We start from the raw sequence: 144179 nt of genomic DNA on the forward strand, positions 1-144179 counted from the left end.
GTGAGAATTGGCCATATTTTAACATTCATCGCCGGCTGAAACCACAATTGGGAAGTTGCTGAATTCAGCAGGTGTCTGTGCAGAAATCCGGCAAAAACGGTCCGGCTGTAATTGCAGTGGATCTCGTCCCCTGTATCGGGCGCCCGCGTAAATATTCATCAGGCCGGGCGGCGAAATGAAAACGTTCCCGTAGCGGCCGGCTGCGGGCGGCCGGCGCGCCGTGAATATTTAAAATGAGCCCGGCGATCGCTGCCCGCCGCTCTCTGCCTGCTGTCGCCACTGCACCGCGCCCGAGGCCGTCGCAGCCCGTGTACTCACAGTGCGAGACAAGTGTTGAAAGCAGCGTGCTGCGCAACGCGACGACTGCTTGTGCCGGTCCGCTGAATGTGGAAATTGGAGCACTCCGATAAAGTCTGTCACTGACGCCAGATACACTCCTGGAAATTGAAATAAGAACACCGTGAACTCATTGTCCCAGGAAGGGGAAACTTTATTGACACATTCCTGGGGTCAGATACATCACATGATCACACTGACAGAACCACAGGCACATAGACACAGGCAACAGAGCATGCACAATGTCGGCACTAGTACAGTGTATATCCACCTTTCGCAGCAATGCAGGCTGCTATTCTCCGATGGAGACGATCGTAGGGATGCTGGATGTAGTCCTGTGGAACGACTTGCCACGCCATTTCCACCTGGTGCCTCGGTTGGACCAGCGTTCGTGCTGGACGTGCAGACCGCGTGAGACGACGCTTCATCCAGTCCCAAACATGCTCAATGGGGGACAGATCCGGAGATCTTGCTGGCCAGGGTAGTTGACTTACACCTTCTAGAGCACGTTGGGTGGCACGGGATACATGCGGACGTGCATTGTCCTGTTGGAACAGCAAGTTCCCTTGCCGGTCTAGTAATGGTAGAACGATGGGTTCGATGACGGTTTGGATGTACCGTGCACTATTCAGTGTCCCCTCGACGATCACCAGTGGTGTACGGCCAGTGTAGGAGATCGCTCCCCACACCATGATGCCTGGTGTTGGCCCTGTGTGCCTCGGTCGTATGCAGTCCTGATTGTGGCGCTCACCTGCACGGCGCCAAACACGCATACGACCATCATTGGCACCAAGGCAGAAGCGACTCTCATCGCGGAAGACGACACGTCTCCATTCGTCCCTCCATTCACACCTGTCGCGACACCACTGGAGGCGGGCTGCACGATGTTGGGGCGTGAGCGGAAGACGGCCTAACGGTGTGCGGGACCGTAGCCCAGCTTCATGGAGACGGTTGCGAATGGTCCTCGCCGATACCCCAGGAGCAACAGTGTCCCTAATTTGCTGGGAAGTGGCGGTGCGGTCCCCTACGGCACTGCGTAGGATCCTACGGTCTTGGCGTGCATCCGTGCGTCGCTGCGGTCCGGTCCCAGGTAGACGGGCACGTGCACCTTCCGCCGACCACTGGCGACAACATCGATGTACTGTGGAGACCTCACGCCCCACGTGTTGAGCAATTCGGCGGTACGTCCACCCGGCCTCCCGCATGCCCACTATACGCCCTCGCTCAAAGTCCGTCAACTGCACATACGGTTCACGTCCACGCTGTCGCGGCATGCTACCAGTGTTGAAGACTGCGATGGAGCTCCGTATGCCACGGCAAACTGGCTGACACTGACGGCGGCGGTGCACAAATGCTGCGCAGCTAGCGCCAGTCGACGGCCAACACCGCGGTTCCTGGTGTGTCCGCTGTGCCGTGCGTGAGATCATTGCTTGTACAGCCCTCTCGCAGTGTCCGGAGCAAGTATGGTGGGTCTGACACACCGGTGTCAATGTGTTCTTTTTTCCATTTCCAGGAGTGTACATACCCACTCCGAACCGTGCGTGTCACAGCTTACGTATGGTAAACCACCTAATTTGGACTTCCGGAATACTTCATTTGTGGATCAAGGTAACGAATCCAGGTGTATTGTAAATGATAGCGTGTAAAGGCTTTTGACTAAGTAGCATCTGATCCATATGATTTGCCGTGCAAGAGGATGAATCACCTGCAATACTCTCTGAATGAAGCTGCTCTACGACAACCCTTAAAGTTGAGTTACGTCTGTTGCTGTAGTATCGCGTAGTTATCATGACTCTGTGGGTGTCCATCACGAATATGCGTCCACTTCCATTCAGAAATCAACGCCTTTGATCCTGCTGTATGCTGATGGTCTTCTACTGGCTGCTGAAGCGCATATCCTTGCAATATCCTTTCTTTCAGGAGTGCTAGTTCTGCAAGGTTCGCAGAAGAGCTTCTGTAAAGTTGGGAAGGTAGGAGACGAGGTACTGGCAGAAGTAAAGCTGTGAGTACCGGGCGTGAGTCGTGCTTCGCTAGCTCAGATGGTAGAGCACTTGCCCGCGAAAGGCAAAGGTCCCGAGTTCGAGTCTCGGTCGGGCACACAGTTTTAATCTGCCAGGAAGATTCATATCAGCGCACACTCCGCTGCAGAGTGAAAATCTCCTTCTGGAAACATCCCCCAGGCTGTGGCTAAGCCATGTCTCGGCAATATCCTTTCTTTCTGGAGTGCCAGTTCTGCATGTTTCGCAGGAGAGCTTCTGTAAAGTTTGGAAGGTAGGAGACGAGGTACTGGCAGAAGTAAAGCTGTGAGTACCGGGCGTGAGTCGTGCTTCGGTACCTCAGATGGTAGAGCACTTGCCCGCGAAAGGAAAAGGTCCCGAGTTCGAGTCTCGGTCGGGCACACAGTTTTAATCTGCCAGGAAGTTTCATATCATCGCACACTCCGCTGCAGAGTGAAAATCTCATTCTGGCTACTTAAAACTCTTGATAATGACACTTTGAAGCCGAATTCATGATCGTGTAAGTGTAAAAGTAACACTGCAAATAAACAATAGTCTAATGGCGGTACTGACTTTAAACAAATATATTATGACTGTGTCCCTGCATTAACAAAAATCATTAAACATCCCGTCTACTCTCCGATACGAAGAAGACTGACACCTGCGAACATATCAACATGACCATAAAGATCCAAGGAATTGATCTCCTAAAGACAAATATCTTCCATTAACTACGCTCATAAATCGCTGCCGACGGTACTCAACCCAGAACGCCCCGACCCCCCCCCCCCCCCCGCCCTCTTTCACTCGCTATTAAAATGAAAAGTAAAGAGAGTGAGAAACGATGCTACTTATGTATCTAGAAATCTCTCCAGTGAACTACGCTATTTAAACTGTGCGCACTGGAGTTAATGAATGCTAACTTTGGTCTCAGTAATGGATAATTGGTCAGGGTAAACACATAGTTTCTTTAATTATACACAGGGATAACTAGCCATGAAATGGAATTCATCGATACGATGAATTCTTGAGTTTTTTCTGCACAAGCAGATTTCGTAAAACAATTTCACAAGTAATTCAGTAAAAGTACCTCTAGATGCATGAGCAGTAACAGTAAACAGAAAAAAAGATAAAAGTGAAATGACTTACTGTTGGCAAATTTCGGGAAGGGAAGTTCACTACGGTAAGTTCGGATCACTAACATCTTAATTTTAAGTGATTTAAATCCATTCTAATTAGTATCACGCTTAGGATACAAGTGAAATTGTGCATCTGTGCCAGCCCCAGTGATCCGGTAGACCCTAATTCTGCAATTATTGACGGTTATTAAATTGTATGTAAATGAAAGCGGGATCATTGCTGTCAGCTGCAACGGGACATTAAGTGGAATCAGCGGTGACGACTGGAAATGTGTACCAGACCTGAAGTCGAACCCGGGACCTCCTGCTTCCTAGGCTGGTATGGTGACCACTGTGACATCCGGGACACAGCGTTATCGTCACTACACGGAGTATCTTGGCACTTAAGACGGCCGATCCACAATCCCACCGACCGCCAACCACCCTACAGCCCCTGTCCACTGTGCTCCTGTTCGTTATTCAGAGATTGGCTCTGAGCACAATGGGACTCAACTGCTGTGGTCATCAGTCCCATAGAACTTAGAACTAAATATACATAACTAACCTATGGACATCACACACATCCATGCCCGAGGCAGGATTCGAACCTGCGACTGTAGCAGCAGCGCGGCTCCGGACTGGAGCGCCTAGAACCGCACGACCACCGCGGCCGGCTATTCAGAGATTCCTACAGGAGTAATGGTCTCCTTCGCCCAGCTAGGCCTGGACAGGGGCTGCGGATAGATGATGGTCGGTGTGAGTGTGGACTGGCCGCGAGGCGTGGTGAGATAGTCCGTGTAGTTGCAATAACTGTGTGTCCCAGATGGCGCATCGTTTATTGCATCTGCCTAGTACGCAGAAAACCCCAGTTTGAACGCCCTGTCACGTACACATTTTCGGTCTGCGTCGATGAATGCGCATAACGTCCCGTTGCAGCTGACAGCTGTGATCATCGTTTAATTTAAATATTATGTTTCACGGCTGCAGATTTAGCGTGGTGTCTGTTCTTTCAGACATACACCGCATATTAATATAATGCTTACAGAATTCATAGCGACCCATACCGCGAATGCTGCCCGTAAATATCACCTTCGTTGGAGTGTGACTGCTCGCTCTACGAGAGACACAGATGGCTCGCTAAGCGTGGCTGTGTGGGCGTCGCTGGTCCATCGGTGCCCTCGGACAAGCTCTGATCCAGGAGTTTACTGGCGAAGTCGCCACCTGGAGCGTCGTGATCGCAAAGTGTTCTAGCTGCGTGCGGAAGCCGGAGTGTCTGTACCGAATGTAAGACGGGAAGTAACTCTGCTGCAAAGACCCAAGTGTGTTCTCTGATAGCAGAACCTGAAGTCGCTCCACTCACAGCAATATCTGAGGGGAAGTTAACAGCGCAGAATGCATCAGTTTAGAGGACGTTTCGCACATCTCGAACAGCAGTTGCCAATTAGACAAGGAACATTTTTGTTCTAAAAACGGAAAAATGAAGCATAATCCGCTATACTCCCGTCACACTAGGAAAAATGCGGTCTTTCCAATCAAGTGTCCCAAAACCAACCTTCGAGAAACACGCATCTTAAGTTTTTACATCACGATACTCCAATCCAGATGCATTCTATTGGCAACATTTTGCGTGTAGTTTACTAAGTTGGGAACGTAAAAAGAGGAAACTTAAAAAGTGGAAATTGTGGGGTTAAGTGCCGAACAGGAGGTCGAATCATGTGATCACCATTCCCAAGGATTGCCCTTGTCTTTTATAAAGCTTTCGAGATCGCAGTATCCTCTACAAATTTTTCTCTCAAGAATGGCTCAAAAAGCTGGCCATGTTATATACCAATTCCCCTTCCATCCACGGAAACGATTCGCATACGTTTTTAGTAGAAAAATGTTACAGAATGCCCTATGCTGACAAAATCTCTCCCGGAAACTGCCTGAGAACATGCACAACTATCTGCTGCATCCTTCCTCCCCCACACTAAGTTCAGCACCAGACGCAGACCAATCGGGGTTGGAACAGTTCTTGTTTTGAAGGGCCCTTGCTTCTCAGTGGCTGGATCAGTACGTAAAATTTGCCTTAGCCCATATCAGTACAAGCAGTGAAATACTACAAGTGTCTAGATGGAAGAAACGGAAGTAATCACCCAAGCAGTGAGTATTGTTGTATTGTAAGTGAAAATGAACTAGCATTTCTCCCGTCTTTCCGATTTCGATAGGATTTAAATTGAAATGTAATTGGTTTGGTTATCAGTTTGACTCCAATTCACATAATAAGGTACTGCTATAGTGAAAAGAAGCGTGACTACCTGCTTTATCCCTAATCATCAATTTGTGGCTTACTACACAGGACACAAGACAAATTTGGAGTGAAATCCAACGTAAAATGAACACATTTCAGCACAAAAAGTATTTTAAGACCTGAAGATGACAGCAAAATCTGTCGAGTTCTGTTGTTTTAAATAAATAAATATTTATGCGATCTATGCTGTGAATGCTTTTAGCAAATAAAACAAATAACTCCGTCGGTAGTCTCAAAATGAGAAAATTCAGTTTTTGGCTTAAATGAAGGACAATGGCTGCTGTGTTTGCGATAGGACGAACGCAGTGAGGCACAACCTCTAAAAGGTGCCTTAATGGAAACCAAAATGCTTCGATAGACATCTGGTCTAAAAATGCATAATCTAGTGACTCTTCTAAATTTGCAGGCTATACAGAAAGTCACCTACCGTCGTCTACACTGTTAGGGACATATTCTTCGAATGCACTCAGAGAATTTGCAAAAACCAGTCTTTCTTTGAAAGTGGATGGTAAACGACCTGCTGGAAGTTCGGGACTACGTTGGCTAGCTACCCTCCATATAGATGTCGAGATAGCTGCTCTCCACTCTGACGAAGCACAAGATGGCGCCAACTGGAGACAGATGGCAGACCCCTCTACATTCTGGAACTTCGCCTAGTAAGAAGACGAACATAGCGTGTGAAGGGAGGAAAGTCACATGCTGAATCTTTAATGGTTGCATTTGTTTCAAGCACCGAGACGTTGAAACAGTTACGTAATTTCTTTTTCCTTAAATTAATAGCAGGTTTTCTTCATGCGGTGCTACACTACCTCCATATAAGTGTGATGCTGGGCAACATCCAAATACTGTATTGAAAATATGGCACAAATATTTATAAGCTCTGAACTAAGCTGCTTAATAGAGTGCAGTTTTAATGATTTTCATTATGTGGTCAGTTTAGTGTAAGTTACATACCAAGCTTCTGCGTCATTTGTACGAAGACACAACAAATTACACAGTACGTTTATCTCTAGCGTACAATGTTGTGCAAGAACTATGCGATGGCAGTTGCCGTATCTTTACTGGCCTTGGACCTCTAATTTCGTATCCAATTTTAAAGACATTTGGTTATTTCAGTCTTCAGTTACAGATCCGTAGCAGTAAGTATACAATATTGATGTTGTACTATGTGCTATTTGCAAGAGCGATGTAGTTTAAATCCATAGATTGCGAATGAGTTATTCGTACTGTAGATCACACAGTATCGTTTGTAATTTGGTTTATCTGCCTTATCGGAATAACTAAAACAAAGGAAGCCCTTACAGAATAAAAATTGATGAAATTTTGATTGAAAGTGATGAATACGTAGACGATGTGGAACTGAGAACATTGATAAACTGTTGTCACACAGAAGAGACTTAGTAGAAGAAAACAAAGGTTAATGAACTAAATTTTGAAACCTGAACTAACGATTAATAATACAACCGAGAACGAAAAAAGCAGACACAAGCAAATGTGGGATTTTCGAGGACGATGATGAGAGTAAATATGCCGAGACAAATATTCTGTACTTTTTAAGTTAAATTCTTCTGGGTTATTAGGCCGCAACATGTTTCTTCTAAAATGATCGACGTTTTTACTCCTATGATGGGATCTTCCTGAGGATCTTCTAGTGTCCACTAGCAGTAGTGGACACTAGAAGATGATGAGGAAGATCCCAGCAGAAGGGTTGAAACATCGATCACTTTAGAAGAAACATGACGCGGCCTAATAACCCAGAAGAATTTATCTTCAGTGACAACGGCCACTTAAACCTGCAGACTTACATTCTGTATTTTTGTAAAATGTGAAGCAAATTATGTAACCGAGACTCCAACTTTTTGTCGAAATGAAAAGATCATTGACGCTTAAGCAGGTTCAATGAAGGTGAAAGAGATTTCGGTTGACTCAGAAGACTTTAAAGTGAACGAAATAGGTATCTAGCTTCTACATCTAAGAGTTCGTGATCCGACGTCGGTAACACGTACTGACAGCTACTAAAATCATTGGCTTCAGTCTGGAACCGCATGACAGCTACGGTCGCAGGTTCGAATCCTGATTCGGGCTTGGCTGTGTGTGATGTCCTTAGATTAGTTATGTTTAAGTAGTTCTAAGTTTTAGGGGACTGATGACATCAGATGTTAAGTCCCATAGCGATCAGGGCCATTTGATTTGAACTACAATCATTGTAGTAGTATTTTTTTGTCGAGTTGGCGGAAGAAAAGCCCTGTCAGTTGCGGGGTACTCAGGGCGGCATTCTCGTGCAACTGCCCCATCCAGTCACATAACAACTCTCTGGTAACTCATCGGTGGTTTCGCTACTATACCGAGTACCACTGTTATAGCCTGCAGCAGTTGGAGCTGCGCATCTGAAAGCTGACAAGAGCGCTGCCGGAAGTTCTAGGGGACTGATGACCACAGATGTTAAGTCCCATAGTGCTCAGAGCCACTTGAATCATTTTTTGAAAACCTGTCGGGTACTTCCCGTTGACCTAGAATCGTGAAATTTAGCATGAAGCAAGGTTTCACAACACAAGTAAAGGAAAAATCGGAAAAGTGTTAATTTGTAATTACGTCAAGCGACTTGAAACCTAATGCTAAAACAATGAAAGTTTTCGTATTCGCAGTACCAATGTCTTTCCAGTATCAATGTCGATAATAAACAAAAATCGTCGAGAGTTTCGCTTCGGGGGATGGATGAGCTGTCTGTGTGCATAAAGGAGTTTGTACGGAACCCTCAAGGAGCGAGTTCTACTCACCTACTTACACGTTACCAGTTTTTTTTAACATTTCTTTCTCCATTCCAACAGCCAGGTACTGGACAAGCTCATAGTGGAGCACAGTGGGATTAAATGTGAGAGTCTTATCAGTTCGCGCATTGACCTTACAACCAAAGGAAACCTGTCGTAAAACTTTGGTCTGAACCTGTGGTTTGGAAGTATATCAGTTTTCTTCCAAAACATCGTATTCCGTAGAGGAGGCTGTCCAAATAAAAGAATGAAATGCTTTGTACATGTAAACTGTATGTATGTTGTATATGTTTGTGCGCATATTTACAGAGAGTAGTCTGGTATGGATGTCTTCTGATGTATTCATCAATGGAAGGGAAAAGTAAAGAGACGGTGAGAGAGATATATTTATGGATGTTCAGTGTGAGATGAGCCGGCCGCGGTGGTCTAGCGGTTCTGGCGCTGCAGTCCGGAACCGGGGGACTGCTACGGTCGCAGGTTCGAATCCTGCCTCGGGCATTGGTGTGTGTGATGTCCTTAGGTTAGTTAGGTTTAAGTAGTTCTAAGTTCTAGGGGACTTATGACCTAAGATGTTGAGTCCCATAGTGCTCGGAGCCATTTGAAGTGTGAGATGAATCTGGACTGGCCACCTTTGCCCATTACACTTGGCATCATTAGCAGCCCTGATGATCAGCTTACATAAAGAGTTCTATATTTAAGTTTATTCATAACTTTATCAGCATTTAAAACAGTTTAAATATTGCTATTCAATTTTAGGTCATTATAATTTTCTGTACTTCAGTTATATGACGTTTTCCTCTTCTTTTGATTGGCTGTCAACTTTCACAAATCACTGCATCTTTATTATGCGATGAGTTAGTTAAATATCCCGGTATCTAACAGAAGAGTGAATACGTGTAAAAGAAATATGCAAGTCGCCCAGCATGTAAATAATAACCGTAATTGTTTTAAGAGATTAGCAACTCTAAAAAATTGTAAGTGGTGTCGCGTAAAGATTTATGTGGAGCTATTATAGTTCTCATTTACGGTACGTGCTTTACTAGAGCTGACGTTTATACTGTAGTGAATGGATTTTATTTAATGATTATTTTTTGAACGAAGAAAACAAGTTATCAGTTCTAGCACACTCTTTCCAGTAGGCTGAAATTTTTACCAAGTCATTACTGACTATTTATGCAAAAGATCGTGATTGGCAGAAAAGAAAGGCAGCCTGTGACCTGGTATCCATATGAGCTTAATTAAGCCTTGCCACTATTGCAAACGGATAATAAAGTGAACAAAACCTTGTTGTGAGTGGGTCTCAATAGCAATACCAACAAAAACTTTCTAGGAGAGAGTTATAGAGTAGACTCAAGACACTGACTCGTACAAGATGCACGTAGATTGTGGTTGCATATACTGTTGCCGTTCAACTCCTTTTACAGGGAAATAGTGAATAAGAAGAAGAATTCTGTGCTGGGGTGAAGGTGAATGCTGAGTGAAACTAAATATAATGTACAAATCACTTGGTCAGTGGGACAGCCACAGCTGTAGAAAACCATTTGAATAAATAAAAGAAACAGTTTCCGTTAGAAGATTAACTGATCTCCATTAACCCATAAACCGATATGTCACTATAAGTGAAGTATTTACTTACTTCCTAGAAGAAATATGAATAAGAAGTGTAAGCATTTTGTTATCCTGGTAGCAAGACTTTATTTAGCTAATACAGTATAAGAGACTGGAGAGGCTGTTCAGTTAAAAACATCTCTGTTGATGTAAATAATTTCATGAACTTAATACCACTAACTGTTATATACACTGAAGAGTCAAAGAAACTGGTACAACTGCCTAATATCGTGTAGAGCCACCACGAGCACGCAGAAGTGGCGCAACACTACGTGGCATGGATTCGACTAATGTCTGAAGTTTTGGTGGAGGGGAATGACACCATGAATCCTGCAGGGCTCTCCATGAATCCGTAAGAGCACGAGAGGATGGAGATCTCTTCTGAAAACCACGTTGCAAAGCAGCCCATATATGCACAACATCATATCTGGCGAGTTTGGTGGCCAACGGAAGAGTTTAAACTCAGAAGAGTGTTCGTGGAGACACTCTATACATATTCTAGACGTGTGGGGCGTCGCATTGTCCTGATGGAATTGCACAGGTCCGTCGCAATGCACAATGGACATGAATGGAAGCAATTGATCAGACACGACGCTTATTTACATGTCAATTGTCAGAGTAGTATCTAGACGTATCATGGATCCCGTATCACTCCAACTGCACATTCCCTACACCATTACCACGCCTCCACCAGCTTCAATATTCCCCCGCTGACATGCAGGGTCCAAGGGTTTATAAGGTGGCTCCATATCCGTACACGACCATCTGCTCCATACAGTTCGAAACGAGTCTCGTCCGACCAGGAAAAATGTTTCCAGTCATCAACAGTCGAAAGTCGGTTTTGACGATCCCAGGCGAGGCGTAAAGCTTTCTGTCTTGCCGTCATCAAGGACTCCCAAAGCCCAAATTGATGACGTTTCGTTCAACAGCCCAGCACTGAAATCTGCAGTAGTTTGCTGGAGGTTTGCACTTCTGTCACGTTGAACAATTCTCTTCGGTCGTCATTGGTCCCGTTCTGGTAGGGACTTTTCCGGTCGCATCGATGTCCGGTTATTTAGTTTTTTATATTCACAGTACACTTCAACGCTAGCTCATAGATGCTGCGTCCCATAGCTCGTGCACCGGCTATAACAACGTGTTCAAACTTACTTAAATCTTGATAACCTGTCATTGTAGGAACAGTAACAGATCTAATAACTGCGCCAGACAGCGGCTGCCTTGTAAGGGCGTTGCCAACGCTGAGCTGTATTCTGGCTGCTTACATGTCTCTGTATTTGAATACGCATGCGTATACCAGTTGGGCCGTGGGCCGCCCGTGGTCATGCCGTTAATTGTTTGTCATCTTGTTTTTATTGTTCTGTCGCCTCTTCCTTATCCCATTTTTTTTGTCATCACAAAGTTGCTGGTTTGCTGGCCCGTGAGTGGCAGCACCAGCGCTTATGAGGTAAGTGCACTGTAGTACTATCTCTGGAGCGACCGTTAGTATTTCCCCGTCGTCGTCCGTAGAGGAGTTCAGTCGGGCACGAAGCGTCAGTGAGGTGCGGACAGCCAGTACTTGTCGACCGCTGGCCACACACATGAACTGTCCGACGGAAGTAGACTGGAGCGGGAACGACCGCTGGTTGGTCGTTTCGTTGGTCGTCTCATTGGGTGATGTGTATTTGGTCCTTTCACCATTTCAGTGCCCCATCAGCTGGTCATGTTGCCAGACGTGACACGGTCCCTTCCTCGTGTAGAGATGTCGTCACCGATGGACAAGAGTTCGCTCTGCAGGAGTGGGACCGAACCAGTGTGCCCGGGTCGCCGTGTCTCCGAGTTCAGAACGGACATCGAGTTGAGTCGGGTTGGAGCAGCAGTGAGCTCCGGAGAGCCATGACTCGCCCGACCGTTGCCGACACTCACAACTTGAGTGGGGACAAGATTGGTTGGTCGTTCGGTTGGTCGTCTCATCGGACGACGTGTATTTGGTCGCCGACCGCTTATGTAAACTCTGTGTGTGTGTGTGTGTGTGTGTGTGTGTGACTTGTCATTTCTCCTTGTTGTTCCACAGTGATTGGTCTTAGGATTGTCGGAGTTCTTGGTGCAAGTGTTTATGTGAAGCTGTGTGTAGCTTCTGTGATTAGCGCTGAGCAGATGAATGCTGTTTACGTACTGGAGTAGCCAGTCTGTCGGTTGCGATCGAGGGGAATTAATAAGGTTGTTGGTTGGAACGTCAGCATTCCCTAGGTCGTTTTGTCATCCGATTATTTAGTGTGACGCTTGTATGCCTGTCTCACCCAAACTGTTGTTGGAGTTTCCTCCCCAGGCTGACCATTGGAACACTTCTGAGCACCACCTGTTATCTGTGATTTTGATTTTCTTTAGTCTAAAGTACTGTGCGAGGCCTTCAGCCGTGTATTAATATTGTCTGTTCTGTGTTCAGTATATGGCATTTAGCCAAACGTTATGTGAAGTATTTTAAGATTAGGCCTTCAGCTGTGTTTTATTTAAAATTCTTGTTTGCTCTGTATTTAGGCCTTCAGCCGCGTTTGTTTTAAAATTTGTAGCTTTCAGCCGTAAATGTGTAAATTCCTGTCTGTAAGGTTTCTCTTTAATTCTGTTGAATTTTTAATATGGACCTCACCCGCACAGTGTAAATGCGTATCTTAAAAATTCTTTAATTATTTTGAATAATTTTTTGCGGCTTCAGCCGTCAAGATATTTCAAGTTTCTTAAAATGGTTTTCTGTTGTTCTGTGTAAATTCTTACCTTTAAAGGTTGCCTTTTGTTATGTTGAAGTATTATTCGGCTTTCAGCCGAGAAATTAATTTAAATTTTCGTTAATTTACCCTCTAACCGAAATTGGTAAATGCTTGCCTTTTAAGAAATTTCCTTTGCTGATCTAAAATATTATTTGGGCATTTACCCGAGAAGATATTTTAATTTTACTTCAGTTAGGCCTTCAGACGTTTGCCTAAATTTATGTGCCTTAAAAGGTATTATTTAAGGATATTTTAAATTTACTTAAGGGAGGCCTTTAGCTGTTTCTCTAAATCCTTGTGTTTTAAAATGAATTGTTTAAACATTATTACTGAGAAGTGACTTCGACCCTCAATCGTGAATTGATCCTTGTTATTTTAAAGATAAAACAGTGCATTGTGTTTTCGAGGAATAATGTTCCGTGTTCTTGTGTAACTAACAGTAACTGATGTTGTCCCCTTTCCCCAAACTGATCCGCTCTGTTCCGCAATAACCCAGATTACACCACTTCCTCTGGCGCTTCAGTGTACAAGAAAAGAGTGTAGAAACATCAAAATAAACCGATAGTGATAAAACAGATAGTACTTAAACCTTGCAAAAATGCCCCGTTCTCCCCAAACCAGCTATGTATTTAGAAAGAAGTTTAATACTTTTGTTAATAATGAGGGAGAGTGGGCAGGGGAGCACTTGTTGAGGAGCTTTCCTTATGGTAATGGACTTGAAACTCATATGCGAGATTTCACGTCGGCGCTCTTGATGAGACGTTTATATTCACGTAAAGACCTAGGACCTTCAGATTCATGGGTGAGCTTACATATCAACATATGTTTCCCATTTACGAAACGTAGTTCTAAAGTCATAGTTAAAACTCGTCAACAGGACCTGCTGGTGCGACGGATAGCACGAAGACGAATGACGCTGTGCGGGTGTAAACAGAACATGCTTTCAGAATGAGTTTATCACTTTTCCACTAGTGTGAGCTGATGTGAAACTTCCAAACAGATTAAAACTGTGTGAAGGACCGAGATTCGAACTCGGGACGTTTCCATTTCACGGGCAAGTACTACAGCATCTGAGCCACCCAAGCACGTCTCACGATCCATCCTCACAGCTTAAATTCTTCCAGTACCTCATCTCCTACCTTCCGGACTCCGCAGAAGCTCTTCGGCGAAACTTGCAGAAATATTATTCCCTGAAGCAAGGTTATTGCAGCCACGTGTCTTAAGAACAGCCTATGGGATGTTTACACAATGCGATTTCCACTCTGAAGCGGAGCGTGAACTGATATGAAACTTCCTGACACATTAAAACTATGTGACCCAAGGTCCAGAATTCCCTGAACAGAGCGAGATGACAGACAGTGATTTGGAAGCTATGTTTCGTACAACCCATGGTGGGAGTACAACTGCAAACTGACATAAAGGCTGTTGGCGGAACCTAGGAAAGATCTTGGCATAGGCTGACGAAATTTTATAACGCGAAATTCCGCACAGATCTGGTACTATGAGCGCTGTGTTCACTCTGCTCTAATTCACTTTCTGGTACAGTGGAGTGGAGTGGACACACTGGCAGTGTGGTGTCCACTTGACACACTGCTAGAGCGATGTTGACGTCTTGGTCTTGGAGACAGAGAGAGGTGAAGGCGGTTTTGGCAATTGGACTTGTAATCATCTGAATTCTGGTGACCTCAACCAATACGTCAGCTGTCATCACTCCTGCTGGCAGTTACCGTACTATAGTACAGCTACTTTGGTGGATTACGTCGCAATAAAGTTACTGGTTTGCTAGACACAATTAAATCTTGACAGGCCCACCATAGCTAAATTTACAAGCGTAGCGCTCATGAAGTACTTTATGTTTCTCTCGATCATACAGTCAGTATATTCACGAGACTATATTATTTTTGATGACTCCTTTAGAAAGTTTACATTAAAATTGAAGAATTTCCTCCAGCTGTAATTAAGGTGTCGATTTTATTTTGGCAACTAGTTTCAACTATGTAACAACGCCATCTTCATGCCCATATACTTGTTGACGTCAACTGCGTGCGGCTGATATTAGAAGTCAGTGGTGAGATACAGACGTGCTCCGTGTAGAAGGTGGGTAATAACTCAAGTGGTTGATCATTTCTCTTCCAAACTACATCATGTATTAGTTAATTATTCTTGAAGTGGGTAATTAAATGTAGTGGTGCTCTTCTATTATTCCGTGCACACGCAATAACTCGTAATAAAACTGCGAGTTGCATGGATCACATATTTTATTCTGTAATTAGTAAATGCCTCTCATCATGTTAATTGGTATAAAAATTATGGAAATGTCGGTATGTAAAATTCAATGCTAGGGCCACTTCATTATCAAACTGCGTCAAATTTAATTTCGTTGCGAACCTTCACTTGGCATTTGGGTTTAAAGGAGCGACCTGCCTCTCAAACGTCCATATGACACAGATCTGTCATGAGCACAGAGAGCATTTTACGTATTATAAGTCTGCAAAATATAGTTTCAGCTGTAAGATAAGTTTAAAAGCATTTAAGTAATTTTTCACTCTAAAAGAGAAATAGGGATAAGCCACTGAAATATTTTACAGACAGATAACTGTATTTAAACTGAGAACTGGGTTAGCTCATTACCGAATACTGTCACCACTTTCAAAATAATCACTAATACATGTAAGGTATCGGTTTAGAGTTAAGGGATCTTTGTGTAAGAGTATAATACATCATATGCGTTGAGACTAAAATTTCTTGTACACACCAGTAAACAATTTATTTTGTACTGTAAAACCTATATAAAGTTGGAGTGGCAACAGGCAACAATTCCACTACACAGTAACGCTAACAGATACATAAAGTGTCGTCCAGACGGTGATAATGAGACTGATCCTACTTACATATGAGGTGGCACAATGAAACATTGTCTGTCAAGTAACCGATTTAAGTAAAGCAGAACAAAATTTAAATAAATTTAGAACAGCAAAGACATCTCTAATGCAGCAAAAAATTGTGAGTGCCTAAGCACTTGATCTAAATACCGTCTACTTCAAGCAGAGAATGACGAATGTTTACGTTCATGAGCATGTTTCCTAGTAATATTTAAACTTCTTTTGTTTAAGTGCAGTCGCATATACATCGGAAAAACCGTCAAATACTGTATTTCTAATTTCTGACGTGGCGCATACAGTGTTAGAGAAACTAATGATAAATATGGAAAACTTTGATTCGCTTAGAGTGAAGCATTACTTTTGAGCAGTGGCTTTACGCAGCAATGTTGTAGACAACAGCGTGAGTTCAAATGGTTCAAATGGCTCTGAGCACTATGGGACTCAACATCTTATGCATAAGTCCCCTAGAACTTAGAACTACTTAAACCTAACTAACCTAAGGACAGCACACACACCCATTCCCGAGGCAGGATTCGAACCTGCGACCGTAGCAGTCCCGCGGTTCCGGACTGCTGCGCCAGAACCGCACGGCCACCGCGGCCGGCAACAGCGTGAGTGGAAAATGAGGAAAGGCTGTGTAAGCAGCCCAGTGAAAGAGCCATTGTCTCCGTATTTATTTTTCTCCGAGACGGATTATCTACATGTGACTAATTAATTACTAATCGGGGCATAGAAGATCACACATTGAACACACCATTGTCCGCACATGTATCGGCGAACGCTTGGGAGATGTGCACCGAAATTAATCTCGCTGTAACCTGGAAGGAAGCTTGACGTCTGACGACCAATTGACAGGCATATACTGTGGAAGGAATAGCTTGTGCTTTATCAAAGCATACATTCGGTTATTCACTCTGAAGAATTTAGTGGGAAAATACAGCTGCCGGAATCGTGTCTGAGGGGCCGTATTCGCATATTCAGGTTAGACGCCTTATCACTGCGCTGCCTTACTCGGTCAGCATCTCCCTGCAGTGTGTGAAATCTTTGTGAGCCACACTTTGCCGCAGACGGTGCCTGCAAATATACGGCCTATGAAACATGATCCACGACTGAGAAGAGCGGTAAATGACTCAAGGAAGAGTGCTACAAAGCATGTTCTGAACCTTCCTGACAATTTAAAACTGTGTGCCAACCGAGAGACGAACTGAGAATCATTGACTTCCGAAGCCAAGTGCTCTATAAACTGAGCTAATGAAGCACGACTCATGACTCATTCTCATAGCCTCCTTTCTGCCAATACCTGACCTATTACCTTCAAAATTTCATAGAAGCTCTCCTGCGACACTCGCAGTATTAGCACTACTGGAAAAAAAGTACAATGGGGAGACATGGCTTGGCCACAGCCTCGGGCAATTTTCCAGAAAGAATTTTTCACTCTGCAGTGGAGAGGCACTGATATGAAATTTTCTGACAGATTAAAACCCAGTGCCGGGCCGAGACTAGAACTCGGGACCCTTGCTTTTTGCGGGCAAGTTCTCTACCAACAGAGCTACAAAAGCACGACTCATGACCTATCTTCACAGCTTCCACTCTGCGAGTACCTCCTCTATTACATTCCACACTTCAAAAAAGCTCTTCTGCGAACCTTGCAGAAGTAATAATTATGGAAGAAATGGTGTTATTGAGACATGGCTTAGCCACAGCCTGGAGGATGTTTCTAGAATGACATTTTCACTCTACAGTGGAGTGTGCGTTGATATGAAGCTTCCTGACTGATTAAAACAGTATGCTGGCCGGAGGCTACAACTCGGAATCCCCGCTTTCCGCTGGCAGGTGCTCTACCAACTGAAATACCCAAGCACGACTCACCACCCACCCTCACAGCTTCAATTCTGCTAGTACCTCAGCTCCTACGTTTGCCCTCGAAAGACGAAGAGCCCGAGTGCGAGTCTGGCATGAAATGATATTCTTTGGTCCCCTCGTTCCATATGGAAAAATGCTGAAAATGAGACTTCGTTTTTCAAGAGCACTCAGGACGCATCTTTCTGTCCGTGGGTGGGGAAATTCCTCCTCTCCTACTGTCAGACAGTTGCCTCAACACCTGGCTAAGTAACTGTATACAGAAAGCCCATAACAATGATTTACTTGCTTTCTGACCGGGAGACATGATAGACATTCTTCTGAGGATTCGCCGAACATAAATCAGAGTTCAAAAGACAGGCCATGTTTTCGAAGAATAGCGTAATAGTAGAAACGGCAGTTCTTCTGCTTAGATGAATCACTACGGTTTCATTTTTATGGGGGCAAGTCTACTTGTATTGTTATTTAACTGGCGAAAGCTGGCCCAGGACGCACAATGATGCACATCGGCTGCTGGGCGCCTACCTGTTGTTTGCCACGTTCAGTGCCCTCTGTCCTTTGTCGGCTCGACCTCGAGCTGTGTTCTCCGCCCACTCTCAACCAGCCAATCACTCAGTGAGACAGTACACCGGGGGTCTACTGGTCCACAATCTGCTCGCCGCTCTCTCTTTGCTCCACCAATAACTGCATTTAGCAAGCGAAATACAACCTCTACATAAGTCTATGTTTTAAATTGCATAATAGCAAGGTAATCTAACGTTACAGTCACTGCTATTACACTCTAACTGAAACAGAGAAAAAAATTCGACCGATGTGAGGATGATTTGTCGAATTATAAATTTGATTTGTATTAAACAAGAGAGGAAGGCAAGTGAAGGATTGACGATTCTCTACACTCCCAACCGATAACGCTGAATTTGAGTGGGCGGTGTTACACTAAAGAATGTAGTGTGAACCATGCCACAGATTAGTAGAGTCACTCGATTCCTTTTTGTGGGAACCAACTAAGTCCATTCTTACACATGGCAGGTAGTGGCGTCAGTCTTTATTGTTTGGTTGGGTTGACTTATTTAGTAAAACGAGGAAAAGAAATGCAAAAAACTCTTTCATTCATACTGAAGAAAAAATTTTAGAATTTATCTACTTTAAGCTTCAATCATTCTTCAGGTACTTTCTTATGCTCCCATTGAGGAATAATTGCTGTCACATGGACGCCAGGGCATCTGTAAAACCTACCACAACGTATATGCAAATGAATATAGCAGCTGTAACTAATGCATCAGTGACATCAACAATCCAATATAAAGGTTAAAGAAGTGTCATGACACTAATGTGTAGTAGAAACAGGGTTGCCATTATGTTAGAGTAAAAGTATAATGTGAAGGTCAACTTCCCTCACCAGAATTCCGTTTACAATGCGGTCGTCACAATTTTGCTAAACATACATATTAGAAATTATGTGTCAAGAGACCACATCTTCATACATGGCACTTATTGTTTCTATGTTAAAATTACACAGCTTTTGAGAGAATAGAAAGCACACATTTTTAAAAGAGTTAAGAAACTGTTTTGAAATAAATGAAAGATACTGAAACTACCTCTATATTTGTTGTTGTTGTTGTGGTCTTCAGTCCTGAGACTGGTTTGATGCAGCTCTCCATGCTACTCTATCCTGTGCAAGCTTCTCCATCACCCAGTACCTACTGCAACCTACATCCTTCTGAATCTGCTTAGTGTATTCATCTCTTGGTCTGTCCCTGCGATTTTTACCCTCCACGCTGCCCTCCAATACTAAATTGGTGACCCCTTGATGCCTCAGAACATGTCCTACCAACCGATCCCTTCTTCTGGTCAAGTTGTGCCACAAACTTCTCTTCTCCCCAATCATATTCAATACTTCCTCATTAGTTATGTGATCTCCCCATCTAATCTTCAGCATTCTTGTGTAGCGCCACATTTCGAAAGCTTCTATTCTCTTCTTGTCCAAACTATTTATCGTCCATGTTTCACTTCCATACATGGCTACACTCCATACAAATACTTTCAGAAATGACTTCCTGACACTTAAATCTACACTCGATGTTAACAAATTTCTCTTCTTCAGAAATGCTTTCCTTGCCATTGCCAGTCTACATTTTATATCTTCTCTACTTCGACCATCATCAGTTATTTTGCTCCCCAAATAGCAAAACTCCTTTACTACTTTAAGTGTCTCATTTCCTAATATAATACCCTCAACATCACCCGACTAAATTCGACTACATTCCATTATCCTCGTTTTGTTTTTGTGGATGTTAATCTTATATCCTCCCTTCAAGACACCATCCATTCCATTCAACTGCTCTTCCAAGTCCTTTGCTGTCTCTGACAGAATTACAATGTCATCGGGGAACATCAAAGTTTTTATTTCTTCTCCATGGATTTTAATACCTACCCCGATTTTTTCTTTTGTTTCCTTTACTGCTTGCTCAATATACAGATTGAATAACATTGGGGAGAGGCTACAACCCTGTCTTACTCCCTTCCCAACCACTGCTTCCCTTTCATGTCCCTCGACTCTTATAACGGCCATCTGGATTCTGTACAAATTATAAATAGCCTTTCGCTCCCTGTATTTTACCCCTGCCACCTTTAGAATTTGAAAGAGAGTATTCCCGTCAACATTGTCAAAAGTTTTCTCTAAGTCTACAATATATACATGTATACATGGAAGAACCCTGGAGATACTAAAAGGTATCAGATAGATTATATAATGGTAAGACAGAGATTTAGGAACCAGGTTTTGAATTGTAAGACATTTCCAGGGGCAGATGTGGACTCTGACCACAATCTATTGGTTATGACCTGTAGATTAAAACTGAAGAAACTGCAAAAAGGTGGGAATTTAAGGAGATGGGACCTGGATAAACTGAAAGAACTAGAGGTTGTAGAGTGTTTCAGGGAGAGCATAAGGGAACAATTGATAGGAATGGGGGAAAGAAATACAGTAGAAGAAGAATGGGTAGCTTTGAGGGATGAAGTAGTGAAGGCAGCAGAGGATCAAGTAGGTAAAAAGAAGAGGGCTAGTAGAAATCCTTGGGTAACAGAAGAAATATTGAATTTAATTGATGAAAGGAGAAAATATAAAAATGCAGTAAGTGAATCAGGCAAAAAGGAATACAATCGTCTCAAAAATGAGATCGACAGGAAGTGCAAAATGGCTAAGCAGGAATGGCTAGAGGACAAATGTAAGGATGTGGAGGCTTATCTCACTAGGGGTAAGATAGATACTGCTTACAGGAAAATTAAAGAGACCTTTGTAGATAAGAGAACCACTTGTATGAACATCAAGAGCTCAGATGGAAACCCAGTTCTAAGCAAAGAAGAGAAAGCAGAAAGGTGGAAGGAGTATATAGAGGGTCTATACAAGGGCGATCCACTTGAGGACAATATTATGGAAATGGAAGAGGATGTAGATGAAGATGAAATGGGAGATACGATACTGCGTGAAGAGTTTGACAGAGCACTGAAAGACCTGAGTCGAAACAAGGCCCCCGGAGTAGACAACATTCCATTGGAACTACTGACAGCCTTGGGAGAGCCAGTCCTGACAAAACTCTACCATCTGGTGAGCAAGATGTATGAAACAGGCGAAATACCCTCAGACTTCAAGAAGAATATAATAATTCCAATCCCAAAGAAAGCAGGTGTGGACAGATGTGAAAATTACCGAACTATCAGTTTATTAAGCCACAGCTGCAAAATACTAACACGAATTCTTTACAGACGAATGGAAAAACTAGTAGAAGCCGACCTCGGGGAAGATCAGTTTGGATTCCGTAGAAATACTGGAACACGTGAGGCAATACTGACCTTACGACTTATCTTAGAAGAAAGATTAAGGAAAGGCAAACCTACGTTCCTAGCATTTGTAGACTTAGAGAAAGCTTTTGACAATGTTGACTGGAATACTCTCTTTCAAATTCTAAAGGTGGCAGGGGTAAAGTACAGAGAGCGAAAGGCTAATTACAATTTGTATGGCAGTTATAAGAGTCGAGGGTCATGAAAGAGAAGCAGTGGTTGGGAAGGGAGTAAGACAGGGTTGTAGCCACTCCCCGATGCTATTCAATCTGTATATTGAGCAAGCAGTAAAGGAAACAAAAGAAAGATTCGGAGTAGGTATTAAAATCCATGGAGAAGAAATAAAAACGTTGAGGTTCGCCGATGACATTGTAATTCTGTCAGAGTCAGCAAAGGACTTGGAAGAGCAGTTGAACGGAATGGATAGTGTCTTGAAGGGAGAATATAAGATGAACATCAACAAAAGCAAAACGAGGATAATGGAATGTAGTCGAATTAAGTCGGGTGATGTTGAGGGTATTAGATTAGGAAATGAGACACTTAAAGTAGTAAAGGAGTTTTGCTATTTGGGGAGCAAAATAACTGATGATGGTCGAAGTAGAGAGGATATAAAATGTAGTCTGGCAATGGCTAGGAAAGCATTTCTGAAGAAGAGAAATTTGTTAACAGCGAGTATAGATTTAAGTGTCAGGAAGTCATTTCTGAAAGTATTTGTATGGAGTGTAGCCATGTATGGAAGTGAAACATGGACGGTAAATAGTTCGGACAAGAAGAGAATAGAAGCTTTCGAAATGTGGTGCTACAGAAGAATGCTGAAGATTAGATGGGTAGATCACGTAACTAATAAGGAAGTATTGAATAGGATTGGGGAGAAGAGAAGTTTGTGGCACAACTTGACCTGAAGAAGGGATCGGTTGGTAGGACATGTTCTGAGGCATCAAGGGATCACCAATTTAGTATTGGAGGGCAGCGTGGAGGGTAAAAAGATGAAGGTTGCAGTAGGTACTGGGAGATGAAGAAGCTTGCACAGGATAGAGTAGCATGGAGAGCTGCATCAAACCAGTCTCAGGACTGAAGACCACAACAACAACAACAAGTCTACAAATGCTAGAAACGTAGGTTTGCCTTTCCTTAATCTTTCTTCTACGATAAGTCGTAAGGTCAGTATTGCCTCACGTGTTCCAGTATTTTTACGGAATCCAAACTGATCTTCCCCGAGGTCGGCTTCTACTAGTTTTTCCTTTCGTCTGTAAAGAATTAGTGTTAGTATTTTGCAGCTGTGGCTTATTAAACTGATTGTTCGGTAATTTTCACAACTGTCAACACCTGCTCTCTTTGGGATTGGAATTAATATGGTTCAATTGGCTCTAAGCACTATGGGACTCAACTGCTAAGGTCATTAGTCCCCTAGAACTTAGAACAAGTTAAACCTAACTAACCTAAGGACATCACAAACATCCATGCCCGAGGCAGGATTCGAACCTGCGACCGTAGCGGTCTCGTCGTTGCAGGCTGCAGCGCCTTTAACCGCACGGCCACTTCGGCCGGCTGGAATTAATACTTTCTTCTGGAAATCTGAGGGTATTTCGCCTGTCTCATTCATCTTGCTCACCAGATGGTAGAGTTTTGTCAGGACTGGCTCTCCCAAGGCCGTCACTAGTTCCAGTGGAATGTTGTCTACTCCGGGGGCCTTGTTTCGACTCAGGGCTTTCAGTGCTCTGTCAAACTCTTCACGCAGTATCGTATCTCCCATTTCATCTTCATCTACATCCTCTTCCATTTCCATAATATTGTCCTCAAGTGCATCGCCCTTGTATAGACCCTCTATATACTCCTTCCACCTTTCTGCTTTCCCCTCTTTGCTTAGAACTGGGTTTCCATCTGAGCTCTTGATGTTCATACAAGTGTTTCTCTTATCTCCAAAAGTCTTTTTATTTTTCCTGTAGGCAGTATCTATCTTACCACTAGTGAGATACGCCTCTACATCCTTACATATGCCCTCCAGCCACCCCTGCTTAGCCATTTTCCACTTCCTGTCGATCTCATTTTTGAGACGTTTGTATTCCTTTTTGCCTACTTCATTTACTGCATTTTTATATTTTCTCCTTTCATCAATTAAATTCAATATTTCTTCTGTAACCCAAGGATTTCTACTAGCCCTCGTCTTTATACCTACTTGATCCTCTGCGGCCTTCACTACTTCATCCCTCAAAGCTACCCATTCTTCTTCTACTGTATTTCTTTCCCCCATTCCTGTCAATTGTTCCCTTATGCTCTCCCTGAAACTCTGTACAACCTCTGGTTCTTTCAGTTTATCCAGGTCCCATCTCCTTAAGTTCCCACCCTTTTGCAGTTTCTTCAGTTTTAATCTACAGATTGTGGTCAGAGTCCACATCTGCCCCTGGAAATGTCTTACAATTTAAAACCTGGTTCCTAAATCTCTGTCTTACCATTATATAATCTATCTGATACCTTCTAGTATCTCCAGGGTTCTTCCATGTATACAGCCTTCTATCATGATTCTTAAACCAAGTGTTAGCTATGATTAAGTTGTGCTCTGTGCACAGGCGGCTTCCTCTTTCATTTCTTAACCCCAATCCATATTCACCTAGTACGTTTCCTTCTCTCCCTTTTCCTACACTCGAATTCCAGTCACCAATGACTATTAAATTTTCGTCTCCCTTCACTGTCTGAATAATTTCTTTTATTTCATCATACATTTCTTCAATTTCTTCGTCATCTGCAGAGCTAGTTGGCATATAATTTTGTACTACTGTAGTAGGTGTGGGCTTCGTATCTATCTTGACCACAATAATGCGTTCACTATGCTGTTTGTAGTAGGTTACCCACATTACTATTTTTCTATTCATTATTAAACCTACTCCTGCATTACCCCTATTTGATTTTGTGTTTATAACCCTGTAGTCACCTGACCAGAAGTCTTGTTCCTCCTGCAACTTCACTAATTCCGACTATATCTAATTTCACCTATCCATTTCCCTTTTTAAATTTTCTAACCTACCTGCACGATTAAGGGATCTGACATTCCACGCTCCAATCCGTAGAACGCCAGTTTTATTTCTGCTGATAACGACATCCTCTTGAGTAGTCCCCGCCCGGAGATCCGAATGGGGGACTATTTTACCTCCAGAATATTTTACCCAAGAGGACGCCATCATCATTTAATCATACAGTAAAGCTGCATGCCCTCGGGAAAAATTACGGCCGTGGTTTCCCCTTGCTTTCAGCCGTTCGCAGCACCAGCACAGCAAGGCAGTTTTGGTTATTGTTACAAGGCCAGATCAGTCAATCATCCAGACTGTTGCCCTTGCAACTACCGAAAAGGCTGCTGCCCCTCTTCAGGCCTCTCCACAGATACCCCTCCGTTGTGGTTGTACCTACAGTACGGCTATCTGTATCGCTGAGGCACGCAAGCCTCCCCACCAACGGCAAGGTCCATGGTTCATGGGGGGGGGGGGGGGGGACCTCTATAATTATATTTATTAAACACTGGCCTACTGAATTTTCCCTGACTAAGACAACTGAAACTTTTCCTGTTCATTTATTTCTCACAATATACAACGCAAACTCAAAGCTATACATTGAAAATATGACTTTCTGTAATTAACACTAAAGAATGGCCCTGACTTGCAAGAAATTCTAACAATAATACAAATCCCAAAAAGATGAAATCAAAGAAATATGGAACTACCTCCAACTCTGTTAATTGCCTAAACTCATTTCAATCACGAATTACAACAGTGCAAACCCCATTCTTTTTCATAAATCACTTACCTCACAGAAAATCTTCGTAACACGAACTACAAAAATTACACCATATAGCAACTAAAGCCAGCTACATAAAAAGATTCTAACTGCTATAGACTCTAACTACTAGCAGATATATGGTTACTGAAAAGAAAACTTTGTTGGAGAGCAAACAATGTATTTAGAAAATTTTACCTTACTCATGTGAGCCTAGTTTCTAAAATTATGTAGTTGTCAATAATTCCACTGCCCAATCATTACAAACCAAACATCCAGCATCATACATTTCATTGCATATTTTCATCTAAGCACATCATTTCACCTAACTTTACAATGCATGTCCTACCAACACAGATTCTCCACTAAGAATATCATGTCCATACACTTCCCTATCCACTCGATAATTGCTGGTCCGTCCAACCACAGAATCTCTAGCCGAGGGTACAGAGCGCTCTCAGCTATATTAACGTAGTCGATAGCTCTGCCAACATATAAACAGGACACTTACAGTACATATGATAAAATTAATAAATTTTTGCAACTTGACAGATTCTGTAAGTGAGACAGAAAGATGTGCAATAACATAAATAAATAATGTAATACATTAAACTACACATATACAATAGGATAGAATTTTTAGATAAGTCAGCTTATGTGTGTGTTACAAAAATGTATGGTACAACTATATAAAAACATTTAAACTTTACCATCAACAAATATATAAAACCATAATATATTTCTACAGTTATGGTATATAATATAAGAAAATGTATTTTGACACAGTGTCACAGTTTATTTTTGGCATATGGAATGAGAATGTATATGGACACGAACGTTCATGAAAAAAAAAAGCTGGTGTTCAGTTCCTATGAAGGTGACTGTCGATCACTGTTAATAGCATGCATAGCAGTCAGTAAGTGTGACCTTCTTTTATTGTGGGATGAGTAGTGCTGGAATGTGCATTGTCGTAGTTGGTATTCTCACGTCGTGGGCTACCCTACTTTTTCACCCATGACCCTAACATTTTGATATTCGGATGGTTCTTACCCTCAGTAAATGCTATGTTACACAGTTTGATTGAAGAAACTCCATACATATGTACATCCATCTTTACAAATTATATGAATTACACTATATCTCTGAATTTCAAGTAATTTTCCTGCATGATACTCTTCTACATTCGTTTTTAAACAAGATAGACATAATGTTACAAAGAAATTATCAGTTTCTATTTAATGCAATTGCGACTAGCTTAAGCATATAAAGAATCGTTGCTTTCGTTTAAATAGTATCTTTTTGGACTGTTATTCATAATGTATCTTTAGGCTCTTATTGATAGGAGTCAATGTAGATAATTTGCTTTAATTTTCTCTCAGGTGGCCAGTATTAGTTTCCATAAGCAAAGTTTTCAAGTTTCTTTTTTCTTTAACATCAGCCATATCCACTTAGTGGCAAGTCAGTGAGTGCCAACCATTTTTCTCAGAACTTACAACCGCTGTCATTAAAACTGTTTCCTTATAGGAAACTAACGTACCGTTCTAACACATAATAGTTACTCATGCCCGTTAAGCAAAAACTCATCACAGAATATCTACCCTGACCACACGAATCACCACATGAATATTCGCTCTGTTAACTACGAAAACGGAAACCTATGCCTAGAAAAAATTTTGTTGGGTGGATGTGCGAACGAGTAACTTTTGTTGGTTGCAGTAGTGACTTAGTGCACACAGTAGCTCGCTCTTGACAATGATTTTATCTAAGGCTAACTTCTTTCAAGACTCTAACCGCCCGCATCTCGTGGTCGTGCGATAGCGTTCTCGTTTCCCACGCCCGGGTTCCCGGGTTCGATTCCCGGCGGGGTCAGGGATTTTCTCTGCCTCGTGATGGCTGGGTGTTGTGTGATGTCCTTAGGTTAGTTAGGTTTAAGTAGTTCTAAGTTCTACGGGACTGATGACCATGGATGTTAAGTCCCATAGTGCTCAGAGCCATTTGACTCTAACATAACACTAGTTTGGCTGAAATTATGCTGTCATTTTAGATCGTATTGAAATTGATTGAAACCATTATTTGGTACAAATGTACACCACCACTATTCTTTGTAAGAATTATTATATTGTTGACGAAGGTCAACGGTTGCATTCTCAGCGAACAGCCCTGATAGTAGGCTGTAACTTCTACCACTGGGACACACAGGAATAGATCTGTATTTATTTATTTATTATTTTCACATTTACTAGGATATGGAACATATTTCCAGACGCTGAGTCAGTAGGCGAAGGGGACAAACACAAAAAATAAAAGAATCGTGCGTCTGTGACTTGACAAGACACACAGCCTCCTCGTCGCCTTAACGTATTGAAGGAACCAGATGAATATAATTTTAAGATGTAACTTTTGGCTTGTAAACGCTGCATCACTTCTATGCAAGTTGGGACAGGAGGAAAGGTGCAGGCTGTATTATAGTATTAGGGATTCCGAAGAAAAGAAAAGTTGTTATGGACATTTGCCATATTCCGAAAGGTTTCCGAGATAGGACACATTTCATATCATATTTCTAAGTTTCACTTGAATAACTCGGAACTTGCACGCTGCCTAGTTAATATAGGGTAGTTCCAGATAGTTTTATGATCAATTTAAAAAATTGTCTCATATTCCTATACACTACTGTGATACTTTGTAAACAAAGACAACTTTTGAAAAACATAAAATAAATAACAATGTCCGTTGAATGTGCTCTATCTCTGAAAACATTCGGAATAAAGCATATGTTCATATAAAATTTTTTGTTCAAACTCAGTAATACTGTCACCTCCCAAAGCATGTTGCTTTCCCACTGTGTCAGCCTGTGTACAAAAATTTTTTTATTTTTATTTAGTTTTCTTCTCTTCAGTTAACTCTAGTGTTTTGACTGTTAGAGCCTCTTCTGTGATTCTTAATATCTTTTCTCTGATGGCTGTTAATTCAACCTCCTCCATTTCCATACAAGATTCCGATAACTACGATATCCACCTAGTATAAAATGCTAGTGACGCATTTTACTTTCATAAAGCCAATACTGTAGCATACGGTTATGTCTAAGATTTGAGCCATACATCTACAAGTTCCAATTTAATGTGCCACTGCATTTACACAATGTATTACATTACTTCACAGCTAACCCTAAACCATAACACTTTATAATACTCTTGAAATGTGCCTCCCACCCGTCCTTGAACTCCCAATTCTCATACTTTTCCATGCATCATTGCAATATAATAAAATTTTACCTTCTTTACTCATATACAATTTTACAAGTCAAATTCAAGTCCTTCTTGCAAACTAAAACTGTGTCAAACACATAACTTACGTAAGTATAACACACCAAAATTCATTCCTTAACCGCTCTGTCACTGCTTTGGATGGGTGTTGGTCCACCTAAACTTTCAACGCCTGTGAAGTACAATATCTATTGACACACTAAACAACTATCAAAACTAATACGGACAATATTATTTTTCCTGTGCCATATCTCTTCAGTTAGGGCACTCTACACAGTTTGAATCATAATGCTATCTAAATCTTTTGATTGACCCTACACCTCCTACCTCCAACTTCAAAATCAATTTCCGTCTTGTTACTCTCTTTACACAAATCTTACTGATATGTCTATGTCTTTTTCTCCTCTCTCTCATCCTGCTCTTCCTGTTCTTATATTTCACACTGTGAAATAAATTTAAACGTTAAAATTTCAGTATTGATCAGCTGAATGGTAATGATTCCTTTTCTATTGAAAAATAATTATGTTGGTTGGCAAAATTGGAAAACAACAAAAGTAAGGTTTACATGTTGTATGATTTTGTTACCGGAATGTTATTGAATCACCCAACACTCAGTACCATATCATGAATTATCTACTGGCACAGAAAACTCTCTACTCATATAAGAATGTCCCAGATGCTATGCAACATGTAATTCCTTCTTTACAGCTTCTCATTCAGCTTGATCTTTATCATTCCACACCCACTGAGATTTAGGTTTCAAAGGGACATTTATGGTAACAAAATTCATTATCTGTCTTGGAGTACAGCTATCACAGTGTTCCACTAGTCTAAAGAAACATTTAAGTTGTTTATTATTTTTGGGTGGAAGACAGGCTTTCATAGTCTGTAATGTCTTTGGCTTAGGTCGAACGCCTAGACTGCTTTCCAGATGCTGCAAGAATTTAATCTCGATACATCCAGTGTTAGTCTTAGCCAACTTAACAGTTACTCCTCTCTTAGTTAATCTTTGAAACACTTTGTCTGTCTTCGTAATACGATCCTCCCAAATTTTGGAAACCATTTCTGCATCGTCCACATACACAAAAACTTCATCCAACCAATGATCCTATAGAGCCAGATGAAAAAGTCGAATAAGTATAGCAACAGAAATGTTTAGGCCAAGTGGCCGATTATGAAATTTGTAAGATCTACCATTAAACACAAAAACAGTTCATATCCTATATTCGAACATGCCACTAGTCTGTGGTCGACGTAAGTATTGCGCATTATGGAAACGAGCTATCGTTTCTTCCATGAGAAGTGGCCTTTCTCTGTCAATATCTATTGTTATTTTCACTATTCTAAATCCCAAGATCATTCAAATAGCCCCACTATGTTCGTTAACAGCAGAAATTGCTTTATTTTTATGAACTCTTCGTTCTTTCTATCATACCATTGCTGACCAAACTGTTCCTTTCACTTTCAACTGCTTCATCTATACTCAGGGCAATGCAATAGAGTAACTGAAAAACTGGTGTATGCTCTTTAATTTTCAGGTGGCATTCATATCCCTGATTGAATCCCACTTTATCATTGAACGCTAGCTTAATTTTCACAAACACCTGCTCCGATTGCCACTTCTCTTCCAATGTTAACTAAGCTGACTTAGTAATTATCCTTGATTTGTTTTTCTCAAGCTGTATCAACATTCTCACTAGCCTTTCTTATCAATAGTTCTATTGCTTTATAATTAGAACCTTTATTTAATTCAGTATTCCTGTCATTATAACTCCTGTCTTGATCATTTGTTAAATTACTTTTGTTTATTTTTACCTACAGCTGAGAGTGGTCAACGTTTACTCTCATCCTTTCATTTGATAAATCTAACAATACAGTTTGATTATACAAAGAGATCTCTACAGCAATGTCCGCTTACCTATCTTGCATTTATGATGAATCTCTCTCCCAGCACAAACACCTAAGTGAGTGGAAAAAAGGGCAGGTGGCTCCAGTATATAAGCAGGTTGAAACAACCGACCCGCAAACTTACAGACCAATATCCTTAAATTCTGATTGCTTCACAATAGGTGAACACGTTCTCAGTCCGAAATATAAAAAAATGAGTCTGAGAAGCTTATATCCTCAAATTAGCATGGTTTTAGAAAGCTTCGCTCGTACGAAACTCGGCTTGCCCTTCTCTCACGCGTGATGAAAGGCAACATGCGGATTTCATATTTCTAGATTTTCAGAAAGCATTTTAAACAGTTCCCCACTGCAGGCTGTTCACAAAGGTATGAGAATATGGAGTAACTTCACAGATACGTGAGTGGCTCGACGATCTCTTAAGAGAACCGAGCATCTGGTCCTCAACAGCGAATATTCATCAGAGACAAGAGTATCCTCAGGAGTGCCCCAGGGTCGTATTGTACTTTATATACATTGCACTTTATATACATAAATTATTTGGCAGACAGGATGGGCAGCAGTGTGTGGTTGTTTGCTGATGATGCTGTATATACATAGAAAGAAGGATCCTTTATTGTGTGATTATACACTTGTGGAAATGGAAAAAAGGACACATTGACACCGGTGTGTCAGACCCACCATACTTGCTCCGGACACTGCGAGAGGGCTGTACAAGCAATGATCACACGCACGGCACAGCGGACACACCAGGAACCGCGGTGTTGGCCGTCGAATGGCGCTAGCTGCGCAGCATTTGTGCACCGCCGTCGTCAGTGTCAGCCAGTTTGCCGTGGCATACGGAGCTTCATCGCAGTCTTTAACACTGGTAGCATGCCGCGACAGCGTGGGCGTGAACCGTATGTGCAGTTGACGGACTTTGAGCGAGGGCGTATAGTGGGCATGCGGGAGGCCGGGTGGACGTACCGCCGAATTGCTCAACACGTGGGGCGTGAGGTCTCCACAGTACATCGATGTTGTCGCCAGTGGTCGGCGGAAGGTGCACGTGCCCGTCGACCTGGGACCGGACCGAAGCGACCCACGGATGCACGCCAAGACCGTAGGATCCTACGCAGTGCCGTAGGGGACCGCACCGCCACTTCCCAGCAAATTAGGGACACTGTTGCTCCTGGGGTATCGGCGAGGACCATTCGCAACCGTCTCCATGAAGCTGGGCTACGGTCCCGCACACCGTTAGGCCGTCTTCCGCTCACGCCCCAACATCGTGCAGCCCGCCTCCAGTGGTGTCGCGACAGGCGTGAATGGAGGGACGAATGGAGACGTGTCGTCTTCAGCGATGAGAGTCGCTTCTGCCTTGGTGCCAATGATGGTCGTATGCGTGTTTGGCGCCGTGCAGGTGAGCGCCACAATCAGGACTGCATACGACCGAGGCACACAGGGCCAACACCCGACATCATGGTGTGGGGAGCGATCTCCTACACTGGCCGTACACCACTGGTGATCGTCGAGGGGACACTGAATAGTGCACGGTACATCCAAACCGTCATCGAACCCATCGTTCTACCATCCCTAGACCGGCAAGGGAACTTGCTGTTCCAACAGGACAATGCACGTCCGCATGTATCCCGTGCCACCCAACGTGCTCTAGAATGTGTAAGTCAACTACCCTGGCCAGCAAGATCTCCGGATCTGTCCCCCATTGAGCATGTTTGGGACTGGATGAAGCGTCGTCTCACGCGGTCTGCACGTCCAGCAAGAACGCTGGTCCAACTGAGGCGCCAGGTGGAAATGGCATGGCAAGCCGTTCCACAGGACTACATCCAGCATCTCTACGATCGTCTCCATGGGAGAATAGCAGCCTGCATTGCTGCGAAAGGTGGATATACACTGTACTAGTGCCGACATTGTGCATGCTCTGTTGCCTGTGTCTATGTGCCTGTGGTTCTGTCAGTGTGATCATGTGATGTATCTGACCCCAGGAATGTGTCAATAAAATTTCCCCTTCCTGGGACAATGAATTCACGGTGTTCTTATTTCAATTTCCAGGAGTGTATGATAGCGGAACAAACACTGGTAGCAGTTACTTCTGTAAAATATCTATGATTATGCATACGGAATTGTTTGAAGTGGAATATTCACATAAAATTAATTGTTGGTAAGGCGGGTGATAGGTTGAGATTCATTGGGAGATTCCTTAGAAAATGTAGTCCATCAAGAAAGGATGAGGCTTACAAAACAACCTTTCTGCCTATACTTGAGTATTGCTGAACAGTGTCGACAGAAGAGATAGAGAAGATCCAAAGAAGAGCGGCACGATTCGTCACAGGGTTATGTGGTAAGCGTGATAGCGTTACGGAGATGTTTAGCAAACTCAAGGGGCAGAGTCTGCAAGAGGGGCGCTCTGGATCGCGATGTACCTTAGCAGTCCAGGTTTCTAGAGGGTGCGTTTCTGGATGACGTATCATATATATTGCTTCCCTCTACCTATACCTGTAGAGAAGTTCACGAATGTAAAATTAGAGAAATTCGAGCGCGCACGGAGGCTTTCCGGCAATCGTTCTTCCCGCGAACTATACGCGACTGGAGCAGGAAAGGAGGTAATAGCAGGGGCTCGTAAAGTGCCCTCCGCCACACACCGTTGGGTGGCTTGCGGAGTATAAATGTAACTGTAGATGTAGATGTAGATGTACGGAAAGCTGTCGAAGTTGAGCGAATGTAGAAAGATAGGAGGCGACTAAGACAAAATTTCCAGTTGATTTGATGAATGACAGGTGACCCTAAATGTGGAAGCAAGTAAGTTGATGCTGATGAGTAGAAAGATCAAAATTGTAATGTTCTGATACAGTATTACCAGTATGCTGCTTGACTCAGTGACGTCATTTCAGTATCTCGGAGAATGTTACTAAGCGATATGAGATGGAACGAACATGTGAGAACTGTGGTAGGGAATGCAAATGGTCGACTCCGGTTTGTTGGGAGAACTTTAGGAAAGAGTGGTTTACCTAAAAAGAAGACAGCGAATAGGACGTTGGTGTAGCCTGTTCTTGAGTATTGTCAGCGTATTTGGGATCCCCACCAAAATGGGTTGAAGGAAGACTTCGAAGCAATTCAGAGGCGGGATGCTTGATCTGCCACCGGTAGGTTCGAACAATACGTGTTAGGGAGATGCTTCGGAAACACAAATGGGGATCTCTGGACGGAAGGCAACGTTTTTTGTAGAAACCCTATTGAGAAAATTTAGAGAACCGTCATCTGAAGCTGACTGCAGAGCGATTCTACTGCGGCCGACATAAGCTGCGCGTAAGAACCACGAAGATAATGTACGAGAAATTAGGGCTCATACAGAGGCGTATAGATCGTCGTTTTCCCTCGCTCTATTAGCGTGGGGAACAGGAAAGGAAATGACTACTACTGGTACAGGGTACTCTCCACCATGCACCGTACGGTGACTTGTGGAGTATTTGCGTAGGTGCAGAATACTCCAAGTGTAACCAGCCAATTCATCCACCAAATCATATGTCAGTTAATGTCAGGTACTACCATCATAGGCTTTTGCAGTGTTGTGCCAGTAATAGCAAATCCTAAAAATACTTCCTCTTCCTCGGGTTTACCAATTGAACTGTAATCTTGTAGTATGGTCATGGGAAACTATGGACATTCCTATCTGAACTTGTTTCTTTCCGCAGTTTCTTGGAAGATAGACTACCCTAGGTTTTGGTGTCTAGCATAATATCGATAGCCCGATATTCTTCTACCATCTGCACTATAAAAATTAACACACGCTGCTTAGTTTCATTCTTTTCTAAGAATAACTCTTCATTCACTTCCTTCACATGTTGATAGTTCAAAACAATATATTTACATTTTCGACTACTTTAGTGTGAGCAACTTGGGATTGGAGTGGCTTCATTATTGTCTGTGAATGCCTTTATTACTACTCCATCATGGTTTTGAGTAGTTCTAACATTGCTAACTTTTCCACCTTCTGTTTTCGAAATACTCAGTAGTTACTACTACTATGATGATGGCCATTCTTCCTGATTGGGTGGTTCCATCCCCAGCAGCTAATTCTATCTCTATTCATGTTGTGATGTCGTCGGTCATACGACCACACCGCCGCCTGAGAGATCGATCCGCCGGATGCGATTCTCTCGATGAACGGAACAGAAGAACGGCTGTGTTAGCCAAAGAGTACACAGCCAGTCGCGGTACTCATGCTCGCCGCGAGGCGCCGCTAGGCCACTTCATGTGCAGCAGGAGAGCAGTGCAGTTGTGCCAGTCTACAGTTCGTAGCCGCGCTCAGTGGTCAGCCACCGCCGATGTTAGTCAGTCATCGCCTGTAGCTCAGTGATTGCTGCCATCAAGTCTTTGTAGCTCCGTTCCAAATTAGTCTTCAAATTCACCGGATTCGACATTCAAGATTACGAGACATCAATTCGTCACTGCAAGATTTGTGACTTGTAAATTACACTCCTGGAAATTGAAATAAGAACACCGTGAATGCATTGTCCCAGGAAGGAGAAACTTTATTGACACATTCCTGGGGTCAGATACATCATATGATCACACTGACAGAACCACAGGCACATAGACACAGGCAACAGAGCATGCACAATGTCGGCACTAGTACAGTGTATATCCACCTTTCGCAGCAATGCAGGCTGCTATTCTCCCATGGAGACGATCGTAGAGATGCTGGATGTAGTCCTGTGGAACGGCTTGCCATGCCATTTCCACCTGGCGCCTCATTTGGACCAGCGTTCGTGCTGGACGTGCAGACCGCGTGAGACGACGCTTCATCCAGTCCCAAACATGCTCAATGGGGGACAGATCCGGAGATCTTGCTGGCCAGGGTAGTTGACTTACACCTTCTAGAGCACGTTGGGTGGCACGGGATACATGCGGACGTGCATTGTCCTCTTGGAACAGCAAGTTCCCTTGCCGGTCTAGGAATGGTAGAACGATGGGTTCGATGACGGTTTGGATGTACCGTGCACTATTCAGTGTCCCCTCGACGATCACCAGTGGTGTACGGCCAGTGTAGGAGATCGCTCCCCACACCATGATGCCGGGTGTTGGCCCTGTGTGCCTCGGTCGTATGCAGTCCTGATTGTGGCGCTCACCTGCACGGCGCCAAACACGCATACGACCATCATTGGCACCAAGGCAGAAGCGACTCTCATCGCTGAAGACGACACGTCTCCATTCGTCCCTCCATTCACGCCTGTCGCGACACCACTGGAGGCGGGCTGCATGATGTTGGGGCGTGAGCGGATGACGGCCTAACGGTGTGCGGGACCGTAGCCCAGCTTCATGGAGACGGTTGCGAATGATCCTCGCCGATACCCCAGGAGCAACAGTGTCCCTAATTTGCTGGGAAGTGGCGGTGCGGTCCCCTACGGCACTGCGTAGGATCCTACGGTCTTGGCGTGCATCCGTGCGTCGCTGCGGTCCGGTCCCAGGTCGACGGGCAAGTGCACCTTCCACCGACCACTGGCGACAACATCGATGTACTGTGGAGACCTCACGCCCCACGTGTTGAGCAATTCGGCGGTACGTCCACCCGGCCTCCCGCATGCCCACTATACGCCCTCGCTCAAAGTCCGTCAACTGCACATACGGTTCACGTCCACGCTGTCGCGGCATGCTACCAGTGTTAAAGACTGCGATGGAGCTCCGTATGCCACGGCAAACTGGCTGACACTGACGGCGGCGGTGCACAAATGCTGTGTAGCTAGCGCCATTCGACGGCCAACACCGCGGTTCCTGGTGTGTCCGCTGTGCCGTGCGTGTGATCATTGCTTGTACAGCCCTCTCGCAGTGTCCAGAGCAAGTATGGTGGGTCTGACACACCGGTGTCAATGTGTTCTTTTTTCCATTTCCAGGAGTGTAATTACAGGATGCACTGACCCCCGAGTTTTATTCAATGCAATGCGACTGCTATTATTTCCTATACTCAGTTTTATATCTTCCACTAAATCCAATCTATTATTACCAGACACATATCCTTTCTCATAATTTACTTTATGAGTTCAATTACAGGTGAACCATTAAATCCTCATCAAGTTGAGGCGACATTATCTCTTTGGTGACATTTGTGTTCGCAAACAGCTCTACACATCCTTCTGTACAACTGACTACTGATGAAGGTACACTCACATTCTTCATCACCTCCACTACCAATTTCTGTGCTGTGCCTATTTCATGATATGCAGATTTACATAAATGATGGATCTCCTTCTTAATTTAATCTGTAACATTCCACAATAATAAATCAACATTTCCTGGTCCCTCTAGCATTTACAAATTTTTCTGGAAGTGCTGCCATTTCACATAATGATTTTTCTACATCTATTACCTTATTATTAACTTCCTTAACTTCCTCAAATTTTAAATTAGTTGTGTTATTTCGTTTGTTAAAGGTTCCTGTCCGCGTTTCAGTACTTCGGTATCTGCTGTATACACTTTTCTTTAAAAATTCTTCTTTTCTCTACCCTTTTCTGCTTCTTCCTTTAACTTTTTGAAAATATGTTCAAAATAAGCTTTGAGTACTTCATACAAATGTTACAACAGAATAAAATCGTGTAACTCGGTACTAAGTGATTAGTTTTAACGCCATATTTCGGTAATCATGATCAGCTTAATCACAAAACGTAACAAATTCAGTTAGCAAATAATCATCGCCTTTTAATACTACCTCATGAAGTTATAGTTCTGTCACTGTAATTAACGTAAAATGGCATTTTATACTGATGAGTCTTTCAGCACATACTTTCTACAGATCTTTGCCTCGACCATTACAACGTCTCGACCACAGCTAGTGCATGCTGCATGCTCATAGATCACTCACTCAGGGCGTAAGTCTGCCCGCATAAGATGTGCACCATTGTTTAGGACTGACAGTAACAAACGTTTACACAGTTGTGTGTAATCTAACCACGCTACGAGTTCTTCAAGAAATAAGGAGCAATTAACTTCATAAGCCTTCTGTCGCTTAAAATTCAAAGATCAGTTTTCACAACGTGACGTTAGCGATACATTTATTACAACCACTGAGTTAAAAATTTAATTATTTGGTGATATAACACATCCTGCACATACTGAGTTGACAATTTATTTCCTATTGTGCTGTCGTACAAACAAGCACATTTACTCTACTTGTCACTGTCTCGTCGACACTTTATATATGTCTGTTAGTGTTGGTATATAGTGGAGTTGATCCCTTTTTCGATCGCAGCTGAATATGGGATTTCGAACAACAAAATCATTAATATGCAAGCACAGAATTATATTTTAAAAGTATTTAACGTCTTATACTCTGACACAGAGATCCCTTAGCTCTTTATTAATAGCTTATAGTTATTAGTGAATACGTTGAAAGTGTTGATAGTATTCGCTTATGAGCACAGTCAACTTTCTTTTCACGTAGTGACTATTAAAAGAAATTATCAACCTGTAAATCCTTTTACAAGTTTCTATAGAATAATGTAACCGCGAAAACTAACTTAAATGCTTTTAAACTTAGCACACAGCGCAGGTTATACACTGAGGTTACAGGAATCATACGATACGTCCTAATATTACGTCGGACTTCCTTTTCCTCGGCGTTGTGCAGCAGCTCGACGTGCCGTCGACTCAACAAGTAATTGGAAGCCCTCTGTAAAATTTTCGAGCCATGTTGCCCCTTTAGCTGTCCACAGTTGCGAAAGTGTGGGCGGTGCAGTACTTTGTAGACTAACTGACATCGGGATTGTGTCCCATAAATATTCCATTGGATTAAAATTGCGCGATGTGGGTGACCAAATCATTCGCGCGAATTTTCCGTAATGTTCTTCAAACCAATAACATGTTTGAGAACATGATGCCCATGTAAGGCTGCAAATGGAGTCCAAAAAGCCGAACATAACAGTTTACAGTCAATGCTCAGTTCATTTGGTCCACAAGACCCTATCCGTTCCATGTAAACACATCCGTCACCATTATGCAGCCTCGATAAACTTGCACAATGCTTTGTCGCCATGTTGGGTGTATGGTACCGTTGGGTCTTTTAAGCACTCGAGCCCAACCACGAGCTTTTACCAGTGGAAATACGGACTCATTTGATCAGGTAGTCTAGAGCCCAAGTGATGTGGTCTTGAGCCCAGGAGAGGCTCTGCAAGCGATGTCGCTGTCGTGCCTTTGGCCAAGGTACTCCATTCGTTCGTAAGCTCATTATGGCCAAATTATTTTGTATTGTCGGCACGCTCTTGACACTGTGAATCGCGGAATATTGTATTCAAATGGTTCTAAGCACTATGGGACTTAACATCTGAGGTCATCAATCCCCTAGTCTTGGAATTACTTAAACGTAACTAACCTAAGGACATGACACACCTCCATGCACGAGGCGGGAATCAAACCTGCGATCATATCAGCAGCGCGGACTGAAGTGCCTAGAACCGCTTGGTCACAGCGGCCGGCTATTGAGTTCCCTGACGGATTCCCAAATAGAAAGCCCCATTCGTCCAGCTCCAATCACCATTCCTCGTCAAAGTCTGCTAATTCCCGCCATGATAATATTTTCACATGAATCACCTGAATACAAATGATCGCTCCGCCAATATATTGCCCTTTTATACTCTGTGTCAGCGATACTACCTCTGTCTATGCGCGTGCATATCACTATCCTATGATTTTTGGCATCTCATTGTATAACACAGACATGTAATACTTTATTATTAAAAAATCAGTCGCAATTATATCCACTCAAAATTGAGAAAAAATGAATATTAACAATAATACCACTCTGTCAATGATATTAAATCAGTAGCAGCACCGAAATCTGCTCACATAAACTGCATCAATAAAATTACCGGCAAGCGAGAATCACTTAATTTTGTTCACCGCCTTACAGATATTAAGTTGAGAGCCAAGTCAGCCGCATATTCTGCTACCCACACTCGCTTTCTTCTATGAAAACGTCTGATTTCTTTTCGCTTATTGTATCTCTTAAAATGCTGTGAACTTCATTATACACTGAAGAGCCATGGGCATGCAGAGGGTTCAGGAGGGAACTGACACTATGAATCCTGCAGGGCTGTCCGTAAATCCGTAAGAGTACGAAGGGGCGGAAATCTCTTCTGAACAGCGCTTTGCAAGCCATTCCAGACATGCTCAATAATGTTCATGTCTGGTGAGTTTGGTGTCCAGCGGAAGTGCTTAAACTCAGAAGAGTGTTCCTGGAGACACTCTGTAGCAATTGTGGACGTCTGGGCTGTAGCATTGTCCTGCTGAAATTACCCAAGTTCGTCGGTATGCACAAAGCACATGGATGTAGGTGATCAGACAGGATGCTTAAGTACGTGGCACCTGTTTGAGTCATATCTACAACTATCGGGAGTCCCATATCATTCTAACTGCACACGCCTCACACTATAACAGAGCCTCCACCAACATGAACAGCCCCCTGCTGACATCCTGGGTCCATGGATTCATGAGGTTGTACACAATTTAAAACGAGACTTGTCCGACCAGCAACATGTTTCCAGTCATCAACAGTCCAATGTCGGTTTTGACGGGACCAGGCGAGGGCTGTCGAACGATTCTCTTCAGTCGTCGCTGGTTCCGTTCTGCAGGATCCTTTCCGGCCGCATCGATGTCGGAGATTTGATATTTTACCAGATTGCTGATACTGACGCCACACTCGTGAAACGATAGTACGGGAAAATCCCCATTTCATCGCTAAGTCGGAGATGCTGTGTTCCATCGCTCGTGCGCCGATTATAACACCACGTTCAAACTCACTTAAATGGTGATTACCTGCCATTGCAGCAGCAGGAAGCGATTTAACAACTGCGCCAGAGACTTGTTGTCCTATATACCGCTGCCTATAGCAGCGCCGTATTTTGCCAGTTTACATATATCTGTATTTGAATTTGCAAGCCTATACATGTTTCATTCGCGCTTCAGTGAATTTATAACCTCACAAGTGTTAATATCTGATATGCAAGTGCTTCATTTTCATTTATACTATTTTTTTTGTTCGTTAACTAGATAGTCGTAATCCTAAAAAGAACTCTTTGCGTTATATTTAAAGCAATTAGGACTACGTAAGACCCATTAAGAAGCTTTGCTTTTATTTCAAAAAGCTTTTAGAACTCTATTTCCTCGTTTATCTCTAGTCTTAGATTGTTAGAAGTCAGTGAGCGGTAAATTTTTTTATCTATGACTTGGGATGCCGAAATTAATTAAAACTCGAGTATTCAATGTTTGGCTAATACAACCGCGAGCAAATTCTGTTGGTCACCAGTAACGATTATGATAAAAGATAATAACAAACAAAATAAAGACGTACATCCAACCACCTCTTTCGTCATACAGTTAAACGATTTAAACGAAGTGTAATACCCTTCATGTGTTGGCGATACATCACTTCCCATAGATCGATAACAGGCCACTTAACAGTTCCAAACCCAAAGTAATAGCTTTGCTGCACAAATGCCTTCAATAATAGTTCTTTAAAAGGAGAGGTGTCTCTCTTTTCAGTTCCAGGCATATCATCTCAACTGCGAATTTTCACTGTAAGTACAAATGAGTTTCCGCTCTCCAGTGTCAGTGTGTTACCTTGATTATGGTGCATTTGAGACAATACCTCGCTTAAGGCCAAAAGAATAAGATATGGTTATACATAAAACAGCAAAACAGCAACAAATCTGTACATTAGAGAATGCTACCGGGATTTCTAGTAGTACTAGACGGAAGAATATAGACACCAGACCACTGTCAAAAACAGAAAAAACTAATAATTGCAATCATTAATAATTATTCCTTATAGCCCACAAACATCCTGAAGCTTACTTTCTCTCCTTTTTTTGTAGTTAGCTGAGAATTCGCCTCTAAATTACATGAGTGGAAAGAAAACAAATTACCTAAAGTTGTCTCTACGAGTTGTCACATTGAGTGGGTACCCTCCAAAAGTGATGAAATTGAAATATAATGCCAATATCTGAAAGATATTTTAAAATGTCATTTGTAAAATTTTCCAACGTAAATTATCTTTCGAATCCTGTCAATGTGCAACGTAGACGCTGGTAATTGTTTAGTGACATTTGACGACGTAAGTTATTGAAATTTTCATTCAATAAAATGCTAAAATAGGTACAAATGGACTTTTTTTAATGCAAATAGGTTCTTACCGATATAATAGAAAGTCTTTAATGACTGTGCAAGAATGGTGCACAGTCGTTTTAACCACTAACACTCTGGTCCCAACCAGCAGCAGCTATCAGCTAGTGGCCTGGTTGTTGGACAGGATGCCAGGTAGAGTGGATTGTCTCCAGTGTTACCAGATTTGTCTTTCGAATCTATTGATGCAAAAATAAACATTGAATTCTCTAAATTTGTATTGAATGCACTTACGAGCCTGTCTCAAATATTTATCGCTATCTTAGTTTTCAATATTTCATTACATCCCAATGAGAAATGGCTTGTCACAATATCATATCTTATTCAGGCTATCAGCAAAACATTTACCGAGATTTCTTGCTTTCCGTTTTATTGTTCAGGGTTAAAAGCCTCTTTACGAAATCATTCCTGAATACAAGCCGACCAAAACTGCACCAGGAAAGCTCTTCCGAATTTTTTTTATGTTTCATAGCACTCATTGGTTTCTGTCACCGTAAGTGGTGTTTTTCCTTGGACGTATGCTATATTGAATTGAATTCTTTGTTAGCTCTGACCAATAGTTAGGAATGACTCTGTGACAGATTTTTACAAATACAATGTAGCACGGCGATTTCACTTTGGGAAAAAAGACATGAAACTGCCAATGATTCAGCAAACTTTCCTCCAAAGGCACTGATTAATGATAATGTGGGTGTGCACCCATATTACAAGCTGAGTGATTGGTTAACAGGCTAATTTGACATGTATTGTCTCTGTACGCTTAGTTGTGTTGACCTATACTGATATACATGTCACCTGGCTTAGTAATTAAGGACAATGAGCCAAAAACATTACTTGTACAACTCCCGTGGACAGCTCAATATGTAAATCATTCATCGGACCTGCTATATTTTCTCTTCCCCTCGGGGGTGTCCTATGTTAACCCTTAATCGAAGTCGTGAGTTCCTATCACGCAACTACAGTCGTGCGGCCCTGTGGATCGCGTTCAGGAGGTGGGAAAAATTCGTAAGAACCACAATCAAGCGCTACTTTTTGCATGTAGTACTACGTATTTTTTCTCCAGTTCTACATAAATGGTAACATGTGTACAAAATATTGTTTCGGTGTTCAGGAAAAGACATATTCACTCGAAAATCTTATCGAAATTTACTGTGATGGACACATATGAAAATAATTAAATGTAGTTCCTTACTTGATTCCTAGTTTTTGCATGTTAATGTTGAATAGGTACCATCATTGTTAAAATTAGTCAGTATTCTCGACAGTGAATTACACAGGACAAATTCTGCTCTTCTCAAGTTGTCCACATTTCGCGTATCCTTACACGCACTGCGGACACACCTTAATTGACCATCCCCAACAAATTGGGACCTTGCACTTACGATACAAATAGCTTGTCTTTCTCTTCTTTTTTGGTGGACAAATGCGACATGTCTTTTTCCCATCCCTAGGTAGTTTGTTCTCCTTTTCAGACTGAGAATATGGAAGCTACAGGGCAGCCCCGTTCCTAGACACAGAGGTGTGAAAAGCAGCGCGGTGCCAGAGACGGCACGAATGTAGTTAAGAGTTAAGAGAGCTTTTATCTGATTTAAACGGTGATTAAGTTCCTCAGTGGTGTTGCCCCATTCCATTAATACTACCAGGCTAACTGTGTCTAATTTTTCGTTAATCGAAATTTTTTCACTTAGTCAGTTTCTAAAGTAACGTGAAAATCTTTTTCCTTGTGTCTAAAAGCTCTTATGAATCATTGCGTCTTGCTCAAGGGCCATATTATCAATGGTATCTAGAGTTTCATGCCATTTACAAGTTTCCCTCCTTTTGTGCTTCCTATTAGTTATGTGACGTTGTCAATGGGCAAATGTTTCCTCTGACAGGTGAAGTGCGGGGAAAATTAGTATTCTGGAATTTTCGTGGCCCCTTCATGTATCAGTAGTTGATGGTCTCACAGTTAATTTACTTTTGGGGTGCGTTTTTATAGGTCTTACGGGACTTCTTCTTGATTATGGGGATAAGATGTCCAAATTCAAGTTTTTCCCAGTCTACGTACTGCTTTTTGCTAGTCAGGCGCGTTTTCCTGTTAATATAGCGCATGGGCAAGGTTATGTTTCGATCTCGCTCAATTCGACGTTGACCAAGGTAGAAATTTGTTGAAGGTCCTTCAGGGTTTCCCAGACGTCCTAGCTGATATACTAGCAGTTACTAGTAGAATTGAGTATAAGATCCGTCAGAAATATGATGTACCGGTTGGGCAGGCTAGTTATAGTTTATCCTCCTCGAAGATGAAAGCCATCAGGGAAATAATCAGTGATATTATTTTGAAGGGGTTATTAGGGTGTCCACCTCCCCTTATGCCACCCTTGTACGTTTGGTTCCCAAGATGAGGAGGGCATTTACATAGCTGTTATCGATTGTAGGCTTATCAATGGCTAAATGGCTCTGAGCACTATGCGATTTAACTTCTGAGGTCATCAGTCGCTTAGAACTTAGAACTAATTAAACCTAACTAACCTAATGAAATCACACACATCCATGCCCGAGGCAGGATTCGAACCTGCAATCGTAGCGGTCGCTCGGTTCCAGATTGGAGCGCCTAGAACCGCATGGCTGCTCCGTTCGGCGCTTATCAATGGAAAGATCGTCTTCGAGGTTGTTCCTTTATCTACATCTGCATCTAGATGTACGTGATTACTCTGCCATTCACAGTAAAGTGCCTGGCAGAGGGTTCAATGAATCACCTTCAAGCTGTCTCTCTACCGTTCCACTCTCGAACGGCGCGCGAAAAAAAGAGAACTTAAATTTTCCTGTGCGAGCACTGATTTCTCTTATTTTATCGTGGTGATCATTTCTCTCTATGTAGGTGGCTGCCAACAGAATGTTTTCGCAATCGTAGAAGAAAACTGGTGATTGAAATTTCATGAGAAGATCGCGTCGCAACGAATAACGCCTTTGTTTTAATTATTGCCACTCCAATTCACATATTATGTCTGTCTAACCATCTCCCCTATTTCGTTATAATGCAGAACGAGCTGCCTTTCTTTGTACTTTTTCGATGTCATCCGTCAGTCCCATCTGATGCGGATCCCACACCGCACAGCAATACTCCAGAATAGCGCGGACAAGGATGGTGTAAGCAGTCGCTTTAGTAGATCTGTTGCACCTTCTAAGTGCTCTGCCAATGAATCGCAGTCTTTGATTGGCTCTACCCGCAACTTTATTTATTTGATTATTTCAATTTAGGGTATTTGTAATTGTAATGCCTAAATATTTACCTGAATTTACAGTTTTCAGATTTATGTGTCTTAACACGTAATCGAAATTTAGCGGATTTCTTTTAGTACTCATATGAATAATTTCACACTTTTCTGTATTCAGGGTAAATTGCCACTTTTCGCACCATAAAGACATTTATCTAAATGATTTTTCAATTCAGTTTGGCCGTCTGATGACTTTACAAGACGGTAAATGACAGCATCATCAGCAAACAATCTAAGAGGGCTACTGATATTGTCTCCTGTGTCGTTCATTTAGGAACAATAGAGAGCCAGTAACACTTCTTTGGGGAACATCGGATATTATTTCTTTTTTACTAGATGAATTTCCGTCTATTACTACGAACTGTCACCTTTCTGACAGGAAATCACGAATGTAGTCGCACAACTGAGGCGATATTCCATAGGCGCGCAGTTTGGTTGGAAGACGCTTGTGAGGTACGATGTCGGAATCCTTGTCCGCAGCTCGTGGTCGTGCGGTAGCGTTCTCGCTTCCCACGCCCGGGTTCCCGGGTTCGATTCCCGGCGGGGTCAGGGTTTTCTCTGCCTCGTGATGACTGGGTGTTGTGTGCTGTCCTTAGCTTAGTTAGGTTTAAGTAGTTCTAAGTTCTAGGGGACTGATGACCATAGATGTTAAGTCCCATAGTGCTCAGAGCCATTTGAACTATTTGAATTCGGAATCCTTCTGGAAATCTAAAAATATTGAATCAATTTGACATTCCCTGTCGATAGCACTCATTACTTCATGAATATAAAGAGCTAGTTGTATTTCGCAAGAATGATATTTCCTGCATCTGTTCTGACGATGTGTCAATAAATCATTTTCATAAAGTTCGAATACAGGATCTACACAGTTGTTTTACTTGGTTTTCGGGGGCCCATTATTTTACTGACTTAGATTTGAACAAAGCTTATTATCAGATATTCTTAACTGAGGACGGGACACGTATAATGGTTTTCTGTACTTAATGGAATCTTCACAAATTCAATCGTGCTCCCACCGGGGTTGCGATATTGTCTCGCTACAGATAACGTATACGACGACATTAAAATTAATTCCGTCTGCAACTATCTGGCTGATGTCTACAGCGCGAGTTTCGATGAAAATTTGGTTCTTCGTTAGCAAATGTTACTTCGTTATAGAGTGGCACATCTTACGGTCAAACACTCTAAGGTCAAGTTAGCTAGATTGCTGATGTAATCAGAATGGATCAAAGGCGTACGCGTGACCTACGTAGGTTACCACCACCTACGAAAAAGAAGGGCGTAGCTAGGTCTACCGGCGTGGCCAACTTTTTTTAGGAATTTCGTCCCAAATTTTGCTCGCTTACTCGCTCGTCTGAATAAATTACGTAAGAAAAAAAAAATGGTTCAAATGGCTCTGAGCACTATGGGACTTAACATCTGTGATCATCAGTCCCCTAGGACTTAGAACTACTTAAACCTAACTAACCTAAGGATATCACACACACATCCATGCCCGAAGCAGAATTCGAACCTGCGACCGTAGCAGTCGCGCTGTTCCGGACTAAGCGCCTAGAACCGCTCGGCAACCGCGGCTAGTTTACGTAAGAAAGCAGAATGTGGCCTTTATGCTTTTGCAGTTGTTTGAGGGGCAAAACCGTCCTATATCTTATGCCTCGAGAGGACTGCCACCTGTTGAATTAAAATATTGGGTATATGAATGGGAAGCCTTCGCTGTTCTTTTCGCCGTACAGAAGTTCAGATTGTATTTGGAGCATATGGAGTTTCAGCTTGAAACAGCTACTCAGGCATTTAGCTGGGTTCAGGGGCGACCCAGAAAACCGGAAAGAATCTCCCGTTGGTCTGTCCGTATATCAGCATTTAAGTTCACTGTTAGTCACATTAAAGGCACTGACAATCGAGTCATCTATGTCCGAAGAACGTGACTATACTGAAGCAGGGGAAGTTGCTCGTAAGTCGGGCAAACGGGAGCCGTACTCTCGGAAGTTCCGGAGTCATTTTATGATCTTTAAAAATAAGGAAGATTAAGACCCAGTTACTCGATATATCAAGTGCCGTTAACAAGAGGGACTGCAGGTTAACGACTATTTTCTCAGCAATTGCATTGTTTGTCGTAAGGATAGCTAAGACAAGGTATAACATCACAACACTGTGGATAATCATACATTCTCTATGTGTTTTATGAAGTTTGTTTTATTAGTTGTGCTGAATATTATTCTTGTCTATATGTTGTCCACTTACAAATTCTATTTGTTATTTAATAGTATTTGGAATGTTAACGTTTAGTAGACACGCTGGCCTAGTCAGGGAAAAGCTTTTGTCAAAGAGTGTAATAAATAGTAAATGTATTATCGCTGGGCGTGCAAGCGCGCCAAGAAAGGTAGCATTTCGGAGTTGCGAGGAGACAATTGGTGTCGCTGGTTATGTCTATTCGTCGGAGTGGCTACGCAAAAGTGCTGGGATAAAAAGTCTGTTTCCGAAGTGCGGAGCAGTGAAAACTGAAATAGCTATTTTGGCGGATGTTTAAAAAGGGGCATTTATTGGGCACAGAACACATGCAGCAACAATAATTCACATAACATCAAGAGTACTGTGGGCCATTGTTAATGGCTACGGTATGGCAAGAAGATCTACCTGTACCCAATTTTACCGCTAAATGAAAGTGCTCGACAAACCAACGGCATCATGAAGTGAAGTAAGATACAGAGTTTTTATAACTAGAATCGTAATAAGCTGACCACCGTAGTTGGAATTTTTTGTTTCAATGACATTGTTTTCGTGCATATTGTCACGTAAATAATTTTCCTAGGTCATTATCCAAGCAGTATCCATCCTATCCCTTTGTACAAACCGAGATAATCAGAAAATGAACCGAAAATGAAGTGAACAATAATTTATTAGATTATAAAAACATAAATTTTCCAACTTTTGAACAATTACGTAATAATGAAATCTTTGACTGTAGTATGTACGATGTCAAAAACAGAATGATACAAAAGGCAGTATTGATTCATCTGCTAAAAGTAGAGTAAATTTCATAATAAAAAATTGGTAGTAAAAATTTACCTAACTTTGACACTGAATTTCACTGTCAAAGCACAGTACTAATTTATAGCCCGTGTCGTAATTTATAACTTTTATTACAAAGAAATATCAGCTGCTAGCTAAAATTACGAAATTCAGAATTACGTTGGGTAACGTAACAAAATGTTTCTGTCCACAACGAGCAAACAGTCTTGAAAACTTTTATCCAACTTTTCCACTAACTACTGCTAATTAAAAACTAGTTAACGTAATAGAAATATATAAAGTTAACCAAACTTTACTTTTAATCGTCTCTGCTGAAGTACTGATCAGTGGCGTTTCGATTATAGCTTCATTTCCATATTTTCATCTCCCAGTTTCGCATTATTCTTCTTCGGAGTAGATGCTTTTTCCCCACAGATTAGAGACTTTAGGTAGACGGACATATAGAAAAGCCTAATTAGCCGGAGAGGTAGGAGGGCTACAAAGGGTCTAAAGTAAGTTAACACCTGTCGTGTTTCAATATTTACATAACTCCGGTGCAGGGGTCACTTGGGACTGTGTTAAACCCAAGTTAAAATTGGGGAACATATTACCTAACATTCCTTGAAGGAGGTTGTTCAACGTTTGGTGGTGGAGCGTGAAAAATGCAAAATAGTTAAGTCTAATCGAAATTCTCGTTACGGTTCAACTCGCGAAGGACACCCCAGGGACAAAAATTGTAATGGTTATGTAGGTCGGTTTCCTCGTGCCAGGAACTGGTATTATTATATTCTTGTGGCAGTAGGTCCATTTGCCAGTTTTACGTGGTCGACTGGGGAGTCACTGCGGGCTTCAACATTCGGCATCTAAGATATTTTCTGTTTCGGTCCACCTAAGAGCTTGGTTAGCGACAATGTTCCCGCATTTGTCTCCCAGCAGTCCGGGAGATTTTATTTTCAAAATGGCATTAAGTATGTTAAAATTACTACTTATTAACACCAGGGATCGGTCGCGGTGGGGGTTAATAGGAATATTAAGTCGGAGCTTATCATCTTGTATTCTAAGGCCCAGAAGGAGTGGGACAGTTGTATCTCGTGGCTTAATTTTGTGTTTAATACTGCTCAGCATGAAGATATTAAAGCTATCGAAGCTTCTTTGATGCTGTCTCTTCCTATGACCTCTTGATGAAATTTTTCCTGACAAGATCGAATCGGGCGTTAAAGAAAGTAATTGGAGTACGGCTAGGAAGAACATGGACTTGTCCCGTCGAAGCCAACGTCTTAGACATAACCGCGGCAGGCACCCCTGTAAGATAAAAATTGGTGATAATGTTTTCATACGTAACTTCATCACGGGCAGAGGACGTCAGCTAGAACCTTCTGGTAAGTTGTGTCTCCGCTTCGTGAGCCCCTAAGGGCTCTTCAGTTATTGAGCCCAGTTCATTTACTAGTGCGTATCCTTAAGACTGACAAGTTACACACGTTAAGGAAAGTCGTGAGTGTTAGCCATGAACCGGAAGAGCGTAAGGCACACGAGCGGCGGTGTGTGAGGCTGAGCCGTGGCTACTTTCTCTTAATGTATCGATATTATTATTGTTATGATCTTTAAGGTAAACTATGCCGTTGGAGCGTAGCTCCCTCTTGTGTGGGGGCTCCCGGCATGGCGGCCAGTTTCGTGCGCAGTATGGTCTGAGAAACGAAGCTGTAATGAGCTTTTCTTGAGGCCCCTTCGCCTGGTGTTGGCTGCGATCATTATTGTGGTCATATTATCCCTTGTGAGTTATCGAGTTCTCACGTGGCTTTTGCTTTGATTCATGGCAAGGGCTTTGAGCTGTCAGGGCAGTGTTCCCTGTCAGTTTGGTCTCTCTTCCTTCTGTTTTTTTGGTACGGACGCTCGTGTCTCCATGGTATTCCAAGGGCAATGAGACTGCAAGATCTGATAGACAATTTAGACTGATTCATTGGCTGATATGTCATTATTATTTGTCCGGTGTGTTAACCTTTTGTATCCGTGGTGCAGTGGAAAGTGCCGTGTTCATGAAAAACGCTTATTTTGAAGGTTGGACGTGTTTATCGGTATATGCGTTACCTGTTTTTGTCCGCCTCTCTTTAGTCTTTTGATTTTTAAAGTAAATGGTAAGACATGTAATTTTCAGTTGAAGGTGCAGTGAAATATTTAGTACTACCAGTTACCAGAGATGATTAATTGTTCAAGTCAAAATGTGTGTCTGTTTCTCTATTTCATTGGCCTACTTATAAATTGATTTTGTCGTTGTGGATTCTTTGGAGCTAATGCTAAAGTTCTTTGGTATCTAAGAAATTATGTAGTGTGTCTATTCTATTTAAGTGACTGTGTTAAATTGTACTATGTTGCAGATCTCATTTCTTCTCTCCGACAGCTATGGACTAATTTGTGTACTGATGAGCTTTGAACGTCATGCGAGTGTCCTTGTGTTTGTTTTAATGGTTTGCTAGAAAGAGAAATTTTACTCATATTTCTATTTTATTGCAGACATTTTTTTTAATATATGTAGGTGCTTTCTTAAATCCTTTGGTACACTTATTAAAAAAAACAGCTAAGTTGTCATGGTTTTTGGTAAGAGTACAGATTAATTAATTCTACCTATCTCATGCATGATTGTGTGTTGGAATTCTGTCTAATTGAATCTGTATGTGCTGAAGAAAACTGTTGTTAATTATCTCGTACACTCCGCTACTGGTACGTGTTACCCAGGATCTGGCCCCACTTACGCCCCATTGGCCTGCTTAGCCGGTTGTTTATGTCATTTGGAGTGCATACAATCAGCAGCCTTCGCGCTCTCTGTGTTTCACGCCGTTTCCTCCAACCACAGCCGCGATACTTAATGTTCGCGTTAAAGCTAAGATTGCACTTGGAATAATTCTGAATGTGTATCCGTTATCTCTGGGCCTTCGCCTTAAGAAAATTTTGATGTGCGTTGGGATCCCAGCATTCAGCATAATCTATTGTAACTTAATTATTCCTGCGTTATTGGAAATGTGTTAAATGTTCAGTTGATGTGTTTAACATCATCTTACATAAATATTGATGTTACAGTGTTTTTCTTATCATTGTTTTAAGTACGGTTTCAGATTTTTCCAATCAGTCAACTTTCTTCATGTTTTATTCTCACCATCTGTTAATTAACGATGTTCTGATATGTTCTGGTATTGCCTTTATTTCAGTTTTACCCTCATTACACTCTGTGTCTTATATAGGGCGTGGTTTGCCTTAAACAATATTATGTCATCTTATGTTGAAAATAACCTTAAATTTTCTGTAAATTATTTAAACTGTCATTGAATTTTAAATGACTCTCATTGCTTGGCTCTTAATTAATAAAAATAAATAAAGCCTTAATTGCCGTACTCAACAGCAGTGGAAGAAAGAGACAGTTATCGATGGCCGTCGACTTAAAGTTATCGTAGTGCTTAAAGTGCATCGAACCTTTGCAATCGATAAGTCATGGAAGCAAGAATTTCCAGACTGATCAAGCTGTGTGAAAATTCATGAGCCACGGCTGCCACCGTAACAATGGCTGTGCGAGGCGTCATGTTGCTTAGCATATATTAATTTAACACAGTCGTGAAGAAGCTGTGTGAGGTCATCTTCAACGACCACTTGGACGACTCAACCACAACAACACTCCCATCGACGCAAATCACGAATATTTTGTTCAGTTAAATACTTTGGTTAATGGAGTACATGTCACATGAGGTCCTTGTGAAAGAAATTTTAATTTGGACGTTATAGTCTACATCTACATTTACATCTACATTTATACTCCGCAAGCCACCCAACGGTGTGTGGCGGAGGGCACTTTACGTGCCACTGTCATTATCTCCCTTTCCTGTTCCAGTCGCGTATGGTTCGCGGGAAGAACGACTGTCTGAAAGCCTCCGTGCGCGCTCTAATCTCTCTAATTTTACATTCGTGATCTCCTCGGGAGGTGTAAGTAGGGGGAAGCAATATATTCGATACCTCATCCAGAAACGCACCCTCTCGAAACCTGGCAAGCAAGCTACACCGCGATGCAGAGCGCCTCTCTTGCAGAGTCTGCCACTTGAGTTTGTTAAACATCTCCGTAACGCTATCACGGTTACCAAATAACCCTGTGACGAAACGCGCCGCTCTTCTTTGGATCTTCTCTATCCCCTCCGTCAACCCGATCTGGTACGGATCCCACACTGATGAGCAATACTCAAGTATAGGTCGAACGAGTGTTTTGTAAGCCACCTCCTTTGTTGATGGACTACATTTTCTAAGGACTCTCCCAATGAATCTCAACCTGGTATCCGCCTTACCAACAATTAATTTTATATGATCATTCCACTTCAAATCGTTCCGCACGCATACTCCCAGATATTTTACAGAAGTAACTGCTACCAGTGTTTGTTCCGCTATCATATAATCATACAATAAAGGATTCTTCTTTCTATGTATTCGCAATAGATTACATTTGTCTATGTTAAGGGTCAGTTGCCACTCCCTGCACCAGGTGCCTATCCGCTGCAGATCTTCCTGCATTTCGCTACAATTTTCTAACGCTGCAACTTCTCTGTATACTACAGCATCATCCGCGAAAAGCCGCATGGAACTTCCGACACTATCTACTAGGTCATTTATATATATTGTGAAAAGCAATGGTCCCATAACACTCCCCTGTGGCACGCCAGAGGTTACTTTAACGTATGTAGATGTCTCTCCATTGAGAACAACATGCTGTGTTCTGTTTCCTAAAAACTCTTCAATCCAGCCACACAGCTGGTCTGATATTCCGTAGGCTCTTACTTTGTTTATCAGGCGACAGTGCGGAACTGTATCGAACGCCTTCCGGAAGTCAAGAAAAATAGCATCTACCTGGGAGCCTGTATCTAATATTTTCTGGGTCTCATGAACAAATAAAGCGAGTTGGGTTTCACACGATCGCTGTTTCCGGAATCCATGTTGATTCCTACATAGTAGATTCTGAGTTTCCAAAAACGACATGATACTCGAGCAAAACACATGTTCTAAAATTCTACAACATTAGTAATAGTCATCAGCCTTTTATCTTTATTTCGTTATTGTTTGATCCTCAATCCTTTTTCATTTATTACAAATGACAACCTGTGTGATATCCTTAGAATCATTATAATTTTTTAAGAGGTATAGTTTTTCAGAATTTAATGCTAGCTGTTCTGTTTGTTTGAACATGAAGTTCAACTATCTACTTATTAGTGAATTTTTTCTTTCTATTTGCTGACGTAAAATTTGCTGATTGGCAGTTCACAATCAAGATAATAAATTTCAATAATTAATTACAAAGAAGAGTTTAAAGATGGCTGCTAGAACATGGCATTAGAATCAGTTCGGCTTGCTTCCACCTTTGAATTTTGAGCACGACCTACAATTAAAAGTTTTTCTTTTAAATTGGCGGAAAATTTCAGAATTAAGTGCAGTCAAATTAGATTCGTCAAAGCTTGACGTTCATAAGAAACTCCACACTTCATTTCTTTCGGGGTGTTTCATAAGCTAAGATACTTTCTTCTGTTTCCCTCAACCTGCAACTTCAACGGATGGAGATATTCACGGTATCAAGAACGATGATGAAGGTAGCAGTGCTACCATTGAGACAGTGTTCTTGTAACAGGAAGTGAATTTTACGATCGAGCACCTGCATCCATTAATTACTTCAGAATTGATAGTCGATCGCCTTAAATGTTTAACAGCTGAAATGGTGGCGATTATGGCCTGTCAATTCAGCCAGGAAGCAATACCTGGAATGCCTGGACCAGTGGCTATACAACACACTCAGTTCACTGGTAAAACGCAAATTTATTTTACACTGTTTCAGACTGCCATCGATAACTGTCTCTTTCTTCCACTGCTGTTGAGTACGGCACCATAGAGTGCATCAAGAAAACCACATATTGATAAATAACTATTACACTGCTTTCATCTTTTTAAAATAACACATATGCAAATGAATAAATCCTAAAAGTTTTCAATCTTATGCTGCAGACTTCCACACATATTTTCGACATTAACTAATTGAAATTTTCATCGAAAGACATTTAAAAAAACTATTGTTAGAGTTTTTGGTATAGATAGCTATTCCGTTACAGAGTTGACTCACACTGGTGAGGAGTAGTGTTGAAATATCCATCCAGTCCTCCAAACGTAAGACATTCCATTGTTTTCCTAACTCATTTAACTGTAATTCGAGTATATTTCCTTCGAAATGAACAATGTTAGTTTGTTACAAGGGTCCTAGCTTTTTCTTCGTCTGCGAAAGTCTGTTTGATGTTTGGTTAAATAAATCCTTAGCTGTTTTATATATTTCCTCATTTACCTTGATTTTATACACTGCGCTGGCAACTGAGTGATATAGAGAGCTCCATTGACTTTCTTTGGCCGAGTTGAACAGATACACGATGCCCATGGGGTCTTTTTTGGTGGCAGATGTGACGGTACGTCACATAAAGTGAAGAAAAGGGTTTTTGCTTGTGTGACGTGCGAACTATAAATTATTTCAAGACTGCGTACGTGTGCGCGATGCATAATAAATATTAAAAAGTGTAACTATTACCACCAAAGCTCACAAACAGCGATTTGATTAACAAAGAACATTTTTGGAACATAATCTCTGTGTAATGAAAATGAACATGACTAGAGAGTACCGTTTTATTGAACTCTCTCTCCTATTTCCTTTAGTCTAGTGGAAGGCCGCCATTGTATAGCCGTCTGGTATTTAATGCAAGTTTGGCTGTAATTTAGCAAAATATACTTATAATTGTCATGCGAAAGTGTGTATTATTGATTTAGTAGTCACCTCTCATGACAGTAATCCTTAACTATAATTAACAAATTTATTTTCACAACTTCGTGTTGCAGGAAGCTGTCCTTCCCTAGCAGCATTTGTTCGGCTATCACGCTGAGGATATTTTATAATTATAAATTCATGTCATAATATTAAATGTAAATGTGAGAGATTTCTCCGTTTTGATCTTCAAATACTTTCAGAGTTAAAAGAGTACAAATAGATTTCATTTATTAACATTTAGAACACTGAATGAGTTGAGTATGTTTTAAGTTTGGCACTTAACGGCAAGTGAGAATCTCTCCAGTTTAGCCTTGGAAACAACGAAAATAAATAATGAAAAATATTCCATTCAACGAACATAACAATATCTCAGTTACTTTATGGAGTTTGGTACATAATGACCAGTAGCCCCCTGAGAACCAAATTAATTATTACAGTTTGCGTAAAAGCACGCACATTTTCTTTTCAAAACAGCAGCGCTCATGCGAACTATCTATTAGAAGGCGGTGCGTCGCGCGTTGTGTTTAAAATATTATTCCGCACGTACTTCGGAATAGCCGAGGTACGTACGTATGTTATCGCGATATTGGGTTATTTCAAAGTCTTCAGCTAGACCACCACATTTAACAAAGTAAATGGTACTGCAGTTTTTAATAGATATATATTTTTATTAAGTACCAAGATAAGTAAAAGAACCAAAAAATACCCGTGTGCCGCGGCCGTGGTGAGCGATACGTCCTAAACAGCTTAAAAGAGTAAATCAGTCGCGGAGTGAGTGAATATTTACTCGTAAAAATGGAGCTTAATGTCTCTCAAGGAGCGTCACCCTGAGCAGAACAGATTCTAAGGCATGATGCAGCGAAAGTGTTAAACGGAAATTGCTCAATTAGTCATTACGGCATAGGTCATGCTGCAGTAAAACAGGGTGCAGATGGGTTGTATGACCACCTTACGATCAAAAGTATGCTGACTCTCTTACTACAAGCAAAACTGATCACTAGATGTCACGAAAGGCCAACCGCTTTCATTCAAGGATGCGGGTGTTTCGTATTGTCACTAAAGAAGCAGTATGAGCAGAAAGCGTCAGTCAGAGGAGGTGAGTTGCATGGAAGTTGTTCTACTCGTTGGATGTCACTTGAGTAACTAATCCATCTGGAACATTTCAACCCTTTCAGTGATCCGATTGCGAAATGGAAACGCAACGGAACAGACACTGCTAAACCGAGACCCGGCAGACCTTGTGTACAACGGATGGGAACCGTCGAACATTGCGGAGAGCAACTGTAAAAAATTGCATGATATCAGCAGAAGGAATCACTCGTGAATTCCAAAGCGCCACCAACCGTCCATCTGGCACTGTGACCGGAGATTTAAGAAGAATGGGGTACAAAGGTCAAGCATCTCCTCGTAGCCCGACATTTCTGCAAGCAATGCAAGCGCGCTTGAGGTAAATTGCTACGCCACGGGACAACGGATCTTTGGAAACTAGGGATTCAGATTGCTAAATCCCTCATTTCCCTGTGGAGGTCCGACACAAGTGTCTGAGGTTGGCGGACACCTACAGAATGCTACCTGCGATCGTGTCTGGTGCCAACAGTGAAGTATGAAGTAGGTAATGTTATTCTATGCGGGCATTTTTTGCATCTATAGTGTGGTTGCCTTATTACGTTTAGAAAAAAGCCAAATTCAGAAGGATGTGCACAGCGTACAATAGAGGAAAGGTTCGAAGAAGATGGTTCAAACGGCTCTGAGCACTATGGCACTTAACATTTGAGGTCATCAGTCCCCTAGAACTTAGAACTACTTACACCTAACTATCCTAAGGACGTCACACACATCCATGCCCGATGCAGGATTCGAACCTGCGACCGTAGCGGTCGCGCGGTTCCAGACTGTAGCGCCTAGAATCGCTCGGCCACTCCGGCCGGCTGTTCGAAGACAATGGTTGATTGTGTCTGCACGAGATGCACACAGTGTGGGAATGGCTTGTAGACAAAATTCCTGGAATGCACAGGCCTGTCCAGAGCCCAAAACTGTACCCAATGGAGCACCTTTGGGATAAGTTACACAGTAGAATTCGCTCCACAACCCAACGTCCCATATCATTACAACTTGCTACGATTCCGGTTCATGACGGTGGAAGGGCGACTATTACATCACAGTCATACACCTCATAGAATGTGTGACAAACAGAGCTGAACCTGTCATAAAGGCAACAGGCGTCACACTCCTTATTAGTGGCTACTTATTGATGTCTTTTGATCAGATAATGCAATACTGGCCATTAAAACTGCTACACCAAGAATAAATGCAGATGATAAACGGGTATTCATTGGACAAATATATTATACTACAACTGACACGTGATTACATTTTCACGCAATTTGGGTGCATAGATCCTCAGCAATCAGTACCCAGAACAACCACCTCTGGCCGTAATTAGGACCTTGATACGCCTGGGCATTGAGTCAAACATAGCTTGGATGGCGTGTACAGGTACAGCTGCCCATGCAACTTCAACACGATACCACAGTTCATCAAGAGTAGTGACTGGCGTATAAGGGCGAGCCAGTTGCTTGGCCACCGTTGATAAGACGTTTTCAATTGGTGAGAGATCTGGAGAATGTGCTGGCCGGGGCAGCAATCGAACATTTTCTGTATCCAGAAAGGCCCGTACAGGACCTGCAACATGCGGTCGTGCATTACTCTGCGGAATTGTAGGGTTTCGCAGGGATCGAATGAAGGGTAGAGCCACGGGTCGTAACACATCTGAGATGCAACGTCTACTCTTCAAAGTGCCGTCAATTCGAACAAGGGGTGACCGAGGCGTGTAACAGATGGCACCCCATACCATGACACCGGGTGATACGCCAGTATGGCGATGACGAATACACGCTTCCAATGTGCTTCCACCGCGAAGTCGCCAAACATGGATGCGACCATCATGATACTGTGAACGGAACCTGGATTCATCCGAAAAAATTACGTTTTGCCGTTCGTGCACACAGGTTCGTCGTTGTGTACACCATCGCAGGCTCTCCTGTCAGTGATGCAGCGTCAAGAGAAATCCGCAGCCATGGTCTCCGAGCTGATAGTCCATGCTGCTGCAAATGTAGTCGAGCTGTTCGTGCAGATGGTTGTAGTCTTGCAAACGTCCCAATCTGTTGACTCAGGGATCGAGACGTGGCTGTACGATCCGTTACAGCCAAGCGGATAAGATGCCTGTCATCTTGATTGGTAGTGATACGAGGCCGTTGGGATCCTGCACAGCGTTACGCATTACCCGCCTGAACCCATCGATTCTATATTCTCATAACAGTCATTGGATCTCGACCAACTCGAGCAGCAACGTCGCGATGCGATAAACTGCAATCGCGATAGGCTACAATCCGACCTTTATCAAAGTCGGAAACGTGATGGTACGCATTCCTCCTCCTTACACGAGGCATCACAACAACGGTTCACCAGGCAACGCCGCTCTATTGCTGTTTTTGTATGAGAAATCGTTTGGAAACTTTCCTCACGTCAGCACGTAGTAGGTGTCGCCACCGGCGCCAGGCTTGTGTGAATGCTCTGAAAAGCTAATCATTTTCATATCACAGCATCTTCTTCCTGGCGGTTAAATTTCGCGTCTATTGCACGTCATCTTCGTGGTGCAGCAATTTTAATGGCCAGTAATGTATCACTGTGATTAGCTTTTGTTATGGGTGAAAAAAGTGGAGAGCAAAGAAATGTCAATTCCCTAGAACGCCGCATTTACGCAGAAAACGCTATCCCGCTTCTTACTACCGCTATTAGCTTTAAAGGGAAGATTGTAACGAGTTGCTGTTACTTAGACACACCTTAGCGAACAAATTACGAGCGAACGAACTATAACCGCTAATCGAATTCTTCAGTTCGTGTCTACGAGCCAGTTAACATAGTTCAATGGAGAGAATGTAATCATTTACAGAGGGAAGGAGTGATTTATAAAACGCTGCACGCTAACGGAGTGACATTAATTGGAATGTCTGACGTTATGTGCATTCAAAGTAAAGCTACATTTATATGAAGTGGAAAGCTTAATAATCTTTGAAGTGGCACCTCGTCGAGATGAAAAGAGTTATTTCCATTCCTACTTCAAAGCTTTGTGTACAGCCCGTGAATGAAATGTAGCCGCTATGACGTTACATACACACAAGTGTTCTCACAGCCAAATATAATATCAGCGTATATCGGTCAATCATTATTTCATATACTAGGAATACACTTAACCTAAATACGTAACACTCTGGGTATAATATATGACTGACTCCATCCTCCCCTTAAAAAAAAAAAAAGAACTGGAAGGACGTAGATGGCACTTACAGCTCAGCTGATTTCCCCGTTACATTGTCTGCCGATCTACTTTGAGACCGGATTGTGACTAGGTGACGTAGAAGTAAAGCTTTAACTGACTCTGTGTTTATTAACGGGGAGTCATATTAAGTATAAACTTCGAATATAGAAAAAGACATTCATTTACTCTGAAATTCTTAAAGCGCAGACAACCTATATTTACATACTAAGCAGGCAACGAAGTCTTCGTTCATACATAAGTGGGCCCTTTCTTGCCTTTGCTTTGCGAAAAGCGTTGATGACGTTAGCGATAAACTTTGTATTTTAGGATACAATGCGTTCACATCTCGCACAGTAATCGTAATGGTACATAATGTAAATTCAGGATGGCCATGTGCTGAATGCGTAGCACTGTTGGATACTATATTGTTCGACACAATGAATAAATTTGAAGGACCGGTGTAATCAGTCCATGCAAGGAGCAGTTAAAAGAAAATGTTTAGTTCGTTCAATATTAATTGACACTCTCCTTGCAACTCTTGTAAAACAACAGTTTCAAATGTGGAATGATTTCAAAGAAATAGTATCGACAGCAGTTAGGAGATATATACCACATACATTAATAAGTGATGTTACTGATCCCCATGGTACACAAAACGGGTCAGATCGCTGTAATAGGAGCAGCGAAAAAAGCATGCCAAATTTAAAAGAACAAAAAGTCTTCAAGACTGGCAAAGTTTTGCAGAAGTTCGAAACATAGTGCGTGCTTCTATGCGAGATGCTTTCAAAAATTTTCGCAACGAAACTCTGTCTCGAAATCTGGCAGAAAACTCAAAGAGATTCTGGTCATCATGAAGTACACCAGTGGCAAGACGCAATCAATACCTTCACTGCGCGATAACAACGGTGAAGTCACTGATGAAAGTGCCACTAAAGCAGAGTTATTGAACACCATTTTCCGAAACTCCGAAACTCCTTCACCAAAGAAGACGAAGTAAATATTCCTGAATTCCAATCAAGAACAACTGCAAAGATGAGAAACATAGAAATAGATATCCTCGATGTCGCTAAGCAGTTTAAATCAATAAAAGCAAGGCTTCCGGTCCAGACTGTATACAAGTCAGGTTCCTCTCAGAGAATGCTGCTAAAATACGCGCTCCATATTTAGCAATTATGTACAACCGCTCGCGCACAGAAAGATCCGTACCTAAAGAATGGAAAATGGCTCCAGTCACACCAGTACCCAAAAAGGGAAGTAGGAGTACTCCATTGAATTACAGGCCCATATCACTAACGTCGACCTGCAGTAGGGTTTTAGAACATATACTGTATTCGAACATTATGAAGTACATCGAAGTAAACTGTTTATTGACACGTAGTCAGCACGGATCCAGAAAATATCATTCTTGGGAAACACAACTACCTCTTCATACTAAAGAAGTAATGAGTGCTATCGACAGGCTATGTTAGATTGATTTCATATTTTTAGATTATCAGAAGGCTTTCGACACCGTTCCTCAAAAGCGTCCTCTACCCAAACTGTTTGCCTATGGAATATCGCCTCAGTTGTGCGACTGGATTCGGGATTTCCTGTCAAAAAGGTCACAGTTCGTAGTAGTAGACAGAAAGTCATCGCGTAAAATAGAAATAATATCCGGCATTCCCCAAGGAAGTGTTGTAGGCCACCTATTGTTCCTGACTTATATTAACGACATAGGAGACGATCTCAGTGGCCGTCTTAGATTGTTTGCTATTGATGCTGTCATTTAACGTCTTGTAAGGTAATCCGATGACCAAAAGGATTTGCAAAATGATTTAGATAAGATATCTGTATGGTGCGAAAAGTGGCAGTTGATCCTGAATAGCCGGCCCCGGTGGCTGAGCGGTTCTAGGAGCTTCAGTCCGGAACCGCGCGACTGCTACGGTCGCAGGTTCGAATCCTGCCTCTGGCATGGATGTGTGTGATGTCCTTAGGATAGTTAAGTTTAAGTAGTTCTAAGTTAAGTCCCATAGTGCTCAGAGCCTTAAGTGTGAAGTTATTCACATTAGTACTAGAAGAAATCCGCTTATCCGATGTTGTTGTTGTTGTGGTCTTCAGTCGTGAGACTGGTTTGATGCAGCTCTCCATGCTACTCTATCTTGTGCAAGCTTCTTCATCTCCCAGTACCTATTGCAACCTACATCCTTCTGAATCGGCTTAGTGTATGCATCTCTTAGCCTCCCTCTACAATTTTTACCCTCCACGCTGCCTTCGAGTACTAAATTGGTGATCACTTGATGCCTCAGAACGTGTCCTACCAACCGAGCCCTTCTTCTAGTCAAGTTGTGCCATAAACTCCTCTTCTCCCCAATTTTGTTCAATACCTCCTCAATTGTTATGTGATCTGCCCATCTGATCTTTAACATTATGCGATAAGTCACACGAATCTGAAGGCAGTAAATGCAACTAATTACCTGGGATTACAATTACAAATAATCTAAATAGGAACGATCACATAGATAATGTTGTGGGTAGAGCCAACCAAAGACTGCGATTCATTGGCAGAACACTTAGACGGTGCCACAGGTCTACTAAGGAGACTGCTTACACCATGCTTGTCCGCCCTAGGCTGGAGTATTGCTGTGCGGTGTAGGATCCAAATCAGGTGGGACTGACGGATGACATCGAAAAAGTACAAAGAAGGGCAGCTCGTTTTGGCCAAGTAGGGGAGATAGTGCCACAGACAAGTTACGTGAATTGGAGTGGCAATCATTAAAACAAAGGGGTTTTCCGCTTCGAAGGAATCTTCCCATGAAATTTCAATCACCAGTTTTCTCCTGCGATTGCAAAAACATGCTCTTGACACCAACCTACATAGAGGAAATGATCATCACGAAAAAATAATAGAAACCAGGGCTGGCACAGCAAAATTTAAGCGCTCGTTTTCCCCGATCGTCGTTCGAGAGTGGAACGGTAGAGAGACAGCTTGAAGGAGGTTCACTGAGCCGTGTGCCAGGCACTTTATTGTCAATAGCAGAGTAATCACGTACATATATATATATATATATATATATATATATATATATATATATATATATATATATATATATATGACTGAAGATAGACGGTAGTGCTACCTACCACCACCAGATGATGTTTCTGCTTCCCATAGGTGGCGTACTGCAAGAGCACTGTTTAGCGCTTGGCGTTAAGAATGTAGGCAGGGTTCAGAGACGGCAGAGAGTGGACATCGCACCTGGTCGTAAACAGTGATCAGCGTGTCAATGACTTGATAATGGGGCGCAGGTGAATCAGGTTTGATGAACTAGAGAAAGAAATAGGTCAATTACGGTGAACTCTACACACCGTCAACCTTGAGAATTTGAAGGTGAAGTAGATGTGTGCTCAATGGGTGCCCCATTCCGTCACCATTGTGCTGAATCGGTAGCGTGCAGAAATTGCCAGTAGTTGGTGAAATAGTACAGTAGTCATCCAGCGGAGTTCATTGAGCGTCTGGTCACCGTCGCCTAGTCTTAGCTTCGATGAGACTCCAGTAAAAAAACCTTAGGCTATGGAGTTTAAGCGTAATGGGAGCCCTCGTCCCAAGAAGTCAGGGCCGGAACTAGTTGCGAAGAAACAAATGGTGACTGTGTTCTGGGATCAGGACGGGTGGACTGGCTGACTCCCCCCCCCTACCCTTCCTCACCCAATACGTCAACAGGGACTAATGCTGCAGTTCACTGTACCAGCTTTACCGACGCATCCAACACCGTTGCCTGAGAAACAAGGCTGTAGCGTTCTGCTCCAACACGACAACTCGCGGTCATTCGCCAGTCTCCAGACTATTACCACTATGAGTGAACTACATATTCCATATTCACCGAATGTGACTCCTAGGGTCTATGCCCTACTCGAAAAAACGAAAGGGATCACGTGCGGTAAGAAGTTCACCACCAATGACTAATTTGATATAGCTGTCCACTAAAGGAGCCCGGATACTCCGAAAGAATGGTTTGCTATACAAATACAGAAGTTGCCAGAACGACGGCAATGTGCATGGATATTGGGGGGATATACCTGTAACACAATCTATATTCGTTTGCACATGGAATGGTACCTGCGAATAACGAATAACTGTAGTGCTAAGCATTTTTTCGCGCAGCAAGTAAGTGACAAACAGAAAATGGATGGTCAGTTAAAGCTGGATTACCCAAGAGGTTGCACAGTTTGTGTGGAATAATTGCTGAAACAAAATTTCCGTGTTCTACCAATGTGTAATTTCTGTTACGAATGAATAATACTGACTTCCATTTTATGTGTAAAGCCTCTCATTAGCCTTAGAAACTAGTAACAGTTTGTTTATTCTACTACTATTGCTCTTCCAGTCCAATGGGATTACTGAACTTGAATAGAGAAAGATCCGTAGCTTTGGATTGCTCCGTGATTTTCCTATCTACCATGTGTCTGAAGTTACCCAAATTAATCGCGCTGTACATGAAAGCTATAGCTTTCCATGGAAAGAACTGCAGAAACGGACTCCTGATATCTGAATTCAGTTCGAATGGTTTGTGACGTCATCACGGATCACTGACAAAATCGTGGGCTGGTCGCTCACAAAGCAGTGTTTTGGAAAACTTGAGCAGAGCGATACCACTGCGGACATGTTTCTGCAGAGCCTGGCTTTCTTCGTAGGATAACCGGCTTTTTGCAGGTAGCATACAGTCACATTAAGGATTTTCTTTCTGTCTGACAGTGTAATACACCACGCCTTGATTTACGACAGGTATTATTACGGATTACTTTAAATACTTTTTGTATGCGAAATCAAACAATCTGTTTGGGGTGACAGATAGATCTGTAGCTTATCCCGATTTCGATATTAGGATGGCATGTGACAGTTTGGTTGTGAGTCTACGCCGCGGCAAGTAGGAGGTATCGTATATCTCCTTTATGGAAAAGGTTTTGAATGGAGCTCACGTTACTAGGCGATTTAGTTTAGCGGCTGATGTATGTAAGGGAGACACTACTGTAAGTGGGCCGGGTTTGTCGGAAGCCGACACTGAGCATCCATGCCTGGTGTTCCCTAATTCGCTGAGGGGCCTGACTGCGCGTCTGCGAGCATGCAGGCCCATCATGGCACCAGTACGTGAATGTTTGAAACACTCAACATAAAACAGCAAATTCAGCTCTAAACGAGCTGTGGCAAATCTGAGTACTTCATGGCACTTGTAATAAAAGGACGATTCCTCTGTACTCCTCACCATCTATGAAGAACATACAACACAGTTCATATTAATATTTATATGTAAAACTGAATTTTTTTAAAAAAGAAATTCACGATTACATGGGATTGTATAAACGAATGACAAATCATCGAAAGAACAATATAAACAGTGATGTTAAATTTCTAGGTGACAAGTTACCGAATGAAAGAGGACCACATTGTGAATAAGACTGCCACTTTACTGCTAAGAATTGTGCTCTGGAATTTTACACTGTTTGTCTATAACAGGGGCGGGCAAACGTTGCACGCGGCACCTGAGTGCACAGCTCTGCACGTGTGCTGCTCGCGTGCAGGCGTCGACCGGGGCTGTGGCGACAGCCGGCAGGTTGCGAAAGTGTAGTGCCAGACTAAGCTGCGGACGTTGATGCGAAGCGAGTACTATGTAGTGAACGTTGTATTTCAAGAAACGGAGAAGTGGAGATTTGCTATCTTTTAAAAAGTAATGGGAGAATCATTTTTTCTTCGTGCAAAAACGTGAAAATTCGAAATGTTTAATATGTGGCAGTACTCTCGTTAATTAACGGAAGTTTAGTATTGAAGGCGATTATAATAAATTTCACAAGGACGAGTACAATTTATTGTCAGATTCTGATCGGATGGGGAATTGACAGAGCTTAAGAAGAGCGATCTGACGATACCAGATGAATGTGTCGTAGTTGGCCGGCAGGAGTGGCCGAGCGGTTTTAGGAACTACAGTCTGGAACCGCGCGACCGCTATGGTCGCTGGTTCGAATCCTGCCTCGGGCATGGATGTGTGTGATTCCCTTAGGTTAGTTAGGTTTAAGTAGTTCTAAGTTCTAGGGGACTGACGACCACAGCAGTTAAGACCCATAGTGCTCAGAGCCATTTGAATCTGTCGTAGTTGCTGTTGTCACGAGAGATCTGCGACTTTCTCTCGTCATGTCTCCATCTAACTGATTTAACATTTTATGGAGCTCTGTTTTCAAGTTTTCATGACGACAACAATAATAGCCCAGCGATATGTGCAAGTTATAAGACTGCGCTTAATATAGCGAGAGCTGGAAAACCGTTTGCTGAATTAATAAGTCTCGGTTAAGAGCAAACATCAGTGATGAAAATTTACGTAACTGTTTGTGTTTGTCTGTATGTAGAAATTTTGTTCCAAGATATTAAACGTAACGTAAACTCCTCCTGTGATAATTAAATTAAACGTATCGTAGGTTATAGGTGCTCTTTCTAACCATGATTTCTTTCAAGCACTCCTACTAACCTTATTCATTCACTCAATAAAGCAAGCTAGGAAACAAAACGCAGTACAGAGTAGAGATGGGGGATCCGCTCTTGAACTAATTCATAGAGTTTAATCTTTCAAAGGAGTGAACAATCAGTGATTCAGAAAAAAAGAACGGTAGCTCCAAACGTTTCCCACGGCAGAGAGAGAGAGAGAGAGAGAGAGAGAGAGAGAGCGACGGAGCATATCAGCAGCGCCTCTGCTGGTCAGAGCACAGTGCACGCCACACAACACAGCCAGCGCCGGCCTCTGCCCTGCTTCTACCTTGGCTGCCTGCATTTTGCAGTGCCCCATTGGATTTTGTGATTCACATATGCCGTGCCATCTCTGTGCGTCGTCTGCCGCTTGCAGTGTCTGGCGCAGCTTAACTTCGCATCGCACTCTGTCGGCGATCGTTTCAGTCGCACGTCCTGCCCTCTGGGCAGTTGATGCGAGCAACAGGACAGAGAGCCACCTAGCGGATAACATAGGAACTACTTGCAACAACCTGCTCGCAAGGGAACGGACGATTTGGCTCGGAGCGGGTGAGTTCAGCGCTCCCCCCACCCTCGGAACTCGCCCACTCAACACTCACCCCACCGTCTCGACTCTAGCCAGAGCGTTGAGCAAAGCGCCTCAGGTGTCACTCTGGTCTCTGCGGTCTCAGCTCACGCAGTAATACAGCTCGCGGCTCGACCGGCTCGACTCAGCGCGTCTGCATCGGAGTTCGTCCCTACTGGATATTGTTCTTCGTAGTAATACCGCTATGTATATTACATTATTATGTTATGTATACATCAATTGTTTTTATTTTATTTTTATTTGTTTAAACTGATTAGATTAGGTTCCTGATGACTCCTCTTACTATAGGATTTTTATTATGGACACTCGAATTTTCGCTTTAATTACGAGCAAACCGATAAACGTATCGCAAAATGTGATACACCAGTATTTTCCTTGTTTTATTCTGCATAAGGCTATATGCAGCACTTTCGTTTTACAGTCAAATTGATATTTTTTTTCTTATTCTGGTACGGATTTTGCGATTTTAGGCGTCTTCGGAAGGAAAGGTTCACTTTAAAAATATATGGCTTGCGATGTATTTGTATGAGGTTAATCAAATTTTAATACATTATAGCCAAATATATTGTTAATGTAAATCTCAAGTTACAACATTTTCTGATCACCCAGAAAACCACGATAGTGCAAAATAAATCAATAATCAAAAACTTTGTCATATCGTGGAAATTTCAATAAACAATACAAAATTCTTACTCATTATCTGTGTTACTTCGAAATAGGATCAAATAAGATCAAAATACAGGTATAGTACTGGAATAAACCAAGTTTAAATGGCAATGTGCGTTCCATTTATTTTCTATTGTAAATGAGTGGTGAGTCATGAAAAAGAGCTAATTCATTTCAGGGAGTTCTGATCCAATCTCTGAAAAGAACAGTTTTGCCCATCTCTAGTACAGAGGAAGGAGCGGACAGAAGGTATGGTGGGGATGGGAGATAAGCGGGTGGCCAGCTTGCCCCTGAGTGCACGCGGAACACCTGTTAACTGCACGCGTGCAAGTGCACCGCACACATGCAGGATTCCTGCCTGCCCCTGGTCTATAAGAATAACCTATAAATAACTAATACAATTTCTAATGTATGTTGATATAAACTTTAGTAAAATTACGTTATAAGAGAGATAATCGGTTAGAGTATTACCTCAGGGTCATGGAGAAGTGAGCTTTCATATTTAATAAGATTCAGTAACTGCAGGTCATCGTATTCCATTCCATTACCCCCCCCCCCGCGCATGAACCATGGACCTTGCCGTTGGTGGGCACGCATGCGTGCCTCAACGATACAGATAGCCGTACCGTAGGTGCAACCACAACGGAGGGGTATCTGTTGAGAGGCAGACAAACGTGTGGTTCCTCAAGAGGGGCAGCAGCCTTTTCAGTAGTTGCAGGGTCAACAGTCTGGATGATTGAATGACCTGGCCTTGTAACACTAACCAAAACGGCCTTGCTGTGCTTCTACTGTGAACGGCTGAAAGCAAGTGGAAACTACAGCCATAATTTTTCCCGAGGGCATGCAGCTTCACTGTATGATTAAATGATAATGGCGTCCTCTTGGGTAAAATATTCCGGCGGTAAAATAGTCCCCCATTCGGATCTCCGGGCGGGAACTACTCAAGAGGACGTCGTTATCAGGAGAAAGAAAACTGGCGTTCTACGGATCGGAGCGTGGAATGTCAGATCCCTTAATCGGGCAGGTAGGTTAGAAAATTTAAAAAGGGAAATAGATAGGTTAAAGTTAGATATAGTCGGAATTAGTGGAGTTCGCTGGCAGGAAGAACAAGACTTTTGGTCAGGTGAATACAGGATTATAAATACAAAATCAAATAGGAGTAATGCTGGAGTAGGTATAATAATGAATAAAAAATATGCGTACGGGTAAGCTACTACAAACAGCATAGTGAACGCATTATTGTGACCAAGATAGACACGAAGCCCACACCTACTACAGTAGTACAAGTTTAGAGGCCAACTAGCTCGGCAGATGACGACGAAATTGATGAAATATATGATGAGGTAAAAGAAATTATTCACGTAGTGAAGGGAGATGAAAATGTAATAGTCATGGGTGACTGGAATTCGAGAGTAGGAAAAGAGAGAGAAGGAAACATAGTAGGTGAATATCGATTGGGGCTAAGAAATGAAACAGGAAGCCGCCTGGTAGAATTTTATGCAGAGCATAACTCAATCATAGCTAACACTTGGTTCAAGAATTATGAAAGAAGGTTATATACATGGAAGAATCCTGGAGATACTAGAAGGTATCAGACAGATTATATAATGGTAAGACAGAGATTTAGGTACCAGGTTTTAAATTGTAAGACATTTCCAGGGGTAGATGTGGACTCTGACCACAATCTGTTGGTTATGAACTGTACATTAAAACTGAAGAAACTGCCAAAAGGTAGGAATTTAAGGAGATGGACCTGGATAAACAGAAAGAACCAGAGACTGCACATGGTTTCAGGGAGAGCATAAGGGAACAATTGACAGGAATGGTGGAAGGAAATACAGTGTAAGAAGAATGGGTGGCTTGAGGGATGAAATACTGAAGGCAGTAGAGGATCAACTACGTAAAAAGACGAGGGCTAGTAGAAACCCTTGGGTAACAGAAGAAATACTGAATTTAATTGATAAAAGGAGAAAATATAAAAATGCAGTAAATGAAGCAGGCAAAAAGGAATACAAACGTCTCAAAAATCAGATTGACGGGAAGTGCAAAATGGCTAAGCAGGGATGGCTAGAGGACAAATGTAAGGATGTTGAGGCTTATCTCACTAGGGGTAAGATAGGTAATGCCTACAGGAAATTTAAAGAGACCTTTGGAGAAAGGAGAACCACTTGCATTAACACCAAGAGCTTTGATGGAAACCCAGTTTTAAGCAAAGAACGGAAAGCACAAATGTGGAAGGATCTATACAAGGGCGATGTACCTGAGGACAATATTATGGAAATGAAATAGGATGTAGATGATGATGAAATAGGAGATATGATACTGCGTGAAGAGTTTGACAGAACACTGAAAGACCTGAGTTGAAACAAGGCACCTGGAGAAGATAACATTCCATTAGAACTACCGACGGCCTTGGGAGAGCCAGTCCTGACAAAAGTCTACTATCTGGTGAGCAAGACGTGTGAGACAGGCTAAATACCCTCAGATTTCAAGAAGAATATAATAATTCCAATCCCATAGAAAGCAGTTGTTGACAGATGTGAAAATTACCGAACCACGAGTTTAATAAGTCACAGCTGCAAAATACTAAAGCGAATTCCTTACTTCTTCTTCTTCATGTGCCGTCTTCTCTAAGAAGGTTGGCTGTCATCATGGCAATTTCTGATCTTGATTTGGCTGATCTAAGGAGTTCTGACGTTGAGCAGTTGTACCAATTTTTTAAATTGTCAATCCAGGATGTCCGTCTTCTACCCCTCGTTCTCTTCCCACAAATTTTCCCTTCTAGTATTATTTGCAATATTTTGCAATTTACTCCCCTAATAACATGGCCTAAATATTGTAGCTTCCTTACTTTAATAGTTTTAATTAATTCTTTTTCCTTTCCCATTCTTCTTAGGACATCTTGATTAGTAATCCTCGACACCCAACTAATTCTAAGTATTCTTCTATATGCCCACATTTCAAAAGCTTGTAAACTGTTCATGTCCTTCTTTTTCAATGTCCACGCTTCCATTCCGTATAGTAATTTTGAGAATACATAGCATCTTAGCAACCTCATTTTTGTGTTTAAACAAATGTCTCTCGAACAGAATGCATTTTTCATCTTATTAAAGATACTTCTGGCCTGTCCTATTCTCGATTTAATTTCTTCTGAGCTTTCAATCTCCTCATTTACAATTGTTCCGAGATATTTAAATTTACGTACTTGATCGACTCTTTCCCTATTGATTGTAAGATTTTCTTGTTGGTGTGTTTTAGATATCACCATGAACTTAGTCTTGCTTACGTTAAGAGTCAAGCCAAATTCTTCACTTTTTTCTGCGAATTTGTCAAGAAGTAATTGTAGATCTTTGAGGTTTCCAGCTAGTAGTGCAGTGTCATCAGCAAACCTAACATTGTTAATGTTTAGCCCATTCACTTTAATGCCAGCTATTTCATCTGATAGAGCTGCCTGGAATATGTCTTCTGAGTACATATTAAACAATAAGGGTGAGAGAACGCAACCTTGTCTCACACCCCTCTTTATTTCTATATCATTCGATAACTCATTTTCTACCTTCACGGTTGCGGTTTGATTGTAGTAGAGGTTATATATAATGCGGATGTCTTTCTTATCAAGTGTTTCCTTTTCTAACAATTCTATGAGATGATCATGACGAACTTTGTCAAATGCTTTATTATAATCCAGAAAGCACACATATAGTGGCTGATTAACCTCCATACATCGTTGCGCTAATATGTTAAAAGCAAACAATGCTTCTCTTGTACCGAGGGAACTTCTAAAACCGAATTGTGTTTCACTTATACCTTCTTCTACTTTTTTGTATATTCGTTACAGGCGAATAGAAAAACTGATAGAAGCCGACCTCGCGGAAGATCAGTTGGGATTACATTGAAATGTTGGAACACGTGAGGCCATACTGACCCTACGACTTATCTTAGAGGAAAGATCAAGGAAAGGCAAACCTACGTTTCTAGCATTTGTAGACTCAGAGAAAGGTATTGACAATGTTGATTGGAATACACTCTTTCAAATTCTGAAGGTGGCAGGGGTAAAATACAGGGAGCGAATGGCTATTTACATTTAGTGCAGAAAGCAGATGGCAGTTATAAGAGTGTAGGGGTATGAAAGGGATGCAGTGGTTGGGAAGGGAGTGAGACAGAGTTGTAGCGTATCCCCGATGTTATTGAATCTGTATATTCAGCAAGCAGTGAACCAAAGAAAATAAAAATTTTGAGTGGGAATTAATATCCATGGAGAAGAAATGAAAACGTTGAGATTCGCGGATGACATTGTAATTCTGTCAGAGACAGCGAAGGGCCTGGTAGAGCAGTTGAACGGAATGGACAGTGTCTTGAAAGGAGGGTATAAGATGAACATCAACAAAAGCAAAACGAGGATAATGGAATGTGGTCGAATTAAGTCGGGCGATGCTGAGGGAATTAGATTAGGAAATGAGACACTTAAAGCAGTAAAGGAGTTTTGCTATTTGGGGAGCAAAATAACTGATGATGGTAGAAGTAGAGAGGATAAAAAATATAGACTGGCAATAGCAAGGAAAGCGTTTCTGAAGAAGAAAAATCTGTTAACATCGAGTATAGATTTAAATGTCAGGAAGTCGTTTCTGAAAGTATTTGTATGAAGTTTAGCCACAAATGGAAGTGAAACGTGGACGATAAATGGTTTAGACAAGAAGGGAATAGAAGCTTTCGAAAAGTGGTGCTACAGAAGAATGCTGAAGATTAGATGTGTAGATCACATAACTAATGAGGAGGTATTGAACAGAATTGTGGAGAAGAGGAGTTCGTGGCACAACTTGACTAGAAGGAAGGATCGGTTGGTAGGACATGTCCTGAGACATCGAGGGATCAAGTATTTACTTTTGGAGGGCAGCGTGGAGGGTAAAAATCGTAGAGGGAGACCAAGAGATGAATACACTAAGCAGATTCAGAGGGATGTAGGCTGCAGTAGGTACTGGGAGATGAAGAAGCTTGCACAGGATAGAGTAGCATGGAGAGCTCCATCAAACCAGTCGCAGGACTTAAGTCCACAACTAATGGAGGAGGAGGAGATTTAGTGTTTAACGTCCCATCGACAACGAGGTCATTAGAGACGGAGCGCAAGCTCGGGTTAGGGAAGGATGGGGAAGGAAATCGGCCGTGCCCTTTCAAAGGATCCATCCTGGCATTTGCCTGAAGCGATTTAGGGAAATCACGGAAAACCTAAATCAGGATGGCCGGAGACGGGATTGAACCGTCGTCCTCCCGAATGCGAGTCCAGTGTGCTAACTAATGTATTTCATTACATGAATATTTAAAATAGTCAACACAAAATACCAATTCAGTTCCAGAGCAGCTGCAACAATTCTGAATACACCATTCAACTCATAACAAAAGGACGATTCCAATGTATTGTTCACCACCCATGTGGAATACATGATATAAATGACATAATTATTTGTATAGAAAGGTGGTTTTATTAAAGTTATCAAAAATGGTTCAAATGGCTCTGAGCACTATGGCACTTAACATCTGAGGTCATCAATCCTGTAGAACTTAGAACTAATTACACCCAACTATCCTAAGGACATCACACACATCCATGCCCGAGGCAGGATTCGAACCTGCGACCCTAGTGGTCTTGCGGTTCCAGACTGTAGCGCCAATAACCGCTCGGCCACCCCGTCCGGCCACAAGTTATCTCTCATTACGCACAGTTACATAAATATATGACACGACATCAGAAACAGATGAAAACGCTGATATAATTAACTGATGTGGGAACTTGTTAAATCACAGGTTCTTAACAGAAAAAGATCCAGTAACGAAATTCCACTCAGTTACACTAAAAGATTATCCTATAAATACATTATTGATTCTAATTAGCTTTGTTTTTCATATTCACTAATATAAAGGTCATTTACATTGTCTCATGAGACTGACAATTGCTTAGAGTAATACCGCAAAGCCATTCAGGAAGCAGCACTTGATTCCCATAGGATCTGGTAATTCTGGGTTCCAAAGTAAAATGTTATACATTTAACTAAATTACGAAAATATATAAATTCGATCTGTGCATCAGTGGACGCTATTTTATTGCTGGAGGAAGTTTCCCAATTCCGCTTCACCGTGAGACCAGATAAGGAATGTTTAGTCCACATATCGTTGTCAACAACTGGGACGTAACGGAGCCTCCACAAAAATATAAAGTTCACAGATGGTACTGAAAATAATGGTACCTTGCCATTACTGGATGTGGAATTATACAGAACTGCCGAAGTTAAACTGGGACACAAAGTGTACCGGAAACCAACGCACACTAATCGGTACCTGCACGCGGAGAACCACCACCACCCAGCTCAAAAGTATTCTGTTCTGCATGCGTTAACTGCCCGAGCCTACCGGATAAGCGATGAAAATAAAATCAAAGAACAATTAAAGGAGCTACAACACACGTTTCGTACCAACGGCTGTGATGACAACATCATAAGAAAGGTAGCTAAAACCAAACGGAGCAGAACTCGAGAAGAAGGCAAAGAAGACAAGCTTCCACTGGTACACTTACCATACGCAAAAGGCGTCAGCCAACGGCTAGGCAACGTCCTCCGCCGACGAGGTTTCAAACCGATTTTTCGAAGCAGTCACAGGATCCACGAAATGATAGGTTCCACCAAGGTTGTAGTCAACATTCTTAACACTGCAGGTGTTTACGAACTACGGTGTGAGTGCGGAGCTGCCTATATAGGAGAAACAGGGAGACCTGTCAGCTTACGAGTAGCAGAACACGAACGCTATGTACGATTATTACAACATAATAAATCGGCGGTAGCGGAACACCACCGTGACTGTGGACAGCCTATCAGGTTCCAGGAAGCCCGAGTACTGGCGAAAGTATCGTGGATGTGAGAACGCAAAATACGGAAGGCGATCGAAATTATTAAGCAGCCTGACAACATCAACAGAGAAGATGGCTACAAAACTCCCGGCGTCCTGGCTGCCGGCCAGCCCAGTCCAACGGACCGCGAGCGGTCGCGGGGCAGAAGCTACACGGGACACGGACGTATCTGCACAAACAGCTGCAGAGCAACTGTCAGTCCACTTTTGCGCACACCAGGACGAAAACTTGCCGACAAGAAGCCGAACGCTGAATGGCGATCAGCTACAATTCACTGACGATATGGACATCAACGAATAGCCTCTTTCCTTCCATCTTCCCTTACGTCATGACTAGCCAATCATATTAAAGGGCCAATTAAAACTTTTACAACAGTGTCGTCGGACATCGATCGTCTGTAATAAATAGAAGCACCTATCCCCATGCAAAACAAGTCGCGCCCTGCGGAAGGCCGTTGCAATACGGCCGACACGTCGGTTTTAGTTTATTATGGTTGTTAGTTTTTAGCAATGACTCAGCATAATACCCAGAAGAATTTCAATCACTATGACACAGTGCGCGGAAGCCTACGCTCTAATATCATAAAGCCCTGTGTCGTGTAGTTATCAAGGTTGCAGGAATGAGCGTTCGGCTCCGAAAACCAATGATTTTTCGTTAAAGCATTCTGACACATTTGATGTCTCAGCATTTAAATATGCAGCAATTTGTGGAAGAGTCGTCGTTCTTGCAGGATCCTTTTAGGGGGGGGTGGCGAGATCGGAGATTTGATGTTTTACCGGATTTCTGATATTCATCGTACACTCGTGAAATGGTTGTATGGGAAAATCCCAGTTCATCGCTACCATGGAGATGCTGTATCTCATCGCTCGTGCGCCAACTACAACATCATGTTCAAAGTCGCTTAAATCTTGATAACCTGCCGTTTTAGCAGCAGTAACCGATCTACCAACTACACCTGATACTTGTCTTATAAAAGGTGGTCCATTGATAGCGACCGGGCCAAATATCTCACGAAACAAGTATCAAACGAAAAAACTTCAAAGAACGAAACTCGTCTGGCTCGAGGGGAAGACCAGATGGCGCTATGTTTGACCGCTAGATAGCGCTGCCATAGGACAAACGGATACCAACTGCGTTTTTTAAAATAGGAACCCCCATTTTTTATTACATATTCGTGCTGTACGTAAATAAATATGAATCTTTTAGTTGGACCACTTTTTTCGCTTTGTGATAGATGGCGCTGTAATAGTCACAAACGTTTAAGTACGTGGTATCACGTATCAATCCGCCAGTGCGGACTGTATTTGCTTCGTGATACGTTACCCGCGTTAAAATGGACCGTTTACCAAATGCGGAAAAGGTCGATATCGTATTTATGTATGGCTGTTATGATAAAAATGCCTAACGGGGGTCTGCTATGTATGCTGCTCGGTATCCTGGACGACATCATCCAAGTGTCCGGACCGTTCGCCAGATAGCTACGTTATTTAAGAAAACAGGAAGTATTCAGACACATTTACTGCCAACCACGACCTGCAACAAATGATGGTGCTCAAGTAGGTGTTTTAGCTGCTGTCGCGGCTAATCCGCACATCAGTAGAAGACAAGTTGCTCGAGAATCGGGAATTTCAAATACGTCGGTGTTGAGAATGATACATCAACATCGATAGCATCCGTACTATATATCTCTGCACCAGGAATTGCATGGCGACGACTCTGAACGTCGTGTACAGTTCGGCCACTGGTCACAAGAGAAATTACGGGACGATGACAGATTTTTTGCACACGTTCTATTTAGTGACGAACCTTCATCCACAAACAGCGGTAATGTAAACCGGAATAGTATGCAGTATTGGGCAACGGAAATTCCACGATGGCTGCGACAAGTGGAACATGCACAGGGGAAGTATGGTGCGGCATTATGGGAGGAAGGATAATTGGCCCCCATTTTATCGATGGCAATCTAAATTGTGCAATGTATTCTGATTTCATGCGTAATGTTCTACCGATGTTACTACAAGATGTTTCCCTGTATGAGAGCATGACGATGTACTTTGAACATGTTGGATGTCCGGCGCATAGCTCGGGTGAGGTTGAAGCGGTACTGAGTAGCATATTTCATGACAGGTGGGTTGGTCGTCGAAGCGGCATACCATGGCCCGCACGTTCACCGGATCTGACGTTCCCGGATTTCTTTCTGTTGGGAAAGTTGAAAGATATTTGCTATCGTGATCCACCGATAACGCCTGACAACAGGCGTCAGCGCGTTGTCAATGCATGTGCCAACATTACGGAAGGCGAACTACTCGCTGTTGAGAGGAATGTGGTTACACGTATTGCCAAATTCACTGAAGTTGACAGACACCATTTTGAGTATTTATTGCATTAATGTGATATTTACATGTAATCACGCTGTAACAGCATGGATTCTCGAAACGATAAGTTCACAAAGGTACATGTATCACATTGGAACAACCGAAATAAAATCTTCAAACGTACCTACTGTCTTTATTCTAGTTTAGAAAACCTACCCGTTACCAACTATTCGTCTGAAATAGTGAGCCATATGTTTGTGACTATCACAGCGCCATCTATCACAAAGCGGAAAAAGTGGTCAAACTAAAACGTTCATAATTCTTTATGTACTACAAGAATATGTAATAATAATGGGGGTTACTATTTAAAAATGGGTTCAAATGGCTCTGAGCACTATGGGACTCAACATCTGTGGTCATCAGTCCGCTAGAACTTAGAACTACTTAAACCTATCTAACCTAAGGACATCACACACATCCATGCCTGAGGCAGGATTCGAACCTGCGACTGTAGCGGTCACGCGGTTCCAGACTGACGCGCCTAGAACTGCACGGCCACACAGGCCGGCTACTATTTAAAAAAAAACGCAGTTGATATCAGTTGCCTGACCTATGGCAGCGCCACCTAGCGGGCCAACCATAGCGCCATCTGGTTTCCCCTTCATGCTAGATAAGTTTCGTTCCTTGTAGTTAGTTTCGTTTGACGCTTATTTGGTGAGATATTTGGCCCTTTCACGATCAATGGACTACCCTGTATACTCGATGTCGACCGCAGTGCCGTATACCAGTTTCTTGGCGATAAGTATGTTATATGGTAGTGTGCGGCGAGACTGGTTGTTATTTAGTATCCGATTTATTCAGTAGATAGGTACATTCACTTTTTATTTCTACGACCCAGTAAGTTCTCGTTAAGTTATATCCACTTTCACCTCATCTGGAATAGTCGTCTTTCTATGAAGTTTCCCTTGATTTCGCTTCATCTGGGATATAAATGTAGTTCCGCTAATTTATTTCAGGAGCTGGATTTAGGGGAGTGAAAACAAGAGCTATTAGTTTTGGTCAAAGCTGTAGCAGCAGTAGTTGTACAAGTGGAATGGTTGTTTGCGTTCACATTGTTGAAGCAGTAGACTAGAGCAAAATCAGGTTCGCTCTACCACTCTCTGTGCCACAATCCTTTGCATATCGGTCCCATGTAGCGGCTTGTCGCAATTCTTCACGCACCCATGCTTCAACCACTGAGATCCAGAGCACACCACTGCTAAAACCGCTGTTTGACGCCGGGCTGCCGTATTACGTCACGCCTGTAAGCACCGACGCTTAACCAAGCCACAGCTTCTCCGTCACGCACCTAAACGCCGCTGTCACGTCCACAGCCGCCTCCAAGTCCCAGCCCCAACTCATCAATCCAGCGCGAGCCACTGTGCACTACAGCCTGTCCACGCTTCAGTATCTCTGGCGATGCACCTCTGCCCCCGTCATTGTAACACAGCAGCCTCTGTTGCTCACACTTCTAAGTCGTTTTGTCACGGCGTCAACTCTGCACCCCGCCACACCCGTGCCATACGCATTCTGTGATTCTGCATTGACGCCCGTCCACGCCGCAGCGTCTCAATGTCGCTGACTTTGTAGTGACGCGTCCACGCCACTGCATCCCGGCGTCATCTAATCACGTCACCCCGTTGCTGAAATCGAGTCGTAGCATGTCAACGCCAAAGTCTCCGTCTCGCGGCGTCTCAATACCGTCACCTCCAGATCACTGCACCATCGCGTTTCACCCAAACACACGCAGCTGGGCTACGGCAACTGCCCTGTCCTCAAGCCATAGCATCTCATCGTCACCATCTCTTTGCTGTGTTGCTTGTCCATCGTTTCTCATCCACGCCATGTGACGTCAGCACACCGCAACATAGTGTCCAGCGCGAAAGTTTAGGATTAGATAGCTGTTTTGCTTGTTTTGTGTATCCAGACGTGACACATGAAATTAAAAACAGATTAAGTGATTATAAATCGGAGGTTAGGGTTTGGGTTTCAGGTAGTTATAATAGTTAAAAGCATGAAATAAGCTAGTTTTCAGGAATTGAACCTACTTCGTTTCCAAAGCAATGGAGTGCACAAGTAATTGAAATAAAGTATTCGAAATTTAGGGAAATGGAATCTGTATTTAGTGAAGTAATGGATGAGACATTTGAAAATTAAAGTCGCGATTTAATATCATTCTACACTCCTGGAAGTTGAAATAAGAACACCGTGAATTCATTGTCCCAGGAAGGGGAAACTTTATTGACACATTCCTGGGGTCAGATACATCACATGATCACACTGACAGAACCACAGGCACATAGACACAGGCAACAGAGCATGCACAATGTCGGCACTAGTACAGTGTATATCCACCTTTCGCAGCAATGCAGGCTACTATTTTCCCATGGAGACGATCGTAGAGATGCTGGATGTAGTCCTGTGGAACGGCTTGCCATGCCATTTCCATCTGGCGCCTCAGTTGGACCAGCGTTCGTGCTGGACGTGCAGACCGCGTGAGACGACGCTTCATCCAGTCCCAAACATGCTCAATGGGGGGACAGATCCGGAGATCTTGCTGGCCAGGGTAGTTGACTTACACCTTCTAGAGCACGTTGGGTGGCACGGGATACATGCGGACGTGCATTGTCCTGTTGGAACAGCAAGTTCCCTTGCCGGTGTAGGAATGGTAGAACGATGGCTTCGATGACGGTTTGGATGTACCGTGCACTATTCAGTGTCCCCTCGACGATCACCAGTGGTGTACGGCCAGTGTAGGAGATCGCTCCCCACACCATGATGCCGGGTGTTGGCCCTGCCTCGGTCGTATGCAGTCCTGATTGTGGCGCTCACCTGCACGGTGCCAAACACGCATACGACCATCATTGGCACCAAGGCAGAAGCGACTCTCATCGCTGAAGACGACACGTCTCCATTCGTTCCTCCATTCACGCCTGTCGCGACACCACTGGAGGCGGGCTGCACGATGTTGGGGCGTGAGCGGAAGACGGCCTAACGGTGTGCGGGACCGTAGCCCAGCTTCATGGAGACGGTTGCGAATGGTCCTCGCCGATACCCCAGGAGCAACAGTGTCCCTAATTTGCTGGGAAGTGGCGGTGCGGTCCCCTACGGCACTGCGTAGGATCCTACGGTCTTGGCGTGCATCCGTGCGTCGCTGCGGTCCGGTCCCAGGTCGACGGGCACGTGCACCTTCCGCCGACCACTGGCGACAACATCGATGTACTGTGGAGACCTCACGCCCCACGTGTTGAGCAATTCGGCGGTACGTCCACCCGGCCTCCCGCATGCCCACTATACGCCCTCGCTCAAAGTCCGTCAACTGCACATACGGTTCACGTCCACGCTGTCGCGGCATGCTACCAGTGTTAAAGACTACGATGGAGCTCCGTATGCCACGGCAAACTGGCTGACACTGACGGCGGCGGTGCACAAATGCTGCGCAGCTAGCGCCATTCGACGGCCAACACCGCGGTTCCTGGTGTGTCCGCTGTGCCGTGCGTGTGATCATTGCTTGTACAGCCCTCTCGCAGTGTCCGGAGCAAGTATGGTGGGTCTGACACACCGGTGTCAATGTGTTCTTTTTTCCATTTCCAGGAGTGTATTTAAATTTGATGATCTAAAGGAGGGACAGATTCTGTAGGAAAAATTGTAGAAGAGGAAAGGCTGATTCATGTGAGAACTGTGTTTCGTGAACTTTGGCTAACTGAGGAACAAGTGCAGGAGTGTAAGCAAATAAATTGCAAACAAATGCAAAATTCTGATTTTCGAATGTAGATTGATGTAAGGAGCAAACTGAACAGAGTAACAAAGGTTTAAGAAGATAGATGAGCTTCACTGAGAGACAAAGGTTTGATTTAAGGTACGTCTTTTGCAATGCAGTATCTGTGAAACAAATTTTATCACTGGAGTTTGCCAAAGGACATGGGAACATGGGAAAGATAATTGTACCGAACTTATTAGTGATGATAGTTATTCAATTTTTAAGAATCCATGTTAAATATAGAGGATGAGCAAGGAAATTTGTTGATAGATAATGGCCTGCGGCATGGCGCGCACACTGATAAGTCAAAACATTTTGATCAGTGCCCACCGCTACGCTGGATGCATCCTGGTGGCGTTGCGGGAACGTGACGCGGTAACAAATATGTGCTAGCGAAGATATGGTCTGTAAATGAGATAATCCATTGGCATAAGCGATTTTGACAAAGGGCAGATTATTATCACACAAAGCCTGTGAACCAGTATCATAAAAACGTCGAAGCTGTTCGAATATTCAAGAGCTACTGTTGATAGCCTATATGGAAAGAGGTAGGCGCTAAATGATTGGCCATCGTCAACTGATTTGTAAAGTAGCATGATGGTGATTTGTGGTATCTCTGCCGAAAGAGCACAATGCTGGTGCACGCACAAGTGTTTCGCAGCACGCTGTTGAACGTTGTTGAACATGGAGCTCCGCAGCAGACAATCCCTATGTCTTTATATGTTGATCCAACACCATCGACAATTACGATTGCAGTGGGCACGCGAACAGTGGGTTCTACTGTCGATCAATGAAAACGTATCGCGTCTTCGGGTGAATCACATTTCTGCTACAATTAGGTCGATGGTCCTCTCTACAAACGCAATCATCGCAGTGAACGGTGGCTCGAAAGGTGCAAAGCGCCACGGACGCTGACTGGTGAGAGCTGCATTATTTTATGGAAGACATTCCCCTGTGCTTGTTTGGGACCTGTAATAGTAATCGGAGACACTATGACATCTACGAACCACCTGCATCCTGTCATGCTTCATGTCTTCCACGACGCCGATTTCATCTTTCAGCAGTATAATTGTCAGTGTAACGGAGCCATAACTGTGCTACAATGCTTGCAGGAGCATTGTAGTGAACCCATGTTGACGTATCGGTGGCCAAATTTGCCTGATGTAAATCCTACGGAACAAGCATAGGTCACTATCGGGAGCCATCACCGCATACGCAAATCGGCGGCCCGTTGTTTGCGCGAAGTTACAAGACTTGCGCTTAGACATCTAATTCCACATACCGCCACAAACCTACGAACAAACCGTGGGAATCAGTCATGTATTTCGTTCCCAAGACGTACAAACAGGCTGTTAAGCAGGTGGTCGTAATTTTTTGGCTCATCAATGTATGTATATGATGAGTTTTGCCAGGAAGAAACTAAATCAGCGATGAAGGTTTCTTAGTAGTAAACCATTGTTTGAATAATGTAGATGTTTTGGTAACCGTGAAGAGGAAAAGAGGGAAATTTATGTATGACAGAGGGATAATGTTACAAAGAGTATATAGTCATAACAGGTTTAGAAATGTAGCTGACTCGCAACTTTGGTGATTCATTGTGTGTGTGCCAGGCCACAGGGATCATGTGCTGGTAAGTTTGTAATGATGCTGTTGTTAGATTATTGTGCATTAAATTGACCTATCCAAAGGAAGCATGTGCCTGATACTGAGGTTTATTGGAAGTAATGGACCAACGACGTGAGTTTTCTTCGAGTAACATGACTTCGACTATGTCAATGGATGTACAGCATAATAAATACAAATAAATTGTGTTATTATCGAATGAGCGAATGAAGTGGGAAGTAATTATTGTAATGAAAGTGCTGTTAGCGAAATATACCCTGAGGTAGATCCGGAACCGCATTTTTGTGTGGAATATGATTCTTCCATATTTTCAGTGCATATTTATTTCAGTATTACTTGAACAAACAAGCATGAAGGAAAACAGTTAGAAAGGAAAAGAAGAAACGAAAGTTAATGGATATGCTAAAGTAGTTATTATTCATTATGTCGTTTTAATGTGAGCCATGCTCTCTCCCAACCATCCGTTTCCGAGAACTTCGCTGTCTACCTGTGTTTGCTTCCCCGCCCTTGTTCCGGCCACGTCGTGGTTTTTCTTCCTTCCACGTGTGGCAGCAGTGATGTGTATCCATATTATCGCTGTGTACCATCTTTGGTTTGGTGCATATGGTTTCATGTAAGGGGTCTGGAGTGAGTCGGTCGGTTTTTGAGGACGAGGGAAGTTCTCCGCGCGGTGCAGTCGGCTGGGGCCGCTGGCAGTCCCTGCGCTGTATCGGAGCGTGTGTGGAGCTGTCCGTTCGCTGACCTTCGTGTTTCGCCGACTCAGGAAGTCAAAGTTGAGTAGTGGTTTCAACTACTCAAGCCACGTCCATTCACGTTGTGGTGGTTTGCTTTGGTGGTTTGCTGTTGGGGAGGTTTTCCGGTGAGAAACACCGAGTGGTTCCACTGCTGAGATGTAGCTGTCATGCGCAGCAATTAACTATTTTGGTCGACTACGATTTGAGTGCACCAGTGGAATTTTCTGTATTGTGGCAGTTAGTGTTCTGGTTACCTACCCTGGGCACTGACGTAAATTCAGCAGTGTTCTTTGAGCGAGTTAACTATTAACGTGTTCCAAATTCACATGTACCAGCGGAATTTAATGCCTAGTGCCATTAGTGATCTGGTTACCTGCCCTGGCCACTAACGTAATATCAGGCAGCGTCCTTTTGTCACCTGTTGTCGCTGTCCAACGTGGTGTGTAATTTTGACAGCTGATACGTACTCCACTGTGGATTATCAGATTTGTAACATTGCTGGTTGGGGTTCTCATGTACTGTTTGAAAGGAAGCGAGTAGTTGTGTCGGTTGGTCCGTGGCTGCCCTCTGGTTGGGTTCCGATGGATCAAGTATAGTTGGGCTCATCAAATGTCTCACCTAAGTGAACGAGGGCAGACCGACCTTCCTGGAGGGCTTCTGAGTGCCACCGGTGTTTAATTATTTGTTGTCAGCAATTTTAAATTTTAGGCTTGTGCTTATTGATTGTTTCTCAAAATAATGTAGAATTAATTTTTAAATTTATCTTTCAAGCTTAAACACTGTTGCCTTCTCCTTTAAAGGTTAAGCTAATAATTCTGAAGTCTGATAGTGGCCCTCAGCCATTGGTATTGCAGCTTGCATGTGTTGCTCCTTTAAATTATTTTATTGCTATCTTAATTGGTTTTTAATCTTGTTCATTTTTAAGATTTATTGGTCTTAAACATGCTGGCCTTTTGCCTTTAAGGGTGTATTGTAATATATTCTGAAGTTTTTAAATTTAATTGTGGCCCGCAGCTACTTGTGTTGCACCTTGTATATGTTGCCTTTTGGGTTTTTAATTATTTTATTGCTATCTTAATTAACTTTTGATTTTTTACAGAATCCTTGTTGGTCTTTGGCCTTTAAAGACCTATGGTAATACGTTCTGAAGTTTTTGGAAATTAATTGTGGTCCTCTGTCATTTGCTTTTGCCCCATTGCATATGTTGCTTTTTGAGTTATTTTATTGCTATCTTAATTGGATTTTTATCTTGTTAATATTTTTTTTGGGGGCCTTAAGCCGTGAAAGAGTTGCCAAATTACAATAAATGACAATCAGAAGCATAAACTGACTTCAACCCTTGGCCCTTTCCACAATCCTATTATCTGTTCTGCCCAGCGGTTTTAGTGGACATTTCATTATTTTGGGTGTTTTTAAGTTACGTCTAGCTATGTTAGCAATCATGCAGACTCTGATGTTTTATTTACATATATGAGAAGAAGGAGCAGAAATTTAGTTTAGAATATAAAGAAAACGATATAGAGCAGATGCAGGGTTACAGACAGGCACTCTAAAAAGACCGCTAAATATGTGAACTTTCAGCCAAAATGCCTTATTCTAAAGTAGACACTCACCCAAGGTTAAGGACACATATATAACCACGAGCTATTGCCACAAGGGCCCAACAGCGAGAAACTGCACATATGTGAGAAGTAGTCTTCTTGATAGGGATAAGGAGAAGACTGGTGTGGGTGGAGGGACAGCAGGCTAGATGTGGATGACGGTAAAGCACTGCTTGTGGAAGCATGCAAGGACACAGTGGGTATGGGCTAGGGAAGCTTGGTATTGTCAGGTGGTTAGAAATGAGTTTTGGGGCAGGAGGCAGAACACGAGAGAAGTACAGGGTGGGGTGAGAGAGAAAGTGAGACTAGTGTATGCACTGGTGGACTGGAATGCTGTGCAGTGCTGAAGTGTGAGCAGTCTTACATCACCTCACAGAGTCCCACATCTGGACACAAAGGAGCATTTCCCTTGTGACTGAGTACTAATCCGGACTGCAGAAACTGAACTACATTCGCCGCAAGGGTTCGACTACCTCTCCCACGCCCAAAAATGAGGAATAAACTATCCACTGGCCTTCTCACCACACCAACAGTCGTATTCAAATGCCCACCAAACTTATGATACACCCTCTTCCATCCCCACTCCGCTCCTGTTCCCATCTCCTTGCCTGTTGGCTTATACCCCTGTAACAGACCTAGATGCAAGTCTTCCCAATACATCCTCACACTAATACCAACTCAAATCGTATCACAAGCATCACCTATCCCGTCAAAGGCTGGTCTACCTCTGTAAACAGTCATGCATTACCTGTCCGTATGAATGGCCAGCAACAAATGGTGGCAAAGAGCCAGCTGGACCACCCAGTTTCTGACCAAGCTGATGAACAGGTGTTCTTAACTTCTATGATTGCTGCACAGAGTGCTCCCTTTGGGTCCTTCCTATTAATGTCAGATTTCTGAATTATGCAGGTGGTAACTCTCCCTCCAGTATATCCTATATTTCTGATGTCCCCAACCCCAGTCTTCGTTAGCCCCTGTTCTTCTCCTTCATTGCACCCACTCTAGCACTACACAGCCTTCTTTTCCACCAACACACCCACTACTCTATCTCTCTGTCTTTCTCTCTCCCCCCTCACCCCCAGCTCTTTCCATCTCTGACTCTCTCTCTCTCTCTCTCTCTCTCTCTCTCTCTTTTCCTTTCCTATCCCTTATTGATGCCCTTCCACCGATCATATCTAACCTACCAATGGCACTCAGCTGCCCTATCATGTCCCTATCACACCACTGCATGCTCCCAAAAGCAGCAGTCTACTTTCCCCCTCCCCTACCCTGCTATCGCTCACACTCCTTGCCCCCTTCCATCATGGCAGTTACTCGCCCTCTGGTCTCTGTGCCAAGAGACAGTGGTCATGTGTGTGTCAGTATGTACTTGTGTGAATGTGTCTAAGCTGTTAAGCTATCTACTGTAGAAGGAGGTATTTTGGCTAAAAGCTCACATATTTAGCAGTCTTTCTGGACTGCCTGTCTGTGACTCAACATCACCGTTATATTGTGGGTAGCAATCTGAACTTTACATAATATTGCCATTGTTACATTCTGAATTTTCCATTGTTATAAATTTAGTTGAGTAATTCCGTTGAATATTGTGCTGTATGTGAGGGCTTTCGAGCTGTTTGATTTGATGTTTAGTTACACATGTGTAATTTAAAATCTTATTAGTAATATGTTTGAGTGTGAAATCAAAGTATTCTTGAGGACAATAATTTTTTGTGTATAGTTGGATGCAGAACCACAATTTGATGATATGGCTGGCAGAAAGACAAACTGCGTAGGAGATTAAACTTCATTTTGTAACAATGTCTTCGTGTTCTGTATAAATGAAGACAGAGTTAAGTAAATATTGATGTAGGAAGAAAAATAGATGCATCTTGACGAAAATAATGTGTCTTCAGATGAAACTGTCTGGAATGCTTCATTTGTGCATGTAAGGAATTTTGGCACCTTGACTGAAGAGTGGTGCTTGATGGTTCTCCATTAATGAAGTTAGACAAAGGAATTGGGCTTCTGAAATTCATCTAAAAATGGTGTACATTTATACTACTGCAGCAGTGGTGACATTTAGGGATGGTTTGCACCAGAGAATAGATTTTGTGGACATGTTGATGGTTGTATTTTTAAATGTATGTTTATTTGTTCTTGTCATTTTGATCATTGTTAGTTGAAAGCAGTAAACAACAGACGTGACAGTCCTGGTAGGTTCAAATTGCAGGACCACTGGGAGTTATGATCTGCTTCACCACGCAATGATTATTTGGAAATTTATTCTATTTTGCTACATAGACGGACTATCAATTAGATGGACAATGCTGTTGGCTGTGTTCACGCGTATGTTGTTAGAAGATCTTCAGAAGAGCCAACACAAGATAATCATCACCTCCAACTGAAGAAGTGGAGATGAGCCCAAGAACGAGGCTAAATTAATGTTAATATTGTGTAAGTAAAGTTTATCTGAAGGACAGAAGTAGGAATAATGGAAAAGTTGATGGTTGCTATTATTGCTGTCCCAAAAATGAATGAATAATATTGATAATACTTGAGAATATAATTTACTTACAGATATAATGACTTACATGAATTTGTTTTTGCATGAACTTAGATACAAGGTATGTAGGTTAACCCAGTAATAAAAAGTTAGTACCCATGTTGTAGCACAACCATACCTTAGGGCAATGGCGTCTTTTCGTTTGTTGAGGTTTTGTTTTGTGTCACAAATAGCAAGGTAAATTAAAGAAAACTGGGAGGTAATATCTCTATCTGCTGTAAAATGGCGGATGACATATATAAGAGAGACTTGCTAGGAAAGGGGCTGAGGTGACAGTGAGCAGTATGCCTGGAATTCCATAATCTGCTGAGTTCCGTGCCTGCTTGCCTGTTTGAAGGTAAACATAAAATGTTGTGAATCTTTCAGTTTCATTTTGTGGACACTTGAAATATTCAACAGAAAATAGAAATTCAGTTCCAGATGAACTAAAGAAAATCCGAATATAACTCTCAACTTGCAGTAAAAGGACAATTACAATGAAAGTATCACCACACATATAGTACACATATTAGCAGTGTTTTAATATATACATAAAAAGTGGGTTTTAGTAATGTTATTCAAGATTACACACTTTTGCAGAAATATATGACATGGAATCAAAAGAATATAAAAGCAGTGATATAATTAACGGATGTTGTAAGCTTTTAAATGAAGAGATTCTTGTTACGCATTATATTGCTCCATTACTGAAAAGAATGTTAGAAATGAAATTCGGCAGTGCTACACTAAAAGATTACCCTTTAAAAAGTTATTTACACTAATATGATTTGTGTTTATGTGCACTAATATAAAGTTTATTTATATTGTTTTGAGAAACCAACAATTGTTCAAAGTAGTATCACAGCATCAGGGAGAAAGGCAGAGTTAATTCCACTTAGATCTGGTGTTTCCGGGTTCCCACATAAAATGTCATATATTTAGCACAGTTACTAAAATATGTAAATCAGGCTTTGTATCGACAGAATGTAGTGATTGCTCGTAATGTTTAATCATATTTAATATGAAAATATGTATAAATATTGGAGAAATTTACAAGAGTTTTACTCAAGGTAGTTGCTAGCGTGACTACAACAATAGTGGTCAGATTAAGTCTCGGTATGGCGCACAGTTTTAATCTGCCAGGCAGTTTCATATTAGGGCACACTCTGCTGCAGAGTGAAAATCTCATTCTGGAGACATCCCCGAGGCTATGTCTAAGCCATGTCTCAGCAATATACTTTCTTCCAGGAGTGCTATTTCTGCAAGATTTGCAGGAGAGCTTCGTTGAGGTTTGGAAGGTAGGATACGAGTTACTACCAGAAATAAAGCTGTGAGAACTGGGCATCAGTCATGCTTGGGTAGCTCAGTTGGTGGAGCACTTTTCTGAGAAAGACAAACGTCCCAAGTTCGAGTCTCGGTCTGTCACACAGTTATAATCTGCCAAGAAGTTTGAACCCACAGGTTGTTAAACAGTAGCAAACTGATTTATTTCATAACACACTTCACTATTGTAGTTGCTACATATGAGTCGGTGCATTTGAAGCTGCATGTGACTTCATATCATGTGGAATAAATTTATGCAACCATGTGTCAGGTTTCGACTTGGCGAATCAAGTCAATGTGAAAGCCAAACACTAAGTGAAGTGTCTTGTGATCTGCAGAAATGTTGGGAAATTCCACCGTCACACAAAGGTCACTCTTGGGCAGTTATGTAACTGTTTCAGACACCTAGAAAATACAGTAATGTTTTTGGCCGCAGTCAACCGCTGCAGGTAGAGCAATGCTGATCCTTGAGTTCGCTTAAAGGCAGCAGGAACAATATTATTCCAAAAATGGTTCGAAGGGTTCTGAGAACTATGGGACTTAACATCTGAGATCATCAGTCCCCTAGAACCTAGAACTACTGAAAGCTAACTAACCTAAGGACATCAGACACTTCCATGCCAGAGGCAGCATTCGAACCTGCCACCGGAGCGGTCGCGCGTTTCGAAACTGAAGAGCCTAGAACCACTCAGCCACACCGGCCGGCTGGTCTTATTCCAGTAAAATAATAGTCTTTATCCTAATTTTCCAATATTTTAAGTCTTTCTTGGTGTTAGAGGTTACATTCTTGAGGTGTTGGACACTCGTCGTTTGCGTTTGAAATTGCTCCTGGGATATGGTTATAGTAATTTTCAGTTTCATTGAAGTGAGAAAGCTTCTGTCTAACCTCAATAAAGTTGAAATCAAAGATGTTAAACCACTTCATGATCTTGTTAGCTACCGTTTATCACGGGAGCAATGTAAGCCATTTCGTATTTGCATTGTGTAATGTTAAAATGCTTCCATTAACGATTTTTGCTGATTAAGGGACCTTTTTTCAGGTATTTTAGTTATTTTAGTGCTAACCTGTGACAGATGATATGATAGGGCTGTACCTTAAAAGACTTTACGTTTCATGTACTCAGCTGGTAACTAAAAGTATATAGTAATTCATTTGTTGCAGTGCTTTAGCATAGTCGTGAAACGCTCTTCTTCTCCCAGTTACAAGTTGGATTTATTTCGCTTCACAGCAGCAGCCATGTTAGTGATGTGCTGAGATGTTAAACTCCTTCTGCCACTTTTTAATGTACAGAAAACCTGCACATGTTTCCCCTCGCCTCTAAACACCGCCGTTAACACCATTAGTACTATTTTTTTGAATAACATTGTGTTTTAATTTAGCAAAATATGGATTCACAATTACATGCCCAATGCCTGCAATCTGTGCTGCAATAACACCATACAGCAAAGTAAGCCACCAAATCATAATGTTTTCTTTCAGTTGTACCGTATACACACAATAAGTAAAATTTCGTTGTAAGCTCTTTGTATTGTATTGATATTTTAATAGCCAACTGGACAATTTACTATTAACACTAAACAACCAGCTCGTTAAGATAGAAAGCAGCCATGTATGCCATAAGCAGATGAAAATGACAAACATCTATGGACATCTCGGTATATTTGAATGAATGCTATAGGTAAATAATGGGACATCACATTAAATGTGGTACATCGCTCAAATACGAGAACAATTTTTTCCATGTCCCATCCGTGGCGAAATTAAGACCACAGGGATAACCAGATGAAGCTTTGAGCAGATTTTGCGCACAGTGCCGTTAGTATGCCTGTTGGTTACGTCACGTGTCACTTCAAATATCAGAGTGCACAGTGAGCACGCAGATATGCGCAGGACAGTAGAATCCACAGCCAAATGTGAAGTGCGTTCTGCCATATTAGTTCTTCAAGCTAACCGTTTCCGCCTGATTTTATGCAGCACAAACAAAGTAACTCTTATAAGGACAGCGAAGTAAGGCGGTTATGCAGGAACGCTAAAGCAGCATCACACACGTTGCAGATGGTCAGGGAAGTAAGCGAGAATAAATTGCTGATCAGTTTCATAAAGTGCATGAGGTGGATCGAGAAAATCGCCTGCAAAGGGCAGTCCACGTTACGTCACAAGGAGTGTCTTCGTCAGGCATTGTCCTTTTTCATGAGAATACTCAGCCGCACACTGCAGCTAAAACAAAATTGCTCCTGCAGTGTTTTCGATGGGAAATTTTTGATCACTTGTCAAACAGCAGGGACTTGATTTGCGTCGACTTTCGTTTCTTTGCTCATATGAAACACTGGCTCTGAAAAAACGAATCACAGACCAGCGTAGACAATAGGCTGAGAGCGCAGGTTTTTGCCTTCTATGATGTGGGCATTGTAAAATTAGAACAAACATTGAATTCAGATCGATGACTATATACAGAAGTAGTTAGAAGACGTAACTAAATGTTGCAAATAAAACGTTGCTGATTTTCACTGTGTTTTCTGCTTCACTAAAGATGGTTCATTCAAAAATGAAATAAAGACTCGTATGTCTTGTACCAACAGAAACAGCTCTCAGGAAGTTAATGGTACGTAGCATGATGGTTTATATGGAGATATATTCCGAATTTCCCACTTGACGTTACTGGTCATACATTTGGATGTATTTTTCAAACTTGTCAATATCAGGCAATGCGTCCAGTCATCTTTATAATAAATATGCTACTTATTCGCTACGATGTAACAAAATACCTGAGGAAACATATCTTCGAAAAGACAGAGCTCTAGAGCAAGTAACAGCTAATCGAAGCACGTGGTATTAATCCCCTCCTTCGCCACTTCAGACTGATTTGTGCTGAATACGGTTACGATGAAGACATCAAAAGTCAGAAGATAACGATCAGGAAGCCATGAAGCTATACAGCGTCAGTCCCTCATGCAAGGAAAGTCTGATAACAAAACTGAGACTGTTCACGAGGAGCGAAAACAAGACTTGGCGAACCGAGGCAGTGTCCAGAAGATCCCCAAAGAATAATATAGGACCCAAAGTTGTCGAAAGGAGACAAAATAAAACCAGGAAAAGTTTAAACGAAAATGAAAACTACAAATACAGATAATACAACTTTGCGGCTGTAGTTTTGTCTGTTGTTCTTATTGGTGTTTAGCCGCGAAGACAACAGTGATAAAGCATTCAAAGGAACATAAAGATAACTATCAAAAGAAAGACACGGATAAATCTAGTGGAATGAGACACACTTTTCAGATAAGAAATCTCAAATCACTGTTAGATAAATCTCTAGGTTTGGCATCAGAGTTCAGGTACTATAGTAGGTAGGACAGAGATTGCCCACGGGATATCATACTTCACTAATTTCAATTTCCACGAGAAAAGTATGATTCTAGGTGTTACATCGTTCGTGATTGTGAAGAGTAAATGCGCCACTGACGAGTCATACAACGTTATAGTAGAGTTGACACTAACCGATATTATCCAACTTCGAAAAAAATTTAAAAACGGCAAGTATTTACTTCTGGGTGTTGAGCCTATTGATTTAACGAGGCAGATTAGAGACACAGCAGACTGAAACAACCAATTAAGTCACATGTCACCGACCATTGCCTCGATGAAATTAACATCGTCTTACACACGTCAAGTTTCTGATACAGTGTAATTAAATAGCCTATCTAGTAAGGATGTTGGAAAACCTAATAAACGCTGATAAAGGCTGCAATTTACATCAAGGATTACTGTCTGACACTTGGTTAATTAAGATATCGCCAGCCATCACATTCCCAAAAGCATAGGTAATGTACGTTTCACCCAATATCATGGTTCAGTTTGAAAAGCTAAAGAGTGTCAAAGGTAGTAGAGCTCGAATCAGCTATAAATAGTGGCGCGTTACCAAATGTGGTCCACAGTCTGATTGGTGATCTGACAGTGAGTACATACAATGCCACTACGCACAGCATCTTATAACCCGCCAATTACACGTGTGACCGATCGGTTTAAATTTTTGAAAATGGCAGAATGACGTATAAGTGGACTTGCGTTATGGTATTGGGTAATGTATTTCTTCAACTATGAAACTGACGGTTTTTAAATATCATATTAGTTGTTTTAGTTTTAAAAGATATTTACTTTGCTACATAATACAATTTAAGCTACTGCAAAGGAAAGGCTTCGAGGGCTACGGTGCTACTAAAGAAATGTCCACCGTAACGCCCATCCATATGGCTGCGCAATGTACGACTTGGAAGCTGTCTCGAGTATCGTCAGGAAAAGTCGTACTCAACAACCTCTCTCCCCACCGCACATAACGAAAGCCTTTCTTTTGCTTAACTGAGCATTTACATTTAATCTGCACTGTGTCACTGTTACTAATTGTTTTTTGGTACTGACAAAATATATTTACTGATATGATCGGAATATTATTAATTGTAGGCAGCTCTAGTTCTCAAAGACCGTTTCCCATAGTATGATGATAATAATGCTCGATCTGTAATAATTTTGTCACCCAGGAAACGATGTTACACTGAATAAACGCTTCGCTGCCTACCATGCAGTTTTTCCCTCACCGCAGTAGCGAACGCCTTGTTTCATTGGTACAGTCTCACTATACGACAGACCCTGTGAAAGAAATTGTACTTCTACAGAGATTTTTGGTCACCAGATCTGAAGGAGCAATTTTATTTTACTACTTCAGAAGTTATTTAACTGTTTCTGAAATTAATTTCAGTTATTAAAATTAATTTCTTGTGTTCTACTTGGAATCAAGATGGATGCAAGCCGTGAGATTCTGGTGTAGGTCAAGGACTGCCGCCTTTAAAAGTTGGAGTTACGTACTAATGAAAATTAAAGAACTGAAAATTATTTGAGAGAAATAACAAAATCTAAAACACAAGTTACAGTAACAATGCCACCAATCAAATTTCTATCCAGACAACTGAAGTTCAAACTGTCTTTTTTAATTAAATACACTTACGATAATCTTTCACTGTCTTGAAGCTAAGGTTATTTTATAGCATCTTTTAACCTTTTGCGTTTACTCAAAATTATTGAAGAACAGTGACATAGAAATTAGGAGTCATTTTGTGATTTTAGGTTAACGTATATAACGGATAAAGTTAAATAACTTAATCTATTCAATGGTTGCGAATGAAATTTGTGACTCTGATATTGATTATACGTCTATTCACTGAGAGTTAATAATAAAATCTTACCATGTTTATCACAGCTGTTGTGGCGTCTCAGTTGTAGATCACAGAATAACCATTGGCTAGGCTCTTCATGTCTGCAATGAGATCAATTTAAATTATTCTTACCACGTAGATGGAGGTAAACATTGGCCTTGAAGATACGACTTTGCGACGCTAAATTCTGCTGCCACACTAACTTTTACTCAACTGCTCACAGTTGTAATACAGTACTCAAAAACTTATAGAGGCTACGGACGTGACACAGCCACGTGCGTAAATCAGCCCAACCTGCTTCTGACACTTCTTTCCGTCCTTTCCACACCACACAGCACCCGGGTAGCAACTGCGGCTGAAAACCCAAAGTGGATTTCCGACTCTCATATTTGATTTGTGAAAAAGTTACAGATTTCCAAATGACCTATGAATATAGAAGTCGTTGTAATTGTATATAATTATATAAAGTACCCAGTACCATATTTTCGATTTTGTTAAACAATATTCATTAATTATTCTTGTTTAACCATACTATTACAGCCATTAAACACAGAAAGAAAACATCAACACCCTTAATATACTTTTTAAATATATTCCACATATGATTCTTGTAGTTTTCATGGTGTACTGAATGTTCGATGAGATTTCGGGATTGCAACCGGATCACGTTGACTTTTTGCCACGATATTTCAGCTGGCTATCGTCCAGCCATCTTCAGGTGAGTGTCCATCACTGGAGACAGCAAGGTTTTTTTTTTCTTTATTGTAATTTTAATCACCTCATACAAGGCGGGCTGTCAGCAGCATATTACGCTGCTCTTCAACCTTGAGTGGTACAATAATATGACATATAGGTGGCACAGATAATACAATAAAAATAGCGGTCATAAAATTGTAGGTACGAAAAACAACAAACATGAAGCCGTTCACGCTGGACGAGAAAAAACGCTAACATTTGTTGACATGGGCCACAAAACACGGATGACTGCGACGGCACACGTGAACAGTGGTGGCGTGACGGCGAAAGAACACTAAGCACAAAACGAAGGCACACACACGAGACACTGCTGGCGATGATCTCTGGCGCGTGAAAGTCCACTGAGCGTGTACGCGTCCGGGTACCTGCCAAGAGAGGAGGAAGGGGGTGGGGGGTGGGAGAGGGAGAGGGGAGAGCAGAGATGCCATGGGCAGGGGAGAGAGGGGGAAGGGAGCAAGGGGGTGGGGAAGCCTGGGGGAAGAGTGGTGGAAGAAGGAGGATGGGGGGAAAAGGAAAGAGAAGGGAGGGAGGGTGCCTAAAGGAAAGGACACAGGAAGTGGGGGGGAGGATCAAAGTTGATAGGAGGGGTTGATGGAGGGCAGGAGGACATCATCAGGGAGGGGGAGCTGGCAGAAGCCACCTTGGGAGAGGTTAAGGAGGGTGGAGAGGTGGAGACTGGGTGGGACGTGGGAAAACAGGCATGGCAGTGGGTGGGAGTGGGAGACGATGGGTGACACAAGCAGGTGCGGAGGATGAAGTTTGTGGGAGGTGTACAGGATCCGTATCCTTTCAAGGAAAAGGAGGAGGTGGGGGAAGGGAATGAGATCGTAGAGGAGCTGTGTGGGGGAGGGGAGACAAATGCGATAAGCGAGGTGGAGAGCATGGCGTTCAAGGATTTGAAGGGATTTATAAAAGGTAGGGGGGTGGAGGCTTGGCCAGATGGGTGTAACAAAGGATAGTTTGGATGAGGCATTTATAGGTGTGAAGGACGGTGGAGGGGTCCAGACCCAATGTACGGCCGGAAAGGAGCTTGAGGAGACGGAGTCGAGAGCATGCCTTGGCTTGGATTGTCCGGAGAAAGGGGGGGGGGGGCAAGGAGAGGCGACGGTCGAAGGTGACGCCAAGGTACTTAAGGGTGGGGGTGAGGGAGATTGGATGGCCATAGATGGTGAGATATAAATCAAGGAGGCGGAAGGAAGGAGTGGTTTTGCCTACAATGATCGCCTGGGTTTTGGAAGGATTGACCTTGAGCAACCACTGGTTGCACCAAGTGGTGAACCAGTCAAGATGGGATTGGAGAAGGTTTTGGGAACGCTGCAGGGTCGGGGCAAGGGCTAGGAGGGCGGTGTCATCGGCAAACTGAAGAAGGTGGATGGGGGGTGACGGCGGCGGCATGTCCGCCATACACAAAAGGTACAGAAGGGGGGAGAGGACGGAGCCTTGGGTCACACTGGTGGAGGGAATAAAGGTGTAGGAATGCGTGTTATGGATGGTAACGTAGGAAGGACGGAGGGAGAGAAAGGAGCCGATCAGACGGACGTAGTTAATGGGAAGGGCGAAGGTTAGGAGCTTGAAGAGGAGACCGGAATGCCATACGTGGCCATAAGCACGTTTGAGGTCCAGGGAGCGGAAGATTGCGGAGCGACGAGAATTAAGCTGTTCGGAAAGGAGATGAGTGAGGTGAAGGAGAAGGTCGTCAGAAGAGAAGGATGGCCGAAAGCCACACTGGTAATGGGAAGGAGGCGGTGCTGGCGGAGATGCTGGTGGATGTGTCGGGTGAGGATAGATTCCAGGACCTTGCTGAAGACCGAGGTAAGGCTGATGGGACGGTAGGAGGAGACGGCGGACGGCGGTTTGTCAGGTTTAAGGAACATCTGGATACAGGAGGTTTTCCACAGGTCGGGGTAGTGACCGGTGGACAGGACTCATTGTAGAGCCTGGCCAGGGTGGAGAGGAAAGAGACAAGAGATTCACAAAGGTGACGGTTGGTGACACGGTCGTGACCAGGAGTGGTGTTGCGTTTTGTGCGGAGTGTAGCAATGAGATCCTGTGTAGTGATAGGGGCATAGAGTTCCGTGTGTGAATGTTGTCCAAGTACTGGAAACGAGGTGCGAGGGGAGGGACAGAGGTGTCAGTTCATTCGCAGACATCCGGGAAGAGGGAGTAAGAGAGCTGGGGATCATCGGGGATGGAAAAGACATTGGAGAGGTAGGAGGCGAAGTGATTGGCCTTACTAAGGGTGTCAGGGAAGGGGTGATCATCATGGAGAAGAGGATAGTTGGAGGAGGGTTTAGTTCCGGTAAGGCGACGGAAGGCTGACCAGTACTTGGACGAGTTTATAGGTAGGGTAGCGTGTAAACGGATGCAGGTCTGTCGCCAGTCCCAGCGTTTCTTAGCAGCGAGCAAATTACGAATGTGTCGCTGGAGTTGCCGGTGGCGCCGTAGTGTGTCCGGGTCACGCGTGTGGAGGAAGGCACGGTAGAGACGACGGGATTCATGGAGGAGGGGGAGGACGGCCTGTGGGGGTAAGGTAGGACGGTGGGAGTGCATGGCGACAGTAGGGACGTGGGCCTCGATGGCCTCAGACAAAGTCTGCTGGAGAAAGTTGGTGGCATGGGTTACATCGTCAGGGTGGTTTTAGGTGAAGGGGTGGCTATCGATCTGGGTGGAGAGGGTTTCCCGGTAGGCATTCCAGTTGGCATGGGAATAGTCATGGACATGACATTTTGAGATTCCCGACTCTCGTGCAATTTGTCTGCTACTGATATGCGGATTAGCCACGACAGCAGCTAAAACACCTACTTGAGCATCATCATTTGTTGCAGGTCGTGGTTGGCAGTAAATGTGTCTGAACACTTCCTGTTTCCTTAAATAACGTAACTATCCGGCGAACGGTCCGTACACTTGGATGATGTAGTCCAGAATACCGAGCAGCATACATAGCACACGCCCGTTGGCCATTTTGATCACAATAGCCATACATCAACACGATATCGACCTATTCCGCACTTGGTAAAAGGTCCATTTTAACACGGGTTATGTATCACGACGCAAATACCGTCCGCACTGGCGGAATGTTACGTGATACCACGTACTCGTACGATTGTGACTGTTTCTGCGCCATCTGTCACTAAACAAAAAAAGTGGTCCAACTAAAACATTCATATTTATTTACGTACTACAGGAATATGTGATAAGAAATGGAGGCTCCTATTTAAAAAAAACGCAGTTGGTATCCGTTTGACCTATGGCAGCGTCGTCTAGCGGGACAACCATAGCGCCATCTGGTTTCACCCTTCAAGCTACACGAGTTTCGTTCTTTGCTGTTTTTTCGTTTGATGCTTATTTTTGAAATATTTGGCCCAGTCACTATCAGTGGACCACCCTGTATATTCAGATAATTGTAAGATAGAACTACTAAAATTGGTATTTCGTTTCCTGGTCAGAAATACGGAAATACTTCCTTCAGCATTTTTGGAAATCTATTGAGTACGAGTTTTCTTGAAATTATTTCATTCTTAAAGAACTAGTACATCATTTATCAAGCTACATATACGAAAACTGGTATCTGACTTCTCACTTACAAATAAAAGACAAATGTTCCAGAGTTTTTGGAAATTCAACCTCTAACGAGGTGAAACAAGGGATCAAATGTTTTATGATAATATTTATTATGATAGCATTTTAAAATCTAAGAGAGGTTTTGGTTTCTCTGTTGGAAGTTGTAGCAACAACGACGCTGTACTATTGTATATATAAGTAACAATTTCTTTCCATCTGATTTTTCGATAAATTAGCGTAATTTAAGTTCTGATTTCATTTCTTTTTTGTTTCATGCCATTGTGTTAAGAAAACTGTAAACAATTTTCAATGTGAATATTAATGTTTATGTCAAATGTCAAGCAATATTGTAATAGAATTGAAATGTAACAAATGTTCAGACTGTTGTAATATGTTTAAAATTGTAACTGAGCGTCTGGTTCATACGTAGGCAATGTGTTAGGATATGTAGAATGCAAAACCTCGGGAGAATACCCTGTCTGTAAGGGAGCGGTAAAATGTGGATGGCAGGCGAGCGCGGGAAAATGCGCACGGCACTGTACGGCACAACAAGCTCAGCAGTAGTAGTTGGAGTTTGGCATTGGTCTGAGCAACACCTTCTGCAGCGAGGAGGCTCTCCTGGAAGACGTAGTTTCACTGAGCCTCGGGTATGCTGTTCCAACACCCACACAGCATGGCAAAATTCCATAGGCAATAAATGGAAAAGTATTGCGACGCCAAGAAGAATTTAACTGCCGATACGTCAAGAGCTATAGCTGTGGTTGCATGTGTGCTCTGGGCCTCGCCATCTCGCCGATCGCCAACCGCCGCATCGATACAAGCAGGTTGAAACTTTTAGTACTGTATTCGTATGGACCTTAGAGTGAACAGTTCAGTAATAACCTAAATTTTACCGGAACTTTCCCGTCATTTAATTATCCTCACAACTAACCTAGACAGGGTCCTTTCCTAATGTTGTGCAATCCGAGTGTCCCGAAATGAAAAATTAAATTTTGTGTTAATAATAATTACTTGCAGACCTAGTTATGTTAGAATGGTGTTTAAAGAACTGTTTTGTTAATGAACCAGTAAATGAATAACGAAGGTCTAACGAAGTTGAAAGATAACTTTAATATTTATGTAGTAATGAAGTTTAATTATTTCGAGACAGATATTAGGTATTTAAATGAGAAGTAAATAAGATAAAAAGAGTAGTAACTCATATACTGGACATCTTGAACGCATGATAATTTCAGTACTCAATTGTTTTAATATAGAGATCATAACAGTTTCAGGGTCCCTCCCCCCTTTATTCATTTGAATTCGGAAGTGTTCCACATTGGTTTGACCAGCAAAAGTTAAAGTTAATACAAAAGCCAAATTTTTCAGTGTTTTATCTTTATTAAAACTGACATTTTGTGTGTGGCTCGAAAGTGCTATTTCTAGGGTAACCTATGCCCGATTTTAATCAGATCAATAGACAGTACGAAGCTTTGTATTCATGGTTTTTCCATATTAGTACAGAACGTGAAACTATCAGTTCAACAGATTTTCTGGTTCTAAAATTTTACTACATTATGCAGTGTTACTACGTGTTGTTTTGCATGAATATACTTCAACTTGTACAGGGAAGAAACTCAGTTAATGCCTAATTAGGCTGGCGACCGTATTATTATTAAATTGGTAGCATCTTCAGTGTTGCTTTTGGTCCATCCTGACGTGTAGTTGCATTTTGAACATACTTGATGGATCATTGTTTTTACAGAGTTGGTGTAGTCTGATTTGCCACCATTCAGGTACACGCGGTCAATATCTATACGAAAATCCTGTCTCGTAAGGTGAACCCAACTCACTTACCATAGTACAGGCTTTAATGAGTATTGTGTGCCCCACGCGCACGTTACAAAGTAAAAAATGGTGTGTTTCAGTGCGTATGGAATTGTAACGCCTGAGGAAGTAAAATAGGACCTGACTGATTTACCAACTCATCATCACCCAGCCATACTCGTTAACGAAAAACATTTGAAATTTTGGAAGTGCGTTGATTTTATCATTTAGGTATCGTTTGATAAGGGGCTGCTGGAAATTTCATGGCTAAGGGGATGAAATACGGGATGAGAGGTTTAGTATTTTAAACGGGTCACTATTAAGCCAGTTTCGAAGTTAGAGCTACGTAAATTGGTAATCGGTTTCTCGGTCGGAAATTTAAAAACACTTGCTTCAACATTTTTTTTGGGAATTCAAACATTAATGCGGTAAAATTTGAAAATAAATATTTACTAAAGACCTACAAAATCATTTTTATGGGTTTGTCTACGAAAATTGGTAGTTAACTTCTCGATTAGAAAAAAAAAGATATTCGGTGTTTCTGAAAATTCAACCCGACGGGGACGAAATAGGGGATAAAATTTTTATGAAAATATTTAGTTACGTTTAAATAAAATTGGAAGGCAAATGTATGAGAATTGCTATTTGACTGGATAGAAGTTTTTATTGAAATGTAACCTTAAGAACCAAAAAGGCAGGATTAACAAAGAGATCCTGCTCCAACTACCAGAATCGCTTATCGGTCAGAGGTACATTTGGGACATACAGTGCTTCTAAGGCCTCAATTAGCGTGAAAATCTCAAAAGATGTCGCAATTTGTGAACAACATAAAAATTAGATTAAAGAAAAACAAAATCTGCGCAAACCACACAGTCTACACAACCGACGCAGTGGGTGCTAAGCTAGTTTTAAAATATTTCACGTAAAAACGCGTGTGGTGCGGAAAGGCCTTGTCAGAATTAGGCCGAAGCCTTCAATTTACGACGGGGGAATAGCTGGGAAATGCACAAGGAAACGTCTCTTGTAGATGTAAGTGGTAACCAGAAAAAAACGTGTAAATGTAAAAATTACGCTTCAGTATTTTTCGCAATGAAGTTTTGTAGGTCTAGAAAGCTAAGTAAATTTGTTATTATGTTTTGTGGGACGAGTAACACGAAGTGCTTGTGCTCAAATAGGTATCGGTTTTAGTAGTCGGAAAGACGGCATTTAAACATCCTTAACAAAATAAAACAGTACCTTAATACATCGAGCGCATGTAATATCGGATGATGAAAACCTCCATGCAGAATTAGAACACTTGGAGAAGGTTTTTAATGAGAATGGCTACACTTCACGCCAAATAAAGAAGGCCGTGCGCAATTGTCAGAACCAGGAGCAACGCACTGAGGACGCTGATGATGACTATAAATTAGCTGCGTTCCTTCATTACGCCGAGAATGTGTCATCGAAAATAGGTAGATTACTGAAGAAAAATAAAATCAAGGTTATCTTCCGTCCACCAGCACAGAACCGGGCCCTGGTTGGATCCGTTAAAAACGATTTACAACTGAAGAAAGCACTCGTCTAAAAAATCGCTGTGAATGTGGCTCTGCATATATTGGCCAAACGACAAGAACTGTCCATGAACTATGTACAGAACATGATACACCCGTCTGCGGCAACCATCAAAATCGGCTGTAGCAGAGCACTGTATTTTTTTAGGACATTTAATGGAATACAATGGAACAAAAATTTTAGCTACGGTTTCCGGATTTTGGGATTCTGTAATCAAAGAATCAGTGGAAATACGTCTTGCCGATAATCTTATAAATCGTGACAACGGCTTTCAGCTGGATAAAAATTGGAAACCTGTTATTAAAATTATACAATCACAGCGGAATCGACGGTGTCATCCGATACTTAATGACTAGCTGATTTTTTACTTTCACCACAGAGAGCAGCACGTACAACTCGTCTATGTCGCCTATGTCAACACCTGACGCATGCGCTGTGGGATGCCAGTACATTTCGAACGCGCGAGATTCGGTATAAATACCGCGACTGCGCCTGGGCTCTTCAGTAGTTGTGTACTCACCTGATGATGGCCGGACGTCTCTGGGCTGAAATATCGTGGCAGAATGTCGACGGGATCCGGCTACATACCCGGAAATTATTAGAAGAAGAAACAAATAAAACAGCCTCATGAAATCATAAGAGTATCTTTGAGGCGTCCCGTAGAATGGCACTCTTCTACTCAGTTTTTCATCTGCAGACGAGAGCACTTCACACAGGAAGCCTCACAGCCGCCGAAGAGCAGTCTTCAGATCTCGTGTTCATTGCCTTGCACCAGTTTTAATTATTTCCGGTCCGCCGTAGAAGTGAGCTGTTTATTACTGTGAAAGCACATCGCACCATTCTCCATCCACACCTCCATTACTTTTTGTCTTACTGCGCCTCTTTCTATCTCCGACCGCTGGCTCACAGCCACACGCAAACACACACACAGACACACCCACACTCACACACACACACAATGTACGAACATACATTCGCAAAAACAGCCACTCCCACAGAGCTGCGGAAGTGCCCGCTGCGCACACAACAAAGTTCCATAATTAATCTTGGCGCGCTCGCAAAAGTACAAGTCCCGCCAGTAAATTACGCGTACCGGCATCCGAAATAGCGAGCGAGCGGCTTCCTCAGGCAGGCAGTGGGGCGGCCGGGCGGCCAGTCGTATTCACCTCGCCCGGCCCCGCGCGCAGCAGCCGCCGCCGTCTTGTGAGTGGCAAAGCGCTGCTGCATGGCTGCCGCCAGCCAGCCAGAGGCGGGGCTGCGGGGCTGCCGGGACACCTGGCGAGTGCGACAAAGGCCTCAAAGCGAGGCGCCCCGACGTCTCGGCTCATGCTTCACGGCGCGAGGCGCACACAGCCGCGGCGGCAGCGGCTGCAGCTCTTGGCGGATCAAGACGCGGCCTCAATAAACACGCTTCAGCCCACAAATACAGTCTACTTGTGTGCAGATCACACGATACGTTCCACAGCAGAAAGCAGCTTTGGCTGCCAAATGTAACTCTCAACTCACGATGTGTGGTCTCTCAGACCAAGCGAAAATTTTCGAACTCGCTCTGCAGTTCTAGTGGAATGCTTGCATGCTCACCCTACCTTCCTTATATCTCCAACCCAGTAATGGGTGTACTAGACTCAGCCTCGTCAGTTACATACCTGTTTTCTTCGGTACAGTACTAAGTGTGTACGCAAGAACGTGTCAGTTTTAACGATTCTAATTCTGATGAAATTTTTAATCAAATGGTTCAAATGGCTCTGAGCACTATGGGACTTAACATCTTAGGTCATCAGTCCCCTAGAACTTAGAACTACTTAAACCTAACTAACCTAAGGACATCACACAACACCCAGCCATCACGAGGCAGAGAAAATCCCTGACCCCGCCGGGAATCGAACCCGGGAACCCGGGCGTGGGAAGCGAGAACGCTACCGCACGAGCACGAGATGCGGGCAATTTTTAATCGGTCAACACATGAAGATGTAAGTGATTTAGAGTAGGAAATAGCCGAAAAAATCTATTTTACAATAGCCAGCGATAGTAATTCTGCCAGCGAATAGGAGGGCCATTCAGAGGAAGAACTTCATCACAACTGCGATGGGGACGTCGCTGTTTCTCCAACAAAGTACTTAAAGCGTTAGTTAAAATTACGTATCTTCTGAGTGGTGATAAATGGAAATGTAATCCAAGAACTGAATGTCAATTTTGCAGACAGTGTTCTTGTACTTGTGAAGTGCAGTTCCTACGTGCAAGTGTTGACCCTGGCGTTTAGTGTTATGACATCATTTACTTGCTATAGTACCACAACACTGTTTTAGAATGTGATTTCAAGTCTCTAACAGTTTCTTCACATGTATTATTATAAAAAAACACACAGAAGTATGTGATCATGTGAGATAAAAAGTAAAATAATGCAGGCATTATTTAGTGCAATATACTCATCAAGGAGTATTTGAACAGTACTTCAATAATTGTAAACGTACTCGTTACATACCTTATATTAAAAATTTAAAATGATTTACGCCATACTTCTATCGTTAAACGTAGTTGACCCAGATATCACGCACCGTAGAATACGGCAGAAAAAAAATGTCGTGTGACTAGGGCCTCCCGTCGGGTAGACCGTTCGCCTGGTGCAAGTCTTTCGATTTGACGCCACTTCGGCAACGTGCGCGTCGATGGGGATCAAATGATGATGATTTGGACAACACAAACAACATCCAGTCCCTGAGCGGAGAAAATCGCCGACCCAGCCGGGATTCGAACCCGGGCCCTTAGGATTGAGCCGGCCGTGGTGGCCGAGCGGTTCTAGGCGCTACAGTCTGGAACCGAGCGACCGCTACGGTCGCAGGTTCGAATCCTGCCTCGGGCATGGATGCGTGTGATGTCCGTAGGTTAGTTGGGTTTAAGTAGTTCTAAGTTCTAGGGTACTGATGACCTCAGCAGTGAAGTCCCATAGTGCTCAGAGCCACTTGAGCCTTAGGATTGACATTCTGTCGCGCTGACACCTCAGCTACCGGGGGCGGACAATATGGCAGAGAAAAGTCACCACGTGAGTAGGAAGCTATTCTTGTTTTCACTTTAGTTTTACTTTTTTTTTTTTTTTTTGTTCTGTCTTATAAGTCTTATAAGTCTTCGGACTGGTTGATGCGGCTCGACACGAATTCCTCTCCTGTGCTTTCCCTCATGTCTTACCACATTTCCTTTGGCCCTGTCCCTCTTATCAGTGTTTTCCACATGTTCCTTTCCTATCTCTGATTCTGCACATAACCTTACCTTATCAGTTCCCCTAATTTTCAACATCCGTCTGTTTCAACACCTCTCAAATACCTCGATTGTCTTCCGTTTTTCTCACATTCCATGTTGTACTACCATACAGTGCTGTGCTCCAAACGTACATTGTCAGAAATTTCTTCTTCAAATTAAGGCCTATGTTTCATACTACTAGACTTCTTTTAGCCGGGAATGCTCCTTTTGTCAGTGTTAGTCTGCTTTCGATGTCCTCCTTGCTCCGTCATCATTGATTATTTTGCTGCGTACGTAGTAGAATTCCTTAACTTGTTCTACTTCGTGACCATCAATCCTGACGTAATGTTTCTCGCGGTTCTCATTTCTGCTACTTCTTATTTCATCTTTCTTCGATTTGCTCTCTATCGGTATTCTGTTATCATCACATCATTCCATTTAGCAGCATTCTAAACACATTAGACTCTTCATTTTCTGCAGCGGATCATGTAATTCTTCTTCACCTTCACTACGGACAGCAGTGTCATCAATGAATCGTATCACTAATATCTTTTCACCTTGAATTTTAATTCCTCAGCTGAATCTTCCTTTTATTTCCGTCACTGCATTTTCGAGGTGCAGATGGAACAGTAGGGGCGAAAGACTACATTCCTGTCTTACATCCTTTTTAGTCCGAGCACTTCGTTCTTCGTAGTTCACTCTTATTATTCCCTCTTGACTCTTGTACATATTGTGTATTACCTGTATGTCCCTGTAGTTTATCCCTATAGTTCTCAGAATTTCGAACATCTTGCACCATTTTACATTGTCGAAAGCCTCTTCCAGCTGGACAAATCCTATGAACGTGTTTCGAGAAGAAAAATAACCATATTATGCAACAGAATTCACTTGTATATAAGGAAAGTTCAATGTAATATTTTGGATATAACAGCACAACTAAAATGAGAGTGAATCTACACCTGTGGCAATAAGCGAACCCAACCAAAGCTTGGTAAACAGTATACAAGTAATTTCGAAATAAAAGCTTTGACATGACTGAAACAGGATGAACACTACATAAGTTATTAAATCGTAGGCAAATGTGAAACACTGAAAGGATTTCATTACACCACAATACTACGCAATAGCAAACAAAATATTTGTGCGTCCTGTATGGTTAACTTGGCTGTTACCCATTCACATAACTATCGCTGTTTGCAGTCTCACAGTTCAAAACAACAGTTGACAACAGTGTAGTTATATGGATCGACACACAAAATAATAAAAGCTAAAGTTGATAAGAAAGTGTGGAGATTTTCAACGTACTAATTAATTGAAAATAGATGATGTAAAATCGAGTCAGTATTAGTTACAATGAAAACAGTACATGAAATAGCAATGTGACATTTCGCCACAACATAAGAAAAGATTTATAAATCGTTATATTGTCAACATATCATGTTACAACTCACATTAACCTTTACGGTGAGTAGACTACTGACGCAGATTCGGCGCCACGAGGTGACGAAAAAAGCGATCCGGTTTGTAGTCATACCTGCAGGTGCAGCTAGGTGGCGGAAGACAGTAGTAGAAACACGCAGTCCTCGGGCTGATGCTTTGTGGACTATATTCAGTACAACTGGCCAGAAATTCTATAGCATTTCGTCGAAAATACCAAAGAAATAGTTCTATTAAACTCTTTCATATCATTTTGTACTAGATCAGGGGCCGTCTTGGTACAACTGCTGATCTCCAATTCATCCAGTAAATTCAGCTACGTTCCTTTAGGCGAATTATGCCATACCTCCACGCTGTGTTCCATATCCAGCATAGTATGTCTTTCCGTAGTGATGTGCCTACCGAAAGTTATCCGATTTGAGAACCTGCACCGAACAGTTTAGACGTGAATAGGCGGTTGTTCATATCTGTGGTCCGTGCTGTTAGCAACAAGTTCATCACTATTCCTGACTCTACAGGTAGAACAAGAAAAAACGAGAGAAGTAGGATGTGTTAGGACAGAAAGGAAATGATCCCTCAGAAAGAAACATGCCATGAACTTGAGCTGTCGGATACGCGTTTAAGGAACAGAACTGGGTTAGGGTTGCTTGGGGGAAGAGACTAAACAGTGATGTTATCGGTCTCATCGGATTAGGTAAGGATGGTGAAGGAAGGCGGCCGTGAACTTTCAAAGGAATCATCCCGGAATTTGCTTTGAGCGATTTAGGGAAATCATGGAAAACCTAAATCAAGATGGCTGGACGCGGGATTGAAACATCGTCCTTCCGAATGCGAGTCCAGTGAGCCACCTCGCTCGGTGAACAGAACCGCTCGCTTAGTCAGTGTAGACTAACGTTGGATATACACTCCAATTTTGTATCATGGAAATTGTGATCGTATCAGAGTTATAAGATTTTGTTGTTATTACAGTTCATACGTCAGTTGCACTGAGACATGTAACATTTTGTCAAACTTTACAACTTAATGTTTTCAACCGATGTTTTTCTCTAAAGTGCAAAATCTTGTAAGTTATGTTAGTGGCATTAAATGTGAACTCCTGCAGATCAGTCATTATTATAATATAAAATATCGTGTGTGGTCTATTATCATTACTTTTAAAATCCAAGGGATCTGTGACACACTAATAGCAAAGCTGACGATAAGTTATGTTTAGGTATGTTTGATTAGCTCCTTGAAGAGCTAAAAAATTAATCAAATTCCAGTGTTACATTGTCTAATTTCTTTATTTAACCTAACGACTTGTCGCCTGAATATGTTTTTTATATTTCGTTTTATCTGTTTAACTATCGTGTTATAATTTCATGTATTGATTCGTTTCATGACCATGGAGACTTCTCCTTAATTTGGTCCCACGGAACAATAAATAAATAAATAAATAAAGATCTTATCCCACCAGAACAGGTATTTTGATCGTCATCAGGCATAAACCAGTTCACCCCATAACCAAAAGTCAAAATAACTGAGTAGTTATGACAGTTCGTTAACGAGGTTCATACTCGAATTAAACAGATAACAAACAAAGGCAATCTGATCTCACCGTATTCCTACAACCTACAGCGCCACTTAACTCACCAAAACATTCGTCAGATCGTTCCCCTTTCCTTGGATGATTAGTTAAGGACACAACGAATTCTAAGGTGGAAATAATGTACACAGGAGACCAACAGTCAACCTAGGGATTGCGCGCCCGTCGCTTATTGTGGCAACGTAACATGGTTCAAACTTGACTCACTTTTACGCAATACAGTGAGGACTGATATGTATTTGTCGTGACTCCCTTAGTTACTACGACACTCTGCAACTTCTGCTATACGCAAGTAAAGTTAAGCTCCTCCCTGCCACTCCCATACAATACCGTTAGCTCAATCGCTGGTCGTAATATGACAGCCGATTGTAGTTGTTATTTTAGGAACTTGCGCTCTTATGAAGAGTGCATGTTATAGTGTAAGAAAATTGATACTCGTTAGATATCATGTTATGAGGAAATATATCACCACAAACGGAGTAAAGTAGTACGGTTTTTAATGCCCTATGCTCATATTTGTTGTAGTGTAGTTCAGACTTCTAAACATGTCTATTACTGCGAATTTCAGAGGAGTAAGTTTTCTGAACCTTCGGGAGTATTGATGATGTTTCTCTATATAGTAGCCCGTATGAAAAATGAGAATCCTTTAGAAGATGATAACATTAGCTCCGGGAAATGTAACGTAAGCTGATACACAGTTCGGCCACTGCGTGTGATAACGTGAGAAAGACGTGCGACAAATCATGACCTCTTTGTAATATTTATCACTGTAGTAACTCATTTAACAATGTAAACGTTAGAAATTCTCAAAAAGTAGATATCAGCTATTTCACAGAGGAAGACTGCATTGTAGTCCCTTCTCTAGATCGCCGCACAGATGACAAAATGGTATTTATCGAAATAGATGACAGAGGGAAAGAAAAACAATTAAAATCGCTCAAAAGAGGAAAGGCCGCTGGAGCTGATGGGATACCAGTACGATTTTACACAGAGTACGCGAAGGAACTTGTCCCGCTTCTTGTAGCGGTGTACCGTAGATCTCTAGATGAGTGTAGCGTTTCAAAGATTGGAAAAGGGCCCAGGTCATCCCCGTTTTCCAAAAGGGACGTCGAAGAGATGTGCAGAACTATAGACATATATCTCTATCGTGGATCAGTTGTAGAATTTTGGAACACATATTATGTTCGAGTATAATGATTTTCCTGGAGAATGAAATCTACTCTGTAGGAATCAGCATGGGTTTCGAAGAAGACGATCGTGTGAAACCCAGCTCGAGCTATTCGTCCACGAGACTCAGAGGGCCATAGACACGGGTTTCCAGGTAGATGCCGTGTTTCTTGACTTCCGTAAGGCGTTTGATACAGTTCCCCACAGTTGTTTAACGAACAAAGTAAGAGCATATGGACTATCAGACCAATTGTGTGACTGAACTGAACAGTTCCTAGATAACAGAACGCAGCATGTCATTCTCAATGGAGAGAAGTCATCCGAAGTGAGAGTGATTTCAGGTGTGCCGCAGGGGAGTGTCGTAGGACAGTTGCTATTCACAATAAATGCAAATGACCTTGTGGATAATATCGGAAGTTCACTGAGGCTTTTTGCGGATGATGCTGTAGTAGAGGTTGTAAAAATGGAAAGTTGTACTGAAATGCAGATTATCTGCAACGAATTGACGCATGGTGCAGGGAATGGCAGTTGAATCTCAATGTAGACAAGTGTAATGTGCTGCGAATACATAGAAAGATAGATCCCTTATCATTAAGCTACAAAATAGCAGGACAGCAACTGGAAGCAGTTAATTCCCTAAATTATCTGGCAGTAGGCATCAAGAGTGATTTAAATTGGAATGACCATACACAATTAGTCTTCGGTAAATCAGATGCCAGACTGAGATTCATGGGAAAAATCCTAAGAAAATGCAGCCCGAAAACAAAGGAAGTAGGTTACAGTACACTAGTTCGCTCACTGCTTGAAAACTGGTCACCAGTGTGGGACCCGTACCAAATAGGGTTGGTAGAAGGGATAGAGAAGATCCAACGGAGAGCAGCGCGCTTCGTTACAGGATCATTTAGTAATCGCGAAAGCGTTACGGAGATGATAGATAGACTCCAGTGAAAGACTCTGCAAGAAATACACTCAGTAGCTCGGTACGGGCTTTTGTTGAAGTTTCGAGAACATATCAGTATATTCTTCTAATAATTTCCGGGTATGCATACCCGGAAATTATTAGAAGAAGAAATACGCCGGGAAAATTTCAGAAGTCATATCAGTATATTGCTCCCTCTTACGTATGCCTCGCGAAGAGACCACTTGGATAAAATCAGATTAGAGCCCACATAGAGGCATACCGATAATCTTTCTTTCCACGAAGAATACGAGACTGGAATAGAAGGCAGAACCGACAGAGGTACTGAAGGTTCCTTCCGTCACACACCGTCAGGTGGCTTACGGAGTACGGATGTTGATGTAGATGTAAATGTGTAAAAGAGCCAATGGAGGAGCTATAAGACTGAGACATCTAGAGAGCAGTGCTCGGATAAAAAAGAGCGCTGGGTAAAAATACTGTCTCACTCCATGATTGTCCAGTACATCGACTGAAGAAACAACGATGGAAATAAATTAAAAGTTCAGGAGTGACATTTAAATTCTGGGTGAAAGGCTATAAAGGATAAAACTTGTTGTTGTCATTCTTCTCCTCAGTGAAAGTGAGTAAGAGATGGGACACTGTAATAGGCTCTAATGAGAACAGATTATGGACTGAAAGTAAACCGAAGTAAGTAGAATATAATGACGATTAGTAGAAAAAAGATAAGTGATAAACTCATCAAAACTGTGGAACACGTTACAGACGGAGGCAAAGAATTCCACTACTGCGCAAGTAAAATAACGAGTGACGAACAAAGTAGAGCAACACAGACAAAGATGTTTTTCTTCGCTATACCTTACTGTAGGATGCATTAAACATAGGAACGTCTCTGAGAATGTACGTATGGATTACAAGATTATGTGGAAGTTAATCCTGGAGTATCTGGAAATTAGAAAAGGCAAAAATAAAAGCTTTCAGAATATTTTGATACACAAGAAAGCCGGAAATTAAGTGGAATGATAGGAAATAAGTGGGTCTTTCGGAGAATAGTGCAGGTAGGGAATATGCGGAAGACGCTAAGAGAAGGGTCAGGATGATAAGACAGAAGCTAAGATACCAGGACTACCGACTTTCACGGTACTCGATGGAGCGATGGACGCCAAAAACTGTACAGTAAAACACTGAAGTATACCCAACAAAAAAGGAAGAAATTAGGTGTAGTGCTTCTTTGAGATGACGAGTTAAGTACAAGAAAGGAACTCGAAGGGTCTCTCACGAAATCAGTCTGATGACCGATGACGTGATGCAAAGAAATAGAAAAGATTTTCTCATCACAGGTTGAGACACGAAAGTACGCTTTCCCGTCAGTAGCGAAACGGTGATGAGGCATGGTCTCGGGTAGGTCACCCAATCAGTCTCCATCTTTATATGACCACTGTGGATTATCGCTCAACCAGTGTCATATTCTCTCCTTACTTCGACTAGGACTGACTGGTATTGAGTGATCCGCATATCAGTTTCCTACCTTCTCCCGACAGCGCCATATCGTACAAATGTCTGAGGACTGAGGATGTCGCTCTCCTTCACGAGAAACGTGTCCCATAACGAACCTTGGGTCTACAGCACGAAATTCTGTTTGTGTCGCGCACTACTCAATGTTCCAGCAGCAGGCTCACCCACTGCGGCACTCGAAGCTGCTCATTTGTGACACATTATTTGATACACTCCCTCCTTACCAGTTCGAGGCTGCGATTTCAAAACGATTATAATTTACCCCTAGCTATGCTCTCACCACAATCACCGTTGCACTTACTTCAAGTTTCTCTGGGAAATTAATGAGAGTAGCGAAATAAAGCACAAAAAAAGTCTAAATGCCGTACACAGTCAGCTGACTTCGGTTTCCGTGACCCAAAACACGGAGGATAGCTACTCATGGAGGTCAAGTGTGGACTGTAATTATCTATGGCAGCGAAACCTGGTAGATATTTTAACGCGTTAATGTGAAACTGATTTACGCTGTAAATAATTATTGTAGAGTTGCTGGAACTATGAATGCAAGAAAGGCGTAGGAAAGTTTCCGTATGCAATGGATTAGGAACAGCAAGTGAGAAAGGCGTAACGTTACTTTTATTATTTACTGGTACTTACACAATTTGTTCAATATGAGCACCGCATACTTTGACAAGATGCTGTACCGTGCCAGTTTGGCATTGACGCATTAGGATAAGTACCAAGTTTCGCTGCCATACAATAATTAGAGCCCAGCCGGCCGCTGTGACCGAGTGATTGTAAACGCTTCAGTCCGACCCCGCTTGCTGCTACGGTCGCAGGTTCGAATCCTGCCTCGGGCATGGACGTGTGTGATGTCCTAAGGTTAGTTAGGTTTAAGTAGTTCTAAGTCTAAGGGACTGATGACTTTAGGTGTTAAGTCCCATAGTGCTTAGAGATATTTGAACCATTTGAAATAGAGCCCACGCTGGTCCTCATGTTCGCTCTTGCTATGAGATGTGTACTTCTTAGTAATTGCAGCCAGCAGATGAAGGGGAATTGGCGGCAACTGATAGTTTTATAAGGCTCTACATCGCAGCTCTAACAAACAATGTTTTCGTTTCGAGTCAGAAGATGGTTTTGCTGCAGCTCTCAACACTAGCGTCTTCTCAAGAAGAATCTTCACACCTGCCTTATTAACTGCTCATCGTAATCACCCTTTCGGAAGCTCATCATTTCTTCTAGTCTGACTGTGCATCATCCAAATTCACTTCCATTCGAGTCCAAACTCCAGACAAATACTTTCAGGAAAGACTTCCTGACCGTTATATTGAATCAAATAATAAAATATTTATATTTTTTACAAACGCGTTTCTCGCTATTACTAGACAGCATTTTATCTCCGTTCTAGTTCACCCATAGTTAGACTTCTTTCTGCACAGAGAACAGAACTAGCGTAATACTTTTAGAGTGTTACTTCGCAATTACGTTAACACAATGTTATTTAATTTTAGTACGTACCATTACCCCTGTCTCACTTTCATTGATATTTGTACATATTACAAGGCTGAAATATCAATAGATTCGACATTCTGCGTTGAGGGTAATCATAAGGTTGTAATTACCATAACGAAAATGTACAGTTTCGAAATTAATTTTTTGTTTATTTACACACATCCACAGTCATGGTAAATACAGATATTCTCTGTCTGCAGCAGCGCAACTTGCTGAAAAAATAACGAAACAAAGTGGCAGGCCACTGACGTAGGGAAACGGTTGAGGAAGTCATCCGAAATGCTCTCGGTCCGCTGATACGGGCTGAAGACACGTAGCTACAATAAACAAAACATTATTCAGATAGTATCACTTCCTTCCAGTTCAAAATGTTATGACTGCACTTGGTAGTCTCGAGAACGCACAAGGCAAAGTATTTGGGATCAGCATATGAGTCACTAGACCCTTCCGTTCATTGCAAAACCAATCTCTTAGCGAGTCCAGGCTGGGGAAGTGAATCCGGGTGCCCTGAAGGAAGCCCTACGGCACCGGCACCAGACCGCTGCCGTAATCAAGTCCTCAGGCCCCCGCCAGGACGGCCAGCTTACAATGTGCCGCGTGACGTAATCGACGGCGGCTTAAGTGTAGTCCGGGCGGATAGTCGGCCGCCGCCTCTACCCTAGCCTCCAGAAGGGGCCGCTGTCGCCGCGTCCCGAGTACCCCGGCTATTAATAACAGATTGTCGCGCACAGGCGCACGCCTCGCTACTGCCGCTGATGGAGTGTTTGTAGGCTGCATCGTTTGTGTGCGCAGATAATGCGCCCTAATGGGAGTTTATGGCGCGGAAGGGCGCGGGGTCTGCAGCGACGTCACGGGGGTCGCCTCCGGCGGCGCGAAGCGACGGACTGCTCAGGAAGGAGGTGCCCGCCTACTGTGCCGTGTTGCGCCCGCACACACACACACACACACACACACACACACACGTACATACAGGTGCCATCAGCTGCCGCTGCCGGCACGCTAACTGCACTACCCGCAAGCAATTTGCCGCTCGTTAAAGCTGAAAAACTATAAAGACAGCATTCATTCCACGTCAAACTGGCCTTGAGTCTACTACACGCGTGATTTTGCGAAAGATAAGCAACAGAAAGACCATAGCAACTTCCCTTACCGATTTGATTCATATTGACATGCCGTGCAGGGCACGGCTAGAACTTCAAAATTTGAAAACAACAACAAGCAACACCCAACCGTTTTCGAGAAAATAGGTTTTCAACGTTTTTACGCTTACTTAAATACTTCATATGGTCACTAGCATTCAAGAATTCCGCAGCCGGGCAAATAAACGCCTAGTTCGATAAACGGGAGGTCGGTGGCTCGACTCTCTCTTCCGGTACTGTGTCTTGGTTTCATTTCCATGTAATTCTAACCACATATACATGTGGTTCGCTGAGAAATTATGTGATGGCCGACCACCGCTTAGGATGTTAACGCATTTTTTTTCCCTTCCAGTAGACACTTTGGAAAAACCATGCACGTGAAATAATAACAATTATTGTTTCCCGTGGTTCTCTGACCAATATCATCCGGATTTGTGCAGTGCTCTATAGGTTACACATTATACTTGCCACATACATATGTCGATGGATAATATACACACGTCAAAAATAGTTTTGCATCACCTCAGTTCCCAGAGTACCTGAATACCGATCAACATAAACATCGAAATAAGTGTCCAAGGAATAGAAAAGCAACTGGAATCACTCAACAGAGGAAAGTCCACTGGACCTGACGGGATACCAATTCGATTCTACACAGAGTACGCGTAAGAACTTGCCCCTCTTCCAACAGCCGTGTACCGCAAGTCTCTAGAGGAACGGAAGGTTCCAAATGATTGGAAAAGAGCACAGGTAGTCCCAGTCTTCAAGAAGGGTCTTCGAGCAGATGCGCAAAACTATAGACCTATATCTCTAACGTCGATCTCTTGTAGAATTCTAGAACATGTTTTTTGCTCGAATATCATGTCGTTTTTGGAAACTCAGAATCTACTATGTAGGAATCAACATGGATTCCGGAATCAGCGATCGTGTGAGACCCAACTCGCTTTATTTGTTCATGAGACCCAGAAAATATTAGATACAGGCTCCCAGGTAGATGCTATTTTTCTTGACTTCTGGAAGGCGTTCGATACAGTTCCGCACTGTCGCCTGATAAACAAAGTAAGAGCCTACGGAATATCAGACCAGCTGTGTGGCTGGATTGAAGAGTTTTTAGCAAACAGAACACAGCATGTTGTTATCAACGGAGAGACGTCTACAGACGTTAAAGTAACCTCTGGTGTGTCATAGGGGAGTGTTATGGGACCATTGCTTTTCACAATATATATAAATGACCTAGTAGATAGTGTCGGAAGTTCCATGCGGCTTTTCGCGGATGATGCTGTAGTATACAGAGAAGTTGCAGCATTAGAAAATTGTAGCGAAATGCAGGAAGATCTGCAGCGGATAGGCACTTGGTGCAGGGAGTGGCAACTGACCCTTAACATAGACAAATGTAATGTATTGCGAATACATAGAAAGAAGGATCCTTTATTGTATGATTATATGATAGCGGAACAAACACTGGTAGCAATTAGTTCTGTAAATTATCTGGGAGTATGCGTGCGGAACGATTTGAAGTGGAATGATCATATAAAATTAATTGTTGGTAAGGCGGGTACCAGGTTGAGATTCATTGGGAGAGTCCTTAGAAAATGTAGTCCATCAACAAAGGAGGTGGCTTACAAAACACTCGTTCGACCTATACTTGAGTATTGCTCATCAGTGTGGGATCCGTACCAGATCGGGTTGACGGAGGAGATAGAGAAGATTCAAAGAAGAGCGGCGCGTTTCGTCACAGGGTTATTTGGTAACCGTGATAGCGTTACGGAGATGTTTAACAAACTCAAGTGGCAGACTCTGCAAGAGAGGCGCTCTGCATCGCGGTGTAGCTTGCTCGCCAGGTTTCGAGAGGGTGCGTTTCTGGCTGAGGTATCGAATATACTGCTTCCCCCTACTTATACCTCCCGAGGAGATCAAGAATGTAAAATTAGAGAGATTAGAGCGCGCACAGAGGCCTTCAGACAGTCGTTCTTCCCTCGAACCATACGCGACTGGAACAGGAAAGGGAGGTAATGACAGTGGCACGTAAAGTGCCCTCCGCCACACACCGTTCGGTGGCTTTCGGAGTATAAATGTAAATGTAGATGTAGAAACAACATCTCCGCCCTTTTTATTGCTCATGAAAACCACACACTGCATGATGGACCACCATGCAGCGAGACCTTCAGAGTGGTGGTCCAGACTGCTATACACACTGGTACCTCTAATACCCAGTAGCACGTCCTCCAGCATTGATGTATGCCTGTATTCGTCGTAGCAAACTGTCCACAAGTTCATAAAGGCACTTTTGGTCCACATTGTCCCGCTCCACAATGGCGATGAGGCTTAGATCCTTCAGAGTGGTTTGTGATTCACGTCGCTCGTAAACATCCCTTTTCATTCTATCCCAGGCATGTTCGATAAGGTTCATGTCTGCAGAACATGCTAGCCACACTAGTCGAGCGATGTCGTTATCCTGAAGGAAGTCACTCACAAGAGGTTCACGATGGGGGCGCGAATTTTTGTTCATGAAGATGAATGCTTCGCCAATATGCTGCCGATGTGGCTGTACTGTCGGTCGGACGATAACATTCATGTATCATAAGTCCATTACGGCACCTTCCATGACCACCAGCGGCGTACGTCGGCCCCACATATTGCATCAGTGATTCTCCACCTCGCTGCACTCGCTGGACAGTGTGTCTAAGGCGTTCAGACTGACCGGATTGCTTCCGAACACGTCTACGCTGATTGTGTGGTTGAAGGCATATGCGACATTCATCTGTGAAGAGAACGTGGTGCCAGTCCTGAGCGGTCCATTCGGCATGTTGTTGGGCCCATCTGAACCGCGCTGCCAGGTGTCGTGGTAGCAAAGATGCACCTGGCTATGGACGTCGGGAGTGAAGTTGCGCATCATGCAGCCTATTGCGCACAGTTTCAGTCGTAACACATCCTGTGGCTGCACGAAAAGCATTGTTCAACATGGTGGCGTTGCTATGAGGGATCCTTCAAGCCACAATCCGTAGGTAGCGGTCATGCACTGCAGTAGCACCCCTTGGGCGACCTGAGCGATGCATGTCATCAACAGTTCCTCTCTCTCTGTATCTTCTCCATGTCCGAACAACATCGCTTTGGTTCACTCAGAGACACCCTGACACTTCCCTTGTTGAGATCCCTTCGCGGCACAAATTAACAATGCGGGCGCGATTGAACCGTGATTTTGTCCGACTGGGCATGACTGAAATATGGACAACAGTAGCCATTTACCTACTTCTTGGTGGAATGACTTTAACTCATCAGCTCCTCCGTCTAATAGGCGCTGCTCATGCATTGCACCTTTTCGCGGGTTTAGTGAAATCTCTGAACCGTCTTTGCAAAACATTCTTTGATATGTGTAAATAAAATCGCTACACTAATTTCATTAAATGTTCTTGTGTGTCCACTTCTTCCAGTTTTATTAGGAAATTTTTTCTCCTTCCTTGAGGATAAAGATTACACCTTGAAGGTCAAGATTGCACAAATATGAAATAAATAAGACTATGACGACAGTTTTCACTGTCATAATAATTAAGAGAGGAAAGCAAAAAAGAAGTACAGGAGGGGTACTCGTTTCACGGAATTCTATATCCTGAAACTAAGAGGTTAACACTCCCTGCTGCGGATTTCATTTGTAGCAGTGACCTTAAAACATAGAGAAGTATGCGTGAAATTTTCTAACTTTGTTTCCTCGAAAGCGGTTGTGAGTTGCGGTTTCCTGTTTACTTACGTTGAAATCCTGCTCGTGCCCTACACGTCCTGTAAGTATGAATGAAATCGGTGCGGGGACGTTCGTATGGTCTAATTGTCAGCACTAGCACACAGAGAAGTTACGAGTACAGCCACCAACATTCTGAATATAGGAAAAGACAATCATTTGAAAATCTCTTTCAGTAATTTTTCTTTTGGTTTGTCTTTTCTCTAATCGGAAGGTGATGGTTAAGCTACCGCAATTGGTCATCAATTTGTACAAAATGCGTAATGTTAAATGCGATACAGACAACATACATAGAAAATATGTGGAAATTATAAAATCTAGGATAGAACACTTTTAAAAATATTATAATTTTTGATACGATTAAAACAACCGATGGTGAGTGCCACCACATACAGGGTATCGCCCTCTATTACTCACAATCTAGGATATGAAATAATCTATCTGTGTATGTCAACCAAGTCCACTTCCACTGAATGCTTAACAGGGTTACAGTATAATTTTCCAGCACACTGGTGGTAGCACTTTGTTCTAAAATTTCACATACTATACACAAGGTAAATTTTAGGTATTATAAATCAGTTAGAGGACGTAGTATTGGACAGATCTAGGAGAAAAGTTACCATAACTATGTGTCAGGAAATAAATTCCTGTAGAGATATGGGCGGTTCAATTTGTGACGAGTAACGTATTTACAGATGAGACCGTGTTCGTAATAAACGCCGAAGTTAATTACCATAATACGCAAGTGTGGGACCATGCAAATACTCAACCGATCATGGAGATGAGGCTTCAGGATCGCTTCGGTATCTCAACGTATTGGCAGCTGTCGGTCACAGACTCACAGGGCCCTATACTTTACCAGACAGCTGGGCATCACCAATTTCTGCCCGATGGCTCACCAGCCCTGCTGGAGGACCTCATGCTCGTTTATGCAATATGGGACACCACGCTATTGTTCTAGAAGTCGAATGATGCTGTGATGGAACTGTGGGAGTCAATGAGAACCGCCACCCTTTAAAACAAATTATAAACTCTTGAACACCATATCACCATTCCTTGATGATCAAGTAGCAGAAACACTAGTTTTAGCTGAATACTGATGTTTCACTAAGGTATGTGCTTTATACGACAGGGGCAGTGTCTTGTAGCTAGCTAACTATTACTGACAGTACATGTCTGCTAGGATTAGTCAATGTCTCCAGGCACAGTACCCGATTAAGAATAAGCATCGCATCGTTGGATGCAGTTTTCTGTTTTTCACTTATTTACAATATGAGAAAAAGGAACAGCTTCGTTTCCTTATATCTATTGGGTACCAGCACCATTAGAGTTAGGGCACAAATGCCACTGGACTGATAATTATTTAAAAAAAAAAAAATGGTTCAAATGGCTCTGAGCACTATGGGACTCAACATCTTAGGTCATAAGTCCCCTAGAACTTAGAACTACTTAAACCTAACTAACCGAAGGACAGCACACACACCCATGCCCGAGGCAGGATTCTAACCTGTGACCGTAGCAGTCCCGCGGGTCCGGACTGCAGCGCCAGAACCGCTAGACCACCGCGGCCGGCGATAATTATTTCACATGGATCGTATTCTTAGTAGTACATAGTACATTATAAGGTATACAAATGCGCTCAAAGGAGTCAAGACTGATATATTTTTATACCACAGGCAAACTTTTATGGAATATACATATTTGAGGTAACTAGCTATCCAGCATTTATCATTTGTACACGTGTACATTCACAACAAATTACTCAATATATGCTACAATGTCGCAAGAGTAAGGGCACTTGTTCCAATGTGCTGTCTTGAATACCAGTGTAAGAAAGAGAGACTGCTGCAAACACCACAGCTGTTGAACTACTGTAAATTCTTAAGACAGTTTGTAAACCTTATTAATGTTATATATACATACGTGTGTGTGTGTGTGTGTGTGTGTGTGTGTGTGTGTGTGTGTGTGTGTGTGTGAAGAGTAGCGTGATGTGCAACAGTCCGCAATTTCTGTAGTACTGACTGAAACTGCTGGTCCTGCATGGACCTCTCTTTTGTTTTTGGTGGCCTAACTACTTGGATTGTCCTCAGGATTGTCTCGACGGCATAATACGTCTAAGAAATCCGGATTTTGGGCAATGAATTGGTGCGTTCTCTCCTTGGTGGGGTTCTTTCCGAGCTCCAGGAATTGCTGGTATGCTGGATGCTGTTGCACTTCCGGACGCACTTTCCCAGCCGCTGCGCCCAGTTCTGAGACCACAAAGATGTGTTCCCAGTCCGTGGGCGTGATGACGGGGTGCTGGTTGATGATGGTCAGGTCCTTCCTCGATACCAGTCCTCTAAGAGCCTTGTTGTTCCTCACTGGTCCGTAGGGCTGGTGCGGAAGGGCCGGTTTCGTCCTGTCGGGTGGAGTAAATGGATAGGGGTTGTCCAGGTGCGGGTATGTCCCGTCACGAAGAGACGCGGCGACCTTCTGCAGCACAGGCTGCACGCTGTACTCCGTAGGGAGCGGCAGGCATTCAGTCTCTGCCGCAGCAAGTTGGGGTGTCTCAGTGTGCGTCTCCCGCGGCTCAACCTCCCCGTCAGGAGGGAGAGCAGGCTGCTCCACTTCGATGTCCATGGGTGCCTCTACGCCGCCCGTCACGTCAACTGGCGGCGCGGGTGGCTCCGTCTGGGTGGAGGCATCGACCCCCGCTGGCCGACTCGCACTGGAGCTGGCGGTGGGGGTAGGTGTCTTCCTGAGGACTCGCTGCTCCTCACGCAGCTGTTGCAGCTGGCGGTGAACAGCCACGAGTTCCTCCCTCATGGAGGCCCTCTCGGCCGCGAGGGCGGTGTGGAAGGCGGCCACTGCGTCGTCCGTGGCGGCTTCGTGACGGCTCGGTCCACCACCCCCGCGGGAACGGTGGGGTGGGACATCCGTCTCGACGCCAGGTACCTCTGCAGGGCGTGGGGCGGCCATCTTGCTTCTGTAGCCCCGCACGTAGGCGCAGCTGCGCGAGTTTGCCGCGTGGGCACCGCCGCAATTCACGCACTTGGCAGCCGCGTCGCGGGGCTTGGTGCAGTTGCGTGTGTCGTGTGCCTCAGCACACTTGAGACACGCTAATGTTCCCCTGCACACTTTTGCAATGTGCCCCATCCTTTGGCACTTGAAGCATTGCTGCTCAGTGCGCTGTTTCTTCTTGTGGCGCCGTCTGCGTCCGCGATCCTTGCCATCGCATCGACCAGGAGTTCCAGCGCGGCCGCAATCTTGCTGCCCTTCCTGCGTCCGGCCATGTCCGATCGTCAGCGTGTGGCGCGTCCGTCCGTCGTCGTGCGTGCGTGCGTGTCGCTTTAGGTGGATCATTTAATTATCCTTGTCATGGCAGAGTTTGCATCAGGCCAATGAGTGGGCTAGTGGGCATCACTGTTGTAGATTGGTAACCAATCAAACCCACACAATTCTTGCCTCAAAATTAGACATGCAGCAAGTGAAATTATCGTATTAAACAGCTCATGGAGTACCTAGCTTCGGAATGGAAAGCAATTATCGAAAGAGTGAAGGAGTACAAATACAGTTTAGGCATTCGCCCCTCTCCTGTTTACTTGCTGAGACACATTCAAAGCACAATATGAATTACGTATATGATAAGGAGACAGAATGATAATTCTTGTTAAATAATGAACTCTACTTATTGTAGTGGAATCAATTATTATTAAGCCAGCGAAGCACAATCACATCGAGTTGCATGCTGTCACTAGAAGTTCCGACATGGATAATACAAATTGGTAGCTAGATGACAAAAGAAGTAGCCTCTCTCGTTTTTTGTCAGCGACATTAACATGTTCTACACACTGAGACCTTTCTCTAAGTACATATAATCACGCCGTTCAAAAATTTTGTTCGTTCTTTGATAAGCACATATGTCATTAAACAAAATTAAGAGTATATAGTCTTTATCCCACAATGGATTAATTCAAGCATCAGTTAAAAAAGTGGAAGGAAAAAAAGGACATAGAAGGAAAAGCTTCACTGCCCCCTTAAATGCTTGCAGTTGTCACGCCCAAAGTGTCAGTCATTTAGCTAATGAATGCGTAATTTTTCTTTGAACAAAAAAATTACCTCGTATTTTGATAAGAATAAGAAATCGAAAGTATTTGCCAACAAATAAAGTTAAACCTTCCTCAAAAACTTGGCAAATAGATTAAATGTGTGCTTAGGTGCCACATACGTGAGTGATGTCACAATTTCCGTGACATTTTAGCGCTTGACAAGAGCTTAAAAACTAAATATCTTTATATTATTGTGTATTAATTTATGTTCTATTCCTCTCCACCTTACTCGACGTTAATGAGAAAAAGGAACAAATAAAGAAGGAACGAGTGACATCGCTTTCTATATGATACTGCCCTTGTTTTAGAGCACTTTTCCGTCGTTTGACAACAGCTACAATTTTGACATCCGAACAGATCATAGCCACTCTGTGTAGCTTTTCATATGAATTTATGCAGCTGAGACGCCCTGCTAAACCCGTAGGACAGGACAGGTAGTTTAAATTGTGAAAATGGGCCAAAATAAGCGGCTGACAGCCATTCTTCATTCCTTTAATTAGGCTGAAGGCTCAACAATCTGATACCTTAAGAGCAAAACATCGGTTGAAGGATCATCACTGAAACCAAAGTAAATTTTTAAAACACCAAAGTCCTTACCTTAAAACAGTTCTCTAAATTAGGCTGAAGGCCCTAACAATCTTACGCCTTAAAGGCAAAACAACCTTAATATAAAAATCCGCTACATGGCATACAAATATAAAAAAACAAGAACAAATAAGAAAAGGCAGCACACCCAACGGCGCTCAGAAGTTTCCGAGAGTCGGCCTGGAATTCAAACACTAATGCTCGCTTCGGTGAGACAGGTAGTCGGCGCAAGCATTCTCGATTCGGCAACAACCCAACCGACAGTCAGTGACCGGGCCCACCGGCAAGATAACTTCCGCTGCACACGACCAGCACACAACAGGGAGTTCAATGCAACAACGAAGAACGTATTGGCACCCACAATCAATTATACATTGAGCTATCAAACTACACACAGTGCTGGACATTCACAACACTATGTGGAAAATACACTGCCTGAGTATACGTCAACGGCCAGGGCAGGTAACCGGAACGTTAACGACCACAAGGCAGAGAAGCGTGACTTTTCGAGGCAAACAGATTCCTGTACCGTTTCACCAATGACACCGGGTAGACCGGCACTCAAATTTTCTTCATAAAGCATCTCCATATCGGTTCTCCCTACCAAATAGTAACTTCATACCCTGGAAAAACGATCCTAGGCGTATTTGAGTGTCGATTAAACTAATGATTATGTTGTGACTACTTGTACTCAAGTGTGGGTTGCTGGGTTAAAGGTTCATCATAGCGGCCCTGTCGTTCAACAAGGGGAATGTCCACGATTCCTATGAATTCTTTTCACTAATTTAAATCGTAGCAAGGCCGCGTTTTTGATGAGTGTAGAGTTGGGGCGACTGCTCCCATAATCTTGTATCTGTTATCAGGGTACTTTAGGGCATCCTGTATTGCAATCCTTGTGAAGAGTGGCAAATATAGCACACAACAGCACCTTCTGTCAAAAAAAAAATGGTTCAAATGGCTCTGAGCACTATGGGACTCAACTGCTGTGGTCATAAGTCAGCTAGAAATTAGAACTACTTAAACCTAAATAACCTAAGGACATCACACACATCCATGCCCGAGGCCGGATTCGAACCTGCGACCGTAGCGGTCGTGCGGTTCCAGACTGTAGCGCCTTTAACCGCTCGGCCACTCTGGCCGGCCGCACCTTCTGTCCAGTATTATTACCACTGTTAGTCCTTTGACTGTGGTCTGGATCGCGTAATGCGCATTGTGTTCCAGGTGCTCTTCGCAGCATTCTTGTCGACGGCCTACTACTTCACTGTATCTTATGGTACGTATATCATGGTACACGCCCGCAGTTTTCTCTGGGACCGGACTAGTGGGTCTTCTTCCGGTCCCGATTAATGTGACGTCTTGTGACGGGAATCGCAGTATACATATACTCTCCTGGAAATTGAAATAAGAACACCGTGAATTCATTGTCCCAGGAAGGGGAAACTTTATTGACACATTCCTGGGGTCAGATACATCACATGATCACACTGACAGAACCACAGGCACATAGACACAGGCAACAGAGCATGCACAATGTCGGCACTAGTACAGTGTATATCCACCTTTCGCAGCAATGCAGGCTGCTATTCTCCCATGGAGACGATCGTAGAGATGCTGGATGTAGTCCTGTGGAACGGCTTGCCATGCCATTTCCACCTGGCGCCTCAGTTGGACCAGCGTTCGTGCTGGACGTGCAGACCGCGTGAGACGATGCTTCATCCAGTCCCAAACATGCTCAATGGGGGACAGATCCGGAGATCTTGCGGGCCAGGGTAGTTGACTTACACCTTCTAGAGCACGTTGGGTGGCACGGGATACATGCGGACTTGCATTGTCCTGTTGGAACAGCAAGTTCCCTTGCCGATCTAGGAATGGTAGAACGATGGGTTCGATGACGGTTTGGATGTACCGTGCACTATTCAGTGTCCCCTCGACGATCACCAGTGGTGTACGGCCAGTGTAGGAGATCGCTCCCCACACCATGATGCCGGGTGTTGGCCCTGTGTGCCTCGGTCGTATGCAGTCCTGATTGTGGCGCTCACCTGCACGGCGCCAAACACGCATACGACCATCATTGGCACCAAGGCAGAAGCGACTCTCATCGCTGAAGACGACACGTCTCCATTCGTCCCTCCATTCACGCCTGTCGCGACACCACTGGAGGCGGGCTGCACGATGTTGGGGCGTGAGCGGAAGACGGCCTAACGGTGTGCGGGACCGTAGCCCAGCTTGATGGAGGCGGTTGCGAATGGTCCTCGCCGATACCCCAGGAGCAACAGTGTCCCTAATTTGCTGGGAAGTGGCGGTGCCGTCCCCTACGGCACTGCGTAGGATCCTACGGTCTTGGCGTGCATCCGTGCGTCGCTTCGGTCCGGTCCCAGGTCGACGGGCACGTGCACCTTCCGCCGACCACTGGCGACAACATCGATGTACTGTGGAGACCTCACGCCCCACGTGTTGAGCAATTCGGTGGTACGTCCACCCGGCCTCCCGCATGCCCACTATACGCCCTCGCTCAAAGTCCGTCAACTGCACATACGGTTCACGTCCACGCTGTCGCGGCATGCTACCAGTGTTAAAGACTGCGATGGAGCTCCGTATGCCACGGCAAACTGGCTGACACTGACGGCGGCGGTGCACAAATGCTGCGCAGCTAGCGCCATTCGACGGCCAACACCGCGGTTCCTGGTGTGTCCGCTCTGCCGTTCGTGTGATCATTGCTTGTACAGCCCTCTCGCAGTGTCCGGAGCAAGTGTGGTGGGTCTGACACACCGGTGACAATGTGTTCTTTTTTCCATTTCCAGGAGTGTATGATGCTCATGCCACTGTCATGGCTTCGAGACGTTGCTTGTGTTGACAGTTTTCTCAAATATTCCATCTGTGTGTCGAAACACGGTGGTTCACATTTCAGTCGTATTTGCACTTTGATAGTGGTTGTTGAATTGATCGTTAATCTTTTTGGTTTGAGAGTTGTGACTGTGATCGATTGTTTGAACTGTTCGTTTAGCCATGGCCGCGTCGATTATCGAGTAGCTCCGAATTCTTAAGGGTTTTTGATTCAAAGGACGCGAGATTTCGGTAGCTCCCTCAGCTTCATGTATAAAATCATTATTATAAGTCGCTGACAAAATTGTTTCCAGATCTTCATCTGACACGTTAATCAGTTTCTAGTGCCTGTTGTATTTTGATAGGCAGCTTTGTTTTTAAAATGTGTAGTGTATCACGGTTCGTGATGACATCTTCCCATCACCACGTCTTGCTTAAATATTTTTCGAATTACCTCCTAAGGCTGCCTTTTGACCTCTTTGCAGAGGCGCTCCTATACACCACATGCCAAGTACATAGCCAATACGGCGTTCTCAAATTCTATGAAGGTAGTTTAAGTATCTGCAACTTCGGTTGCCCGAAAGGCGGTGACCCCGGTATAAGACTGCTGATCTTTTGAACTTTGCTCCAGGATCGAGCAAATATTCCATGAAAGGAACGAATGTACTGTTTTCTTATTTGTTGTGAAAGGGGTAAATTGACGGTAGCGAATCGCATGTTCCTCGATCATCACATTGGTGACCGTTGGTGTGGTGTCCAATCCATAGAATGCTTCAGGTTTCGTAATGAGATGTTGTTGGGTCGATGATCTAGGTCCAGTTTGCTGCACAATTTCATCGTTCACACTAGTCGACATGCATATCCGAATTCTCTGATTAGCTATCTGTTCCGGTAGTTTGGTTAATCCGACTCTGATCATGTTTTAGAAATACAATTCGGGCCACACGTTTATTTCCAAAGTTACAAAACCTTTAAATTTTTTTTTAATTTCATTATCTATGATCGTTAGACGATTCTCATGTTCTTTCTGTAAATGGTTAACTCGATTGACCACTCTATCGCCAATAAATTTATCGGTCTCAGTATTGTAAGCTGGCAGAGCTTTCTGGTGATTAGCTTGCTATTTCCTCTGCCATGTGGTTCATTTGCGGTTGCGGACTTCGCTAACCGTAGTATGTTTCTGAGTTAACCAGTAAATCGTTTCTCGTTGGTTACCAGTACAATAGCCATCGAACTGGTTGGAGATTATATTCTCTCGGTTCACCGTTAAATTCTCAATTAGCTTATCAAGATGTGGCTGAGTTTAATCTCATGCATGGGCGCTCCTGTGCATTTGAAATCCCAGTAATACTTCTGTCGTTATGCCTCCTTGGCCTCTGGATGATTGTAATTTCCTCACGAAAATTACTGATGGAATGGAAGTGTTCTATCAGCGCAGAGTTGTATGCTATCTCGTGCTATCGGTGCCACAAGTCAAAGTGTGTTTAAAGAGGTACACATTAATGTACAGTTTGTGGATGTAGCCACGTAGCAATCTGTTGTACCTTTGAATAAAAGATGTTACTGTTTTCACATATAGTGGTCTTTCCAGTAATTGTAATCTATCATGAGCATAATGGACAAACTGTGGATCCTGTTACACTATTAATATGCACTTTCAATACACAAGAGAAACAAGTACTTAGCAAGCATGGATATATAACTTTCCACAATTGCTGTTTTCAACTTTTACTGCAGTCAGACACAAAATTGACATATTTGTAAGATACTGACTCAGCTTTTTCGATTTCCAACAGGCAGCAATATGATCATTTACTAAGCAAAACTTTACAAGCCTCAGTTTGAAGAACTTTTAATTTTGAAGTTCACAGCAAAGTGTTATAATACCTGTTTGTACTGTTTTATTACTTTAAATTCTATTATTCCCTTTAGTTGTGTTGCAAGCCCACTAACTTCTAATAAGCTGTTTCAATTGCAAAATTACTTTTAGCAAACATTATTTACTTTTAGTTCACTCTTTTGCTACATTAACTTTAACTTTCTTTTTATTATGTTCAAGAGGCATTAATTAGTAAAACACTGGGCTTTAATGTTCTTTCAATGAGGACACACGGTAATCACTTTAGTATGGGAAGGATCCTAAGTGGAAATGTGACGGAAGATAAATCAAGATAAGTTTTCATAAATTGTCTTTTTGTTTGCCATATAACTGAAAACAAATAAATCATCCACATGATCACTGTACATTTTAATAATTTATAATATTACTTGAAAATACAGCTCTTCGGTTTCACAGGTAAAAAATTATCAACTTTACCTAGGTTTCAACTGCTCTAAGGCAGCCTTCATCAGAAGTAAAAAAATTCGTACATTACATAGAGTAAATAGTTATGATTTCGTGACAATGATTGCGCAACGTGGTGGCGAGTGCATGTTGGTGGATGGATTTTCTGGCGGAAATGGTGGACTCTGCCATTTCTTGGTGGCGATGATAGATAGCAGATCCAGAATAGTTTCAGCTCTTTATCCATCCATCCGAGGCTTTGGCAACTTGTTAAACGGCACGAAAAGCCTCTCTCGGCACCAGCACAATACACAACTTTTACACGAGAAGTTGACTGTTTGGTAGCTCGTCCCCGACTGACTCTTCGTTCCACCTTTCTATCCATACCAACCACATTTTGCGCACTCTACACAGTTCCGTTCCCAAGGGGAACGACACCAACTTTTACATACAAAATAACTAAAGGCCTTAGTGAGGATCAGTCTTTACATAACACAGAGTTTGCGCTTATTGGTATTTCTATAAAAAATTATTTAAACAAAATTACAGTTATATACATTAAATTTTGTTCCCTCTAAATGAGACAAAGAATTTAATTGATAGATACACTTCATTTCATAGAATCAAATCATGACATCAAAGATTTTTACAATGGAGAAATCGAACACTCTTGTGCTATCAATACAATCAAATAATATTTACAATCTCAGAAGGTAGAACAGACAAGAAAGAAAAATTTATGTCAGTAGAGCTCTGGAGCTCTGATGTTACGATTTCCGTGATCGGGATGTTTTCATCAGAATACACAGGAAACCAGTACCGACATCTATATTTCACTCATACAAGCCGACGACGCAAGCTGAATATGAAGATGTATATGGGGATGTTGAAAGGGTAATACAGTACGTAAACGGAGATGAAAATCTATGGGGACAACAATTCAACTTTTTGGGGAAGGAGTGAAAGAAAAGGTTACAGGAGAATATGGACTTGGTGTTATTAATGAGAGAGGAGAAAGACTAATCGAGTTGTGTAATAAATTTCAGCTACTAATAGCGAATACTCTGTTCAAGGATTACAAGACGAGGCGGCATACTGTGAAAAGGCCGGGTGATACGGAGAGATTTCAGTTAGACCACATCACGGTCAGACAGAGATTCCAAAATCCGATACTGGAATGTAAGGCATGCCCAGGAGAAGATACAGACTCAGATCACAACATAGTAGTGACGAAGAGTGGCCTGAAGCCAGGGCTGAAGCCAGGAATCAATACGCAAAGAAGAATGATACGGATGAAGTTCTCAAAGGCTATAGATAAAGCAATAAGGAATAGCTCAGTAGGCAGTAGAGGTGAAGAGATCTCAAAAAAAAAAAAAAAAAAAAAAACAGAAACTGGAAAGAGAAACATAGGTACAAAAAAAGGATAAAATATTTCAGAGATTGATTAAAGAAGGAAGTACATAAATGTTCAGGGAAGTTAAGGAATACAGAAATATGTGTCACTGAGGAATGAAATAAGTAGGAAATGCAGGGAAGCTAAGAAGAAATGGCTGCATGTAAAACGTGAAGATACTGAAAATGGAATGATTGTTGAAGGAGTTCGCAGCATACAGGTCGGTCAAACTAACCTGAAATGAAATTAAAAAATGCAAGGACGGTAACGTTCTAGTGCAAGGAGAATTCCGCTGTTAAAGGCAGAGGAGATAGGGGGTAAGTGGAAAGAGTACATTGAAGGCCTCTATGAGGTGGAAGATTTGTCTGATGTGATAGAAGAAAACACAGGAGTTGTTTAGAAGCGATACGTTTTCCAGTATTAGAATAAGGCTTTAAGACAGCTTTGGAGAACTTAAGGTCAAGGAAGGTGGAAGGGATCGAAGAAATTCCATTAGGATTTCTAAAACGATTGGGGGAAATGGTATTCACATTGGTGTGTAGAATGTATCAGACTGGCGACATAGTATCTGACATTCTATCATCCACACAGTTCCGAAGACTGCAAGAGCTGTCAAGTGCGATAATTATCGCACCATCAGCTTAATAGGCATCGTTGTAACTGTTAAGAATAATATACAGAAGAATGCAAAAGAAAATTTAGTAGGTGTTGGACACCGATCAGTTTGGCTTTAGGAAACGTAAGGGCAAAAAAGAAGCGATTCTACGCTGCGGTTGATAACGGACGCAAGACTAAAGAAATATAATTTGTCAATCTTGAAAAAGCGTTCGGCAATGTAAAATGGACCACTACGTTCGAAATTCTGAGACAAATAGGATTAAGCTATAGGGAGAGACGGGTAATATACAATATGTATAAGATCCAAGAGTGAATACTAAAATGGACGACCGAGAACAAAGTGCTCAGATTAAAATGCTGTAAGATAAGGAAGTAGTCTTCCGCCTCTACTGTACAATCTGTACATCGAAGAAGCAATGATGGAAAAGAAAAGGTTGAAGAGTGGGATTAAAATTCATGGTGAAAGGATATCAGTCATACAATTCGCTGATGACATTGCTATCCTGAGTGAAAATGATGAAGAACTACATGATCTGCTGAATAGTACGTATGGTTGTGAAACATGGGCTGTGAAAAAATCTGAACAGAAGAAGAATCGAAGCATTTTAGATGTGGTGCTACACACGAATAATGAAAATTAGGTGCGCTGATTGAGGAGGTTCTGCGCAGAATCTGAGGGGAAAGAAAAATGTGTGAAAACACTGACAAGGAGAACGGACAGGCTGTTAGGACGTCTGTTAAGATATCATGAAATAAGATCCATGGTACCAGAGGGATTGTAGACGGGGAAAACGGTAGAGAAAGACACAGATTTTAATACGTCTAGGAAATAATGGAGACCACAGGTTGAAGAGCTGCTCAGAGACGAGGAGCTAGACACAGGAGAGGAATTCGTGGTGGGCCGCATCAAACCTGTCGGAAGACTGTTGCCTCGGGGAAAAAAAGTAACAGTACTTTTGAGTTCCAACATTCGCAATACTAATATACAGTAACTACATACAGAGCCTCAGCGAATTGGTTCAGCAGACGAATGATCATGTAACGTATTCTAATATGTATAACTGTGTACATCAGTAGTTGGATTTTTAATTTAGTGTCTCAGTATATTAGTGTCGCTCTTTGTCTTTCATTTCGAACTGATCGTCTGATGATGGCTTGTAAATATATAGAAACCAAGAACGACACCATTTGAGTATCATGAAAGTTAAATAAATAACGAAAAATACTATTAATGCTGTTGAGTCCAAGTATTCTCTTACGTTGACTACAAAGAATTACCGCATTCGTAGCGGTAGTACAGCACCTCGTAAAAACAGATAGCCTGTTCATTATTCTGTGACGTCGCCGCCATAGACGGAGGCGCGCTCACCAGTCGCTAAAGGGACACGGAAGTCAAAAATTCGTCAATAAATCCGTTCGGACTCTACCATGTCTTATGGAGCAGCAACATTTACTTATTGAAAAGATATGATTCCAGGATGTGTAACCTACTGCTAATTATTTTTAAACGTTTTCGATACTAAATGTTGTAGTATATTTATTTCTGTAGCCATTTTCAGCAGCTTTTGGTATGTGTGAAATTACTATTATTTTTCCCCTCTTCTTAAGCTTACTATAGTTAAAGAGACGGTTTTCATCAAAAGCGTTTTATCTTCACTTACTAAATGATTCGTTGGTTTTTTAAGCTTAAGTTTTCTGCAGTTGAAAAGAAATTGTTCAGCAGAAAGGTTTCGCATTTACTTTGAAAAATATTCGAAATTTTATTCTTATTACTATTTCTTCTGGTGAAAGACGTACGTGAAGTTTCATCTCTGACAATTATAGAATTCTGCATGAGAACAAGAAGAAACAGAAAATAATTATTCCTTAAAATGACAAAGAAATCAGTTCCCAAGTATATGACTGCGAGTTGTGATAAATTCTCTAACATCTCCTACAACTGTTCTGCAATGATCCTGTTCGCAATAAACAACTTTCCTCGTGTTGCCTCTGCAACATTCGAAAAGTATTTCAAAAGCAATGCTGCAATACATGCAGAGTGCAGTGCATGGTCATAAAAACTGCAAAATCTACTGCCATATCTTTTATATAGAAATTGAATAATAAGGATGGGTTTGGTCAACTAGTACTAAACGGTGAAAAAAATTAATGATACTAATAAAGACTTTTATGGACTATTTTCGCAAAATAGGTTGTTTGAACACTGGCAAACCTTACACAGACCTTAATTATTTCACAGTGTCTGTACTCAATAAACAAAGCCATAACAAAGATACGAATATTACTCTCAATATATGCATACACAAATCTGACACAACCCACCTAGTGCACAAACAAGCAGCAACTACGTACAGCTAAAGGGCAAATTAACAAAAATCCTCAATTAATACCAAAGTGTCCTCCGGCGCTACTCGCACGATCACGCAGGCTGCGACCTTGCATGTCGCGCGGCTTCTGACCACTGCATGCTGCTTCTGACCACTTCGTACTTCTCTCAACAACTGTTAGCTCTCTACTACTCTCCATACTAATGTCTCAGACTCAGAGTTTGTATATAAACACTACAGCAGAATCATTGGTCAACTCTGCAAAGGGCCCGCATCTCGTGGTCGTGCGGTAGCGTTCTCGCTTCCCACGCCCGGGTTCCCGGGTTCGATTCCCGGCGGGGTCAGGGATTTTCTCTGCCTCGTGATGGCTGGGTGTTGTGTGCTGTTCTTAGGTTAGTTAGGTTTAAGTAGTTCTAAGTTCTAGGGGACTTATGACCACAGCAGTTGAGTCCCATAGTGCTCAGAGCCATTTGAACCATTTGAACTCTGCAAAGGAGTGTTAACGTCCCACTTTCAACTTATAAATAATCTTCTGTAGTCATTGGCGTCTCTTGCTCTCGTTTTCATGTTTTAAAATCCAATCTCTTTTCTTTCGTTGTTAGCGGTGGTTGGAGTCTGAAAAACACAATTGTTTGCACGATTTATGAGTGTGGAACAGATAAAACTCCAATTTCTATAAAAACAAATTTTTGACGTTTACAAAAGTGTATACATTGCAAAAATTCGCAGATGCAGCGAAAGATAATAGAAAGTTTCTAGAAGCCGAGATATCGCGAATGGTAGGTGTGCAATCCTGATTCTATGGAGTTCAACTTCCGCTAATAATGCAGGAAGAAGTGGACTTCAAAACATGTAAACAACAGGAATACAGAAGAGTGAACCCACAGGATTCATTATGTAATAGAAATTGGTCTGCTTACGAAATGGAGAATAAAGATTAGAATGCAGGCTGTAGCAGAATCATATTGATATCAAGAAAGTTCATAAATGACACCATAGGTTACTATAAGTAGCTACAGACATTATAAAGCCTGTTTATAGAATCCTATCACATCGAGACCTTTTACAAAATTGCATCTATAGTTGAACATGGCATTAAAGTGCAAATTACGCGCCGGCCGAAGTGGCCAAGCGGTTCTAGGCGCTACAGTCTGGAACCGCGCGACCGCTACGGTCGCAGGTTCGAATCCTGCCTCGGGCATGGATGTTTGTGATGTCCTTAGGTTAGTTTGGTTCAAGTAGTTCTAAGTTCTGGGGGACTGATGACCTGGGAAGTTAAGTCCCATAGTGCTCTGAGCCTTTTGAATCATTTTTTTTGCAAATTACGCAATGTAAAAGACATGCCGAACAAATAATAAAAGAAGTAAAAATTTAACGTGTGGAGAAAATTTCTAGTGACTCTGAGAAACCAGATCATGGAACAGGATCATACGAGGTTTTCATAAATTAGTAGCAGAAAAGCAATCTTTAATTGTAAAAAGGGAAAATTATTTACACAGACATTCGATACAGCAATGTATGCAGCATATCTTCAAGTATTACGTAATATGTTCTGCGTGGCCACCTTTTGTAACACAATAAACGTACCACCTGTAATAAAAAAAATGGCTCTAAACACTAAGGTACTTAACAGTTGAGGTGATCAGTCCCCTAGACTTAGAACTACTTATACCTAACTAACCCAAGTACATGACACTAATCGTTGCCTGAGGTAGGATTCGAACCTGCGACCGTAGCAGCAGCGCGGTTCCGAACTGAAGCACCTAGAACTGCTAAGGCACAGCGGCCGGCACCTATAATAACTTTCTTGCCAAAACCAATGAGGCAAGTGTTGATGTACGGTGGCAGTTGCTTTTGCTATCCGTTGTCGCTGCTTGTCCATGTTTCTCGGAAGTGGAAGAATAAACACACTGTCTATAATGTAACTCCATACACGGAGGTCTATTGGGGTTAAATTAGGTCATCAGAGACTGCTGGCTGGCCTCAATCTGCCATCCAGAATGACACACGGCCAGTTTCGGTGAAATAACGGTACCAATAAATAACAATTTGTGTCTGAGGAGGTGGCTTGGGATATTTTGTCCTGAATTGTCTCTGAATTGCAGTAGCGGATTTGGATTCATGAAACCATAAGCAACATTGCACATGAATCCAGAATTAGATTTTCACTCTGCCGTGGAGTGTGTGCTGATATGAAACTTCCTGATATATCAAAACTGTGTACCGGACCGAGAGTCGAACTCGGGACCTTTGCCTTTCGTGGGCAAGTTCTGGCAGAATTTAAGCTGTGAGGGCGGATCGTGAGTCGTGCTTGGGTAGCTCAGTGGCAGAGCACTTGACCGCGAAAAGCAAAGGTCCCGAGTTCGAGTCTTGGTCCCGCACACAGTTTTAATCTGTCCGGAAGTTTAACATTGCACATGCTTAGCACCGTTATACGACTCCATGAGGATTGTTAGAATAGCTCATTCAGCATGTCATCTAGTGGCTGTTGTTCATGTACAGGCAATTTTACCCGTTACATATGGAAGCTAACACTGCGACAAAAAAGTATGTAATATAGCAGCTAAATGAAACTGAAAATAGAGCGTTAGGCGTAAGCGTTTTAGATGTGGATAGTTCTTTTGGACATTGTTCATGCTATCATCTTGTACAAACCAATGTAAAATGAAGTCATGTATGTTCAGTGGAATGTAGACAAGAAACTCTACAATTCAGATTAGTTTATTTACCTATCTGTACCAGTTACATAAGTACATATTTTCAAGTAGAACAACTCCTAAATAACTCAAGCTGAAAACGTCACCAGACTCTTCTTGAGTAGACAGACTATACAGTAAACGTGCTGTTGGGAGTTCATTTTCAGGCATCTGCTTTTTCTCTCCTGGCCTTTCATATCCTCTCTGTTGTTTTGAAAATGATTCAAATGGCTCTAAGCACTATGGGACTTAACTGTTTTGAGAAGCAGGATGGACAAGGGAACTGAACACATGCACCTTTGAGGCACACACACACACACACACACACACACTCCAACACCCACACAAATATATATATATATATATATATATATATATATATATATATATGTGTGTGTGTGTGTGTGTGTGTGTGTGTGTGTGTGTGTGTGTGTGTGTGTTTGTGTGTCTGTGTCTGAGCGACTTCATAATTTTCCTGTTATTTCATCCTAAATTTGTGTTTCCCACGGAAAATCATCCTTGGGAAAATACATATGGCACGCCTGAAAATAAAAATTATTGTATAATTGAATTTCATAGCCATGTATTTTAACCAAGGTTTATATACTTCGAAACATAGCAATCAGAACATTGCAAGAGAATCTCATGAACGAACAAGTTATCCTTTTCTTGTAGTGTTAGTAACATGACTGTAAGAACGCAACAAGACTCCCAGCTCAAAGAAAGAGAGCTTCTGAAAAGGGCACACAGAAATCCATGTAGCAGACTCCCACAGATATTGTACATAGAATTTATCATTACAAGGCACACACACACACACACACACACACACACACACACAGAGAGAGGGAGAGAGAAGGAGAGGGAGAGACGCTATAGTGGAAGACATAAGTTAGCTTACTATAGGTATTGAATTTATGTAACTATCTAAAATGTTTATTTGTCTTGTTTAACTAAGAATTTTTTCCAATGGTAACATTTTTATGGAATATCTGTGAGACCATTTTGCGTCTCTTTGTTTCAACTATTATTTCAAAATCAGTATATTACATCATCCACAAAAACTGACAGAGAGAAGAAAGCTAAAGTATTGCCACTTATCTGCTCCATAAAATCAGAGGCAAATGAACCTGATTATTTTCAAACAATTTAAACATGCACTTATGAAAGAAGTGTAGAGGCTACATGTTCCTGAAATTCAAACCCAGAAATTAAGACAGCTGGCACTAAGAACTGTAAGACAGCCTTGTAACATGTAACACATATGTTCTCAAAATTTTTATTTTTGTATCTGCTGACTGAGTATAAATACTTGAAAATAAAAGAAATCATTTCTTTTAGTTTCCTAAATTCAGCTACTCAGTCAGTTTTTCCATGTTGTAGAGCTCTGTCGATAATTTTAAAGAAAAATCGTTAGCCTATTAAAGCTCTGTAAGGTCAGAAGTCTTTTTCACTGAGAGTGTTATGCATTGAATTGCTAGAATGGATTTCGAATATCGGGTTCCTACATATAGAGTAACATATGACCGACGTGCTGATGTAGTAGCTACCATTAACTTATTTCGTTTGCTGAGTAGACTATAAGAAAATTCTTGTCATTTTTGAAAAGGGAGCTTACTGAAAACTTTGCAGCAGCAAAGGGAACTGAATACTACAGCCAGACCAATTTGTGTTATTAGCAACAAATGCGGAAGAGGTTATGTAGTCTTGTGTAACGTTAGGAAGCTAACGTCCTAGTAGATGTATCTCCATGGCATTCAGTTACAATCACGATAAAAATTACTCTTTGTCATTCAAATTAACCTCTCTCAAGAACTTAAACAAAACAAAAAGCTTTGCCTGCAGCTGAATAAGAAGTAAAGTTCTTGTGTCATTTCTTGAAACCATTCCTTCCTCACTGTTTCATCCTCTAGAAATTTAAATACAGTAATTTTTGGGCCTCTATCGTAATTTCATACAAGTTGGCACAGAACTACGAAGCGATATTTTGGGAATAAAAAGAAGGTTGTAGGTTGATCAAACACACACAAAACGTCCAATCAAGTGCACACGAAGTAAATCGAAACAATTCACGTTCAATCACATACTAATTACATTTACGAACAAGCTCAATTACGATAAATAGCGTGCAATGTGAAAATTGCTCTGTTGTCCTGGACAACAATATGTTGTGAAATCACGCACTACATGCAAGGGCTTTCTTTTTCAGGTGGTGCTGGTTAGCACCGCTCACAACGAAGGAGAACACTAATTGGTACGAAGCGCCACCATCTTAATACGAGTCACCGCCACAGCTCGTACAGGAACTTCACGTAGCACCATGTGGGCGTTGTCGAATTGGCGGTGTAAACCAGCGAACGGCGTTGTCTCCCTCAACCCGAGAATTACTCCGGCGGAAATCCGTGTCTGGGCTGCTGCCAAACACGTGGGCGACCACGCGACCGGATGGCTGCCACGGAGCGTGAAACTAAATTTAAACGCCCACCGCGCCCGTATCTCGCCGAGGGGCTGGCGGTCAGCGGCAGTGCGGGACAGGTGCCACCCAGCGCCACGCACATCTGGGGATACTTTATGGCTGCCGCTGTGGGTCCCCTGACATTTGCTTCCCGTCTGGCCCCGGCCACTGCGCCGCCTGCCTGTCATAACGTTTACTTTGCTGCCCCCCCCCCCCCCTCCCGTCACCATACCGCTTCCATCCGCTGCGGTCGGTCAGCTACACTGCTGCGGAAACCCATAAGGAGGTAACGACGACATGACCAGCTTCCTTCCTCGCAGTTTGCCAAAATGAAATTCAGAATTGCGCAGGGAACAGTCCTGTCCGTGGCTACTCCGTGGGTTTTCGGCCGTTCCGCTGCTGACGACCGACAGCGAAAATCTCGTCCCTTTATGTCCCTCCCCCTCTCACAGACTTTGAAAGAGAAGTCGCTCGGTCAGCGTAAGACGATCTCACTGACTCCACAGCAAGTGTGTAGAGCGGTATAGCAATAGGAGCAACTGAAACGTCGTAACATGGCTGCAGAATGCTACCTTTCTTAATATGTCATCAGTATTTGAACTAGCTATAAAGCTGCCTAGCTTCTTCCTCCTTTTTGTGATAATCTTTTAGCTGTACGCAGCAACTACACGTAATTACTTGCACATGATGATTTGAAGTGTAACTTTCATTACAGGGCGACAATTATTGAACTACACTCCTGGAAATGGAAAACAGAACACATTGACACCGGTGTGTCAGACCCACCATTCTTGCTCCGGACACTGCGAGAGGACTGTACAAGCAATGATCACACGCACGGCACAGCGGACACACCAGGAACCGCGGTGTTGGCCGTCGAATGGCGCTAGCTGCGCAGCATTTGTGCACCGCCGCCGTCAGTGTCAGTCAGTTTGCCGTGGCATACGGAGCTCCATCGCAGTCTTTAACACTGGTAGCATGTCGCGACAGCGTGGACGTGAACCGTATGTGCAGTTGACGGACTTTGAGCGAGGGCGTATAGTGGGCATGCGGGAGGCCGGGTGGACGTACCGCCGAATTGCTCAACACGTGGGGCGTGAGGTCTCCACAGTACATCGATGTTGTCACCAGTGGTCGGCGGAAGGTGCACGTGCCCGTCGACCTGGGACCGGACCGCACCGACGCACGCCAAGATCGTAGGATCCTATGCAGTGCCATAGGGGACCGCACCGCCACTTCCCAGCAAATTAGGGACACTGTTGCTCCTGGGGTATCGGCGAGGACCATTCGGAACTGTCTCCATCAAGCTGGGCTACGGTCCCGCACACCGTTAGGCCGTCTTCCGCTCACGCCCCAACATCGTGCAGCCCGCCTCCAGTGGTGTCGCGACAGGCGTGAATGGAGGGACGAATGGAGACGTGCCGTCTTCAGCGATGAGAGTCGCTTCTGCCTTGGTGCCAATGATGGTCGTATGCGTGTTTGGCGCCGTGCAGGTGAGCGCCACAATCAGGACTGCATACGACCGAGGCACACAGGGCCAACACCCGGCATCATGGTGTGGGGAGCGATCTCCTACACTGGCCGTACACCACTGGTGATCGTCGAGGGGACACTGAATAGTGCACGGTACATCCAAACCGTCATCGAACCCATCGTTCTACCATTCCTAGATCGGCAAGGGAACTTGCTGTTCCAACAGGACAATGCACGTCCGCATGTATCCCTTGCCACCCAACGGGCTCTAGAAGGTGTAAGTCAACTACCCTGGCCAGCAAGATCTCCGGATCTGTCCCCATTGAGCATGTTTGGGACTGGATGAAGCGTCGTCTCACGCGGTCTGCACGTCCAGCACGAACGCTGGTCCAACTGAGGCGCCAGGTGGAAATGGCATGGCAAGCCGTTCCACAGGACTACATCCAGCATCTCTACGATCGTCTCCATGGGAGAATAGCAGCCTGCATTGCTGCGAAAGGTGGATATACACTGTACTAGTGCCGACATTGTGCATGCTCTGTTGCCTGTGTCTATGTGCCTGTGGTTCTGTCAGTGTGATCATGTGATGTATCTGACCCCAGGAATGTGTCAATAAAGTTTCCCCTTCCTGGGACAATGAATTCACGGTGTTCTTATTTCAATTTCCAGGAGTGTATATGAAATAAAATTGTCATAACTTCTGAACAGTTCGCGTCAGGGCGTAGAAACTGGACGGTAGGCCGCGGGGCATGATGGGAATTAGTACACGCTGTATGGTTTGGTTTAACGACGAAGCCTAGTTTTATTATAATGAGTTCGTCAATAAGCAAAATTGTCGCATTTTGGGGAGTTGAGAATCCGCATTTCGCTATCGACAAGACTCTTCACCGTCGACGTTTGATTGTGTGGTGTGCAGTGTCCAGTAACTGAATAATCAGTGTGCTATTTTAGAAATACCAAATTAAGATCAACCTGAAGATGTCTAAATAAGGCGAAACGCGCAGTTGAAAAATAAAAAGCTATAAATGCAACCATGACGGTTTTTAACCTATACGGTGTGATATTCGTTGATGGGACGGTGACTATCGAACGGTACCTGAAGGTTTGGAAGATGATTTCCTCTCCATTATCCGAAGTGACCCTGATTTCGACAAGAAGTTGTTGATGCAAGACGGAGATCAACCCTTTAGAAGCAAGTGAGTGTTTGATGTTCTACAGGAGCAGTTAAGGGACCAAACTGTGGCTCTGGGTTTCCCAGGGGCCAATCGCATGGGCCTCGACTGACCGCCATATTCTCTGGATTTTAACACATACGAGTCCATTCTCTAGGGCTATATCAAAGACAAGGGTGTACTAGCCCCAAAAAAATTGCTGATATCGAAACACCCATGCAGGTCATCGGCAGAATCGATGTTCCGACACTTCAGCGGGTCATGCATAACTTTGCTATTCGTCTGGGTCATGTCATCCCCAATGATGGCAGGCATATCGAACATGTCATAGCCTCAGTCCGAATATCTGTAATGAGGTTTATATGTTGTGTAAAGTAGTTCACGGCGTAGTTTGTAACTACTGTACGTTTATTTCTCATGTAGTTCAGTAAATGTCAACCTATAAAAATTACTGGTTCTGTTTATGACACTTTCGAGGTGAAACTGGCTGTCATAAACCATATACATAGTAGTAACGTCCCACAGAATGAATATCATTCACGATGAAGCAGCTGAGACATATATATGAATCATAAAGTTGAGAGGAATGGAAAGGAAACGGAATAGGGAAGAGACATTAAGGGCACTGCAGCTTTGCATCTTTGAGAATTGCCAGTTTGTGCCGGATGTAAGATTACGCGTACTTAGGCGAGCTAATTGGCCGCCCAGTATAGTACGAGGTAAGATGATTTTGTCTTACAGCTGAACGGGCGCGAAGGCACAGGGCACACCGTGGAAGTTGCGGCTACCGGATAGGTGACCGATATGAACTAGGCCAGACACAAAGACTACCAGCGTCACCGCATGTGGGTTAATCCCAGTATGGGGTACTTTAGCGACGGACGGCCGCTTCGGAGGATAGGCAGTCCTACAAGAAATGGTGTAGTGCCAGACAATGTTAAAGATGGCTAAGTTACTAATCTCTGAACTTCGACACTAAATCACAGTTGTATATTATAGCGAATATGAATATACTGGCGATCCCAGGAAACAGGGCACATATAAGGACACAGCAATAATATCTTTAAAACTACAGAAGTTAATATTTCAGAGTGATAAACATTTTCACAATAAACCTCAGAATTAGCAACTTTTAAACTCTTCATGCAGTAGTAGGAAACGTTTTGTCGGATGATAGCGTTGCACTGTATCTCTCATCCCTGCAATCTAATACTTGAATCTATTTTATTCATTGATTTACGACATCTTTTGTAAGTACGTTTTTCTTTATTATACGAATATCTTTATGAGAACATTAACACATGTTCTCCACAGTTCCACGGCAAATGAACACAGCATAAATACCTCATATTTGTGTTTATTTAATGAATCGTATAAATTTTGTCAGTTACTTTATTTAGAAGTTGATTGCAAGTGGTATCAGAAAAAACTTTGCTAATTTATATGTGGGATGTCGCATGTGTTAGCGGACACCGCAAGTGGAAAGAGAACCATGAGACGCTTCTGTCAAGAAGGCATAAATAACTATTTATACAATAACTAAGGACAATCTGTTGTCATTTATCGTGAGCACGCTTGCGACAGAATGCCGTTTACTTATTATGCACCAACTATTAAATGTATTTATTGCAAATAATCTGAGTATAACCGAAAGTATATGACATTTTGAAGCTAAATGTCTTTTTTTTTAATATATTTGTTTGCGCCAGGAAGTAGTCAGCTTTAATCAGATAATGTCTGCAGAATGTAAGGAAAATGTGTTTGTGGTGAGCATGGCCTTAGCCATTGGAAATGCAGATATCAGTGGAACACTCCAGGAGTCAAGCGGAGACCTGGACTTTCCGAGTGAAGTGCTCAATGGAGCGATCGTGGACACATCTTGTGTCGAGCTGGAAGAAGGCTGACATATCTGAGTTAACGTGCATGACTCGAAAGTAGAGGTGTTTGATTCTCAACGTTGAATGTCCGCCTACCACACTGTAACGTCCAAAGGGACTTTATACTTCGAGTGGTCTGAATGTGCTCCAGAGCAGGACTCTAACTTTTTCCACTTGTGTTATGGAACTGAGGAGAGACAGAGTATGAGCTACTATTCTTTGTTCCGTGAGTGATAATTAGTAAATTATTACGTTAAACTCTGATCTGTTTTGAGCTGATGAATCTTTCGAGTGTTATGATCACGAAATCGACTTAGTTTTCGCTCATCTTTGATGACTATTTAGATTTGGGGTTTGGCTCCCATTCTCATAACGCTCTCAGCGTAACTTTACTCCATGTGATAAGGACATTTTCTGAATGTATTTTGACTGAATATCCTAGGACCACTTCCTGTTTATTAAATATGTCCTTTCATCAATAAACATTATTCAGTATAATTTTCTGTTGCCCACATAAATTACGGAATAGAACATGATTATTAAATTATACATGTATGTTCTGTTTTACATATTTGCCTATTTAAACTCGCAATTCTGGCGAAGGCATAGACTATCTGACTGCAGGTTCACAGCTACTTGCAGGAAATTAGCTGCTGGCATGAAAACAGATACGCGCGGCTCGCCCCTATGACTACATCGAGCAACTGTTTTAAACAGAGCCGTGCAAGTACCTAAAGTACGAATAGCCATAGGTTAAGAAGCAACTTGTTTGCTCGTATGGACTGTTTTCTAGAATAGCAACTTAACAGCAGTAACCGTTAGGTACCGTCGCAATCAGTGTTTTGTCGTCCGGGATATTAATTTTATCCCTTTAGAATTATCAATGCAATTATAACACTTTACAATATTCTGTGATGCAGGTTCGAAATCTGTTGCATTATTGGCAGTTTAGGCATTTCGCGTGGAGCTTCAGAGCATAAGATTTTGCAACAGTTGCGTGAATGAGAATTAGGAACAAAAGTTAGTCGTGGGGAAGTTATCCGTGGAAATTCAAGAGAGAAGAAGAATTGTACGCAGAGGCATGCTAAGTTCGAGTCTGCAGCGGCCAGCAGCACCTGAGACTTCGACGGCGGCTCAGCGGCAACAGCAGCATCTCCGAGTTCATAAGAATCGACACTTCGGGCAGCAGCAGTACAGCAAAAGCAGCCACCATGACCTGTAATTGAATTACTTGCGCCGATAGTGTTAGTATGCGTCAACCTGCAGTGTGATAGTGATGGAACTTCAAATGATTAAGCTATCACTCAGTGTTTGCGGTTCAGATAATGTGAACGGGCCAGTTGAAACAAAATTTTTATTTGACAGTGTTCATAGAGACGATATAAGTTGGGCAGATAATCAGTGAACAGCGAAGGGAGGTGTAAAAGCGGATGACTCTGTGGGATGATTAAGGGAAATACTGAAGAATTTGTAATCTTAAATGGGCTACATGGTACAGTGACAGGTTCAAAAAAACAGGGATGTAGGTAGAGACAAGTGTAGCAGAAAGTAAAAACCTGAGAAGAAGAAATTAAATGTTATATAGAAGGGATGAGATTCAAAATCAGAAGTTGTAAGGGCAGATGTAGGCAAAATTTCTAAAGAGTTTGGTCTGGTTAGCACCAGAGTCGACACAACAGAAAATTTCTTGGACATGATTCATTACGAGCCGTTGGACGGAGCAAAAAATCGTTTACTGTGACAAAATAAGCTTGAAGAAGTGACTAGTAAGTCTATTAACAATTTGTCTGATAGATTGGTAGTGAAACGTCCCCTTACAAATATTTATACAAGACTGTGCTTAAACTGACACACAATATTTTTAGCGCAACCCAATCTGACTATCAAAGATCCCTGCAAAAGAATGGCCCTGAGTAACATTAAACTACACCTTTCAGAAATCACTTACCTCACAAAAATCTTCGTTACTCGAACTACTGCAATACAGCGAGCGCCACTACTGCCAGCTAAATAAAAGATTCAAACTACGGAAGGCACTAACTACTGATAGAGATAGTTAGCAAATGAAAGATATTAATAGAGAACAAACAATGTATTTACCTTAATATCATCACAAGTCATAATATATGTAATTTCAAAACTCCGCCATCTCTCTCCTCACATCCACCACTGCTGGCGGCTCACCTCTAACTGCGCAACGCTACGCGCTGTTCACATCCAGCTGCCGCTCTACAATGGCAGACAACAATGCAAACTAGCCACAGACTGCACACAGCACAGCCAGTGATTTTCATACAGAGCGCTACATAGCGTTGCCAATAAGAAAACATAACCAGCAAACTTACATAGCCCGCATGCTCCCCACAAAAAATTTTACAAATGGTGTTGGGCACTGGCCAATACAGATTTGAAAAAAATTTTCACAATTACAGTAACAAAGATATAAAATGCACACACTTATTTATACAATGTTGGTCAAAAGCTAAAATTTTCTCACAGTCCATAAAGACAGTCCTGATCATTCATCATAATAGTAATTACAGTTTTTTTTCACAGTCTGAGCAATAAAAGACAATGCACACAGAAGTAGTGGATGTCCATGCAGTCTTGAAGAAGTAGTGTTGTCCTTCCAACAGAAAGACAGTGCTGACTCTTGACATGCTGACAGGTAATGGGCCACAACAGAGCAAACCCACAGTAGAGTCATTCGAAGTTCTGACGAATATTGGTAGGTAGGTCATCACAGAGGAGAACCACTGTAGTCCTGGTAGAGATTGTGGTATTGGTGGGCTACCAGAGGTGCAGACCCACTGCAGTCCTTGTAGAAATAATGGTATTGGTGAGTCAGCAAAGGTGTAGACCCACTGTAGTCCTTGTAGAAATAATGGTATTGGTGGGTCATCAAAGATGCAGACCCACTGTAGTCCTTGTAGGGATGGCCAGCAGCCATCTGCTGCGACTGTGCAGGTGCACAATCACCATCGAAGAGTCTTGCACAGAAGATAGCAAGTCGATAAACCACCACTTGTGCACGCACAAAGTTTTTCGAATTGTCCTTAGAAGTCTTGCAGACAATATAGCAAGTCCATAAACCACCACTTGTGCACTCACAAAGTTTTTGGAATTGTCCTTAGAACCAGCAATGCTGGTATCCAGTCCCTTGCTGAATTATTAACACACATGCAAACACTAACAGTCCCTACTTCTCACATATTGTCCATATACTATGACCAACAGAACGTGTGCAGTGAAATGTAACGTACAAGTTACTTAATTTGATTAACTGGTGTCAATTACAATGTTATAACATGAGAATACAATTACAAAGATACAAAATACACCATTAAAGAACATAACAATACAGATAACATTTGTAGTACAAGCTTTACAAAAGAATCGAAAGAACATATACATCAGTGTTACAGGAATTATGACATAAGTTCACTTTCAAAACATCAACTTCACACATGAGCATTAAAACAGAACAGAATACATAATGTCTAAACATCTTTACAAAGAAAATACCATATTATTAATGCCAATTATATTTGAGGATAACAGTATTCCTCATCATAGTGAATGTAGCTTAATATTAAGAGAACAAAAAATTCTATGAAACTACACAGACAGGAAGAAAACAAATACACAAGGGTACACAAACACATAGTGGGAGAACACAAAAGGAAAGAGAGGGTTTGTTTTACTGCAGTATTTTACATGGAGATCTCCCTTCGTTCATCATTATTCCCAAAAGTCCTATCTAAGCCTGCTTTCTGTATTCTGTTCACATCCTCTGTCA

This window comes from Schistocerca cancellata, chromosome 6, assembly GCF_023864275.1.
Source record: "Schistocerca cancellata isolate TAMUIC-IGC-003103 chromosome 6, iqSchCanc2.1, whole genome shotgun sequence".
NCBI lineage: Eukaryota > Metazoa > Arthropoda > Insecta > Orthoptera > Acrididae > Schistocerca > Schistocerca cancellata.